The 144,179-nt window shown below is 37.3% G+C and overlaps 3 protein-coding genes across 5 annotated transcripts; 1 reads left to right on the top strand and 2 right to left on the bottom strand.

Moving 5' to 3' along the window:
- The first annotated feature begins 44,082 nt into the window (after positions 1-44,082).
- Positions 44,083-102,662, top strand: glra1 (glycine receptor, alpha 1). Of its 2 annotated transcripts, XM_053505043.1 has the most exons (10): positions 44,083-44,910; positions 55,523-55,647; positions 63,126-63,164; positions 68,907-68,974; positions 73,332-73,555; positions 77,947-78,029; positions 78,381-78,518; positions 82,680-82,894; positions 87,610-87,756; positions 101,519-102,662. In XM_053505043.1, the coding sequence occupies exons 1-10, from the start codon at positions 44,855-44,857 to the stop codon at positions 101,801-101,803; spliced, it is 1,380 nt and encodes a 459-aa protein (XP_053361018.1). In that variant the 5' UTR covers positions 44,083-44,854; the 3' UTR covers positions 101,804-102,662. The 2 variants fall into 2 exon arrangements, with proteins under 2 accessions (XP_053361018.1, XP_053361020.1); XM_053505045.1 differs by lacking the exon at positions 63,126-63,164.
- A 9,439-nt stretch (positions 102,663-112,101) lies between these two features.
- Positions 112,102-119,272, bottom strand: g3bp1 (GTPase activating protein (SH3 domain) binding protein 1). The gene is made up of 12 exons (XM_053506536.1): positions 119,143-119,272; positions 117,985-118,101; positions 116,126-116,207; positions 115,868-116,041; positions 115,294-115,384; positions 115,119-115,212; positions 114,561-114,771; positions 114,251-114,352; positions 113,646-113,763; positions 113,113-113,238; positions 112,910-113,019; positions 112,102-112,817 (listed from the first exon to the last, which is right to left on the bottom strand). The coding sequence occupies exons 2-12, from the start codon at positions 118,077-118,079 to the stop codon at positions 112,590-112,592; spliced, it is 1,431 nt and encodes a 476-aa protein (XP_053362511.1). The 5' UTR covers positions 118,080-118,101; positions 119,143-119,272; the 3' UTR covers positions 112,102-112,589.
- Positions 119,273-126,931: 7,659 nt separating this feature from the next.
- Positions 126,932-136,040, bottom strand: sparc (secreted protein, acidic, cysteine-rich (osteonectin)). Of its 2 annotated transcripts, none has more exons than XM_053505856.1 (10): positions 135,927-136,040; positions 130,928-130,997; positions 130,453-130,479; positions 130,034-130,121; positions 129,515-129,636; positions 129,258-129,378; positions 128,552-128,685; positions 127,773-127,921; positions 127,533-127,681; positions 126,932-127,437 (listed from the first exon to the last, which is right to left on the bottom strand). In XM_053505856.1, exons 2-10 carry the CDS (start codon positions 130,982-130,984, stop codon positions 127,409-127,411), a joined length of 876 nt encoding a protein of 291 aa, XP_053361831.1. In that variant the 5' UTR covers positions 130,985-130,997; positions 135,927-136,040; the 3' UTR covers positions 126,932-127,408. The 2 variants fall into 2 exon arrangements, with proteins under 2 accessions (XP_053361831.1, XP_053361832.1); XM_053505857.1 differs by having other exon boundaries at positions 130,034-130,118.
- Positions 136,041-144,179: the final 8,139 nt, after the last annotated feature.

The following is a 144,179-nucleotide window of genomic DNA, read 5'->3' as shown; positions in this document are numbered from 1 at the left end:
TTAATATGAACTTACTCTGTTTTTCCCTAGGTGTGTTGCTAGGAAAATATGCTGTGTATGCTATGTGAATGTAATACTCTGATGCAAAATAAATTAGCATATTGATGAACAAAGTGAAACTAAACTACAGTACTGTTTAAGCCTTGTTCAATTTTTTTGAAGCATTGTGATATGTATGGAAAAGGCTAGAAAGGAGATGGAGAGCACAGAAAACATCTAGGAGCGTGAGAAATGCAGCTTATGCACTTACGTAATGCAGTTTAACAGGCGTGTTAACTTTTTATATCTACTGTAATTAGTGCTAGACAAATTTCACTGAAACATAGTCAAATCATGTATAACATTAACACCACTGGCAGTTGTAAATAAATAAGATCGAAACCTTATGATGAGGTGAGAAGTGAACAGTCAGTTCATATGTTGAAAGCAGGGAATATAGGAATTGTAATGGCCTGATGATGTGATGATTAAAAAATCACGTTTTCTTTTAGATCACATGAACTGCCATATTGTTTATCCAGGAAAAAGTAACATGATGCATAATGTCCAGGAATGACAGAGAGTTCAAGGTGTTGGTCTCTAAATTTCCCAGATCTCAGTCTGATCGAACGTCTGTGGGATGTGCTGGATAAACAAGTCAGATCCATGGAGGCCCCACCAAGCAACTTACAGGTCATAAAGGATATGTTGTCTTGTTGCCAAATGCCACCACACACAACAACCCGTAAAAGCTCTTTTGCACAATATTGATCAATTGCTAATTTGCTATCTTTAGCCTTGCTGCTACTTACGGAACATTTACTGTTTACTGCTTCTCCTTCCACTACCTCAACTCATTACCTCATTACCACAGAGTATTGTAATGTTATGTTGTTGCATTTTTACTTTGTCGTTCTTGTTTGTGCATTTGCATGTGCACTTTATGTTTTGTAAAAAACAAACAAAAAAAACGTAGATAGTTCTCTGTTAACTTAAAATGTCAATCTGTCTTGTCCCAGCTAGCCAGCTAATTAGGTCTCTAGGTTAGCTAGTTAGTTTCTTAATTAATTTATGTTGCATGTAGCACCTTGGTCCTGGAGGAACGTTGTTTCGTTTCACTGTGTATTAAACTGTATATGGTTGAATTGACAATAAAAGCCTACTTGATTTGACCATTTCTATATTACGGCAGATTGGTATATCCTTGTTTTAGATACAATTCCTGCAAAAAAAAATTGGAGAAAGCAGCAATTGGACAATTTGTTGCACAAAATAACTTCTGTAACAAAATTACTCATTTGACTCAAAATTATATTTGTTTGTTGTTGTTTTTTTTAAATGCTGCAACACATAATGAATTCAGTGCCTTACAAAATGTTTAGACATCAGCTGAATTTATATAAATAATTTATATTTATATAAATTGCTTTCTAATATACTGTAAACATATCACATTTTTGTTTGTGAAATTTTCATTTTTGGACGGAATTGCAAAGCACTGGTAATTGAAGTCTCTTTCAGGATACAAAAATCAGCAAGTATTGGCCATGCTACACATAAAACAATGCAGTTACAAATATCTTAGGTCACGGTCCTAATCTAAAAATCAATCACTTAGCAGGGTAGCTAGCTTAATTTTAAAGATTTACCTTTAAAATTCCTGTCACTTAATTTTAAAGGCCTTGTGAGCTGTTGGTACTATAAATCATATAAACTATTTGTTCCATTGAAAACATTTATTTCCTTAGGGCATGTGCTGAAAGTCACACCAGAGTGAATTAATCAAAACGATGCTGGACGGTCAAAGCGGTACTGTCAGTATACTGTATACAGGATAGTATAAAATTTTAGTTTATTTAATACATTTTATTTATTTTTTTATTTTTTTTTATTTTAGACCCAAGATGGCCTTAAAAATAAAAATAATTTAGGGTGATCTGAAGTCAATAGTGCATTGGAATTGTCCCAGAACAACTGTTGCACTAAAGATGGAGATCATCTCTGCATGTACTGTAAACACCAGTTCTGACAGATTAAGACATGTTCAGCGTTCTTTTACTTCACTGTGCTTTTGGTTATGCTGAAACCGATGACATCTATTCAAGCATTTGCTTTACTTTTTTTTTTTACTTAAAAATAGATTCTGGTCTATTGATCCAACTTTTGGACAATCCTATAATAAGCTAAATACTGGTATACAGATAATTGATTGTTTAATACACATTGCACAGTCACAAGAAGCACCAACCTTCATGAGTCAGTGTGCCAAAAGACATCATCCTGTGTACCGTACTGTACATCAGGATCTGTGCAACTGGTGCTATTCTGATTACATGCATTACCCCGTCTGCTATTTCACCTTGGACAGCAAGGTCAAGCAAATCATGAAACAGCGTAAAATTCTGCATGCAAATCTGCCACAGAGATGTTTGACATGATTCTGCTACTTTATGGCGATGCCACAATGAAACATTCAAGGTGTTTTATTGGCAAGTGCGCTTGAAGAGCGGAAGAATATCAATGGAGGATGAAAAGAGATCTTCAACAAGCTCAACACCCGAAAATGTCGAAACCATTTAGCTTTGAAACATGTGCATGATGATTGTCAAGGAACAATCCACAACATTGCTGCCATTGTTGGTATTTCATATGGAACAGTCCAGACAGTCCTTACATGAATTTGAACATGCGCCATCTCCATCAGCTTGCTCTGAATGACCCATTTTTCATGTCAAGGATCATTACCTGTGATGAAACTTGGGTATATGGCCACAGCCCTGAGATAAAGCAACAGTCTTTACAGTGGAAGTGGAAAATCCCATCATGTCCATGGCCAAAAAAAAACACCTCGTATTAGAACAAACTGATACAGTTTGATCTGACATTTTATATAAGAGTCTAGGTTGCTGAATGATTGCTGTAGTTTATTAAAGCACAGTAGTATCCAAGCTTTTATGTCTTTACAAAGTGGCACTGCCAGTTGTAACAGGTGCATATTTTCCATTCAGAGCACATTTCACTGCACACCAGTCTAACAGTGAGGTCAGCAAGTTTCTCAGCTGGTTAGACCCTTCACATTTTATTACCAGATATTTCATTCATTTCTGTCTAATTACAGGACAGCTGTCAAGGATCCAAGGACAAAGTGACCAGTGGGCCAACAAATGTTAAAATAGTAAAAAGGATCAGTGCTCAGCATTACAATTGATGCTCTATTTTATCCTTTATATACGTGTATAACTGTCAGCTGGAGTGCCATCCTGTAAATGTAGTTTAGGTTCAAGCAGAGCATCTGTATAACAGTAGAAAGTCATTTTAAGAGGCTAGGTGTTAGCTCTTCATAATTTGCAACCAATTAAGAAACTATTTAATTATTTAGAAACTCATTAACTATGTTGACTTTATGACAATCCATTATAACATTATTAAGAATTATTTTGACCAATGAATGTAAAATCACTTCATCATATCTATTATATTTACTTAAAGCGCTAATAGGAAAATTAATCTCAATTTATAATCTCTGAAATGTACAAGCTCTACTACATTGATCAACCATAACATTATGCCACGCTAGTAAACTACTCATTTTAATTATTAAGGCAGTCAATATTAATTACTAGCACAAGTTAATGCTGCTATTGATTTTATTCCAGCTTACCTGTTCAGTTTGATTGGCATCCTTTTTCCTCGGCTCAGATAGAAAAGGGAAGAGGTGTTGGTCATCATCAGCAGGCACTGGTTCATCATCACTAACCTGCTGCACTTGCAGTTTACACTGATGAGTGGTCTTACACTGCATCCAAATAATCCCCCTGACCAGCTAAAATATTGTCCTTCCATTGTTTCTTTGTTTTACAAATATGACCTAAAATTTTAGTGTTTAGTGATACTTCAAATATATCGCATAAATATAATAATAAAAATAAAATAAGGTCGAGATAAAATAATCTACACATTAATTAGCCACTGTATTTGGATGTGGGCTGCTGTGGGCCAGGAAGTCCAGGGCCACTTTTTGGTCCCAGTCAGCCCCTGAACTCCACTGAACACCTTTGGAAGGATTTGATACACCAGGTTTTATTGTCAGACATCACTAATGGTACTCTCTGCTCTTGAGGCTAAATGAGCACAAATCACCACAATTATGGCACAAAATTAAGTGGGAAGCTGTCACAGAAAGGCGGTGCTCTCATATCAAAGGGAGGGAAACAAAAGTACAGTGGATCCTTGGATTGCAAGTATAATTTCTTCCGGAAGCATGCTTATATATCAAAGCATTCGTATATCAAAGCAAATTTCCCCATAAGAAATAATGATTGAAATAATGAATGATGATTCGTTCCATAACCCAAAAATATTAATACAAAAATAATTACTACAAAATATAAAGTAAAAATAAAACAAATGAACCTGCACTTCTAAAAAGATTTTTTTTTTAAAAAGACGCTCTTTAATCTGGCATACACGTAATTCATCCCATAATCTCATACTCCAGTACATCTATCCTGAATGGCAACTACGCTAATTTTTTCCACCTGTTATTTATTTTTCTACCCATCCCGTGGCATCTGGAGATTGTGCCAGCTTCAGTAGACAAAGGCCAACCCTGCGAGGTTCCTGAGGCATCCAGAGAAGGACCAGCTCCAGCTAGATTCTGCTTTACGATGGTTGGAGCTACACATCCTGCTCCTGTGCCCCCAGTGATCCAGACCCCATCTGCCCTCTGCACCTGCTGACTTATCCCTGTGCTAAACTGGACTTCATGTTAATTTAAATAATTTTTAATCATATTTTTTTCATTTTTTTAAAATATTTTTTTTACAATAATATTGAACTTTAAGCTGCTTAACATACATGATGTTATATAATTTCTATTAGTTATCACCCAAATGAGGATGGGTTCCCTGTTGAGTCTGGTTCCTCTTAAGGTTTCTTCCTATTGCCATCTCAGGCAGTTTTTTTCTTGCCACTGTCCCAATCACCCTTGGCTTGCTCATCAGGGACAGTCTCATTATTATTTAGACACTTGATGTAATTTCCATAATTTTGGAATAGGATGTTTGATACTCAGGTGTCCACATACATTACCTTTGGCCATCAAGTGTATCATAATGATTTTCAATATCAAAAATCCCCTCGAAAAAAAAAAAAAGAAAAAGAGAAATAATAATGTAAGACATTGCTGGTCTTACAGTTATTGTTTTTTTTCCCCTCAAATAACACACAATAACCATAAGAAAAGAAATAAAGTATTTAAAACCTTGACAAAGAAATATTGGTATTCTATCAAAAAGGTTACAGTACTATGTTTCTTAGTTTTGCTTACTCACTTATTTTGTGCTTCACTTTATTGATTGATAAAAGGAAATTTACATTACCATTTTGGATTCATGTCAACATGAGTAGAGAGCTTAACTATGGATGCAGAAGAGACATGCATTGTATATATTTACAAGTATAAAAAGCATAAAAACTGTTTCATTTTCTCGTTTAAAATATTGATTTGATTCATGTTTTTTTTGTCAATGAATTCTTCTTTAGGACTATACATACATACACACAACTCACAAATTTATTAGAAAGGCTACCAGGCCAATGGAACTTCTAATGTGCTAGTTCAGTACCTGGAAACCTGGTCGCCTGAAAATCCAACAAAAAATTCATAGCTACAGTATAATAGCACAGGTTTTTTTTCCTGGGTGGTAAGTGTTATTTCTTAACTGCATATACCACAAGAGTATAAAAATGAAAATTATATAATATATACAGATAACTTTTTTAATATATACAGGTGTATTTTTTTTCTGTTTTCACAGCGTAGTACAACAAGATGAAGTATTGCTGGGAGGTCATCTGAGATGTCAAAATAGTGGCATTCTTAATGGCTCCCCTGCTATATTTGTCTTTGGGAGAACAGGGACACCAAAGGCAGGACCGGTCACAGCAGACTTACTTCACTGTGGGAAGAAACAATGTCGTGGGAACCACTGATGGACCCCAGAGGTTGCTGATGCCCCTATTGCACATCAAATTCGGCCTTATGAAACAATTTGTCATAGCTCTAGATAAGGAGTCCACAGCCTTCAAAAGACTTTACTAAGCTGTCTGAGGCAAAGGCCAAAGCAGGTGTCTTTGTCAGACCAAAGATAAAAAAATCCTGAAGTGTACGGAATTCCCCAAGAAGCTCTGTAGGCAGGAGAAAGCCTGCAGCTTTGTTGCAGTGGTTTGGGGCTTCCTAGATAATCACAAAGCTGACAACTATGTGTTTTGAGACTCTGAAGGGCTAGGTTATAGATGAAGTACAGCACAGTTGGCTGCAGGATGTCTCTCCGAGTGAATATCCTTGATGCTCATCTTGATAAAGTCAATGAGAACATGGGAATATACCCAGAGGAGGAATGCTTACCAGGTGCTACTAAAATTAGACTGCTGCCAACATGGATTTTTTCCTTGATACCTTTAATACATGATTATTTTATTTGATTTTTTTTTAAATAAAGGAAACAACAAAGATTTAATAGTTTTCCCAATGAAAATAAACACATTTCAAAGCACTTCTGAGACATACACAATAAAAAAGTATTACATTTACTACATAAAAAAAAATCTCACATTTTCCATAATTTTGGAAATGCCAATCAATCTACACAGCATATCTGAATTTGAGGAACCTAGAGTATCCAGTGGAAACTTACCACATTATAGTATAGAACAGTATACAATGTCCATTTTGTTGAAATGAGTTAACTCATTTTTTTGACTGTACTAAATACTATTTAACAAACATTTAATAAACCATTATTATTTTTTTTACTTTTATATTTCACTTGATTGAAAATTCTGCCCTTTATTTAAATGTGTTGATGAATAAAAAAATTTTTCAGTGTACAAACTGAACCAGATGGTACATACAAGAAGAGCAAACAACAGCTAACACTTACTTTCTGGGTGTTTCCAGTGAGTGGCCCAAACCAATTCATGGGTTTCACAAGTCACTCAGTAATAGAGCTGCTCCTAAGCTTGGAGGAAGGACTGAATCAACAAGAGCACTCTACACAAAACCTGTGCCAAATCAAATACCCAGGAAACAACAATTCTATGTTGCAAAATAAAGTGAATAGAATGGCTTTCCTTTAAAGCTTATATAAAATGTATTTTGCAATGTTTATACATACATGTGAGTACATGATTCTGAAAAGGTCATGATGTCATCAAATAATTACCCAGCTGGAATTTTCCACAGTCAAAAAAAATTGTGGCATTGTTAATTTGGCATCATTGCAGTTGTTGGACCATGGCTCATTTGGCTATAAAATGAAGCGGGACCAATGTTGACTACATGACATTGTAATAATGTTGAAAGATAAACCTAATGCCATAACCTAACCTAAACCAGTTTTCTGACTGCGCCTCTAACTCAAATCATAGGGGTGAACAGGATGAAAATCCACTAGCCCAATGAGAGAACTTGTTGCTGAGGCTAGTCAATTTCCATAATGTCAGGCCAATGGATTTTGGAAAAAAGATGAGTTTTGGCATTTGGCGTTTGACTGTTGACCACAACACGGTTTTGAAATGAAACATTCAAGTCAACACCCATTTTGGGGGGGCTCATAAATAATGGAGGAAATGGCTGACAAACAGTTTCATGGCCAGGTGTAGTCTGTTCTCTTGTTATTCCATAACTATTCAAGCAGATAAAAGCCCTGGAAGTGGATCTGTTACATTTGCATTTGTTAGCCGTTCACTCAAGACCTCAACATGAGGTCCAAAGATGTTTCGATGAAAGTTAAAGTAGACATCATTAGACTGAATTAACACAATAAATGCATTAGAGAACTTAGCAAAACATCAGGAGTGGCCTATATAGCAGTTTGGAACATTCTTAAGAAGACAGAATTAGATGGCAAGCTAATAGTAACAGCAAATAGCCAGAATGACCACAAGAGACAACTAAAGTGTATGATACAGTAGCGGAATTCTTTTCATGGTGATGGAGAAACCTTTCACAACATCTAGTAACGTCAAGAAAACTCTCTTGAGGTACAGTAGGTGTGTCATAACAAGGTACTGTACACACACCACTGGTAACACTCAAGAACAGAAAGACCAGATTAGACTTTGCCAGAAAACCTTGATACATTTCTTGGACTGATGAAACAAAAATTAACTTGTACCAGAATGATGGAAAGAGAAAAATATTAAGAAAGATCCAAAGCATATCACATTATCTGTCAAGCATGGTGGAGGCAGTATTATAGTAGTACATTATATGATAGTATATATCATAAGTGTGTATGGGTGGCAGTGGAACCGGGTCACTAGTATATTGATGACCTGACTGCTGTGTGTGTGTATGTGTGTGTGTGCATGCACAGAAATGGCTGTAATCCCTTATAGGTTAAGGCCACACTTTTGTAAAAAACCCTTGACTTAAAGCTGAAAGTCTTTACTTTACTTTGTTCCATTTCATATTCAAAGTGGTGGTATACAGATGTCAAATGGCAGATAAAAACATATATTTATTGCAAAATTAGGAGGGAAAAAATGTCATGGGTGGCATTTGCATGTCAAACATATACAGGAATGCACTACTACTCAGTGGAGAATCATCCTGTGGAACTAGAGGTTATGCAAATGGGACAAGCCCACGTTACAGTAGAGTAGTGTAAGTCTAACTGATACTTCTTTTCTTCTATTATTCTATTTATTTATTTTAAATATTAAAAACTTATATAAAAGAAGAATGTTGCTTTGAGTTTTGCTTTTCTCCATGTAAGCCCCAACACAAATGCTTTTATTATAACAAGTTATTGATATCAGGGCAATGTTACATTTTCTAATAGGCACAGGAAATTAGGCTATATTATGTGGAAAAAATGTCCTTGTCTTATGGGTAGAATTTACATTGCAATTAAATGTTCGGAGAACTACACATTCTAGACTCATATAAATGGCAGGTCAATTTTGCTTCTCTCCAGCATTTCTCCCTGCAGGGTTTCAGCATTCATTTAAGTCAGTAGCATCTTGCTCTTGATCTCACAAAAATTACTTCTACAAATACAATATATTACATGCACTGGACAGGCCTGGTTCAACTCTTCAAATTATTATCTGCCATCTTCAGAGCCATATAAATAATAAATGACTCTCATAGGTGTAATTTATGGTAGGGCCAGCGGGGATATGTCCCTAGCACTTTTCTGATTACCTAAAATTGTCCCCATCACTGTTTTGATATTAATTTGCATATAAATCAAATATAATTTCCATGTTTGTTCACTTTGCTTCTGCCTAAACATGCAGCTATGTGATTGCTGATGTGCAGTTTGTGTGAAAACAGTACATTGCTTATTCAGAGGAGAATCTTAGCTAGAACAGACGGCCTGGCGCAGGTGCTTTGTCTTCTGTAATCATAATGTTACAGTACCTGTATCAAAATAAACACATAACCTTGATTGTTCACCTGTCTTGGGCATACAGACCAGAAACTGTAATAGTCTATGTAAAATTAGCACCATTCCATACTTCATAAGAGCTGGTTCAGAGTTCACTTTACACACACACACACACCACACACACACACACAATAAAGTGAACTATTTTGGAGTAAGTTCACAGTCCTAAAAGAATAAACTAGTTCACATTCACTCCTTCTGTTTTTTTTTTCTGAGCTGTAGATTTTTTTAGTAGAACCTCCATCTAGTCATCCAACTCTAGCCCACTATAACCATAATTGAAAAAAAAGGTTGCTGGTTGCAGCTTAGTGCACCATGCTACCTGTGTCAAGATTTTGATTTCGACACGATGGTAACATTGTTTTTCAGCTTACAGGCTAACAGAATATTAGCAATATTAAAAATAAAATGAACAAAGCCTTTGCCATTCATGTTCAGCACCCTGCACATTGATATTCTTTATTTGCAAACTTGTCAGGATGAACCAACCTAGGAGACCAGATGACTTAGCTTTAGCGATTAGCCCAATGTAGCATGGATGGTGAAACCGAAAGCGAGTAGGTAGGATAACCACGCGATTTAGTTTAAGGACTCAACAAAAGGGGAGCAAGATAAAAACACAAATATTACCCGCGTCCTATAAACACACACTCAATATCAGAAAACGAAAACCCAATCGGTGGACGGACAGCCAGAACCGACATGGGCCAAACTCAATGACTGAGCGTTGAATCATGGTTTGTTTACTCCTCTTATACTTCCTGGTTCGCTACCGCTTTACTTCCGGTCCTAGTGCCGGTCGCCGATTGAGTGTGCATGACAGTACCCCCCTGTCCAGGACCAGCTCCTGACGGTCCTGGGTTGGAGGATACCCGACGACGGAAGTCTCGGATTAATTCAGGGTCGAGAATGAACAGGGCCGGGACCCAAGACCGTTCCTCGGGGCCGTAGCATTCCCAATCAACCAGGTACTGGGTGCCCCTGCCCCGAGGGCGCGAGTGGAGGATCCGGCGCACAGTGTAAGCGGGACCACCGCCGATGATCCGGGGAGGAGGAGCAGGGGGGGTCGGTGGCTTCATTGGAGAGGTAGTGAAGTATTTTAGTTGGGAGGTGTGGAAAACTGGATGGATCCGGAGCGCCGCAGGATTTATCCGATGGGTGATGCGGTATGGGCCGATGAACCTGGGAGATAGTTTGCGGTATTCTGTGTGAAGATGGATATTCTTTGTGGAAAGCCATACTTTGTCACCTACGTGGTACAATCGTCCCGGAGGGTGACGGCGGTGATGCTGGGTGGTATTGGCACGCTGAATGGCGATGTTTGCTTGGTTCCACAACCGCCGACACCTACGAACCAACTGTTGGGCCGATGGTACGTCAACCTCAGGTTCTTGATGGCTGAACATCGGAGGTTGGAAACCATAACATACCTCAAATGGGCTTAGGTTGGTGGCCAAGGAGACGTGGAGATTGTAAGACAGCTCGGCCCATTTGAGGTAGCGAGCCCAGGAGCACTGGCGATCCGAAACAAAACACCTCAGGTAGCGCTTCAGTTGTTGGTTGGTCCGTTCTGTTTGACCATTAGTCTGGGGATGATAACCGGAGGACAAACACCAGGTGGAATTGATCAGACGGCAGAAGGCCTTCCAGAACCGGGCGGTGAACTGGGGCCCCCTGTCCGAGACGATGTCCTTGGGGAACCTTGGTTTTCTTTCCTTCGGAAACCGGCAGGCCCGTGATGAAGTCTAGGGCGATGTGCGTCCAGGGCTGTCGGGGAACAGGCAGTGGTTGGAGCTCTCCGGGGGTAGGTTGGTTTAGGTCCTTGGCCCTGGCGCACACCGGGCACGCCTGGACGAACTCCTCAATGTCTCTCCTCATGGTGGGCCACCAGAACGCCCGTTTTACAAATTGTAGAGTTCGCCGGGTCCCGGGGTGCCCTGCGACGGGCGAGGAGTGGCCCCACTGGAGGACTTCTGGTATCAGGCGCTGGGGTACATAGAGTCCTCCAGGCGGCGCACCTGCCGGCCCGGCCTCCACAGCCTGTGCCTGGCGAACCCTTGTTTCTATGTCCCAGTGGAAAGGATCGATGATCCGTGTGGTGGGGATGACAGGCACAGGGTCCATCCGGGGCGCCTCATCTTCTTGTAGACGGGAGAGGGCGTCGGCCTTGGTGTTCTTGGACCCCGGGCGGTATGACAGATGGAAGTTAAAGTGCTCGAAAAACAATGCCCACCGTGCCTGTAGTGGATTAAGTTGTTTTAGATTCCGGATGGTGATGAGGTTCTGATGATCCGTCCAGACCATGAACGGCTCACTGGCGCCATGGAGCCAGTGACGCTATTCCTCCAAGGCCCACTTTATGGCCAATAGCTCGCGGTCCCCTACCTCGTATCGTGGGGTCGAATTTCTTGGAGAAGAAGCCACAGGGGTGTAGCTTCTGGTCTGGACCTCGCTGAGAGAGAACAGCGCCAGCGCCCACATTTGACGCGTTCACCTCCACAATGAATGGTTGAGTGGCATCTGGGTGAAAAAGAATGGGGGCAGTGGTGAAGCGGTGGCAAAGTTCTTGAAATGCGGAGATGGCAACAGGAGTGAGTTGGAAGGGACGAGAGGAGGGCCTGGTCAGACTGGTCAGTGGTGCTGCAACTGTACTGTAGCCCCGGATAAAGCGACGATGGAAGTTTGCAAAACCGAGAAACCATTGAAGCTGTTTGAGAGTCCTGGGTAGGGGCCAGTGACGAACAGCATTGCAGAGTCCAAAGGGGATGACCAGACTCTCGTAATGTCCCGTGGAAGTGATGAAGGCCGTTTTCCACTCATCGCCCTCTCTGATGCGCACCAAGTTGTAGGCGCTCCGGAGGTCCAACTTTGTGAACACGGTGGCACCAGAGAGGGTGTCCAGGGCTGAGTTGGTGAGCGGCAACAGGGGTCGGTTTTTGATGGTGATCTTATTCAACCTCCGATAGTCATCACATGGACGAAGTTCACCACCTTTCTTCTTCACAAAGAAGAAGCCAGTGGCCGCTGGCGACGAGGAGGGCGGGATGGTTCCATGGCGAAGGGCGCTGGAGACGTATTCCTCCATAGCCGATTGAGTGTGCATGACAAAACTGATATATTGTTTATGTTTTTATTTACATTTTTAGATCGAACGAGTCCAACTGGACCTACGTAAACAATGTACGCCGTCAATTCAACTCTCTATGTGTTAGTTCAACAGTGGGTAGTTTGCTTTGTACAAAATAATTGTTTTATATATGTTTTATATAGTATACAGTATATTATAGCTACAGTATACCAAAAGCTAGCATACTTAACTAATATACTGTAGTTAGCTAGCAGACTAAATGTTGATGCAACAGGGTGCGTTGTGAAGTTGTGCTATTAATATTCTGTCTTGTCCAGTTTCAAATCCCATCTATGTGTTAAAAGCTGGTAGCTCAACTAATTAACATAACTAATTATTTTCTGAAGACCCACTGAACTTTCTGGAATATTTCCATTAACAATATGGATCCCGTCGAATAAAAAGGGAGTCATAAGGTCTTATGGCGGCATTGCTGGCTTAGGGGAAGGCTTCATGTCTGCCAGAGGGAAGGCCTGGGTTTAAGTCCTTGCCAATGCCCCACACAAATCCACTGGGGCTGCAGGCAATTCTTAGGCTGTTCCCAGGAAAAACTTCTATTGAAAAACAAATACAGATACAGCAGCAGAAAAGTCTCCCATCATATCTTATTAATTCTGTAGTATTGGAGGCTCGTTATAGTGAGCCTGTCATGTAAGCAAACAGAGTTTTTACAGATGTGTTTTTCATTTTCATGTTTGATACATACAAATCCGAGCTACTTTTTTTTAGTACAGTGATCTGTCAAGGCACATACCTTAGTTGTTTTGTATTGCTTTTAAAGATTCAGAAACCTTTTGCTACTTTAAGTGTGCAAAAGTGCATCAGAGAGCACTTTATTGTGCTAGGAAAAACACAATTTCAGCAAGTTCCTAGTTTCAAACTGCAAAAAAGAATCAATTCTGCATAATATTCATAAGTATTGATCCAGGCAGAGCAGTGACAAATAGAGCCCTCGTCACAAACAAAGGATTGGAGAAGAACAAAAAAATCCCTCTTATTTTCAGGCAGCCAATTAGTTTTACTCAGACACAGTCATTGCGCTGCTTAGAATTGATTGAATGTGATTTTTGGTGGCTGGAAAAAGCACTGGACACATCACTCTCGGTAAGAGGCAGCTGTATTTTTGTCTGTTATACTCATTTTTAAATGCTTATATTATTTACATGTGGGTACACAGTTGTGGGCATGCAGTTAAAGTAAGATTTCTCCATGAAATCTACAGTAACAATTCCTACACCTGAAACATTAAATAAGTATATTTGAATTAAGCTCACATAAACTCCAATAATTTCTTCATAGTAAATTAAATTCAGTTAAAATAAAAGAAATTAATTAAAGAAAGAACATGGAACAAATGTTTCAATTTGTCAGGCTGCAAAATGCTCAAAGATACAATTCTTTGTTTATTTAACAACTCCAAGCAGCAACCTCATTTCCCCCTTAGTCAGTATCAACCACTCTGCATTCAGCACCACCTGTACACTAATCACCAGCCTGATCATCTGTCATTATCTGCACCTGTTTTTCACTGGTTTATGTCTTAAGGTTTTTTTTTTTTTTTTAATGCTTGAATGCTTCACTGGTCACTGTGTGGCTCATCAAACAAAAAGCATTCTTCTGAAACTGGTCAGGTACAGGTACTGGACTGAAAAATGAGTGCCCAAATTGCCCAAAATAACAGCCAAAGAGCTCCCTTAGGATGCTTGAAGAACTATTTTTTAAGACCAGGTTGAAAACTAAAGAAAGTCTGGTTATTTTGAAGTAGAAATCATTAGTTGAGGAATATTTAATTAGCACGTTTTTTAATAAGTAAATATTTCTTAGACCTGAGTTTTGTAAATGATTAGCTTTTTATAATAAAAACAATTATAAAACAAACTTATAAAAACAAACTTTTGCTCCTTTAAGGAAATTGTTATTTTATATAAGATATAGTAAATTACATGAATTACAATGAACTAAATTAACCCTAAACCAGAAGCAGACCTCTGGACTTAAATCAATTCAAGATTTTGACTTACCTTAAGAATACACATGACTGAGAAACACCAAGAGAGTGAACAAAACAATATAGAAACACTTAATCTTTTAAAATATTTTATAATATAATAACCTTAGGTCATAAAGCCAACACAATTGCCAAGAAATACTCAAAACAACCCAGTGCTCAAAAATTAATCAGTATAAAGTTTTGCAAATACAAATGTAAAAAAAACAATGCCTCCATATTTGCATTACCATTTGAAGTAAATGTTACTTTTTTGTCAGCACTTGCAAAATAATCTTAAATTTAACCCAGTAAAGTAAGTAAAAGACACACTATGGGGAAAAGCCTACTCATGCAGTATGTTGGAAATATGGATTTTAATTAACACAAATGCTCCAAATAAACATTACAATTTAATTTTGAGGTTTTATTTGCAATGTTGTGTTTGGGTTATTCATTCAATTATTCATTTTGTCATTCTAACTTATCAAGACATTGTCGGGACATTGAACAATTACAACCAAATTACAAAGGTCATTCAGTGTTAGGGTTTCTGCTGGGTTACTACAATATCAGGATTTATACAATTTTTGTGCATTTTTATGTCTGTAATAAAAATAAACTTCATTTATTCATTCTATCTAAAATATTCAGTCTGGTTCAATTTTATAAATATAAGCATTCTCTTAAAAGACTCCCCAACACATACCCACACACACACACACACACACACACACACGTCTTTGAGAAAAAAATACCTTTGAGAATGTTGATGTACTGTTTAAATGGAATAAAAGAATGTTATATCTACAAGCATGTAGCCAAATCCACATAACTCACTGCTTAATTTTTGTTTACATTTAAATAATTTAAAAGATCTAATTCAAATCAGAAATTTATATCCCACAAACAAAGTCATTTTGTATACAACTTAATTTGTATACTGTAATATACAAAACATGGACAAAGGTATGTGGACACCTCATCCTTCGCCCCCAATATGTGCTTGTTTATCATTTAATTATATCCACTTATAAGAGCCTCCACTATTCTGGGAAGGTTTATGACTAGATTTTAGTTAATGGCTATGGGATTTTTCCCACTGAGCTACAAGAGCATTAGTGAGGTCAGGCACCGATGCCATATGCGTCTAGGGGCGATCAGTTTTGTTCATCCGGTTCATCCCAAAAGGTATTAAGTGAGGCTGAGGTCAGGGATGTGTACAGGTTCCACAAGTTACTTCACTCTTAACACCTTATAACTTCATTGAGCTCGCTTTGTACCTATGTGTATTCTCATGCTGGAACAAGTTTGGGTTTCTTAGATTGAGTGAAGGAAAATTGCAAAGCTACAGCATACAGTACAAAGACATATTATATTTATTTTTGTTGCTTCGAATTTGTTGCAACAGCTTAGGGAAAACCCACATACTGTATGGGTGTAATATTCAGGTGTACACAAACATTTACCCATGCAGCGTACCTCAAGCATGCTACTATTCAGGAGCCACCCAATAAGTTGAGCACTACAGCCTTTCATACTGTAGTTCACGAACTCCTGTGTTTACAATATGGAGCATCTTCTAAGAATTCCATTTTGCTTCATTGCAAGGAGATTGAAGTTTTTTGTGCACAGAAACACCCAGGGAAAGTCAATCACTTTTTCCTGACAGTGAAATGTCAGTGAACAGGGAATGCACCTGAGAGTGTGGGTGATTTATTGCCCCCTTCTGCTCAGCCCACGCGCTGCCTTTAATTAGAAAAACAGTGAGGAGGCAGCTGAAGGCTTCAGAGTGTGCAAATCTCCACAATCATCGATGTGCACTGCAGTACCTTCCTTCATATCAGAATATATAGACGTAATAACTGTCATTTTTATGTGCACTGTAGGCAGACCTCTACACAAAGAGGTTGGTAAATGCACATTTTCTTTGATCATTGAATAGCAAAAAAATTTTATTACTTCATGAATTATTTAAATTAATGATATTAGATAAAATCATTAATCGTATGATATCATTTTATTCTAGACAATTGCCTGGTGCCTTCTTCCTGTGATTATGCTAAATTGAAACTCCCAAGTAAGTACATTTTTAAAAAGAGGAAAAAGAAAGAAACCTCATCAGGTGCAAGTGGTAGCATGCAGTGTGTGTACCGAAATTATTATGAACTTTCATCAAAAAACTTGTACTGAGTACTACACTGCCCCCCAGCCTTTTGACCACCTTAAAAAAAAACTTTTTTTTTCAATCCAATTGAAGCAAACCCAGATAATAATAATACTGCCGCCAGAGGCTTGTACAGTGGCCACTATGTATCATTTCATGCCCTTCTCTTCTTACCATGACACACACATTACTCTGGAATATGGTCAATTTGGACTCATCAGACCACATGGCCTTTTTCCATTCCTCCAAAGTCCATTGGTTCCATTGCACCCTAATAAATTGAGGAACTTTTTTTCTCCCAAAGAAGTGGTATTCTTATGCTGTTTAGTCCCAAACCTGTCACATTATATTACAATACATCAGTTATCATTTGTGTGGAAATGCTCTTACGTTCACTTTTACACACCAGTCGATATTTATGATGCAACTTCAGCATTTGGGGATCTCAGATCACGGTCATTCCCTCTTTTTTTTTCTTCAACAACCACATTACTTTCATGAAGTTGATGGTTCAGCATTATCCCTCCAGGTTTTAATGTGTTGGACAAATCCCAGTCATTTTAATATTTGCTTTGCTTGATGGAGGCCAATAATTTTATCTATTTGAAATAACAGGCAGTGGTCTATTTATGCATAATTCACATAATTTTGTGAATTCACAATATTTAGATGCCTAGACAGGACGATTTAATAACCCCTTGCAGCTTGACATACAAGTTGACATGCACAATGCGTATTGGTTGTTATGGACTATTTCATTAGTTATGTAATATTAATAGCTTTAGTATCACTTTGTTTGATTTGTTTTATTATTTTTACGAACTTATATTAGAAATATTAAAGAAATATTTTGTTTTCTAATTTTGAAGTGTTACTTGGCATCACATTTTAATGAGTCTATTCACTATCTTGACCCGCTATCCTGAAAACGTCTTATTTCACCTTCTTTTGCTAAACAAATTAGAATTGTGTCTCAGACTGCATGCTTATGTGCTATTCTAGACTGTTAATCAGTAATACTCACCAGTTTTCCTATCACAATATAATCCTTATTTGAATTTTAAAAAGCTCTCGTTTAGCCTCTAAACTTATCTGTTTTGTCATTTTTGCATGCCAGTCCTCTGGATTTTGGAGATTAGTAGTTTTGAATGAACAGTCGGGTTTTTGATTTGAGACACAGCTTATGGTATTTTTCATAATAGTGGTGGAAAGGTTTTAAGAAGACAGAGGTTGTCAGGGTGTTAAACATCGCTGTGCATGAAATTGCTAAACAATGTTTCTGGTGCTTCTGCAGATGCACATTACTATATTTATAATAACATGATGCCCTAAGTCCCCTGGGATAGGCTTCAACCGCCGTTTTTTTTTGAGACTTTCACTGTTGCTCTAATATAAAACAATATTTATTGGTTTATTATGCTATAGTTTGGCCATAGTATTTTTTATTATTGTTACAGCTACTTTAGATGACTAAGACATAATAAGTTATGAATATAAGTAACAGCTGACAGGATCTCAGATTTCACTTACTGCTTTTCCCTGTTTCTCCTGCCTTGTGCTTTTGGACAAAAAAGGAGAAAATTCTCCCACACTCAAAAATCAAAAGGCTCTAGTATCCTCCAGTCCACTGTTAGAGAAAATGATAAACCTAAAGTCTTGTATGAAATATGTTTACTGTCACATGCTATTATATTATTTTAGTTATTTTCTGACTGGCAAAGAAACCTATTTCAGGGTAGATGTACGGTATGACCTGCACTTGATATATATTTTCTATGTTTACTGTACAGATGTGTGAAGCTATATACTGTAGGGTAAAGTCATAAAGAAAATAAAGAAAATAGCTAATTTTTCTTCTTCTTCTTTTTTTTTTTTTTTTTTTTACATCCTAATGCTTCTGTTGTATTTCCACCAGAAAAGGAAGGGTGAAGTGATAGGATGGGTGGAGCAATAAAAGTATAAAACAACATAAAGCATCTTAGTAAGGTGTCAGAACACCTTCAGTATGACTTGGCATAGCTTTCCCAAGTATCTAGAGATATACTTATGAGATAAACACTAGTATTTTCAAAATATATCTTCTTAGTTTCTTTTTTTTTTTGACGATGGTGATGATAAAAGAGAAGACCTCATTTCTTCAAACATTTTAGTGCCCCAGAATCTATCATAGGCGTTCAATTGGGTTGAGATTTTAGAGGTTGAGATCTTTTTTCTATTCATCAACATGTTCATTCTGCAAGATGTCATTCCTATCATGGGGATGTTTCTTAATATGTGTTATAAAAAGGTTAACCCAAATCTATGCAAATAAAAAGTCTCCCATGGCACAAAAGAAGCCTTGAATTTTTCTTTGATTTGTTACCCATCCCCATCTGTATGCAGACACAAATCTTAAAATGACACGGGTCTATAGGGAAATGTTTAAATCCAGTCCAAAAGTTCTGTTCTGAAATGCAGGCACAAATATCCAGAGGCAGAAAAAGCTTCTACTTGAGTGTGTTTATTCTATTCCAGGGTATATAAGGGAGATCCTGTTGGGATTTAGCTATACTTACAACAAGGAATACTAGACCCAAAGATCCTTCTTCATTGGACTAGACACTTCTATGTACTGTTATTTTTTAAAAGGCTAAAACAATGCTTAAACTTTGATTTGTGATAAGCTCGGAAGTATCCAAAATAAATAGATATTATAACTTATGAGTGATTCTCTATAAAGCCCATGTAATTATGTTACGCTACTGTATCATTTATCAAAAGTGTGAAATTGTAGTGCATTTTTGCCCATAATAGTTTGGGGCAGCTTTTGACATGCTCCCTAATCATTGTCCACTGTACTGTACTGCAAGATTAAGTTACACTACACAAATGAGATTCATTTCCCTGTGGTGGAATGTGTCCTTGATTTTAGATCAATCACCTTATGCTCATTTAATTACAGGATGTTTACATGTGCACCAGTAGTCAGTGACTTTCACACACTTTGAGGAAAATACTTTATAAGAACTCATGCAAGTAAAATGTCCTTATACTCCCTCGTACTGTGAATGTAAGTGGTGAAAATGATTGGGGGGGATTTCTGTGAATCTGAACTCTGGACCAGTGACGTAAAATCACCATTTTTGCAAGAAATCCATTATGTATAGCTTTATATTACACCTTGAGCTGTTGCTTGCTATGAAGAATGCTACCTTAATTTAGCTGCTTACTTCTGGGTGAAAAACATGGATGGGAATGCCTAATGAGTCACCACGGTAACGAGCTCAGGAAAGATTTATATTTAGTTGTGTATGAAACATAATTGTTTCACACTCCATCGCTTAGGGTCTAATATAACTTAATTGCCATAAGACCAGGCATTTCCACTGCACAGGCACCAAATAATAACACATTCTGTTATGCTATAAGAGTTCACATCCCATGTTTTTTTTTTTTCACCTTTAATACAAATATGTTTAAGGACATCTGAGCATTATCTTATATTGGCATTTCCTAACACTTACTATCAAACTCTACCCATTCACACTGCGGAGGTTGCTCTATAACAGTTTCCTCTGGATTGCTGTGTTTGGGGGATTGGTTTGGGTTATAGCTTGGCCACAATCACATATAAAATGCATTCCAATGCAAAAGGAGAAGCTGTGAGTTCGTGGGCTGATCGAGTAGCGTGACATGAGCAGGACCATTAGCAATGGTGAACCAAATGAATGAACACGCACAGCGCAAATGTGGCTTCAGTCTAATGATGATGATACTCCCTCAGCCTCAAGGGCAGAATATCACTCTCCTTACAGCCAAATTAAAGGTAGGGTAGCACATATCAGAGGCAGACACTATAGTTTATTCCCTACAGAAATCTGGCAAAAAGAAGAATGTGTGGAGAGGATGGATGCATGCATTATATTTTTTTTCTTAAAAAAAAAAAAGATCTAAAGTCATGCCTACCATGCCTCAGTTTGTTTTGTGTCTTTTATATTTTGCCCAACCACAAAGCGAGCAAGCTAAATTAAATGTGTAGAGATACAATAGCAGGGGGTGACCTTCCCCTTGGTTATTTCCTTACTTGTTAGCTTACATACACATAGACGTTTTTTTTGGCGTGTCTTTTATACTTTTGGCTCATTCATCTGGGTGTCTGGGGGTTGGAACCCCCACCCCCACCCCATAGTCCTCAGCATCAGCTTTGTAGTGAGCACTTGCTGCAAGTAGTAAAGTCATGTTGAGTTAATATTTAAAGCTACACTACTGAATGCCTTTGAATGTCATATATTTAAAAGAAAAAACTCAAATAGATTTGTTTTAACTTTGCAAATTCAAATGAATCCCTGTCATGACAATAAAGAAGAAATATGCAATGCTGTTTCTCATCCTTAATTTCTCGTAATAAAATGAGAAAAGCATAATTCTGAAACTTCTTACAAAAGCACATTCAGTAAACCCATACGTTTTATTGCCTTTCTAACTAAAGGGCTGTGCACATTGATGCATTCAGAGACCACAAAGGCAAATGTTGATATTTAACAGTACTGCTGTCTAAAACGCTGAATCATGCACAATGCCTCCATCACCGAATGAATCTCCAGTGATGAGACAGAGCCTTGGGCTTCCTATATCAGTGCAGTCATAGAAGCAAGGGTGCACAGCGGTGTGGCAATTCACTGCTGTCCCAACTGCTGCTTAGGCTTCTCCTACCCCATGGATGTCATGGCAAGTGCTTTGACACCTAATCTATGGGTGTACCCTCACTCTCCGCAGGGTATTGTCAACTGAAATCCCTGCACTAAGACGAGGCAGTTTCCCTGCACTAGCCTGCTCTCATGACATTTTTACACATCAGCCTGTCTCTGTAAGTTCATTATCAGGATAATTAACAGGCACTTGCAAAGCAGCTGCAGGAATATTTGTCTATCTTTGGTGAAATTTGTACGAAGGCAGACATACAGTAGAGGAAGGACCATGAGAAGGAGTGAATGTTGGCGAGAGTGAATTGTCTTTCTACGTTTGACTCAGGAGAGCAGAAGTGGAGCACGGAGAAGAGTGATAAATCATCCCCCCAACCTTGTGCTTTGTGCTCTGTTGTTCTTTTTTCCTCAGCAGGACCCATGATAAATAACCAGCCTCCAAAAAAGGAGCATATAAAAACAGGAAAATGAAAGCAATAAAATAAAACAAGCGGGGTTTCCTGTGAATGCCAGCAGGGACTGAAATATGCCTCCTGCATCGCAGAGAAAAACCAATATCGGAGCCATGGCTGGACTGCCAGTTTACGAGCCATTATATGTTTTCAGGAGGCTTCAGCACTCCTGACTCCAGCCATGTTGGGGAAATGTGTGGGCCCTACTTACGCATTCATCACCCAGCCTCTGGGCTGCAGGGGCACACTGCAATTAAAACAGCTCTTCTTAAGGCCATATAGCCCTCCCTCTTACTCCCCCTCTCTGTTCTAGTCCTTTCACTATTCTACTATTTCTCTACTCTATTATTCTTATGTTCTCCATTTCACCATCTAATAAGGAGCAAGACATACATACTTATTATACAGCAAACAGATAGCCTTTGGGTGTGTTGTAAGAGTAATGCCACTCACTTACCTTTTATCTGAATTATTCTAGTGATCTAGTGGCACTGTGTGTATCATTCAAATTTGTGCCTGTCCACCCTGAATCATACACAAATGACGAGATAAAAGTCCTTGTCTAGAGGGCACACAGCAAATGCATCCACATTTGCAGTCTATAAAACTCCAGGCTTTTTTTTTTTTTTCAGAACGCTCATGTAAACATTGGCCTCTAGTAGAATGCACTTAACTGTGAGCACACACTGCTTTGCACATGCTCTCTAAAGGATATGTACACCCTTGACTGAGACTGCTCTGAATCCACACCTGGGGAATATGCTGATGCCTTGTTCGAGTCGAGAGTGTACAGCTTGAATGGGTTAGTGCCAGCTTAAATAGAGTTATGAGTGATAGCACAGCATGCGCCACTCTCCTTCCAATGGGGTGCAGCTCTGTGGCAATACTCCCACTGGGGCATTAGCCTGTAATTCTATACACTACAGTACACCTTGTTAATGAAAAATGACTTTCATCCTTTTACCTGGCCTTTATCATTAGCCGAGCAACACCGTGTTTGAGTTATAGCTGGCATTGCCCTGTTTGCTTTATGGCCAAAAGAACAGTCCCTCAATCGCAGCTTGTGCAACCGAAGCATCTCTATCCTATAATGAAGCCATTAAAAATGCTTGGCTGCTGCCAGATGGCTTGTCGGTGAGGAGAAAGAGCAAGCCAATCTGGCTGCATGTGGGGCCTGCACGCCAGTGATGCCTTTAAAGGTTGTTGTTATGCTATTTTGAAAGCAATATAACAGGGAGATTTGAAGTGATGCATGAATGAAACCTTTTTTTTTTTTTTGGCAAGCTTGTCATCGCTCCATTTTCTTCATTCGTTCACTCATGTGGGAGTAAAGAAGAATCTGTGACTGGGTCAGCCTGGTGTTACAGAGTTTAGCTTTACATATGGTGCACGCGAACAAACACACACACATACACGCACGTTTTGCAGCTCTACTTATTTCATTTGACAGTGATAGACCATCAGACCATCTACAGTATAAAAAGATTTAGTTTGTAGTTGGAAATAACATTAAAGACCCCAGCGATTTTTATGTTGAAATAAAATGTTCTCGCATTTATATATATTTATTTTTTTATTCTCTCTTAATTGCCATCTGCTTGCTGAGCCTCAGTGCATGGCAGCTCTGATCATATAGACATATGTCACCTTACCTTATCTAAAGAGCAGGGCCAATTACTGTAGGCTCTCATGGACACCTGTTCCCAGATGGCTGTACCATTGTCAATGTTAAAATGCGGACTCTCCTGACATGCGTGTGAATACACATCTTGTGTCATTTTGGGCCCATTAAAAGTGTATCATGTATTTTATGCTGTACAGATAATTAAAAGCCACACTTTGCCTTGGCTCATTCCATTTTTTGACAGAACCATGGGTTTAAGCAATTTTGAAATGTCTTGTGGTGTCTTGTGCTGGAATTAAACCAGTAGAGTTAGGGGTATCTGTCCCATAAATGTCAGTTGAATGTTACAGTGGCTATTATTATGTGGGTCACACTTTAGCCCAATCAGTGCTCATCTATTAGTGGAGCTCAATGATATTTTACTTTTTACAACTTAAAAATAATTGGCATCACCAACCAAAATGCATGAAACCTTTCCTGTTACTCAACCAACAAAATCATCCAAATCATAGAGCAGAGTCAAAGTATGATATTTGAATAAAATGAAACGAATAAAATTCTCTTTAACAAATAATTATGTGGAAAGTACAGCACTTATTTGTCCACATTACAGTGCAAGGCTTAGTTCTCATGAGAGAGACGTAGTAGTTACCCTTCAACTTAACATTGCCTCTGTCAGTGCTTACACCTCTCATACCAAGTCTGCATTTATTTACTGCTCTCTGTCCGTAAGTGAACTTGGAAATGGTGGTTATTGATTTTAGACGATTTACACCCATTGCCCGAAGGGCAAGTGTAGGATATATATGAAAATCTTTGGTGCCGCCAATAATCCAAGGTATAATCACAGATTTATGTGTGCATAAAACTTCAGTCCTGCATTTTTGTTAACTGGTATTTCACAGAAACTGCACCATAAAATCTATAAAAAAAAAAAATCATCATATTTTATCATCAGATATTTTTTGTTCGTGGTAGATACAGTATTTCCACTGTATTCATATAAATTTAGAAGAAAATTCAGAACAGTCTATCTGTATTAAAGGATGTCTTTAGCCCTTCAAGATTAATCCTATCTCAATTAATTTAATATTATTAGCTGAGGTAATAGTCATCCATGGCGTATATTGTAAGTAAATGTAAATCCTAAAGGTCGAGAATGTAAACTTATCATTTTGGGTCTACTACCCATCATTAATCTGCCAACCTGCTGTGTGTTCATTGCCCATTCTTTTTGGATTTATTCAAAGTTTAATGTGTTTCTAATCATATTTGTTTATCATGTATTTTATGCTGTACTGATAATTAAAAGCCACACTTTGCCTTGACTCCTTCCATTTTTTGAGAGAACCATGGGTTAAAGCAATTTTGAAATGTCTTGTGGTGTCTTGTGCTGGAATTAAACTGAGTTAGGGGTATCTGTCCCATAAATGTCAGTTGAATGTTACAGTGGCTATTATTATGTGGGTCACACTTTAGCCCAATCAGTGCTCATCTATTAGTGGAGCTCAATGATATTTTACTTTTTACAACATTCAATATTAAAATTGATTCAAAATTGCAATAGTGTCAATAATGAATCTTGGTGGCTAAATTCCATCAGTGTGGTGGAATGAAAACGTCTGGTCATGTGACTGCATGAACTTTATACAACTGTGTGTTGCCAAGTTTGTGGCAAGTCTCCCTCATTTCTTTATGTTTTGCTTCATTTTTTTTGTTAAGCCACACAGTAATCTATGAATTATTCAAGCATAAAACCCATCGAAACTTAAAGCATGAACCAGTAAGACAGATGACCTGGTCAGTAATTAGTACACTGGTGATGCTGAATGCTGAGTGATTGGAACAGACGAGGGGGGAAATGAGGTTGCTGCTGAAGTTGCTACATAAACAACTAATTTTAAATTGTATCTTTTTATCTTTATCTTTGCAGCATCTCACAGTAAAACATTCCCAATCCCATTACTTTAATTTGATCTACCATCATTAAATGTAATGTCATTTAATATAAAGAAATGAGGAGACTTTTGAGCAGTACTGTATACAGTAAAAAAAAAAAAAAGTCACAAAAAGAAAAGAAAAGGTTAAAACAGTTTTTTGTTTCTTACTTGGGATAGTTAATTTTAATAATATTCTTTGGTTATTGAGAAAATTAATCATGGCCATTATTTTAGGCATTATTAAAAAAAATTATATACTTACTAAAACACTACAACAAAAAACTACTAATGCTTCGGAAAGTAGTTCCTCTTCAGCAATTCCACAGATTAATGCTTGGTTATGGGTTTCATAAGGCTGTATTAACAAGAAGTAAATATAGCACATATAATTATCTGTCATGATGAAAGACATTTTCCAATTTAAATATGACCCACAAGTCGGTATATGTTGGTGTAGATATCTTTTACTACAGAGTGACATCTCTGAGATGAAGCTGTCATTGCAACCTCAGATTCATAGCCAGGCAAATTGCATTAAAAAGTGAGAAGTCTTACCTCGGTCCCTAGTGGCTGTGAGGTCACATTATACAGAGGCATTGAGCTATTAAAGATGAGAGAAAGAGAGAGAGAGGGATAGACATATTAAGGAGAGACAGGGGGTTGGGACAGCACTGAGACAAAATTAGTAACTTACTCGAGGCATATTGTCAGAGTTGCAGCATAAGGACGTGACCTCCACCGTTACCAGAATTGAGTAATTTCTTTTACACAGCTACTATATGGAGTTCCCCACCCGATGAACTTGTGCCATCCAAACCTGCTTCCCTTGGGACTTGGCAGCATGTAAATAATTACACCCAACCTATAGCTTTAGGAGCACGTTTACCAACCAGCATAGCAGTGTTGCAGCAGCCGAGCAAGAAATCCCCACAAAGCATATGCCTTTAAAAAGAGCACAGTGTTGAATCACTGGCTTGTTTTTTTTTTGACAGGATGATTAATTACCCAGGTGGGTGCAGCACAAGAGTCTATGCACTGATAGAATGATTAATATAGAGCAACGTGGGAACTCACACCAACAGTAAATATGATACATTTCGTAAAATCAGTAAAATCCAACTGCAAATTTGCAAAAATGTCTAAGTGTGCCTGCATGCCGATAAATAATATTAAAGAAATAATGAGAGTGAGGAAGAGTGACCAGTGTGAACAGGGAGGGACTAGTGACTAGATCTCCCACATGTACTGAAAATAGAAGCATGAGTAAGGAAGATGAACAATGACCAGTGAGTGAAAGCTGGCTTAATGGTTTCATTTTGATCACAAAGAAATGTGTGCATGAAATATAGCTTTCCATGCACTTTTTCATGGGTCAGTGGATAAGTTTTGGAACAACACTTTTTATCACTCCAGAAAACACAGAGCTCCTCCACCTCCTTGCGCTTAGTCAGCAGCCATATGCTGCCTTGGCATCCGTAACTGCTGTATATAGTATATAAGCCTGGAACAGTTGGTACAAATTCATTTGTATTTAGTGGCCGTCACTGGCACTATGTTTTACGCTTGCTCGCTCCAACTGGAATGGCACATCCATGCGTAATTTCACTGGTTAGCACTGTTGCTAATGATGTCTTTAAGCCTACATGACATAAGATGGGTGTCTCTGGTGGTAAAATTCGATTGAAAGCTGCTTGTTGAAGAAAATTTCAAAACAGGTTATGCTGTATCCCTCCTCATCTGCATGTATTGATTCTATGGTTGCAATTGTGCTCATCTCATTTAGCTTTGTGAACGTGACTTTTTACCATATCTATGAATTAGACATATAAATTAAAAAGAAGCATACAGTATTATAAAAAGCAACTAGTTAACTAATGTTAGCTAGCTAGAAAAATACAATATAGTAAGCTGCGGTTAGGAAAAGGGCTGCTGCATGTACCAGACAGAACTGATTGTAGGGTTTCTATCTACGAAACTAAAATATGGTGTAGTTACAAAATATTATTTGCTATTTTGCTATTCGGTCTGGCATAAACCAGACAGTGTTACCACATTAGCATAAAACAACATTTGATTTGTTTGCACTCTGGCAAAGACCAGTGTTATAATTGACTAGAGCTAAGCTTTATTTCTACAGAGTTTTGTATGAGTAAATTGATACAATGGTCAAGCTCTGTAACTGAAAATTGATAAAAAAAAAATATATATATATATATTTCTGTATCCAAGCTGTAGGTTAGCATTTTTAAGCTAGACCTAGCAAAGCTGTTCTTGAGGAAGTAATGCTGGCAAAATTGCAAATAGATCCAGACTGCCTTGTGAAAAGTTGCAAAGTAAACACAAAGTTTGACTTATGTTTACTTCAGGACACATGACTAATTAATTTGTTCGGACAGCACCCCCAAGTGACTGGGCCATTTTAAATGTACCATTTAACAGTATGGATTAAATGCTAACAAATCAGATGGCCATAAAGATCTATAATAATTCAAATACCTAATGTGAAAATCACTTAAGGATTCCTGGACCGTGCTTTTTTGCAACAAATTGCAAAGCATAACTTCATGTATGCCCATTACGCTTTAAAAATGGACATCTAATACAAAACTATTCAATTTAGATCGGCTTAGTGGTTAAGTATTCCTAGTTTTAGCTTTTTTCTTTATAAATGATAAACCTGTGAACATAGATTGAACGTTAAACATTTGTTTATTAATGATGTTACCTAATTAGTCTTATCCGAGAGTAGTTGCAAAATATGTATCCATAATTATATATTTTTTTAAATAATAATTTAAAAAAAGCATTATCCAGATGTTCTGCAATTCAGCAACCATAATCTGCTCTACGTGATATCATTACACATAATTGTCTGACTCCCTGGCCAGCTAATTTCAAGTCCTCTCCTATAACCACAGCACTTTTAACGGGGTTCTAAACCTTTTAGATTTGCGAAAAAGACAGAAGTGCTGTTTCTGTAGGTCCGACTTAGACACTGTAGGTAAGACTTAGACTGATCACACATTTGCACAACTACAGTATGGGGGCTTTGGATATTATTACATTTGGATTTTGGCAGGTGAGACAAAAAAACTACTACTACTACTGTACTTCTACCACTACTCCTACAACAAGTAATACTACTATTACATATTATTATTATTATTATTATTATTATTATTATAGTAGTAGTAGTAGTAGTAGTAGTAGTAGTGTCTCACCTGCCAAAATCCAAATGTGCTGATTGGACACTCCACTCTGGTAACCCCCAGTGGGATCAGCCAAAAGCAGCTTTATTGCTAATTTGGAGCACTTTTGAGGGCAAGGCTGGCCTGTTAGGGCCAGGCAGTATTCATCTCATTCGTGAAGGTCTTCCTCTCATTTCTTGCAATATTCAAGAGCTCATAGTCTCAGATCAGGCCTAATTAATTGCTGACAATCCAGAGCCAAGTCCTGATAGAGTTATATACATCAGCCTTGTCTAATTGGCCAATGAGGAGGTGTCACAGTGATTTATATTGATAATCTACAGCAAGTGTAAAAAACCTAGACACAAATTCAATGCATTTGAAGAGTTTATACATTACATATAAAGCCACAAAAATATACACTACCGGTGAAAAGTTTGGGGTCACTTTCTATCTCCATGATCGGTTTTGATTTTTATTTCTTTCTATATTGTAAAGGAATGCTGAAGGCGTCCAAAAAATGCATTAATCTCCTTTTAACAGTTAATGGTGAGATGTTTCTGCTACTTCTGCTCTGTAAAAACTTCATAACGCCTCTAATCTAAGGTGCTGTTAATTGGTCATTTTTCAGACTGATAACTCTAAATGAACTTCTCGTCCGCGGTAGGTTTTGGTCTCGCCCTCCTAAGATGGCCTTTATGAGAGCCAGTTTCATTATGGTGCTTGACGGATTTTGCAAATGCACTTGACAATACTGTTCTTGCAAGAACTATTACAGAAAGGCTGACCTCTGTGTCTTAAAATAACAACTAACTGTTGTTTTTCTTGTTGTTATGTAATTACCTTATTCCATATGTGTTATTTTATAGTTTTGAAATCCCCATTTTTGTTGTAGAATGTAGAAAATAAATCACTAAACGAAAACAAAGAAATTTGCAAGTGACCCCAAAACTTTTGAACGGTAGTGTTTGTCTGCCCACTCAATGTCGCTAATTATTGTTTACAGTTCCCCCAGGACAATATTCGGAATTTCCTTGCATTTGTCAGCTTTTGTCTAAAGAAAGAGAGTTGGAGAGTTTACTGTTTTTACATTTCAATGATCTAAATGTTTATGCCCATTGTAGATTTAGGAGAGGTTAATATATGTACAGTTTGTAATAGAACTCACTTAAAACGGTGGTCACACTCTTGTTTCAACGTTAACATTTAAATCAAATATAGAAAATATAGACAGAGTTTCAGATCTCATTAAAATTAATTGTGATAATATTATGTGACCAGATCTCAATAAACAGGCTTTAAGTTGCATTTTGGGTTAATAGAGTCATGCACATTTTCAGATGTCTGGATGCTAAGATATGACCAGTGACACTTTGTTTATGTGGAAAATATTTCATAAATTATGATTCGGTGATGTAGTAGGAAAGAGTGTGTTTTTATAGCAAAAAAAAAAAAAAAGAATCTATGATAACTGGAGTAACCAGCTGGATTGGTTTTATTAAAGTGTTTTACAACAATATTTAGGCTTAAACATTTCTCAAATCTGATGGGAGTGTATTTCTCAACTGATTTTTTTCCAAAATTGTAAAATTTTATCTATTTCAACTAGTGAGCTGTAATGCAAAACTTTCCTGTGAGCCTTAACACTTGACTTGATAGGACGGATCACATACAGTATGCCTGTATCAAACACCCCTTGCCACACTACTTTGTCAAATGCACATTGACATCAGTTCCTGTACAGAGTTTTCAATAATATCCCAGAGTTATCGCTATGATTGGACCACACTGACCCCACAGAACTTAATCAAGCGACTAAATGCTTACAGTGAAGGTTCTGCTCCACTCTATTTAATGTAGCTCCACATAAAGAAAATGATTAAAGAAAAGTTTTTAAGAAAAGACTAACACCCTGGTATAACCATCACACTTGCACTATAAAACCGATCACATAAAAAATAGAATGTAAGTGGCATGAACCTTAATTGGTAGTATTTCAAACAGTATGAAAGGAGAGTGTCAAGAGCTCCAGAGAAGCTTTTAGTGCTGCCAGGTCTCTGGCCCCTCAGATCTCTCCATTCTTATAGAAGATAATAAATCCTAGACAGTTATTTAATAACGTAGCAAAATTAACATGAAATAGGACCACAAAACCATGCACACCAATAGTAGAAGACAAAATTCTGTATTCTGTATTTAGTCTTTTATTTTAAGGTCACGAGCAGTTGTCTAAGCGTTTCACTGAATATCGTATTGTGTATGACTGTGGATGTGACAAATAAAATTTGAATTTGAAAATTGAAATTATTATGCGGTATTATGTGGTATTGTGTTGCTTGATCTACAGCTTTTGACATAATTGATGATTCTGTTGAGCAGAAAATGTTGGTATGTTTTAGACCTGTAATGGTTCGGGTTTTATTTTGTTGAACATTTTTATTTTGTAGTAATAAATGCTAACTTATCATCACATAATAAAATAGGAACAAAAATGTTAGTGTAATAAAATACTCTGAATACTGATCATTTAAAAAGAAAAAGTATTATATTCAGTATTATATTTTTATTATATCTGGTAAATTTACCATGCAATATAAAGAAATAATAATGTTGGTATTTTCAGTTGTCATGGCAGCTTTAACACATATAATAAAAATATAATACTGAATAAATGACTTGGGAAAATTGTGCTTTTTTTTTTTTCAAATGATCAGTATTCAGAGTATTTTATTACACTAACATTATAATAAAGTGCTGTTGTATAGCACTGAAAAACTGAACTATTCATTTGTTTTCTAAAGCCACAGGGCTGTTCCGTATTGCCATTCAAGTATATATGGAACTTTTGCATTGCCACACAAATGTTCCCAAAAGCGGTACACAGCCGATATATAATCATTAATGCCTTAGCCATGGGGCAACACAGTGTAGACCTACAACGCTTTTGACTAAATGCAGTTTAATAGCCTCTGATGTGCAGCTGATGCATAGACTTTAAGAAAACATCCCTCATTCCTTATTCTGAGATGCAGAGCATCTTGTGGTGAAATAAAGATTGAAAAATTTTAAATAAATTGCTATCAAAGCACTAGCTATTATAGAGGCATCAAGCAATCAAAATAATTGTGTTTTTTTTGTAAGAATTATCTGACTGTATTTCAACTGTGATATGCTTGACATGTAAAGTGCCACTTGGACATTTTTGGCCAAATGAATATGTAGGTAAATAAGTCGTGGTATTAAGAGACACACTGAGTACTCACTGTTTATATCACTTATAAACACTTTTACTTTCCTGTATACAGGATGGCGGGGGCCTGGAGCTTAGGGCACGGGGTGGGGTACACTCTCGATAGGGTAGCAAACAATCGCAGGGCACATACGGGCAGACGCAGGGCAGACACTCATTACAGGCAATTTTGGGAATGCCAGTTTGCCTAATCTGCATGTCTTTGGACTGTGGGAGGAAACCCACCAAGCACAGGGAAAACATGCAAACTTCATGAACACAGAGACAGGAATCGAGCTTGGCTGGGAATCGAACCTGGACCCTGGAGGTGCAAGGAGACAGTGCTAACCATTACACCACCGTGCCGCCTCATATAGTATTCAATTTAATTCAATTACATTTAATTCGTATAGGGATTTAAACAGTTGTCGTTGTCACAAGGCAGATTTACACAATCAAAATTGTGTAAAAATGGTGGCAAGAAAAAACTCCCTGAGATGGCAATAGGAAGAACCCCTGAGAGGAAACGGATTCAAGAGGGAACCCATCCTCATTTGGGTGAAAGAGAGCAGGAATTGTTTGGTAGTCATACTGTGTGTTAGGCTGGAAGTTCAATATACCAGTTCATGTTTTTAAGTTAATATGGAGTTGAGCTCCTTATTGGATGCTCAGGTAGACTGTAGGAAATTCCAGTCCTGAACTACAGTATTAAGCGTCTGCATCAGCCGTGGCTAGGACCGTCTACATGGTAAAGTGGAACTGTCCCCAGTCACTACAAGGAGACAACATTGGACATTCATGCGACAACATCTCCAACCATAGGTCACTAGGGCACCAATTCAAGCTGGAGTACAGAAGCACTACAGATATGTACAGTAAGTCTACACAGGCCACTACTTTAACTTGCTTTTCGAACTTTAATATTTTATATACATAACCTCTTACTTACAGCAGTTGTATGCATTGCCATCTTTCACATTGACATATTTAAAAAAAAATTTTTTTCAATTTCTAGCCTTGGCTGCAAAACCAATGTGGGTATAGTAGATGCCCAAGATGATAAGGAAATAATTCAGACTAGGTCCTTGATATTGATAACAGGCTCTACAGCAAAATGCTGTTGAGCAAATTGCATTAATCTTTCCTTGCCATATATCACCGCTCATCATGATCAGACTTAGGATACGACCAGTAAGACAAGCCTGTCCCTGAAGAAATGAAACCATAAAATACATGCCTCTCTGTTCCAGGAACTCTGCTCATGCCCACCCTTCCTCTATCTTCTTAAAGGCACTGGTTTCCCAGAAAATCTTTAAGTTGTCTGCTTCTGTTTTTCTAGTCAATTCCTGGTCCTTTCAAATGTCACATGCTTGAATGTACTGTACAGTACTGCACTCCTAATAAGATGCCACCCAGAACCTTTTCTTTTGCCTAGGTGAACAAAGAAATGGTTGATAACATCATCTCATTAACGAGAGATTAGTCTTTGTGCCTCCAAGGTATGTACTTCTGAACACTAAGAACAATGCCATTATCCAGCTTTGAACTATAAAAATTGCTTAAAACACAGGAGATCAAATTGTATTTCTTTTCGTGCTGCTATCTGATCTTCGCCCCATACCTCTTGCATCACAGGATGTGTTGAATTTGTAATCAAGATGCGTTCTCTGTTGCTGGCACTGAAAATCCATCATTCTCAAACTGCTATTGATGTGAATGTCAAGATCACCGAGAAACTGTCTCACAGTCCAGTGCAGAATGCACAACACAGCACTCACTATAATTAGCAGAGAAACCCCAGCCTGTATTGTGTGAGATCACCATTATGGGACTGGACAGAGCTGTGAATCTTTTCATCTTGCAGTGGTCTTGAGAACTGGTCAAGCACAAAACAAATAAACTAATTAACATGGAAGATAAGAGGCGATTGTGTGATGTGTTTACCTCTGGGTTCGTTTGTCTAACTGTAGTTCGGGTGGTAAGTTGTAAATTTGACCTGAACTGTCATAGTGTCTGACATTATAATGGAGTGGTTGGTTCTTAAATTGTTCGAGAAAAAAAAAAAATCTAAAAAAAATAGGCGTTCATTATTTACTATTGATATTTTTCAAATCAGCCTTTTTATTAGCTTGTGGAATGAAATGAAAATGCTCTTATTAGAGGCCTTACTGTGACATAAACACAAAAAAAATTGGAAAATGAAACCACATCTGTCGTAATTTGTGCTATATTACATGTATTTGGGGAAACCAACACATGATTCTCAGAATTGCTGTATGATTTTAATTTAAAACCCTAATTGACGAAATAATCATGTAAAGAGTAATTTTAGATACATTTTGCTTTCTGCCAATCCTTCAGGAAGTTTTCTTTTTAATCTTTCGGTAATTTCACAGTAGGTTTCCAAAAAAAAAAAAAAAAAATTTCCCCTCCCGCCTAAATTAATTGTAGGATGGCACCAGAAATCAGAAAATGAAAAAAATAGGGAGCAAGGTTTTTTTTTCCTTTTTTCTCCCCAGCTGTAAAGATGAGCTAGGTTTTGTGTTACCAAGACACAGCTGAGCTGTTAATAGGAGGAAAGTTACCTGCTGTTGTCAAACAGAGGAAGCTGGAGCTGTCAAAACAAAACCCCATGACCTACAGTATATCATGAGACAGTGCTTCTTCTTTCGCTCAGAAATCAACATTATTCAAGAGCATACTGTATGCTCCATTATTGTATAGAGATGCAGCAACATGAGCCTTTTTTGGCAAATGGCTATAATCATGGATGCATTAACCATTAATTTGTACTGATTGTGATTATTTTTAAATGTTTTATATTAGGTTAGCAGGTTGAACAAGTTGGATTAAATATCAGTTTTTATTGAATATAGTTTACTAAATCACACCGGTAATCATTATTAAATCATAACTTTTTAATTGGTTTATTGCCTTTTATTGTCTTTTTATTGAAAATATTGGAGAAGTAATTGTGATACTTTTGAGGACTAATTCGTGTTATATCGGATCTAAACATGCCATGATTATTATCTGTAAAAGTGTGACATTTCTCTTGGTTTTTGATTGCCAAAGTGGAACATGCTGTAAAGTTGTGTCCAGTTGCATTTTAGCCTTGCTAAAGTAAAGGATGAATTTCAAATATTAAGTTATAAATAAAATTGTATCCACTAATACTGTCTATTTTGTATTATTTTGTGAATATGAAAAACATAAAACTTGTTTGAAAGTGTATCTGACTGTATATTTTAGCAGTCAGATATTTTTTCATCATTTTGCACTGCACCCTTCAGCTGAGATATATCTCACACAGTTTAATTATTCTTGTGTAGGTTAATAACATGATAATGAGAACTGTTTGTCAGAGGACTAAATTTACATACTAAGATGTTGTATTTGGCATGCTTACTTGATGACTCATCAGGTTCTGTATGGATTTTCGGACTCTCCTTTTTTGCAGAACACAGCATTTTTCTTTTTCTGACTTCCTGTCTTCTACATCTGCTCTTAATAGCCTTTGGGGGATACAGCTGGGCCATGGCCTACATGGAACAATATGGATGAAGGGCGAGGAGAAAATGGATATATATACTGTACCCGATATATATATATATATATATATATATATATATATATATATATATACCTGATATATATGTATATCATATTATATAATATATACTGAAATATATACACTACCGTTCGAAAGTTTTAGAACACCTGCAAATTTTTTGTTTAGTGAATTTTCTACATTCTACAACAATACTGGGGATTTCAAAACTATAAAAATAACACATATGCGATTAGGTAATTACGAAACAACAAGAAAAACATCAGATAGTTGTTATTTTAAGACACAGAGGTCAGTCTTTCTATAATAGTTATTGCAAGAACAGTCAAGCACCATAATGAAACTGGCTCTCATAAAGACCATCCCAGGAGGGCGAGACCAAAACCTACCTCTGCCGTAGACGAGAAGTTCATTTAGAGTTATCAGCCTGAAAAATGACCAATTAACAGCACCTCAGATTAGAGGCGTTGTGAAGTCTTTACAGAGCATATTAGCAGAAACATCTCAATATCAACTGTTCAACCCAGAATATGTTTTATATTTACATTGTCCAAATTACAGTAATAGTAAAAAAATAAATAAAATTGGTCAAAAGTGTGGATTTATTTTCTACATTCTCTAACAAAATTTTCAAAACTACAAAACACATATAAATTAGGGTAATTAAGAAATAACAATTACAACATTAACATCATTTGTTATTTTAAGACACCAAGGTTAGCTGATCTAGAGCATTTCTTGCAAGAACAGTATTGTCAAGTGCATCTGCAAAACCCATCAAGCACCATGATGAAACATCATAAAGACCATCCCAAGAAAGCAAGACCAAAACTTACCTCTGATGCAGAGAAGAAGTTTATTTATAGTTACCAGTCTCAAAAATCACTAATTAACAGCACTGCAGATTAGAGACATTAGGAAGGCTGTACAGAGCATAAGTAACAGACACATCTCAATAACTGTTCAAAGGAGATTACTGCATAATTTGCCTTGGTGTTATTTCCTAAAATAGATTTTCGTGTTAGAGATTTCTTTTAGAGTTTCTTTAAGTTAGAGTTATTTACTGTATCAAGCTCGATTTTGTTTTAGGAAAAAGGAATTAACTCTAACAGAAATCTACAACGTGAAAGTCTATTACAGGAGACAACACCAAGGCATAAATGAGATGGCATCCAAAAAAGATTAGACCACTTAACCTTTCTCACTTTTATTGGTTAAATATTAAAACCTCAGATGGTCATTTAAGCACAAGCAAGAATGTGGTTGTACTGAATTTCAGCACAAAAGTAGTGTAACTAATAAGTATAAAAGACTTATTGAGTGTGATATTTCTTTCATTCTATAAACAGTTATAGATACAATAAATAAAAATTACATGACATTTGATGGTTGACATATCAGTGACATTTCAGACAAAAATAATTGTCAATTGCCTTGTTTTTTTACATCACAGCAAGAAAAATTCTGATAGATTCTGAAGAAGCTACACTCACTTTATAACCTATTGGCTAGCTGCCTAGCAAGCTTAGAATGATTGGTACATTCCTAGTAAGGATGCTTCTGATAAAATTAATCCTTCCTTCCTGCTTCAATTCCATCTTCATTCTAGGAGCTTTCAATGTTTTAAGCCAGAAGTTACATTTCTGAAAATTACTGTTTGCTGACATCACGATTGCTACTGTAGCAACTATTCTGAACTAAGAAGAAGAATTTTGCACAGCAATCACAGATAAGCAGAGTGATAAACACGAAATGTGTCATAATAAATATGTGAACTTTTGAAGCAATGGCCGTCCAATAAAATTAGTGGGTTAAGATTAATTTAATTCTATACTGTATAGTGTCTTGTGCAGGTGACTGTGATATTGTTAAGGGTACCGTACATTCCCTTGCTTTAGGGTGGAAGAGAGTGTTTTAAAGGAGACTGTTTTAAACTATTTAGCAGGAAAAGCAAATGTCAGCTGGCTCTGAGCTTGCCAATTATCATCCTGACACAGGGTTGATGGCATTCCTGCTTATTGCCGCTAAGGAACCTGAAGGTTGGGGCAATGTCCTCTTATCCTTGCCTGGAAGCTTTATCCATCTTCTTCATGTCATATTAAATAAGTGTAGCCAGGAATCAACCCCCCCAACCCCCGCCCTTGTGTAGTAAGCACAGTATTGATCGTAATTATAATTATGTAAAGGTTTACTCCTGGCAGAATGATTTATCAACAATAGCTGCAAACTAACTATAAGAGTACACAAGGTCACATGCTTGAAGGTAGAAATTCTGCTTTACGTTCTTTGTAGATGGTCTATGATCAGATATTACATTGGTAGAATAGTAGTAATAAACCTCTGTGATTGGACTGCTACAAATGATTCTTGTGTTATAAACACTATAAAATGTGTATTTCATTCAATACAAAAATGACTAGAAAGCCTAGTACAGTTCATTCCAGAAATATTGTACACCCCTATAGGATGCTCATAATTTGCTCTCCTACTAAATCTTTTGTAGGACATATGGTCATACCCATGGTATGTTTTACTCTCTATGTAATTTTATAACATTCAGTTGAATTCAATTCACACACTAACAGCATGTATAGTGCTTTATCTTGGATATGTATAGAGGGTTCCGGGGACCTGGAGCATGTTCCAGGAGACCCTGGATGAGGTGCCTATCCATCACAGGGCACACACACATACATTTACAGTTACATTTATAGCATTTGGCAGACATGCTTATTTACACACTATGGCAATTTGGGATGCCAAGTTGCCTAACCTGCATGTCTTTTGGACTGTGGGAGGAAGTCCACCAGGGACGAGGAGAACATGCAAACTCCATGCACACAGACCCCGAGGCAGGAATTGAACCTGGTCCCTGGAAGTGCACAGCGACAGTGCTAACCACTAGGCCACCGTACCACTGAATTCAAGTAAATGTTTTTGAATAGTAATTTCAACAATAAATCTTACCACAAAGCAAGTTTAGGCGACGGTCACAATGGAAGGTTCAAAATGGGACCCATTCTTTTCTGACTGATAGAATGCTCTGTATGAGTATATTGTGAATATGTGTTTTCAGGTGTCAATACGGAGGTCATGTTTATGTCTAAACACTTAGTAGTCTCTGTGTCCAGAACTGGGTGCATTGAGTACCTTTAAAATATAGACGCGACTACATAAACGGACAGGTTAATATATTTAAAAAATAAAGAAAGAAATAGTAATGCTGTTTTTGGAATAAAAGGGACAAATCTACCTTCTTCAAACAAGGAAACTTAATTTTTTTTGAGAAAAAGAAAAGCACCTGAGGGAGATGTAATTGTCTTCTTCTCAAACCAATAACACAAGCCGACTAGTCTTATGGATTATTCATCATTCTCCAGGGTGTAGTTCAAATTAAAGGTCATTTTTTTGATTGAAGGAGACATGGTTCCATGCTGCCTCATGGGAGAAAAACTATGAAAGTCCAGGATAACAATGAAACTTTTATTGTAAAAAAAAAGAAAAAAGTAGTGTAGTGCTAGTATGGTCGTTTGCTTCCTCTAATGCAATGAAAGCTCAGGCATGGACAGTGGTCTAATCACTTATTTAAAATAAATAGTGTTTGATCTTCTGTCGCGAGTGTATCTGTAATCATGGTGTAGAACATGATGAACTGTTAGCTGTAAGAGTGCACTTTTAGCAATCTTCACATTCTACAGTTTATCTAAATAAGTTATTCAAATATCAAAGCAGACACCGTGATATAGGGAGAAAAAAAATCTCAAGGACAGTGTATGCTGAAGTCAGGACAACCTGTGGCAAATTGACAACCGACACTATGACTGATCAATGTGGCTGAATTAAATAGATTGCAAAATATTTCTCCCTTGTGTAAATATGAAGAGAGGTCGCTTTTAATGTGATTGCCAGTGTCAGCTGCGCTGTCACTCAAGGTGAAGTTTGGCTGAGTAGAGGAAGTCATGCACTATGTTGTGTCGAAGCACTTGCATCATGATTCCTAGTGTGTGTGAACTGGTCTGAGAAGTAACCATTAAATGTTACATACCCATTATTCTTCTTGTGTGAGAAGAATAATGGGTATCTTTTTGTTATTCCTAAATACTTAGTATTTAGAATTTTTAAATATTTGGCAGAACAAGTTCCCAGTGAATAAGAAAAACTGTCATCAGTGTGTGCTAGTCTGGCATGCTTCCAAATTATATATTTCCCTTAACTGACTGCCTCCTTTTTGCATGACTTCATTTTAATTAGTAAGAGAATTACCTGTCACATTTAAGGCTCTAAGAGCAAGAAAAAAGATGTCCCTCTTAGTCCACTGCTGTAAAGATAACATTAAGGAAACAATCAAAAACTGATTCACACACAACACAAACTGACAGACTTTAACAAAACACTCTTCTAGCAATAAGTAGGATTTTTTTGGGGTTGGGTTTTGAGAGCAAATTGTAACTTCGGCCACCTACCGGAGGCTTTATAGTGGTGTCAAAGATATTTGTAGAGAAAGCTATAATCTCATACTGTCTATTTGATGTGTTACTCAGCATGAGCTACATGTTTTCTCTCTAAACATACTGAGCCAGGATGAAAAACAGCCCTTCACACTGAGACAGGCCTATCTGGGAAAACTCCTGTTGTCTCACTTATTCATTCTCTATACCATTGGTCCTGTGCAGGGTTGTGGGAGGCCTGGAACCTATCCCAGGGGATTGGGGCACGAGACAGGGTACACCCTGGATGAGTTGCCAGTCCATCACAGGGAACACACACACTACGGAGAATTTGGAAATTTGGCAGTTAGTCGACTCCACATATCCTTAGACATTAGGAGGTAACCAACCAAGCAGGGGGAGAACATGCAAATGCTAGTGCAACCAAACTATTCTATTCCATTCTATAGTATATTACTGTATGTACTTCATTTATTCATCCAATACTGTACCGTGATTGCTTTAAACAAACTAAATTGGACACCGTGAACACACATTCACACCAAGGGCGCAGGTATAGACCCCAGGTGTAGTCTTGAGTAGTCAATCCAGTCCTGCTGACATTTTTCTCATCAGAGAAGAAAACCCACATAAATATGAAGAGAACATGCAACATGAAGACAACATGTATAAATAAGTGCATTCTGCCTTGTAATGGGCTGAATTCCCTTCCAGAGTGTGCTCCCATCTTGTGCCCAAAGTTCCTGTGATGGCCAACTCAGGCCAGATTAAAGCAGCTACTGAAGATAAATATATGAAAGAAATATACAGAAGATATTGCTTGCAACAGTATCATACAGGGGCAGCCTTCTGAGAAAGTAACTAACTCTGACAGCTGCTGCTCAGAATCAGAGTGTATAACCTGCTGAATTTGGCTCTCCCATGTGTTCTTTCCTATTGATGCCCAGTCCCAGTCACAGGTGTGCCCATTCAGCGTGCATCATTGCTTGATTGACACTGGTTCCAATACCACGCTACACTAGGGAGAGATTTTATTTTGTTCAATATTTTTAAGCAAACAATTCCATACAGATATTATTACTGCATGTTGTTTTACTTATGCATTAAATAAGTTATGCTGATTTTCTTTTCTTTTTCAGATGTTTATGATTTGATGATAAATTGATTATAATGATTCTTCTTCTTTCTCATCTTATTATTATTATTATTATTGACCAAAAAAGTCTGAAGGGTATTTCATTGAGCTAGGCTCTGTTTTTTTCCCTCAGTTTTTTTTTTTTTTTAAGATTTACACATGTGAAAAGTAATGTTTATTGTCCACTGGCACTTGCTTCTTGAGTGTGCTTTAGATCATAGAGACACACATTCAGGTGCCCCATATGGGTCTTCCAAAGTATCACTTTCCCCTCTGCAAACTCACCTTTTTTATATATAAACTTCTTGATAGGGCTAACAGCAAACTCAGGTTTAATAAAAAAAAAAAATGGCCAGACAAAAACCATCAGAGAAAACATAAAACTATCTCATAAAGTGCAGGCAGGCAAAGCCTATGTAGCTGACATTTAAAATTGCTTGGTTCCCCTGTTGTGTTCTTCATTTGTTGAAATCAATGACAATGGTTATTAAATTTAAAAAATGCTTTCTTTTGTTATAAATTGGATAATTCTGTAATCGTGTCATTCTGCTGAATATTTCCACCAGTTCTATTTTACACTGCCCAAAAAGAAAAACAACAAATAATGATGTGCATGATGTACAAGACAAATCCTGATTGATAATTAGTCTACCTGTTTTGTAATGGGATATGTAAAATAATATGTACAGTACTGGGCCAAAAGTCCCCCCCCCAAAAAAAAAGTCTCTGTTCCAAAGAGTCAGACTTTCTTGTTTTTCTTAATATAGCCTTAAGGAATAGTTCACCAGTTTTCCTGAAGGACTTTTTTGGCTCTCATTTTTGGCATTTACTAAACAGTCCCTGTACCTGACCAGTTTCAGGGGGATTCGTGTTGTTTGTTAAGCCACACAGTGACCTATGAATCATTCATGCAAAAACAAAACAAAACAAAAAAACCTTAGAGCATGAACCAGTGAGAAGCAGGTGCAAATGACGATAGAACATCATCCCGGAGAGTAGTATACTGGTGGTGCTAAGTGGTAGGAACAGACGAGGGGGGGAATGAGGCTGCTGCTGGTTGTTATATGAACACCCAATTTTTAACTTAGATCTTTAGGCACTTTGCAGCCTGTCACAGTAACACATTTGTTTACATTTCTTTAATTTAAATTAATTTAATTTAACATTAACAAATGAGGTGTAGTTCGAGACATTTGCACAGTATTTATAACATAGGAATATGGCAGCACATATTGAAGGCACTGGTGGCTCAGTGGTACGTGTCTTGCCAGGAGCAGCCAGAAAATCAACAACATACAGTAGCAGCACATATTGGAAACACTGCAAAAATTACCTAGTACTTTTAGAATATATATTCCGGGCAAGAGTTTATGTGTGCAATATTAAAAATTTCTTACACTGTGTTGCATTTTTAAATAACATGAAAACATGCATTTATATATAAAATTACACAGTACTAGGGTCCTAAGAAACTGATAAAAGAGGACATAACCAATATGAATTATCTATTTAAATCCTACTAACTAGCAAATGTATTGGTTCCAACAATTACTAGTAGTAGCACTATAGTGGTAGTAGTAGATAAATTATAATCAGTCAGTATTCTAAAACTGATTGATTCTTGCATTATAGGGGAATTACACTGTGTTGAATATAGTAGAATATGGGTACACTGGGTTAAATATGTGTAGAAATTAAAGAACACATTCATAGTGCAGGAAATGTAATGACAAAAGATCTATAATATACTAATTTAGAATTATGGAAACTGGTTTTAGAACCTCCGAAATCACAAATACTTAAGCAGAACATAGGAAATTTTACAATATATTCCTGACAAGAATTCATGTATTTAATATTAAAGATTTCTTAATTAAATATTTGTTTATAGCTATGACACCCTATACTGTATTTTTAAGTAAAGTAAAAGACATGCATGCATATATTTAATTAAACAATAAAACATATGTATGTATCAAATTACAGGAAGAACTTACACAAAATTGCCAATTAAGTTCCTTAATAAGAAATTACTAAAGAAGCAAATATGAATTATCTATTTAAATCATACTAGCTAACTAAATTAAGAGTTCGCAACAACAACTACTACTAGTAGTACTAGGAGTAGCCGTATAGTGGTGGTAGTAGTATAATAGTAGATTAATTATAATCAGTTATATGAGTAATAAATTGGGTAGAATATAGTGTTTTATTTAGAAATTAAATAAATCATTCATAGTGCAGAAAATGTAAAGACAGAAGATCTTTATATAAATTCAGAATTATGGAAAGGATTATGGAGTTATTTTGAAAATGTACAAATATGAATTTGTAACTGGTTCTAGAGCTTCTGAAATCCTGAGAAGTACTTACTGTTGCATGTACTTACCATGTACTTACTGTGCTACATGTTTAACAAAGTAAACGGGATGATGAAATAAATCAAGAAGCCTAAAAGAACAGCCTTTTTTTAACAAAAACTTTTTTGAATTGTGGATATGTCATAGGCCACAGTTGTACCGCCTGTGATTAAATCTCTGCGGATGTGTGATTACTAAGTGCTCTGTGCAGCTGTGATTTCCCACAAACCTTTACGTTCTGTTTTTAGTTAGTGCTGATTAAGATCAGCTCTAAAGCCCATCCATCTGCCCACCATCACTGCACAGATGAAAATGACATGACTTCGTATCACCTCTGTGTTTGGGCAGGATGATTTTGAGCAGGTGTATAATAGCTGTTCATTACGCCTTCATCTTCATCAGTATGTCATCTGACCTGAGTGTTCACTCAGGGAGAAATAATACGAAATGCTAATTAGATGACCTCGTCCTTGCTTTAAGCTAAAACCCACATCTGATAGCGCGTGTGCGTGAAGCAGCTGCAGTCTCGTTTACACACACACGCGCGCGCGCGCGCACTCACGCGCAGGCACGTGCGCGCGCAGGAAATCTTCAAAACGACAGCGTCTCTGTTCGGACCAATGGCAGCGGCGCGGGGGCGTGCGCGCAAAGGTGAGCAGCTTTTTGAGTTTACTAAATGACTGCAGCAAGAAATACAGCAGCGTTTGCGCGGGGCTTACGGGTGATGGGAGACGCGCTGAGCGTCGCAATTGCATTTTGTTCTACAATTACAATTACTGGAATTGCTTAAAGAAAAGAAAAAAATTAACAAGAAGAGAAAGAGAGAGGGGGGAAATGAAATGGAAAACGTGTCGCGTCTCCTAAGTGGACCGGACAATGGAAGTGGCTTCATGCAGCAGTATTGGTTCGCCCTTGGGAAACAAGTGCGCAGGAAATAAGAGAATCTGCTGCAAAAGCGCGTCGGTCCGCACCGGCCGGGTTCCCGCGAGCGCGCGCGACTCCGAAGCGACGCATTGTATCCCGGAACGCGTGTCACTGGATGCGTGAAGAAATATAAAAAAAAGAAAAGAAAAAAACACACACACACGCGTATGTATTTATTCCCTCTCACTTGGTTTGGATTTGCGATTTACGAGAGTTGAAATCCGGACGTTGAAACTCGGCGTGCACGTGTGAAGCACGGATGAATTGACGGCGCTCGAGCAGGCTGTGTTGGCGCGCCGTTATGGATTGCCCGGAGTGAACGTCTGAAATTCAACTGGATCGCGTACCGATCCGGAGAGCTGCTTCTGAATACACGGACTGAAGCCTCCTTCGCTGGGTGCCAGCCCAGACATCCGGTGTCAGGATCATGATCATCTCGTTTCTATGGTCTTAAAACCATCCCCTGGCTTACCTTTGGATCTCTGGTACCCTAAAACCGAGCAGACACAATAGCAATCGATCATCATCATTATCATCGCAATTCCGAAATTCGTGCAGGGAAGAGCTCAAAGCTGGCACAATGTGCAGATTAAGCGCACTCGGAATTTATTTGTGGGAAACCCTAGTGTTTTTCAGGTGAGTATGCTATTTCAACTGTTGAAATGTGAAACCTTTTACTTTATGGTAATAATTCTGTATAGGAGGATATCTATATGCAGCCTACATGGGCGTTCTCAGCAGGAGGAAAACACTTAGGGCAGGTGAAGGTCTTAAAGATCATGTTACTACCCGGGGTATCTGACATGCATTGTTTCTGTGTTAACTTGAAGGCATTTGAAGGTGTGTATAATTGCTCATAGGCTAATGCCTCCCCATTGAGGCAGGTGGAGGAAACCAGGAAAGCTGCATGCGGTCCCAGTTAAGCAAGACGAACAGCGAAACAGCGACTACTAGCGTCCACTGAGCGCCATAACCATTATTTACTGGCTTTTCACTGAAGCACTGTCAAGGATCCAATATCAAAAGAGGGACACACACATACACACACAATTAATACGAAGTGCATATTTAATTTATGCATTTATTTTATTCAATGTATAGTAATAATAATAATAATTTTCCCCAAATGCTTTCTTCTTTTGAGGAGGATAATAAATCCAGTCTAGTGAGGCCCTTGTGCATCTATGACAAACTAAGATCCATATCAGTGCAAATTAAAACACTTTGTTTACCATTGAATCAATAACAGTTATATTTTTTCTTTTTCTTTTGCACTCAAAGAATAAGACAAAAAAATGGCAGGTCAGCACCCTTATCAAAAGAGGCATCGCTGGCGCTGTGGTGTTCAGACCCAGATATGAATCTTACCAAATATGGAGCTTCCTAATTGAAAATTTTTCTCCATGACATTTATATCGGTTTAAACAGCTACTACGAGTAAATGAGCACACAGCTAGTTATCATTATTCAACAAAGTATCTCGTTTCTCAGTCATGTATAAGACATTGCCATAAAAAACTGAAATGCAATTAAGTGCACATAAATGTCCCAAATGTTCTGTTTTTTGTTGCATAGGAGCTTGTAGCAATGATTTTTGTATTCTGCATGGGCCATTAATTTCTGAACTAGGATAGTGGTATTGCAGCATCAGCTTTCACTGCTGAACTTTGCAAATTCTCTTAATTAATATCTCTTTCCCAGTCTCAGCTTGACCACAGATCTCATTCAACATGCAGACCTATTGCCACACATTGATTATCATGCCAGTGCCGGTACCACTGATGAATACAAATTGTACACAAACATAATTTTTTTTAGAAATTTTATCTGTTAAGTCTGGTCAATGTTTATTTCCACATTATTAATGTTTTTGTTATAATAGGTGTGGAGGGACCGATGTATGAATAATAATACAAAAAAATACTCACAACCTAAATTGTTATTAAATGTAATTATTCTCTCACAAATTCATTTTCACTTTCAAAAACCCTTTCCAAATTTTTAAAAATATATTACCAAACCCTTTTCAGATTTTACTTATATAAATATTAGATATACAGCAAAAACATGCTGGTAAGTGGGTAAAAAAATGGCCCTATGCATGACTCGTGTACTTGTACTTGTGCCCTGTGATGTAACAGTGTCTTATCCTTTGTGTATTCCTGCCTTGAGCTAAGTGTTCTGGGTCCAACATGACCATGACCAGGATAAAGCAGTACACTTTCATTTATATGAAGCATGTCTTGTTTTCAGCACACAAAATACAAGTAAATGCTAAAAATTTTTTTTTAAATTACCCCTGGATGAACCCTGTTGTGAAAGTAGCATGGTATGCTTGTGAAGATGAGGTTATGTTTACACCTTGTTCATAATATGTATCTTATTACTGATTATTTTTCGTTCTGCAAGGATTATTAGAGCCCATTAGATCAGAACAAGTAGATGCAAAGTGAATTTTAACATGGCTTTGTTGAAGCATTTGCAAACTGCATTTGTTTTGTGTGGAATGTATGAAAATCCCAATATGACCTTGAACCAGCCTTGAAAATACCATTGCACTGGCAGGTTTATAGTGGAAAGCAATCTTATTTCTGAAAGGAGAGAGAGCCAAATAGAAAAAAAGCACTGTTGTGTCTAAACAGTATTGTTTATACTAAGAATTGGATTCATTATGTGTGACTCGATCACATGAGACCCCGTGTGGTAATTATCCAAGCACAGCTGGTTGCAGTGGCCCAGTAATCAGTTTCTTTTTTTTTTCTTTTTTCATTTCTTTGTTAGTGTTGCATGAACAATAGGCAGTTATGAATGGGTTTTTTTAAACAGAAGAAAATACATTGCATGGCTAAAGGAAGTCCTGTCTTATTTCTGTTAGTGCTGGGTTTGGGCAAGTTCACATGCATTACAATATATTATTGATTACCACTGGTCAAGACTGATTGAACTTCAATAAATTATCAACAAACTATCACTCTCAATAACAAAAAAGGTGAATCAGCAGCGATATGCACTCCACTCAGCAATACCTCAATTTAATTTTAGGATTTAAGATTAAATTGCCATTGTACTGCTGTGCAAATGTAGTGGCAAATTAGTGCTGCATAATTAACTAGATAAAAATGTCAATGTACAATGAACATATAGTCAGAAGTTTATGTACAGTATGTCGATAATTTGAGTATTATAAAAAGAATTTTTAGTTGAGAAATAAATATTGGCAAGCACACTCTTAATGAGATCATTGCGCCATTATTTGCTCTTAGCCTAAATAAATACATTCAAATACAAAGTGATATATTTAATGTTAAATCATAATTGGAAATATGCGTCATAATAATAATGTGTTTTGTTTTTTAGCATAGAAGCCAGGTAAATACAGAAAAGCGCAGGTCCTTTATTCCTAAAATAGCTAATATCTAGTCAAAACTAGCTAAATGGCTTTTGCAACAAAAGTATAAAGGATGTTCAACATAACATAAAAACGAACAGATCATCAATTAAAAATCCTTTCATGTAAGAACATTTAGCACTACCGATAAGAGCTCGCCAGCATCTGAGTTGTTTGCATATCGTTTTTCTGGATGAAGACTCAGCCATGGGTTTTTTTTTTTTTTTTTGGTGCTGCATCAGCAATAGCATAAGGACCTCACAAGTGCCTCAGCCAGCATCAATCCAGATTAATTAGAACAGCATCTACTCTGATCTTTACAATCTTTAATCATTAGACATGGTTTATTAGTATGCTAAAAATGAGTCATGCTAACCAAAGTACACACATTCATAAACCCGAACGGAGCGGACAGCAGAAAATTAAAATCGATAACTTGAAAAGAAAGGGGGTCTGTAGATTTCACACTGTCAAAAAGATTTCTTTGACAATATGCACTCATGTAAGAGGTACAAATCTGTGAATAGGACACCACAACAATCAGACAAACCATGACTAATCTTGTTGGGGTTTCACTGCAAGACCATCATATCTTGAGGACAAAATAGACAGATTTTGTCTATATTAGTAATGCTGAAAACATTGTTTCTCCATCTCAAGAAGACTTGTAATGTGCCATTTATTTTCTTAAAATTTACACAGCTGAATAAGCAAGTCATCAGATTGCCACCACCTACACAAGCAAAATTTGCCTCTTTATACAGAATTCTTTGATTCATTATTGTATAGCTTTTATCTTATAATGTGTAGACTATTATAATTGTATTTCAGAAGGACTGTTATAGAATCCTAGAGCTACTGTAGCATATAGATAATTTGAACCCGTTATAGGGCACAAATTGAAAGACTTGGACATTCAAAATTTCATTACCTTTTCCAAGACCGTTTTTCTCCCCCACTCATTTTTATGTTGCGAAATTAGGGTTAGTAAAGTTACCAGGGATGATTTCCCACCTGTCTTGTGTCTATCACAAATATGTTTAGAAAAACACACAGATAAAGTGAAAGCACATTTATTTAAACATATAAATTGGCAAAAATACAAATATAAGTTTTTTCTTGAGCTACTGATTTTACAAATGGGATTTTTCACCCGATAAAGTTTTTATTATTTAGCAAATTATCAGATTGCTAATTTATATCTTAAGTAGAACTAGTAGAATCATTAGTAAATTAATTTGTATCATTTATAGAATTAAAAGGAATTTATTTCAGTCTTATTTATATAAAATCAACAAAACATTGTATAATATGAATACATTAATATAGGTTTTTTTAAAATGCCAATTATATGTTTTTTTTTATTTCTTTATTTTTGTTTTAAGATAAATACTGTACAACTCTGTGTAAAAGCTAGCTAATGTGCTAGAAATGTGCGGAACATTCAGTCAAGAAGACCGCAGTGGTAAATGTTAATGAGCTAAAATCTTAATGATGTGTGAAGCAGGATGAGGCTGACTGCTGGTTAGTTAACTCTGAACGGAGGAATGTCAACTACAAGTTAAACAGAAAGAGAAGTTGGACAAAGGAATTAGACGTTTCAAGGACATGGGTGCTATCAATGCACTCTAAGATGTGTAATGATTATTGATCTCTTTTTTTTCTATCATTGATTTTAAGATCAATAAATTGGCCTCTGGGGAAAATTTATTTTAATGATTATCTTATTGTGTCTCTGTGTGTGTGTGTGTGTGTGTGTGTGTGTGTGTGTGTGTGTGTGTGTGAGAGAGAGAGAGAGAGAGAGATCAATGCAGTGAACATGAACGTTGACTAGGGAGAAAGTCTGTTCTAAACCAGCAGGTGTTTAAACAGAAATAATGACCTTTAGCCTGAACAGATGACAAACTCTGCAGGCACATGATAGAATATTAACGATTGCCCCTTTTCATGCTTCCTTATCCAGTTACAGTTATATTGTTGGGGCATCACTATGTCGTATCATAATGCCATGTCTAGTTCTGAAGTTTCATGTCTTTTTATCTCAGCTGTGTACTTTAGAAAGTGACAAAAAATGCACTAATTAAATAATTAAGGGCCTTAATTGATATTGGCTTAATTAATAACTCTAGTGTTTATAAATACTCGTTAATTTAGCATATAAAATGTTTGTTTTTATTGTTGTAATAAAAAGCTCAATTATATGGTTACAATCTTGTGTTGGCATAAATAGCTTGTGAAGTGCAATGGTTAAAATACTAGACTAAAAGAGACTGGTATTAGAGATGGGGTTATAAAAATCATCTATCACCACACACCAAATGACTCCAAAATCGATTTTTAAAAATGTATTTATAATTTATCTGTTTGCATTCTAGGGGGTAAAATGGTGGCGACTACTCACCCATTGGTAGGCAGCACCGTATTCTGTGTGGTAGTAGCAAATTGTTTGTTTGTTTAGTATTGTAACAAAATATTTTATATTATTGGACCTGGATATTCATAAAATCATCATATCCACTTAATAAAAATCAAATCTGCCCCTGTGATAACATTGTATTAGCTGGTCCCTGGTTATTCTAGTCCTTACTGTGTATCCTGCTAAAAAAGGGTTTACTATAGGTTGTATATAGTAACCATTTGATTAATCAATGTATAAATATATTGCCTACTTTTAAACAATAGATAGATAGATAGATAGATAGATAGATAGATAGATAGATAGATAGATATCTACAGCAGCCAGTTCACAGACTATACAACTAATAGGCAGCAAGGCCAAGAAGAATATTAAGGCTAGGTTAAAATTCAAAAAAGCACATTAAGAAAGGGGAAAATTAAAGAACACTGTATACAATTTAACATGCATTAATGTGGTAAAAAAAAAAGGTGTCAAATAATAAGAATATACTGTTTTTAAGTACATGATGATTGTATAAGTACACAGAAAGGAACTTATGTAACTGTATATAAGGTTCACCAGCGACTTAAAATGTTAATAAAAAAGATAATGACAGAAAATGTCAGAAAAGGAGATATTTCTTATGACACACAGCAAAGAAAAAATTCTTTCTACATTTAAAACAAATAAATCAAATATGATCTGCAAATATAAAAATCTATTACAACTGCAAAAAAATAAAAATAAACGATTGGTAATGTAAGAATTGTGTCCAAAAGTCCACCCTGAAATCTGGAGGGACAAATTAAAATAGGAAACAAACAAATGAAAGTAAATATTCAGTATCTTTAATATTTAACATTTAGGCTTCTATGCTATTTCTCTCTTCTTGTTCCAGTGTAAGCTAATTTATGAAATTGATTATGTTAACTGCTTATCCTCATGCCTAATGAAGCCTTCTGTTGTAACATGGTAATCAGATCTAATGTATTTCATCTAAACGGATCATCTGATGTTTTTGATCTAAATGGATCATAAGGTTCTTGTGGAGTCCAGGCGAGCTCAAGCACACACACTCATGAAAGTAAACATGAGGACATACCAAATACTAACCAACATTGCAATAGAGAAGACAGAAAAGCCTAAAAATGTAATCTGTTCTGGAGGTGAGTTTTTAAGAGGAAAATTAACATTTTGATACAATTGTCTCCTAAGAAATAAAGTAAATGTAGATAATCCATTTCAGCCATTCGTTAATGATTTAATTTGATAAGATTTGTTGAAGCATTGTCACTATTGGTATAGATAAAGCAGTTAAAATATTCTGGAGTCACATCTTCAATGCTGATGTTGAGACAAGTGTTTTGTGAGTATCATTCAATGATGCTGCCAGTTGAGGACCATTGAGACGCCTTTTCTTAACCTGGAGACTCTGATGTAATTGTCTTCCTTCTCAGTTGTGTAGCAGGGCCTTCCACTTCTCTTTCTGTTCTGGTTAGAGACAGTTAGTATTGTTCTTTGAAGAGAGAAATACACACCATTTGGTATGATATCCTAAATTTCTGAGCAATTTGTCACATGGAATTGCACTTCTGTATTGATGAGTTTCATAGGAGTTATTTTTCTGTTAATTTTAAATCTGTAACCCACTAATGCTGATGGTCCAGGTACTCAACAAACCTAAAGCAGAATGCTTTTCAGCTGTGCTAACATACTATACAGTAAGTGCAAAAGTGTTTTCTAATGAACATTAGCCTTTTTTAAAATTTTGATGTTGTAGCCATTGCCAATTACCAATGCATAGACTGTGTCTTTCTTTCAAAACTATTTTTAATTCTTAAGTGATCCACAACCCTAATAAATGCATTAATTACGGATTTTTTTCCCCCTGTTACGATATGATAGCCCGTATGGTGTTTAAATTACAATTAAATGTCTGTACTGTTCATTTAACTGTCAAGTGTAATTAAAAGCATGGAATTAAATGTTCAGTTTATGACTGCAAGATACCTGCGTTATTCCTCTTTTTTCCTTTTTCTCTAGAACTAGTTTGATTGAATATTTAACACAAAAACAGCCATATAAGTAGTAAAGTGCAAATGATTTCTTAAAAAACATCAACATTTCTAATAATAAAAAAATTTAAGAATTATTTTCAGCATTTAAATATTATGGCTAATTAGTGTATCACTCTGCAGCTATAAATGTGTTTTTGAATCCCATACTTTTCTTTCTTTTCCTTTTTCTTTCTCTTTTAATGCCTGGACTGAATTGGTAAGAAAATGCTGCCTTCATGCATTATGTGTGTGTGTGTGGCAGGCGGCTTCATTAAATGGCCTCTAACTGTTATACTTCCTGCATAATTTTTGTATTCCATGACACGTGTCATTGTAACAAGATAATTAATATATATTAAAGATGAAGAATATAAAGTAAAATTATATATATATATATATATATATACACACACACACACACACACACACACACTGGTCACTTTAGTAGTACTTGTTCTTGTACTCGAGTTCTTCAGAGTATAGATTCAACAAGGTGCTGGAAACATTACTTAGAGATTTTCATACATAATGAAATGATAGCATCATGCAATCCTGCTATTATTCTTCTGTCGTTCAATTTTGGTGAATCCTTGCAAATCGTAGTCTCAGTTTCCTGTTCTTAGCTGGCAGGAGTGGCATCCAGTGTGGTCTTCTGTTGCTGTAGTCCATCTGCTTCAAGGGTCAACATGTTTTGATGTGTGTTCAGAGCTGCTTGGTTGCAATGAGAAGTTATTTGATTTGCCTCAAACTGTTGCCTTTCTATTAACTTGGACCAATCTAGCCGTTCTCCTCTGACCTCTGGCATCAACAAGGCATTTTTACCCAGAGGATTGCCACACACTGGATATTTTCTCTTTTTCAGACCATTCTCTGTAGACCCTAGAGAGGGTGGGTGTGAAAATCCCAGTAGTTCAGCAATTTATGAAATACTCATACCAGCCCGTCTAGCTGCAACAACCATGTGTTCAAAGTCACTTAAATCATCTTTCTTCCTCATTCTGGCCATGTCTACATGCCCAAATATATTGTGTTGCTGCCAGGTGATTGTCTGATTAGCTGTTTATGTTAATAAGCAATTGAACAGGTGAGTGTTTGCATATGTATGTGTGTGTGTGTGTGTGTGTGTATAATGCTGCACAAAGCAATAAGTTATCATTAGTTTAGAAAGGAGCAAGTGTGACAGAGTTACCAGAGGAACCCAGATTCTCCAGCACACTCCAGTAAAAACCAATCTTACAATACACATTGAGAACATTAAAAAAAAAATGCAATAAGAAAAGATGATTTTGAAAACATTTTTAGACAAAAGAATCTTCTAAAGAGTAATAAAGAGCACTAAAGCGTAATAAACTAAACACAGTCAACATTTGGTGTGAAAATGTTTGGTGTGAACCATTTGCTTCAAAAAATCAATAGTGTTAGATACAGATTTGTGCAGTTTAACAGCTAAGTAAAACAGCTGGATGTTTTAATGCGTGTGCTGAAGGATATGCCAGAGTTCTTCTGGTAATTTTGTCACACTTGCTCCTTTCTATTTTCATGCAAAACCCAGGAGCCTACATTTAGTTTTTTTCTTTGTTTCCATCTGAAAACTGGTCTGTCTTATGTAATATGTTGCTTTCTTTACAGGAATGCAAATATTCTTCTGTAATCTTATTTATTTATTCGTTTTATAGTGTGTTTGAAAATAGTGGATGGTTTTGTACAGAATAATACAGACATATTGTAATAAGCACATGTTAGTACCGTACAAAAGTTTTACAAAGTGAAAAAAAGAGAAATCAAATTAAGATTTGGTGTAACTATGCTTCTTAACTGGCTTCAAACCTGCGTCAATACTTAGTCTTGCACACATGCACAATGTCAGGGATTTTGTAGGATGAGAGGCAAGTGTATGATTGACCAAGCAGATGTTAATGATCATCAAATTAATACACAGGTTGAAACATAGTCATCAAGTGAAAAAGAATCAGCAGGGCAGGAATCCTAAAACTGGTGAGGATCAGCCGAAATAAGGTCAGATTGAGGGAAGGCAGTTTCATGTCACAGGTCATACATCATGGCAAGATTAAACACAGCAAAAAGATATAATACTGATTCAGCAAGGTCTCTCCCAGAAAATGATTTCAAAGCAGACAGGGGTTTTGAGATGTGCTGTTCAAGCTATTTTGAAGAAGCACAATAAAAGAGGCAATGTTCAGGACTGTAGACGCAGTGGTCGACCAAGGAAATTCAATGCAGCAGATGAAAGACGTATCATGCTTACTTCCCATCAACATCAGAAGATGTCTAGCAGTGATCTCTGCAAAGATCTGGTGAAAACCAGTGAGACCCAGCTACATCCCTTTTCTGTCCAGAGAAGTCTCCTATGATGGAGGATCTCTAAAAGTTTGGGGCTGCATTTCTGCAAATGTAGTCGGTGATTTGGTCAGGCTTAATAGTGTCCACAGTGCTGAAAAATAAAATACTTTTCTATTATGTAATACCATGATGGAGGCATCTGATTGGCCCCAAATTTATTCTGCAGCAGGATAATAACCTAAGAAATGCAACCAATGCCATTATAAACCACCTTCAGCATTAGGAAGAACCAGGAGTCCTGGATATAATGTGTGGCCCTACAGAGCCCTGATCTCAACACCGCCGAGTCTGTCTGGATTTACATGAAGAGACAGAAGGATTTCAGGCAGCCTACATCCATAGAAGATTTGTTATTAGTTCTCCGAGATGTTTGGAACAACATACCAAAGTTAGTAGGTGGTATGACAATGCTTTGAGGACCCATTAGTGGCAGGTACAATTTGTGCAGTTTAATAAGAAAGGAAGTTTTCCTGAGCATCCTGTAGATCCACCCACAGTTCTTCTGAGGACTTTTATCTGTTGCACCTACTTCTTTTTTGCATGCAAAATTACATTTTTCTATTTTTCTATTATCATCTTCTATTTTGAAGGTGGTTGCTGACAGTATATAATATGATGCTTTCTTTTCTGGTGTACAAATGTTTTTCTGCAGCTTTTAATTTTGTGGTGGAATACTGATGAAATACTGATTTGAAAGTCGGAAGTGTTTTTGTACTGACTAACTAAAACGATAACTGAGTTTGTACTAAGAATATTAACAATCTTTCTTGCCTTGCTGAAGTAAAACTATATAAAACTCCTATAAAGGTACTGTGAAGAATGTGATTTTGGATCTGCAAGGGTTAAAAAATGGGAAACTTGAAGAACGTGTGCTAGACTTTCCAACAGCATAAAGGGTTGACAGCATGCCTTATTTGCAAAGTTATCCAAATACATACCGGCTTAATTAGTCCGTGTAGTCCACTCTGTACACAAAAAAAAGGGTTGGAGAAGTGGACAGATTTCATAACACACCTGTCTCTGTTTCTCTATCTTATTTTTCAGCTTGGCAGCATCCCAGCAAGCTGCAGCAAGAAAAGCTGCCTCCCCTATGCCCCCTTCAGAATTCTTGGACAAACTCATGGGGAAAGTGTCTGGGTACGATGCAAGAATCAGACCAAATTTTAAAGGTAAGTGCAGCCATAGAGACAGCGGCGAAAAAACACAGGAATGTAGCCAAGCAATGGCTTGGATTGAATAGATGGAAATGCTTGGGCATGTGTCTTTTAGAGCTGGGGATTCGTTCCAAATTGCATATTGAAGTAAAGTGCATTTCGACCATTGATCACTGGTCAAGAAAACGCTATGGAAGCAAGTGATCAATTGTGCTATTGATCCCAAATGTCTCTACCATATGCTGAAATGCTCAAGCTTTACTGGGTTTCCTATTTGACAAATTCTGTGAGCTTTTTGTGTGTGGTGCCTAGTCAAGTTTGAATCACAATCCCCAAGATTTACTGAAAAATCGCATTTGCATGTGAATGGAACAGCAAAGCTATGTCCGTATTTCAGTGCGGTGAAGCATGACGAAATTAGCATGTGAAATTGGATTTTCATTTCTATTCATTTTTGGAAATGATTCCTGTGATAACCTTTGTTTACGAATTTAAGAGGCTGTTCCTTATAAGGCTTTTCCTAGGCTGGCTACATTCCTGTATGGTTCCTGAAACTTTATGTTACTGTCGTATGAGTGTGTGTGAGGTAGTATTTTTCTTCTGATTCAGTGTTTGGCCTGGTATGTGTAATAAGAGTGTTAAAAATGACCTCAGTCCAAAAAACTAGAGGCACTGAGGCACGTCGAATGTTTCCTTTTTGCCGCAACTTTAAAAGATTTTTAAAAAGCAGTATTTTCACACACACACACACACACACATATATATGAGAACATAATGGAAATCAAAACATAAAATTGATACTGAAAAAATTGCATTTTTTTTCCTGTAACTATTGAGGTTAAATGCCCTGAAATTCAGAATGCTTGTTGTGTCTATTTTTTTAGTAACAATGCCTGCTAGTACAGGGTCTTCTTTGTTTTGTGATAGTGTGCATCTTAACCTTGTTCATAGCTAAGGTTGTTTTTTGTGTGCTGTTTGCAGAAGCACTCTGCAATATTAGAGGCTTTTTCGGTAAATGCATTGTGACATGTTGAGCTGTGCTCCTGAATATTTTAGCTTTATATTTTACTGCAATTTAGTTGAAGACAATTTTTTTATATAGTAATTCAGTTAGGAAAGTATAACAAAGAATGCATTTATTTAGTCCAAGATGCAGCAACAATTAATGAGCTCTGTACGTCATCCCCTGCACGAGTCTATACTGGTTAATTCTGCATGAGGCTCTTCTTGTGTGATCTATGTGGATCAGCTTTTATTGGTTTTCTAGGAACCATGGTTTAATTTAGCCTTTCAGAAATCAGGAGCACAAAACAATTGGTGCTTTCTTATAAGGATTCTTAGAAGGGATGCAGTCTAGTTTCAGATCAAGTTCAAAGCAAGAGTGGGTCATAAACAGAACAGTTTGTAACGCCAAATGTATTGGTTATTTACACAAATTAATGAACAGATGAGTATCAATAGCAGCATGACACTGTTATTCACACTAGAAGAAAAAAAGGATTTTTAAAATTATAAAGTCTGATAATCCTGTACAGAATACAGAAAACCAATAATGTTTCTATTACTAGAGTGTGAATACTTACAGCTGGACTATCCGTGCTACTGGATGATGTTAACTATGTAACATTATGTTAAAGCACCTTTGCAAAAAAAAAATTCTAAAAAGGTTTTTTTGTTATTATGGCAAAGTAAAAAATATTTACCATATCTCACTATGGCAGAAATCCTTCATAGTGTCAGAAACGTTTAATCCGTTCAATCATTGTCATAGTAATTATACTCTGCCACTTTAATATCATATTTGTGATCAAATAAATGAGAGTTTCAATTTAATCTTGCACAATAAGCTGCATTAGGCTTTACTTGCTAAGAAGCAGAGTTATAGAGTTTTAGCATTTTTAAGTTTTTTTTTCCTAAGGTTATAAAATGGTAGTATTTTTGCTCTGTCCCTGCATCCAGATGGCTATAAATTAATGTGAAACGTGAGTTTTTTTATTAGATTCATTTTCTCCTATGATAGCAGATGTTTTTATAATATATAGTAAAAAAAAATCACAATATTCGCACAGGAATGTATTTAAAGAACTATCATAAAGAAGTTGCATTTAGGCGGGAGACTGGTTCATAGCTTCATATGGACATTTTGTTTGCCAATACAATAAAAAAAGATGCAAATCGCAGCTATAAAACTCATTGGCCTTTTTTTTCGTTGACAGTGAGACAATTTGGTGGGTGTGAACACTTCTGATTGGTTGATAAGCAAATTTTGTGAGTGAGCAGGATTAACATTTTTTTGAGAGTAAATATGATATTTATAGGAATCCTGCTTACAAATTAAATTCATATTGTGTTTTTAAACAAAGTAAAATTACATTATTATTCTTATTATTATTGTTATTATTATTATTATTATTATTATTATTCCCTAGTATAAGCCCTAAAAAAAAAAGCGACAATATAATTATTAAGCTAACATGATATTAAATTAATTTTTAAACCAGTAACATTTTTAATGCTTGAATGTACAAAGTGGGGCAGTGGTTGCCTTACCTTAAATATAATTAAATCTCCTGATGATTTTCATAATTGGAATAACTTAGCAGTCCTTTTTAAAACCACTTGGAACGATTTGAAGAATCTTCAAAAAAAAAAAAAAAAAAAGCAAGAAAGTATAATAAACAAGCCCCAGCTCTTTAGAGTGACGTTACAACGCAATTAAATTAATTTCATTGTCTGAGACCTGAGAGGCAACCGTGGTCACATGAACACACATTATGAAAGTCAATGGGACGTCATGGCTGTCAAGTCAGGAGTGTATGAGCACATTGAGCCGGAAGCACTCACATTCCTGCTTTTGGCTGCTCTGCTGTGGAGCGCAGTAATGACATTCATTCAGTGAGGGATCTAATATACTGAACTCATGATGGTGTTCTCGGCCAGAGGTTGCTTTTGAACACAAACTGTCTATCTCGAGTAGACATTTATTTCCAGCTCTTATTGTCAAGGAGCACTCTACCACCACTTTTAGCTAATTTGATGCTAGACAGTGGCCCGAAGCTCTGATGTGCCAACATGAAAAGAAATGTTAAACTGGTGTTGCCTGAGACCTAATGTATAAAGAGCAAAAAATTTTGAGATTCATATTTATCGTGCCTTATTAGGGACAAACCTTGTACAGATGACCAAATCTGACAATTTCAATTCTGTAGATTTAAATAAATTTGCATCTTTCAAGAATATTCTTTAGTTTTCTCCTGCTGGTGCTGTGGAGTCAGAAAAGTTGTGAGGCACTGAAGCTCTTCTGCAAACAGACTTTGACACATTCTCCAGCATTCCTTGACAACTGGAGTTGAGTATAGCTGCGACCACCGTGATCTTCTTCACCTTGTCAGTGGATATGAGGAACAGTCGAGTCAGGCATCATGAGGTGCAAGGAAGTCCAGAAGAATATCATTATTGTGAATTGCTTTAGATCTGCTGCTGTTCATTCACCTCTCCTGATCATCCGGAATTTTTTTTTTTAAAATACAACCACAATGATCTTCATTATTAACCCGTGTACTTCTAAAAGGGGAATGAAGGTGTACACATGTAAATATAAAGTATGTTATTGAAAAATTTGCAGTATATATTATTTAATTTAGTTATTTTCTGGATATACATCCTGCTGGAGCTTGATATTAATTTAGATCCTAACTGCACTTAGTAATTGGACTTTAACTAGAACTTCTGTAATGAGAGGGAGTGTAGCCTTCATATTTAGCCTGAAATGGAAGATTTGTTTCTTTTTTGTTCTTTTTTTTGTTTTGTTTACAAAATCTAACGACATAATGCTGTGAACTGATATGTTGTGAGAAACTGTGCACTAGGCAAATCTGTCGTTCCATTGTAACAGTGCTATAACAAAAAGCAGCAACAAAAATGTGTATCATGCTGCTAGAGGTGTCTCTCTGGTGGGTTCCCGTCTGCCAAATGATGTAATCTGTCCAACATATCAAAGTGGTAGAAAGTAGCTTAAACCATATTTCCAATGCGACACTTGCTGTCATATAGTAGGAGTAGAAATATTGTTGTTTTCTCATGGGTTGTGTAAAGGCCAGAGGACAGCTGCATCGACACTGCAGGCCAGTAAAAATACAGTGTGATAGAGCAGTCATCCAGTACAAAGGGAGCAGGGTAAACTTGATTTTAACCTTTTATACACATTTTAAGTTGTTATAGAAGTTCAAAATCTCTCAGGACTGCCGACACTATGGACTATGGGAATTTCATTCTGTAACTGATATTGCACAAATTTAAAGCAAGCATGTGTGGCTGCTGCAGTTCAGCTTTGCTGACTCAAGGATGCATGATGGAACTATGCCAGTGTGTTTATAAATGGTTGTATTAATGGCTGCAGGTTACACATACTGTAATCAAAGGTGTAGTTGTGCTTGGTGTGGTTCATATAAAAATTGAACGATAAAGAAAATAGGAAAGATGAATTTTATACACGACACATTTATTTCTGTAAGAATTTAATACATTTAGTGCTTAATTTGACCTAATCACATACAAATTGATATATTTGGTTTTTTTTTTTTGTTTGTTTTTTTGTTTTTTTGAGTTAACAAATAGATATTGACAGACATCTTCTTAATTAGATCCTTTGTCCAATTACTTGGTGTTAGCTTAGATAAATACAGTGGCATACAAAATAATACATTTACTAGTTTAAATCGCAATCACAATCGCAGTATGCAAATATAATTGCAATATGATTCATTTATCAAATTCTGCAGCTCTGACTGCTAGCATTTAATAAAAAAATTTTTAAATCAGCGTTTTTTATATTTTAATGATTTGGAAATTGAGAAAAAAAAAATTGTCACGGCTATATTTTTAAATGTGAATTTCATTATCAGTGCGATTTATACTTAACTTTTTTTTTAAGGGAAAGGCAAGATTAAAAACTTTACGGAAAAAAAAATGTAATGTTGCATATGCAATTAAATTACCCAAACTGTATTTAAATACAGTGCAGTGTATTATGGGTTCATTGCATCATGCACTTCCTTTCTAACACATATACTGCCATTGTTCTGGACTAAGTTTAATCTAAAGTCATCAGACCATATGATCGTTTTATATTGCACCAAATTCAAATTCAAATTTTTATTTGTCACATACAACACCATACACAGTATGACACGTAGTGAAATGCTTACATGACTGTTTGTGACCTTAAAAAGAAAAAACGGAAGTAAGGAGGCAAAATAAAAAAAAATAAAAATATATAAAATCTACTATTTTTGGTTACAATCAAATAAAATAGAATAAAAAGTGTAACGTTAGAAATATGTAAAAAGTAAGACTGTCCAAATGTTTAATCTTTGTGCTCGCTGATAAATTAAGGTCTTTTTTTTTTGGATTAGTCTCGCTACCAGATGGTTTTATTATGGCCACACAGTTGTTTAGTCATAATCCTGTGAGTTATCATTACATTCCATGTGTATGTAAATGCTCTTACTTTCACTATTAAACATTGCTATGTTTTTTTACTGTTAATTTTTTACCATGTATCTTCTCCAAGTGTTTAAGTGACCTCCATTCATAATTTTTTTGACTACATTTCTTCCACAAAGTTGACGCTCCAGCACTATCCTTTCAGGTTTTGATAATATCCCAATTTCAAATCTCCTTGTTTTCTTTTCTTGATGCAGCCCAGTAATTTGATTCTTCTGATATCGTCATTGTTTTGGACAGGTAGTAGTATACTTTTGTCATATTTCAAGCACCAACCTTTCATAGTACTGCTTGAAATAGTGCTGATTAAAGTAGTGTAATTCTGAACAAAATGTTGCAATATTTAGAGAAGACTGTTACAGTAAAAGTTAAAAAAAAGTATTTTGTTAAATTCTGGTTGAATCATAAATTTATGACACAATAAGGGGACACTTCTTCTCGTAATAGCTTTTAATAGCATCTGTTTTTTTATGTTGTTAGCTGACATTCATAAATAGATAGTCCAATACTATAATACATACTGTAGCTTTTACAAAGCACACTCAAGCTGGGTCACAGGTATTGAGGCTCAAATAGTTCATACAGATTCTCCTCACAAAGGATAAGCCTCTTTGAATCTACAGGATTATGTTTACACAGGGGATTGCTGGTCAGGTAGCATCATAGAAGGAAAAATGCCTCCCATTACAGAGCTTAAGTCAGCTGTCTGCAGCAGTTCATGTTTATGCCAAGTAATTGCAGTTCATTTTACGACTGAGTTCCCTTGCAAGTTACACAGACGGATTACTGCAGTCAACAAGAATCTTTCCTGCAGGCAGATTTCCATTCCTCACCAGGCAGATAATGATAAATTTGCCTTTCATGACCGATGTATGAGATTTTCTAGAGTATGGACACGTACATTGAATATATATGTATGTGTGAGTACACAGAAATGATGTGTTTTATTTCCTTGTAATATTACAATTGATTTTATTTATCAGTTTGAAATAGAAGACTTTTCCTAGTCCATGTGTTTTTTGTTTGTTTTTAACACCATTGTCAGATATCATCATTGTAGTATTTCTTTAGATTCATTGGTGTAATTTACTTTCGACAAGAAATTCACAATTGTTCTGCACTTATTAATCCATGTCACAACCAAGGGTACAATATACCCTTTTTTGTGTTGCTACACTGCAGACATGGTAATTATGAAAATGTCATTAGTGCAAGTTTGTAACAGGCAAATGTGCTAATGGGAATTTGGAAAGATTTTTGAAGTCAAGATCCATTTGTTTTTTCAAGCAAAAAGACATGAGCTTTAACCGCTACTGGTGTCTGCTTGACATTTGTAAGGGAAAATGCCTTAATGTGATAGATCACTTGCTCTGATGAAAGGGAGGCTGCAAAACGTATGGAGCATTCACTGCAATTGCTTTTTGCACTTGAGGTTAATTTCTCTTTGTCTGACACAGTTCTGCTATCTGATGGGATTAAAACCTCCAAAGCGGAGTAAAGAAATGGAATGTAAAGAAATTGGCTTTTTTGCAGTTTATAAGGCAGTAAAAAAAAAAAAAGGAAAAACCTACCCACAAAGCTCAGTGAAGCTAGTGTGACATGTATTCTTTGCATTTTCCCTTCTTTATAATGTACTTGCATCTCTTGCATTTTGCTAACCCACCTTTGGCTCATGTAATGAGATCTGCATTGCATACCCCCAATCCCCCTATTTTCATTTCTCTGCATTACCTCTCCTCCTTTGCCCGCTGATTTTTCGACAGATAAGTGCATCCCACCTGCTCTTGCCTTTAGTATGCTGGCCCTAGTCTTCCCTGCCATACACTTCAAAGCACAAGTGTATGGTAAAGTAAACTTGCTGAAGGAATGGGCCATGCTTCTTATGTTTCCTTTTCTCTGTTCTATTGTTGTTTTTGCAGAGAAAATGACGGTTTAACATTACTGATGTTAGAATATTATATGTTTAATCCTGATCTTTTTTTCATTAGACCCACAAGGCCCCAAATCGGATGGTACTCACAAGAAAGGTACTTCCTTTTTCTTTATCCAGGACTAATGAAGCTTAGTAATTTATATACCTGGAGTGATGTCCCTCTCATATAATCCGAAGGGGAAAAAAATGTGCTAGACTGTGTGAGGTTTCTCCCATGCACTGGTTTGTATCAGTAGATGGAGATGTGTTCTTGTGTTTCAGGACCACACATTTATTTATTTTATGGTTGAGTATCTGCATATACTTGTGTTGATCCAGACATTTCTCTTTCTTCTGTGTCAGTGCTCATTTTTCTTATCTTATGTACAGTATGAGCTGAAAGAATCCTGAATGAGCCCTAACAATGTGTATATCATATATATCATGTGTGTGTGTCTTAAATGTTACTGTTACTTATATAAAATAGCATTCACAAATGTGCAGTTACGTACTGGTCTGTTTAAAGTTTTTTTTTTTTTTTTAGTGCAGCATTTCAGCTGTTTTCAGTGTTCACAAAACATTTGCTTTAGGCTGGGGAATCAGCTTGCTATTAGGTCTTGCCTTTCTGTGGATAATAGCATTTTTTGGTGTTTGCTCTCAAAGCACCCTGAAGCTCTGGTGCTGTAACGAGATGGCTGGGTTGGGCTTTATAACTAGCATTATTTTTTTCCCTTTACTTTTTAAGATTTATTATTGCACCAGTGTGTTTTTTTTTCTTTCTTTAAAATAAATAATGGTGAAAAATTTTAACATTTTGGTTATAAAATATATAAATTGATTTTCAGTGTTAAATATTCTACTGGCATGAAGCTAGGTCGTAGTAAGATCTGAGTCGTGTGTGTGTGTGTGTGTGTGTGTGTGTAGAAAATAAGGGAGCAAATTTAGCACTGACTGCAGTCTTAGCCCTGTTGGCTCAGCACTGGCATTGAATCCTTATTACACTCCTTTTATTTAGCTTTATCAAGAACGGTTCAGGATGTTGTATACATGGCTCGTTTCCAAACACAACAGTTTGGTGTTGAGTAATGCACAGCTCTGGGATATGTTTCTGTGTGCCAGTGCTATCAAATGGATGGTCATTGCATCAGCATCCACAAATCTCCTTAGTGGGCATTACTCTTCATACACCGTGCAGTTTTTTAATTATCATTTACCCCCCTGAAGTTACCCCAGGCCTAAAAGTAACAAATTTTAAAAATGCTCATGGAAATAGCATATGTAATATTTATCAATAACTTATCATTTCTGCATTGGAAGGAAAAGCACTAGTTTTGTGATTATAGTCATGAAAAGATCTGGATTCAAAAATCAGTCGCAGATTTGATTAAGAGCCAGCAGATAATAACATAATAACAGTGATCTACAAAAAAAGTATGCAGCCTAGTGGTCTGGTTTGGTGGTTCTGTTTTAGCATTTGGCTAACATATTTACCTTAGAAAATGCCATTTTAGCAGTCCGCTAATAATTTTGCCCCATACACTCTGGTTAATACTTTTACCTTGTTAAATTGTATTGTGGCTTGTGGCTTATGATCTTTTAGTTTCTGGCTATTTCTTTTTCTTTAGTAAATTTCCTTTTAGTTTCTAGCTAATACCTCCATAAATTTTGTTTTAGTGTCAGGATAATGATTTTACCTCAGTAAATTGATTAAGCTTCTGGCTAATACTTTTACCTCAGTTAATTGTGTTTTAGATTCTGGTTAATTGTGTTTTAGTTTCTGGCTAATACTTTTACCTCAGTAAATTTTCTTTAAATGTAAATAAATGTACCTTAGTAAATTCTCTTTTAGCTTATGGTTAATAATTTTACTTGAGTTGCTGATTACAGAAGTGTTTGACGTTGGTCAGTGGTGTAATTGAATAACCAAGTTTTCCTTGGCGTGGAAATGAAGTTTATTTTGGTTTCTAAATTTGATATTTTCTATACTTACATGAATTTTGTTTAAAAAAAAGCAAACCAAAAAAAAAAAAACAAGTATGTTCTACATATTTGTCTTTTTCCTTTTAGTGAGCCTTGTTTTTGATCTCTTATACTTTGTTCGTTTTAAATAAATGTCGATGCAGCGCACATCATGTTGCTGCATACGTTATATCAAAGTCAAATGCCTTAACGCATCATGGCATTTTCATTTTGATTGTGATGCACCATTTATCACTTGATAATTAGGATAAATTGCCTATGTGGGTATCACGACAGTGAAACATTACAAAAAGCTATACATCTCCATGAGTTGCACTGATTGCTTCAGGCTGAATCATTCTGATTTTTCATCAGATCGTCTTGCGGGAAAACGTTTTCTGTTTAAGAGGTAGACATTTTATTTTATTTATTTATTTATTTTTTGTAAACTGTTTTTTTTAGGAGAGAGAGAATGACAACGGGTCATTATGCCTTTGCCAAAAGTACAATGACAGATATGTCTAATTACAAAGTTAGACAATATGCTGCATAGTCTCAACTGTAGAAGAGCTGACCTTTTATCATAAAAATGTCATTTTTATCAGTTTTTTTTTCACACTACACCGTAGCTGTAGATCAACAAAGTATGTTCACCGTTATTAAAACGATGAATGCAGTCTCAGAGTAAACACCTCCACTACATTGTTGACCACATTGTCCTATCCTTCATCGAATCTGGGGAAAAAAACTTGTCTCGTAAGCCAGTATAATCACACTGCAGTCAATTTGTTCTCCATCCCGAACTGCATGCCGTGGCCCTCCTATTGATTTATGTCCCTCTCCATGCACAAGGCTGTCATGTCCCCATGTCAGTCAGTGCTAGCCTCAGGGGCAGCATAGGGACTCTGGTGATTTAGCAACCTGTCATTACTTTCAGGAGTGTGACGTTGCAAACTCAGACTGTTCACTCAGCCTGGCCCACAGCAACCCTGCTTTTATGAATTTTAATACAATCTTTCTAATGGTGGGGGTTGCCTCTAGCTGAATGAAATGCACAATGATGGATGGTCAGGCTGTGTCCTCATCTTGCTTCTTATCAGGATGCTGTTGTGGTATAAACAGAATACAGAAATAGTTTAATGCTTTAGCATTTTAGGCAGGATGGATGAAGATAAGGGGTCTACCAGCAGTGATCACACTTTGCTGTGTTTGCAGAGCTTTGGAGAAAAGCTGTTTGGATTTCAGGACATCCTGCTGTAGTTGTATTTTATAGGAAGGCATTATAAGATTCTGTTAAATTCACACTTGGGAGCTGCATATAATAGGCTACTGTTCACCATGACTGATACTTTGGGAATCTGTTGAAAAATACGCTGTACAGATTTTCACACATTAACATTAAATCGCTCGCTTTCTGATGCAGTGGAAAAATTTGGTTTTATGATTTGCTGTCCTGTTTTGTGCAAAAAAGGGCTATTTGCAGCTTGAATGTGAACCCTTTCTTTTTGTCAGCTTGACTTTTTTCTGGCATTTGTTGCCTGAAATTAAAAACCATCCTGTGCTCTGAGTCAACTAAGCTGCTTATAAACGAATAACAGAACCTCTGACATTTAACACAACATTGACATACAGCAGCATGGAGTTCTAGGTGAGGCAGCTGGAGAGTTGTGTTTTTTCCTCTTCTTCAGAGAAGGTGAAATGAGTTGTGCTCCACTTGTCTATGCATCTGGGCAATATCCTGTTTATTAGTTCAATAAAAACTTGCCTTGCCAACACCTTCTAGGTACAGCCTGGGTGATATGAATATTTAATGTGCCATGGGCATTGTGATTCTGCTGAGAGCAGCTGGAAATTTTAACATAAGCAATATCATTAAGATTTCTTTATTTATGTGGTGCATTTTCTTCAGTGGCAATCCACTTATCCAAGAGGCATCCAGAGTGCCAATTTATTGTAATAAATTTGTTTGCTTTGCTTTTAGAGGGCTGTCAATGTAGTGACATCAGGCCAGGCATGACATTCCCGGCAGTAATTAGGAAGGGGCATAGTTGGGTGTTGGGTGTTTTATATAATTCTTACAGGTTTACTGTGTCCTAACGTTGGTATTGATGAGTTGGCTGATGCAGTGTTTTCTGTAAAGGACAGCTATAAACCAGTCACCATGCTGCCAGGTTGCAGTGTTGGTGAATAAAATAATAACTTATTCTATTTAATTCGTCTGCAACCCAAGGAGGCTACATTCATTCAGGAGGAAACTGGAAAAGTGATCTACTGCAAGAATAAATCAAAATAATAAAATTCAGAATTTCTTCAATGAGCTTTTGGGGAACTCAATTGCTCATAGCCTACAGCACTGTGGCTTCCAAATCCAAGCTTTATCTTATCAGTTCTCCTTAAGGAGAAGCAAAACTGCCCTTTTAGAGCAAACGTGTCGTGTTTATGATCCTGCAATATATGGCAGCGCAGTGAAACGTGGGACGCCTCTTAACTACCATCATTCTGCAAAAAGGGTGTGGAGATGTGCCATCGAAATGAGACTTCGATTCACAGGGACAGAGAGGCTGAGGGAAAAAAGCTTCCTTTTATGGGTGCTGTGTGTGTTTGCAGGTTTGCCCAGATCATTTGGCAAAAAATGTAGTAAAACAAATCGTTCTGGACAATGAGTCACCCTGGTCTTACAGTTAATGAGCACAGTCTCTTTCTCTTCATTGGAGGAGGTGGGGACTAAACTGCATAGGCAACAAGGACGCTAGGGCTCCCCAGCACTGCATCACACACGGCAAGGAATGTCAAGAAAAGACAAATTATTCTAAGCAGTGCATTAGCCAGCGAACAGAGTGTGCAAATAGTGTACGCCTAGAAAGCCTTACAATGCACTTAAACATATATGAAATTAGTTTTAAAACATACTGATGCAAATGTTATATTTCAAAGTAATCCTCATTTCATATGCCATAAAATGAAGCTATAATACATTTTTAACATTATGTTGTTGTTTTTTTTTATGTTAGAAAATATTAACTACCTACTATGGTATTTTTCCTAGGAGTGTTTTTTTTTTTTTTTATGGAAAATTTACAGCTTAAAAATAATGAAAACTGCACTTCCTTGCAAACGGGTATATGGTCCTTTCTAGTAATCTACTTATTTTACACCCTGAGATGCTCTTCTGTTTTGGACAATGGGCTGAAATAGAGAGTTGGATTTTTTTATTTCTGTTCTGCAGGCCGGTGTGTGGTTATATCAAAAATCTGGAACAAGTTGACAGCATTTATGAGATGTGTCACTTTGGATTTTATGTACAGAAAGAAGATGTGATCTTTGATTTCATTTATTTCGCTGCAAACATGAGTTAGGTTGAATGACTTGTGTCTGTCTGGCAAAGACTATTTTTAATTATTTTAATGCCCCCAAAAAAGAGCACCTTGGCAGTCATACTTTATAAAATAGACATGGACGTCATGACTCATCTAAACAATATTGGCTTGCTTGTTTACAGCATAGTACAAGTTTCAATGAAATTCGTTTCCACTCACAGTCTAATCTTATTAATGCTTGTACGAGCAACTATTCAGGTCCAATGAGAAGGGTCACTACAACATTGAATTATTTTCCCTAACCTTGATACTGTCCTCTCAGTGGAATCTATTTTAGCTCAACTGGTTTTAACGTATCCTACCTCTGCTGCCCAAAGTCTGTCACCTTGGAAAAAGTATTTTCTTATTATTCATTAGGTAAATGGTTTTGTTTGACTTTTGTTTGTCTTAAGCACCTGGTAAGTTGCGGACTATAAATATCTATCCTTAAATAAAGCTGTGTTATTTAGTGATTATTATGACCTACTTAGCTGATATTAAAGTTGACATGACTGATATATTCTTTTTGCATTTTTTTACAGGTCCACCTGTGAATGTAACATGCAACATTTTTATTAACAGTTTTGGATCCATTGCTGAAACAACAATGGTGAGCCAAAAGATTATTTTCACGTAATAAATATAAATGTGCATGTGAAATAAAAACATAAAATGTGCAGGTTAGGTTTTTTACATGTCATTTTTTACATGTAAAATGTCTGTCCAAGGAAAAAAAACAGTTATTTACAATGATCCCTTGAAATTGATTGAATTATTAAATAAAATTGTTGAAAGATTTAATATAATTGGAAGAAAATAAATCAACATAGTATCTTTAAAGAATAAGTAAGAAAATGTAAGAAAATACAATACAATCTTGTTTTTCCTTCCAGCAATATTTTCTATTTGCTTTTCATCAGGTATTTACAATTAAATTCATATCAACTGGGAAAAAATGTACAGTAGATTTAGGTTTTATGCTTTTAATTTGAAGGAATTTCATGAAGTGATTGCAGAAACCTTGCTTTTTAATGTGAATAAGATTTTGGTGTGTATACAGAAATTACTAATGTAATTGAATTCTTTCATGTGCATCTATAAAAATCTTTAAATTATTGTCTTTTAAATTGTTTAAAATATATTACGAATTTTAAACAAAAGAGTGCAGCCTTGTGTGTTCTATTCATAGCTAAATACAACTTTCCTTATTTGATGTGCCAAATAACTTGGACTAAAGATCACTAAAGGCCATCAAGAATCAGATATGAAAGCCGATCATACCTGAACACGAAAGCAGACCTCTGTTTAGACTGCAGTGGAGAAAGGAGCAATCGTCTCTAGGTACAGAACAAAACAGCCGTGCCAAGTGTGAAAGTGGCTTTCAGCTTTGATTACAGTATACAAATTGTAGGCCAGTTTATGTGTGAAAATGATTATTCATGCCCCCAGATCCACTCTTTGAAATATGCCTATGCCATGAGGGAAGATAAACTCCACTGATGCGATCACCCGGTGCATTCAGGTTGTCAGCTGACTTTATTTAATTGCCACATAGCATTGCTTGGCCAGACCTGACCGGTTGAAGCAGCCCCAGATCCTAACTTCCTCCAGAGGCTTGTACAGTGGGCACTATTCATGATGGGTACATCGCTTCATGCACTTCCTTCTTACCCTGACACACGCATCACTCTGGAATAAGGTCAGTCTGGACTCATCAGACTACATGACCTTTTTCAATTGCTCCAAAGTCCAATCTTTATGCTCCCTAACAAAATAGCCTTTTTTTCTAATTTGCCTCACTAACAACTGCTTTCCTTATGGCCACTGTTTAGTATTAGTCCTGTTAGTGTGTATGGAAATGCTCTTACTTTAATAATTACATATACCCATGGTTTTTACTTGTATCGTCACCAAGTGGTTAAGTAATCTCTATTCATGATTTTTTTTTTACCACATTTTCTCCACAAAGTTGATGGTTTAGGAATATCCTCCCAGGTTTTAATAATGTGATAATTGGTTCTTACCCCAGTTCTAGTAGTTGTAAATCTCCTTTAGTTGTTTTCTTTGCTTGGTGCAAGTAATTTGACTCTTCAGAATTTTTTTTTGTCCAGGCAGTGTATGTATATATACTGTATGTGTATGAAACATTTTTTTAGTAAAATCTCCTATAAATTCAATTTCACAATTTAAGATATCCTGTGCAAAATGTGGCACCCTGGTCCTGCTTGGACACCGTGGTTGGTGCTGAGACACTGAGACACTCCTGCAGTTAACAATTCACACCCTTTCACAAGCACTTTAAAGCCCTCTCAAATGCCTCCAGCAGAGCCACACAAGTACTTTCAATGCCAAGCCTTGAATGAGCCGAGCTTTATTGCTCAGCCACTGCTGAACTGACCAAAAATTGCTGCAGCCCACAGGAGTAGCTCGTGCAAAACAAATGCGGTATTTTCCACTCCTTTTCCCCTCTACAGCCAGAGAAATTGATCTAAGGCACTGAAACTGACGAGCAGGAGGAGCAAGGTGATAAGAATGAGAATGACATCTTAGTGGCCTGTTGAGAATCATGCTTTTCGCTGTAATGATCAGACAGTACCTGATCCACTACTGGGACTAGCAACTCTCCCTGGACTGCTGATAGCCACATTATTTACACTATTTAGGATGTCTGAGGCTTAGGGAGGGGTTGACTGGCCATTTAATTAGCTTACATACTCTACATTTTCTCAAGTAGAAGAGACAGCAAAAGAGAGAAAAAGAGAGAGGGTGGAAAGAGAGAGAGAAAGCAAATAAATCCCCAAACTCTCCCATTTCTTGGTGGCAGTCGTCAAAGTAGAGTCATGAAAACAGCCAAACTTTTTCTAATCTGTCACCGTCAAAAAGGGATCTTAGCCTTGAGCTTGAATCACATTATGTGTCTGCTGTTGTCATAAATCAGTCTCCTTAGCCTGGAGAAATCATAACGGGAAATATGAGGCCTTTTTCCCCTCTTTACTTTATGCTGATGAATGCGTGCCCACTCCATGCTTTGTTTGCTAGATCATTTTGTTTTGGGGGTTCGCTTTGTTTCAGGCTTTCATTCTCTGTCCGAATTTCGTCTGCGATAATTGACGGACAGATTGACGTGGTAGACTTGAGAATAATTTACAATTAACTATAAAATGAGTGATTTCCTAGCATGTCCATATAACAGTACAAACCATGAAGTAGGCAATCAGAAAACCTGATAAATCACCCGAGGTGAGAATGTTGTAGGAACGTGTGCACTTGCAGCTTGGTGTGGTTGCATTGATATTTTGCAGTGCCCATGCACAGCTTATTATCAAGGAGTTGATTATTTCACAGTTGTCATGTTTTACTAATTATGAAGGGAAAATATTGACATGAAAAAAAGGTGAGGTTTGCATTTTCTTATGGACTGTACTGATTGCTTTCAAGGAGACACAAATCTAATAACCTTGAAACGGATGATCTGACATGATCGAAATATTTCAAAATATCATTGCATTAGGATAATTACTATATAATGTGGCTGATTGCTATTGCAGAGGTCACCTGGAATATTTTCTCCCACGTTTGTAGGTCATCCTACTGTCCAGGAAGGACACAACTGCATGCAGTTGTGGTTCAAGTGTGTCTAGCGCCCTTGACGAACACAACTTCAGAAAACCCCCTGAAAACAAATTGAAAATCTCCATTTAGTACACTTGCGTGAGAGACCTTCCTAATGCAGTACACTGCCTTGCTTAAAAGCTAGACTTAGGACGCCAGGGCGGTTTATTGACCAACATGACATGAACCACATGACGTGCAAAAGAGTGATAGCAAAATGAGCAGGCAAATATTATTCATCAATCTATATTATCAATCTAAATTTTTATTTCCTTTTTCTTCCATGCACTCTGGGCACCCCCAGCACCTGCCCATGTCGCCCATGTCTAAATCTGGAACTGAATGCATGGCTCGTTTTGAGAGCATGACATTGATGATAATATAATTTACCCATTCTTTTATTGGGATAAATTTTGGGATAAATATTACCCAGTGAATTCTCAGACAATTCCAGAACTAAGCAATCACACTAGTTACTTAGACAGAACATGTGCAGCTTAGTATTAAAGTGTTGTTTGGTTTTTTTTGCTTATGCCCGCCGTAATGCCATTGTAGGATGGCAAAGTCTTATATACGGTGGAAAGTCCTAGTGTTATTTTTTTGTGTAGTTAGAAACCAATGTCCATTATTTAATAGGCAAATATAAGTATGCAGAAACTCTCAGACCATCACTGCTTCATTTATACAAAGGTCTATTTAAATGTTATAAAAAAAGTTATAAACAAATCCAAAACACTTCAATTACATAACAACATACATGTATAATGGCTAAAAATTATGAATTGAAAAATTCTTTAAGGAAGCAAAAAATGGTTTTAGAGAACCAAAGATATATATTTTTTTAAGTTGTTGTAATGAATGTATTCTGGTTTCCTTAATTATAAGAAAACATTTGTAACAAGAACTTACTGTATTAATTTGTAATTGTAATTTTATTTAGACATGCTGGTTTTTGCAAGTTCTACCACGGTCATACAAAATGAGAATAAATACAATGGTCACCATTGATCTCCACAGTCCCTGGTTGGACTATAGAGATTCCTGAATGGATGAATGAATGGATAGATTTAACAAATACAGTACTGTATTCCCAGCCATCCTTTTGAGTCAAAATAATGTTGTGAATACAAGGCTAAATAAAACAATGAGTAAGACTTTTTAACACTACAGTTTAAGTCTGAATCCTAAAGACTCATAACTGCAACAATATGGTAATTTTATTTTTTTCTAAAAAGGAAACATAACATTTTCTCGTTCTTGATGGTGTTTCATAGAGCTAATGATGGTAAGTAAAATGGGATTCCTGTGTACACTCTCACCTCTGGTCTGCTGACATAGTCGCTGTTGTCTTACAGGATTACAGAGTGAACATTTTCCTGAGACAGCAGTGGAATGACCCCCGACTGGCTTACAGTGAATACCCTGACGACTCCCTCGACCTCGACCCCTCCATGTTGGACTCCATTTGGAAGCCAGATTTGTTCTTTGCCAATGAAAAGGGTGCCAATTTCCACGAGGTTACCACTGACAACAAGCTGCTGAGGATCTCTAAAAATGGGAATGTTTTGTATAGCATAAGGTGACAGGCCCTAAATTATCAAGCTCTAATTTTTACTGCTGGATCTATTCAGAATTTAGACTTTATGCTTGTCTAATTTAGCTATTTAGGCTGATGAGTTGCATATTTGTGGTATAATATTTTTCATTTGTTATGACAAGGCTTTGACTACAAGATAATATACCATTTTAAAACAGGCAATGGTTGTTCAAGCACATACTTTAATTTTGAGAGTATTGTAATTGCTAGGACACTTATTAGAGACATTGAAAACAATTATATTTTCTTTCAAGAATTACAAAGATACATTTATACAAAGCTACTTGAAGCTATATTTAATCCACTGACCAGAAAAAACACGGTGTACAAACAAAGCTATGGATAGACCTCCCTTATGTACATGCTATGTATGAAGTATGAATAATTTTATGATATCACAGCCATTATTAGAAATGAGCACTGTAGTGTGCACTAGCCATAGTTTGGCAGTTGGCAATAAGAGCTGTATTGAGTTGCTTCTCAAACTGTTTTTATAAGTGCGGTGTTTGCCAGATTGTTGGATGTTTTCTCTCTCAAGCATGTCTAACATGCACAGTTAAGTGTCATGGCAATTGTATTCCCTCATTATACCATGCACTATTTACTGATGAGTCTGCTGTTCTTAGCTGGGATTCCTGGTAATACACAATTCTTTTTTAGCATGGGTATTCCCTTAACAGCAACACCAAATAAAAAAAAAATGCTGCATTTCTGGACTTGGGTCAGATTGTCTCCATTGTCTACATTCTACTCGCTAGGTAGCTCCTGCCAACCATAATATAGACAATGTCCGAACCTCTTAAAACACAAAAATGGGCATCAGCTATGTGCCCACTACCTTAGCATTGCCCATCTTAAAGAAGCTGTGTATGACACCTCCTGGTTTGGGTGCATGGTATTACACATATGCTTGGTTGGCACATTTAAGTTCAGGATGAATTTTGCCCAGGATTCTTAGTGTAAACACTCTATTGTTTGAAAATGCCTAGGCCCAATTACACATGATAAGTGGTGGAAGATGAGATGCTCTCTAGACGTCTTGGCAGCAGACATGGTTCAACTGAAATTATTGCCTCTAGAACTAAATCCTGGAGTGTAACTCAGAGCCCTGTAATTTTTAGGATAGCCCATCATATAAAAAGCCTTCACTATGTTTAACTTCACTTGTCTTGAGGGTACCCTCTCACTTACTGTAAGGCAAGCCTCAGAGAACATCTGTGTTCTTGGTATAATAAATAATACTAAGAATGCAAAATTTAAATTTGATATATACACATTATATATATATATATTATTTTGGTCTTTTGGTCCGTCCACACGCCATCTGGCACACCCTGGAGATATATCCATTGTTTCTGTGCCACTTACTTAAGGAGACAAGTTGCCAGGTTGATTGCCAATTGTCATTCACACTGCTGGGCAATTTGGGAGCACCAATTACCCTAACCTGCATGTCTTTGGACAGTGGGAGGTAACTGGATTACCCTTAGGAAGCCCACCTAGCATGGGGAGAACATGCAAACTCCATGTACACAGACCCAAGCTGGGAATCGAATCCCAACCTTGAAGGTGCCTATCTGCAGTGCTAAACACTAAGCCCCCGTGCCACCTCCTTGGGCAGTATAAATGGGAATATGTCGATGCTCTGAAATCTTCAGTTCGACGAGCAGTCTTATGAACAAGATTGTAAGTTAACTACCTGTTATGCTGTTTAACTCTGTAATGATATTGACACAAAAGTAAGCCATGAAATATCCTGGGCTTCTTTGTTCAACTGAAATTAGTCGCCCTGCAACATTTTAACAATGCTTGGAAGTTTGGACTAGCAGCTATGTTTGCCCAAAATCAGGACATTGTTCTATGTCCTGGCTAGGGAGCAAAATATGAACAAACTCACAGACTAATCGACGTCTGTAGGTTGGAGTGCTTGTTCTAAAACAACAGTAATCCTGTTAATGTATTACCAGGATGTGCCTCACACAGCATTATTGGTGTTTCTGCTTTTTTACATAAATCTGGACATAGTCCTTCATTTTGTGAGACTACCAGAATAGGATACAGGCATCAGCAACAGACCTGTAGCCCAGCCTGACCTGGTGAGCATCTGTTAGGTTAGCTATAACTCGTGGCAGGGTGGTCAACCAAGGATGAACTTTCTGTCCTAATACTTCTCAATAACATCTTTGCAAAGTGGCATTGTGAATTCTGCTGCAACTAGTCCTGCAGTTGGTGCCTTGGGCTACCTCATATCAACCAATACTACTCTGACATGAATGCTTACATCTTCTCAATCAGTGATTTCAGCTGAACCATGTCTGACAGCAAATCGTGAAATCACCTGCAAGACGTGTGAAACTAACCAAGTGTTTGGGCTGCAGGGTTTGAGTCAGATTGGATTTTGAATCAGGGTTTAAATCTGCTAGCTGAGCATGATGTCATAAGTCCGCATTGTCATTCCAGGGGAGTCAGTGCAGAGGTTGTCCAAGTCAATGCTGACAGTCAGTGAGCAGTGAACACATAGCTAGGGCTTGTCATTGGCTTTCAAAGGATTTAGACATCAGCTGGATATGGTGCTTAGGCTAACCGCCCAGTATGTTGTGGAAAAAAATACAACCCAACATGGACAGAATAAGGGCTCTTTTTTTTTAAGGGAAACCAACAGTTTGCCAAATACAGGTTGTAGCAAACAGCATGCTGGGTGATGGCTAATAAACTAGCAAGGGCAATGAGCGAAAGTCATTTCAAAGCTAATGGACATCGTAGTGTTCTGTTGCATGATGCGAAAAAGGCCACTTGTAATAAAATATACACTCACTGAGGCAAAAGAAATGAGATGAGAACAGCCTATCCCCAGCTTTTGAAGAAAGGAAACCTGTAGCGCCAACTGTAATCACAAGCTGCCAAGCAGATCTCTCCATATGGTGTACGTGTGGACCGAAGAAAAGCACGAGAAAGCTTTTTGACAGCCCTATTTATTGCAAATACTGCTTTATACATCACTAAAGATCACTTGTGTTTTGAAGCAGGCAAGTTAAGAAAAATTAAAAGACACATTATTAGCGATTATTTTTATTAAATTGTACCAATAAATATTTGTACTAATAGCATGGAGAAAAAAAAATAGAGATTAAAAAAAATTCAAGTTGAATACAGAATCCCTCTCTAATCCCTGATCTGTGAGCAACAGTGGATTTAACACCCTACTTTGTGCGCTAGCCCTACATTTTATGCTATTTGGGATTCAACCTCAGAACAGTTTGTTAGCTTCTAAATAAGGTTTAAAATGTTAATAATTAGTTATTGTTCCCTGCACATCATTTTATGAAGGGTAAACACATTATATTCGATAGGATCATCTCATTTACAACAGAAGCACTGAATAGTCAAATGCTAATGCTAGCAAACACTACCAAAAAGGATGAGTCACATATTTCTAATCACCTTGTAATAACAAATCAAATATGTGCAATTTAATATCCTTATTATCCTATCCTATCCTTAATATCCTAATATACCTGCTTCATCCATTTTTCGAAGCCTTGTTTCTCTTTTGAATAAGTCACGTCTACCAAAACATACTTAATATGAAAAGAATCAGCAGAACAGAAGCTATCAATTGCTCGGTTCCTCTTATCTGTGTGACAAAGAATCAGGTAATCCAGTAGGTAATCATCAGGTAATCTTTCTGTTATTTTTCTTTTGGCTCCAAAATACACCACAAATGTAATTATTAATGAAGATACATAGTAGCCTAATGTCAACGGTAATGTTAACGGTACCTCTGCCGTGCATTGTCGTGACTGCAAAAGGTCAATTATGAGAGCTGTAATTAAATGCAGTCTTGTGTATTAATAGGGTTTTTAAGGTTTGTAGTTCATATTGTGGAATGTAAGCCTCGACCCAGGGAATTTAGAGGTTAAGGTATGCTTTGAGGGCAGGAAGGTAATGTGTAGGATCTTAAATTTCATCATCTCTTAACTTGACACCATCAAATGAACACTTCAAATCCGACTGCTTTCGGCTATAAACACCCTCTAAATTGCATCAGGGCCGATGCACACTTTGATTGCATGCTGGGAAATTGCTGTTATTTTGTGATAGTGATGCTGTCAGAAACCCTGAGAGAGAAGAAAATGTGTAAAGTTCACTTCAGTTAATTTCGCGACTAAATTAAGTTCAGTAGAAACCAAATCAGCTGCATGTATAAAAAAAAAATGACTGCCTAACACTTTATAATCGTTTGGAGTTTATCCATATGTAATGCATTTGTTTGTTAGTCCTGACCTCTAAAAGTAGCTGATAAGGACGGGAAATGCTGAAATTGCATTTAGAATGTAATGTTTGCTTGCAATGCCTGATCTGATTGTTAACAGGATAACGCTGGTTCTGGCCTGTCCCATGGACCTGAAGAATTTCCCGATGGACGTGCAGACTTGTATAATGCAGCTGGAAAGCTGTAAGTATGCCCTGCTCATCACGATGTTGGGGAAGATTTATTCACCGTCTCCGAGACGGATGTTTTGCTGGCTCGTAGAAAGAAATGAAGAGCACTGTAATTTATGTACACCTTAAAGTCGAGTGTGTGGAGAGATGCTGCATGCTCAGGTTATTGCCTGCTCGGTCTTTCGCTCTTATTTTAGTTAATGTCCTTAGGGACGGAGCCGATTCAAGGGGTCTGGTGCTTAGCAAAACTAGGTGGTGTCACAGTGTTTTAGATTACATGAAATTTCTTGTCTATTTATTATCTCCTTAGGAGGTTATTTCATACAAGTGTTAATCCATTACTTGTTTATCTCTCTCCTGCCAGTCGGCTACACTATGAACGATCTGATATTTGAATGGGACGAAAAGGGCGCTGTGCAGGTGGCTGATGGACTGACGTTACCCCAGTTTATCCTGAAGGAGGAAAAAGATTTACGCTACTGCACCAAACACTACAACACAGGTTAGCACTCTCCCTGCACTTGCTGAGGCTGGGAAATATTGTGTACATGAAGCTCCCTACCTATTTCTGGAATGCCAAACCAGCAAAGACTTATACATACCGTATATATGCAGACTCACTGTGTTTTGCAGTGACCATCTCGGTCGTGGGATATAAATTGTGGAGTTAATTGAAAATGTGTGATGTGAACTGTAGCGGGTTGTCCACATGCAGAAACCTTGGAATATAAAAGACCCGTAAAATATTTTGCAGGGAGAAGTGGATCCTCTATAACTGTCTTATATTTTGTAAGATAATACAGAAAGATATTCTGTCTAAAGACAGTAATAATTTTTGTAAGTGTGTTAATGTAAGAAAAAGGTAAGAATATATAAAATTACTGTATATTTAAAAGCAAAATATAATGTACTTTTTCATACGGGTTTTTTTTAAGGGACCAGATTTTTTCTAGGGCAATACACACATACACACACACAGACATTATACAGTAATCCTTTTTTTTTTAACAAGCAGTGCTGAAAACAGATAATAGTCTCTGGCAGCTGAAGAAGCTGAAAGGCCACGCTCCGTTTCTCCTTCATGGTCTTTCAGTTGGGTTAAAAACCATCTGTCTGGTCATTCTTAGCAGTCAGGATTTGTTACCCTCAAGATAAAGTAGGAATTAGAGCTGAAGGCCAATCTAGTTGGGATCTAATATAAAACAGAGCAAAACAGAAGCTACACAGAGTGTATGGCTCCCTCGGGAATGATCCTTTACAATGTGTGGAATTTTTACAAAAATTAACGTCAGTAGTGATTTGATCTGTGTCCTCTTTTGTGAAAGTGGCAGATACACAAATGTATACTGTATCTGGTTTGTAAAAATATAGTAATACGTTTTTTAACCATATATATATTTTCATTCCCCAAACAAACGGGTCTAGTTCACCGTTAGTTAAGAGAAAGAAATATGAGACAGCAACATCTGCCTGCTTGTCTGTGAAGACCTAAGCTATGCCACTCTCTGTTAGTTTCATCTATCACATAATGAAAGAGATCAGAGTAAGCTTAATCAGAGTAAGATCTCTCTCTTTTTCCTTTTCTCAGTCCCCGTCTTTTCTTTCGCTGACTTGCTCCTTGCATGTGGTTGAGGACCAGATTGCTGCAATATGCTCTCTCCGTGTCTCCTTTTCACCTTTCCATTTTAGCTTGGCGGCAAAACACCAGTGCAAACCCTGAGGGCGCATCCCTCCTACCTACGCCTTCACCTCCCATTTTCACCCCTCACCTGTCTCCTCTCATCCTGCCAATGGTAATGCTTTTTTCAAGGGCAAATGTTTCCGTAGCTCACCTGGAATCTTCATCCTCCGGGCTGTATCGGCTGGTCTCGGATTCTACATTTGCTACTTATGTTCATGTGTCTTTGTTCTGATTTATTAGCTGCGGACTTGATTGATTCGCTGAGGACAGACTTCTTCAGTTTCTGATGTCTGTATAGTGTCCCGTCTTCTATAGGTCATTGTGACTAAAACGGATCTTAAATACAAGTGTGTGTGTGTATGGGGGGGGGGATCTCAATATCAACCATGCTTTTTTTGTTTTAATTTGTAAAGTGATTTTGATAGAAAATATTTCAACAAAACAGTTTTGCTACCTTAACCCGGGGCGATCAAATCATTTCTGTTACCATAAAGGCCTGGAATTGCCTTGTTTGAGAAACATATCCTCAGTGGGAGCCCATACAGTGTGTCGAATTATTCGCAGAATTACTTTAAATGCCGGCATTTCCACTGTGCCGAAACATAGCATACCTTGAGCTAAGAAGTATTTTATAGAGCCAGTTAATGTGTTCCACCTTGTGCTGTATGTGGTGCATCTGTAACTTGCTCGAAAACAGTAATTTGACACATCTCTCTGCTTGTTGAGGCTCTGCCGGTTGTCTCTGGGAGAAGATGTTGTGGGTGATTATGTTTTAAGTGGTGTCTCAGCTTCGGTGTGTTCCCATATTGCACTGTCACTTTTTTAAAAACATGCACAGCGCAACTGCAGTGTGCTATTTCTGCTTGACACACATCGCCCCCACTCCACCAGCACAACCTCCGTAGGCACATGGAACAGGTGCATTTATAGCCCATAAACTTCACGATTTAGCTACAAGGAAGGGATTAGGAATATTAAGCCTGGTGGGATGTACAGTATAAGGAGAGTATAATCCTGTTGCTCAGCAGCTATCGGTTATGCAAAATAAATTAATAAATCAGCTTTTTTTTTTCTACCTGCTTAAAAGTTATGAAAGTTTGTTCGATCACCATGAGTGCACCTTGGCATAGTAAGCACATGCTTTGCACCCTCATTCAAACATAAAGGCCAGTTTTAGGGAGGTGGGAGGAAACGGAGAACCTGGGGGAGACCCACATGGGCACAGGAAGGACCAAACCATTTGTAAAAAATTATATGCAGTACTACAAAAACCAAAAGTTTGGACACACATATTCATTCGATTTTTTTTTTTCTACATTGTTGAGCAATACTGAAGACATCCAAACTATGACATAACACATATGGGATTATTTGGTAATAGAAAAGTGATTCATGTTAGATGTTTCTCTTGAAAAAAAATTGTGGGGTCTCCGAGTGCCGCAGTGGTAAAGGGATCGCCCTATCATCCGGAGATTGCGAGTGCGATTCCTGGGTGATGCTGTAATCAGCTCTCTCACAGCCGGAGGCCTAGAGAGAGCTGGTTGGCCGAGCTGTCTCAGAGGGATGGGATGAGAGGTACTTGTGCTCCAGTCGGCTGGCATCACGTGGTTCGGAGGATAGTCGGAGGACAGAGAACACGTGATAGTCTTCGGCTCTCCCGACCCAGGGGTAGTAGTAGCTTAATGTGGAAGCCTCCTAGTGATAGGGAGGGACTGGACATGACTAAATTAGGGAGAAAATCAGGGAAAAATCCAAAAAAATAGTCAAAGACTGTTGGAAACTCATTCCAGTTGACAAAGCTGTCAGCATCATTTGCTTTGGTAAAACTTTTCTTTTGGCTTATCACATAATTTCATGTGTTATTTAATGGTTCTGATCCTTTTGTCTGGTAAGTATTCACAATTAAATTCTATGCAGGATATACTTGTATTTTTAAACATTTTTAAACCTATTCTTAAACCAATGCCGGCCAGTCAGTAAGGGGCGCTGCCCCCTTAAAGATATGCTACTTTAACATGTAATTATTTAACAGAATAATAAAGTCATTTATTCACAATATTACTTAACATTCTTTAAAAAATTCTTAATATAATTTATTTACAATAATAAAAAAAAACGGTATGACGTTCCTGTACGCGGGATGCCGGACAAACAAGTGTCTGTGTAGGCACGGGAATTTTAAAAAATCATGTGATTTGAGGCTGAGCTCAAAAAAAATCCAAGAAAAGATTCAAAAAATTAGATTTTTTCAAATCATCCTTGCGGCGCAGCACTGTGCGCCCTGAACCCTCCTACTTTTCTTCTTAGCAAATCAATATTGTTTTTTAAATATTTGGGTTCATGTGATTGGACCATGTCTCAACGCGTCTTATTAACATTCAGCAGATTGTTAGTTAATGTATTGAATAGGGATTGATGTGAAAGGCAGCTAGATACGAGAGAAAATTCTGTAATTTCTTTGCTAAAATACTCCTTCGCAAGGTGATCGGACGACCTGATCTTCTAATTATGCAGCTGAGCTTACACTCGGTGCTTTTCCAGCACTTCTTATGGCAAGCAGAGCTGGCTGACTGAATGCGATGTGAGTCATGCCATTATTTTATATTAGTTTATACTGCTTAATCACCTGATAAATGGCTATTTACAAGCGATTATTAACAGGTAAATTTTAATTTTGTTTACGACGTTTGGTTTAAAACCACAGGTGATTGATTTTGTTGTTGTTGTATTTTTCATAAAGTTTAAAGAATTGGTAAGAAATTTGATTCAAAAACATGCAGAACTGTAAATGCTGAATAATATTGCCAGATAAAATGTACGTCATGTGGGAGTAATTTTCATTCACTGATATCAAAAATAGGGCATTCAGTTGACATTGAATATGAATGAAGCCTAATTAATTCACATACATTAAGATAAAATTGAGAGGGAAATGTGTCTCAGTAATGATAAGCATATTTGTATGGTGTGTGTGTGTTACAGGGAAGTTCACATGCATCGAGGCCCGCTTCCATCTGGAGAGGCAGATGGGCTACTACCTGATTCAGATGTACATCCCCAGTCTGCTAATCGTCATCCTGTCCTGGGTGTCCTTTTGGATCAACATGGATGCTGCTCCTGCTCGTGTGGGTCTGGGCATCACCACAGTGCTCACCATGACAACGCAGAGCTCAGGCTCTAGAGCCTCTCTGCCAAAGGTCAGTCAAAGTAAACTGCAGTAGAACTCCACTAGTTTGACCTCTCACTCCTCTCTCTTTCTCTATTACTCTCATACTTAAAGTCTAAAGCGCCCTGTGTTTTATGGTACAAACATTGTTATAGATTTTCACTATTTATGACGTTATTATTGCATCAGTGCAAAAACCACATGAGCATATTTTAAAGTTAGTGTTAAAACAGCAAGAGTTCGGGGCACTTGCTGAGTCTTTGATAAGACTGCTTAAAAATGTGAAGACTTTTTCCAGGTATTAGAGAGACCTTATTGTTTTTCATGATAAACACTTACTAAACAGACCTGAAAGAGTGAATTAAATTTTCTTTCTCCTATGATAGCAGTCTAACAGAATACAAGACGCAGAATCTGACACAATTACGAGCAGTATATCTATCAAAACTGGAGCCTCCCCTTAACAGCATGTAAAATTATAAATAACAGTTTATATATTATTGTGACTTTCAGCTACTGAGCATAATCAATATCAAATGTGCATGAAACAATTTAGCAGTAGCAAAGCCAATGAATCAGTCTACAATAAAGCTTATTTGGATGCTATCGATTTCTAAGGAATTTAGCTCTCCCTTTCTTTCTCTCTCTCTCTCTTTTACTCTGTCTCTTTTGCCGTATTTGGAGAATAAAGTATGACTGCATGATTTCCTCATCCTGTATACAGAGCTTTTTAAAGTGTACTTCATATACGATCTTGATGTCATTTTAATCATTGTAACAGCAGAGCCACATCTGCATGCACGCTGAACACGCCGTGCACTCTGCGGCATGAAAATGCTCCCTTGGGGATTGTCATGTATAGAAATTCAACAATTTAACCCAGCCAAATCTATCACACATACTTTCACTTTATCAGGATTCTGCTCTTGCTTTCTGGCTTCTTTGACAACCTTGACCCAAGCAGTGATGCCCATTAATATTTAAATTTCAGCTGAAAAATGATACTGAATGATATTTTACTGGCTTATTAAAAAAGTAATTCTGGTTCAGGGATATGATCATGACTAAATTAATAATGATATGCCAGTCTCATAAACATATACAGTGGAACCTTGGATTACGAGCATAATTCGTTCCGGAAGTGGGCTCGTATTCCAAAACACTAAACCAAATTTAATTTTCCCATAAGAAATAATGGAAACTTAAATAATTCGTTCCACAGCCCCAAAAAATAAATACATAAAAATACTTAACACAAAATGTAAAGTAAAAATAAAACAAATTAACCTGCTACTTTTTAAAAAAGTAGAAATAAATTCCGACAGATTAGTGTTTCTGTTTATGCGCGCAGGCGCTGTGTGTGTGTGTGTGTGTGTGTGTGTGTGTGTGTGTAAAGCCCCTCCCATCCCAAGAGAGAGTGTGTGAACTGGCACAGTGTCAAATTACGCACGCGCACACACATAAGAGAGGCTGAGGGAGAAAATGAGTTTTTAACCTTCAAATGAGAGTTTCTTACACAGTAAACCTTTCTCCTTATTTGAATTTCACATAAACACACATTAACGAGAGAGACAGTGAGAGACATGCACTAAGACCGAGCAGGAGAGACGATTACCCACAATTCCGCAGTGCAAGAGAGAAAAACTGTTGGCGCAGTTGTGATCACAGGACGCTCGGCGTCAAAACAAGAAGCGTATACGCTTGATCCTTTGTACTCGTAAACCAAGACTTGCTCGTTTTTCAAGTCAAAAATTATAAAAAATCTTTACTTGTCTTGCGGAACGTTGCAAACTGTGTTACTCGTAATCTGAGGTTTCACTGTACCAGTATGTCTGTTGTTGTTTTTTTTACAAGATATTTTCTAAGCACAATTAACTCATTTGAATATACTCAAGAACACACTACTTTTTTATTAAAATCATAGAAAATCGTATTTTTATTTTTATTGAAAAAATAATAATTAATAATGATAAACTCCCAGGGCCCTTCACACCAAAAATAAAGTTTTCCTGTTTCCTAAAATAAGAGGTTCTTTGTGACTTGCTGATTATAAATAGAAAGCACCACTTTCATGTAGTGTTCATAACTTTTTTGAATAATTGAAAATGAAAATTTTAATTGTCATACAGATGAAACTGTATTTTTGTGGTAAAAATTATTGGTCCGATTACAAACAGCAATTTGAACTGAATAAATGATAGTTTTCCATGTTTTGTGGCCACATAACATAAGTTGTGTGTCTAATCTGGAGCATTTAAACAAAAACCACTGTTGTCAGTAATTGGGGGAAAATCCTTAATTTTGCACCGTTCGCTTTTAATTAAGAAGTTTTTTTTTTTACAGATTATACTTTTGGAGGCTAACACCAATTGTAGTATCAGTACTCATAAAGAAATAAAAAACATTTGCATTTTAATTTATTATTGTTTAAATTTAATATTATTTAACATTTTAAGGGAAGCAAGATCGTTCACTTCCATGTTGTATAAATGTCAGAAGTAGCTTCTTTGGCAAAAAGACTTTTTCCTATTTCCTAAGATAAGAAGTTCTTTGCAACTTGCTGATTATAAATAGAAAGCACCACATATCAATAAGACAGATTATAAAATTAACACCTAGCTGGTATCACAATTATGCACAGGTTTTTTTTTTAAAAAGGACAATGAAATCTTTGGGCTGCATTGTCTGTTCAAATGTGTATTTATTTGGAAATGTTTTATTGTCTTCCACGTCAGCTGTTTCGCACGTGTACGTAGCTGGCACCACTATTATGCAGAGTAGCTCTTTTGACAGGAGATGGTAATTAGAGATCAAAGCAGTCCTGTTAAAACTGCTAAATGATGATATTTCTATAATTAAATACTTCAGGAAAGGTATGCCTGCCAGTTTGATGCATTCATCGGTTATAAATGTATTATATTAGATTATATTATATATTTTCCAAACCTTCTTGTTTATTTGTCATTGTGGTCTATGAGAATTATTTTTAATACCTTATAATTAAGCCTCTGACAAATTGCTTTAACGAGTCAGTTTTGAAAAATTGCAGCACATTACAGGTACATGATGCTTTTCCTTTGTGTGTGTGTGTGTGTGTGTGTGTGTGTGTGTGTGTGAGTGTGTGAGTGTGTGTGTGTGTTTGCAACACATGGAAAATACAGTGGTGTGGGTTTGTAATATGATGTAAACGTTCCCATGCCTTTATGTCCATAAAACAACCAGCGTTATTGCGCTTCCTGACTCCTTATGTCATGACACTTCCTATAGCCCATATGCAGACAAATATACCTGCAAATAGCTTGCATCTCCTGGAGCCCATTTTTTTAAACGTACAATGCAAATGTATTTCCTGTCCTCGGATCTCTCTATCAACTCATTTCGTTTTTCTTCCTTTTTGTGAAGTGGCTCAGGGTACCTCGCCTAAAGGTGTCTCACCTAGCTAATCAAATAGGTTCCTACAGTATAACACCATTTTGTACTTCTTCTTATCTCCTGATCCATTCTTTATAAATATGCATACGCATTTATATTTTTATATTGCATTTGTATCCGATTAAAAAAACACATTTGCTAAATTAAATTTAATGCTCTTTTATGTAGTGTTTATAACTTTTTTGAATGATTGAAAAATTAAGATTTTCAATGATTTTTAATTGTCATACAGATAAAACTTTACTAAACTAAAAAGTTTATTATATAAAATGCAAAATTGTTAAGATATTGCAACATGAATTTGACATGGTTACAGACACTACAGATGTTTTTGCTTAAAAAAAAATAGTAAAAACATCTCTATTGCTAAGCATGATGTGGCCCTAAAATTTTAATTGTATGTGGTAATAATTATTAGACAGATTACGGCAATTTGAACTGAATAAATGATAGTTTTCTATGTTTCGTGGCCACATAACATAAGTTGTGTCTGGAGCATTTAAACAAAAACCACTGTTGTCAGTAATTTGGGGGAAAATCCTTAATTTTGCATCGTTCGCTTTAAATAAGGATTTTTTACAGATCCTATACTTCGAAAGGCTAACACCAATTCTAGTATCAGTACTTATAAAGAAATATAAATCATTTTCATTTTTTATTATTATTGTTTAAATTTAATATAAATTTTAATTTTTAGGAAAGCAGGGTCGTTCACTTCCATGTTGTATAAATGTCAGAAGTAGCTTCTTTTGCACATACGTTTTCTGTATTATATTTATAACGTAAAACAATGTAAAAAGTCAGCACTAATACTATGTTTTGACCAAAGACAACATACCCCATGTATTGTAAATCTCCCTGTCCACAAAACATGTGAGCCTATCTGATGAATGTGGCAAAGATTTTAAAGAATAAAGAATTTAATACTAAATATTGATTGTTGTATAGCAATATGTAACAAATAATTCTTATTATCCTGGTTATTATTCATTATAAAGAAAAATAAGAATGATATTTAAACATTAAATTTCACCCTTGTCTCAAAACTTTATCCACATTATAATTTAATGCCTTATAATTTAACCTTGCTGTCTTTTATAAAGCTTGCAATTTTGGGTGGAAAAAAAGAGGACCGCTTGTATCACATTCCCGCTTTTACCTCCTCAGAGGGATTGTGGAATAAAATTGTCAAAGAGCAAACGCCAGAGTTGTAAAACTGTGTCTAAGGAAATGACTCAAGATGACGCTTCACTGACATGCTCACTGTACTGTGGCTCATTGCTAACACAGTCTACATCTATGTCTCTGCTACAGGTCTCCTATGTGAAGGCCATTGACATCTGGATGGCTGTGTGCCTGCTGTTTGTATTCTCAGCTCTGTTGGAGTATGCCGCTGTCAACTTCATCGCTCGCCAGCACAAAGAGCTGCTGCGCTTCCAGAGGAGGAGACGACACCTAAAGGTGACCGAACACACACACTCGCGCATACACACATACACGCACAGTGAAGTGGATGGGATCTTACAGTGAACTTGACACACAGAGAGAAGTCACAAACTGATTAAAAAAAAGAGTAAAGCAAGGTGAACTTCTCTGTTCGAGACACAAAGAAGCACACACACACACATGCACAAAAATACTACAGAGAACAGCATGTTAATACGAACAGAAGATAGATGAAATATATGAATTAAATGTGAATACAGGGATGATATAAATTACCGCACACACATGATGTCATAATGTCATATGTACATAATAGCGATTATAGCGAATATGCCAACTTCACAAGACAATACTTTTCATTTACTTTACATTCTGGACCATTACACAAAGTCACTTTAATAACCATTGCACAAAGTCACTTTTTTTATGCATACTTGCACAAAATTATAGTTCTATGTGTACAATATATTTATATTTTTAGGTTCTATTTTTTCTAGTTAAATTTTTATTTAAATTTTCTATCATATTTCTTCTATTGATATTTATTACTTATAAGTTTTAATTCTCTTTTTAAGGTCACTGGCGGTCGTGTAAGCATTTCACTACATTTCGTACTGTGCATGACTGTGTATGTGACAAATAAAATTTGAATTTGATTTGAATTTGAATTTTTCTGTACGTAAACCCCCCCACTATATAATATAGTAGAGAATCCACTTCATCAGTGAATAAGTAATTATCATTTATTTTATTATTTTTTTCATGGCATTGTGTATTGGCATTCACTAATTAAGTTTTCTTTAGTTTAAAAATGCAATATGCAGAGACATTAGATATTGTTATTAGTCAGAGTTAAGGACATTAAGGAGATCTCATACTGTACGTGCATATGAAATGTAGGACTAAGCATTTCAAATGTATATAATAAGATTCAGTAAGATGTGCCTGCAATATGTGTTTTCTCTCTTTCTCTGTCTTTTGGGGCAAAAGACTTTTTGGGATATAAAAGCTTTGAGACACAAAGTATAACACACTCTTTGTACTGGTAATGTTGTGCTGAGGAATGTTTTAACTGTCATATATTTATTGTGACTCGTTTAGTATTATAAATAAAGCCGTTGGTTTGCACCATTTTAACAAGAAAGCACAACAGATAAAAGCCAGGTTTGTGTGCAGACGCAGAGGAGGGCAGAAACAGAGACAGAAAAGTAGATAGAAACGCTATTGTCTCAGCCTGTTTGTTCTTTTCAATATGTATGTTTTGATATACATTTAGTATTCGATCCACCACCCAGCTCTACTGTATACCTGCTTTGCTTTTGCATATATACTGCTAGATCTCGTACCAGGACTGATTTACGTAATTAGATATGCTTATTCCCCGACATGTAGACTTACTAGGACTTGATAATTAGTGCTCCTTTAACACTCATGAATGTAACCCACAGAGTTAGTCCTAACACATAGTCGGCCTTTAAACTCAGAGCATTTTAGGCATTTCTTTCTCATATGTACAGAGTCAGCCAAAAAACTGTATGCACACTTCAGGAAAAGAAAAACGTGCATAAATATTTTATTACTGTGTTTATTGGTATACGTTATATATTCATGTATGTAATATATGTTAATATTTTTTGGCTGACTCTCATTCTATCTTTCTCTATGTGATATTGTTAGAGAGTGGCTTTATCCTTTTTTATACAAAAATGACTGAGGTAAAAAAAAAAGTCACATAGGCAAATAAATGTTATTTTATTATGTTTGTTTTCAATTGTTTTTATAGGCAAAAAAATAATAATACAAGCATTTGGTTAGTCTTTTTTTTTTCTTTTTTTTTTTATGGTGATTGACCAATGCTGTGTTGCAGCTAGAAAAGAATATGCTATGTAGTGGGACCAGTAGAATATAGTTTAAAAAACATAATAATTATATGTATAACAGCATTCCAATATCTAATTGGTATAAAGGTGATTACGCAGTTTATTAATTTTCTATATATAACAGCGCAGCCTTAAGAATCGTACAGTAACACCACACTTGATAGTTTTAATGGTCTCATATTAATGCATTGATGTTTTTAAAGCAACAGCTCATTCAGTGGGACTTGTGTGACAGACATTTCAGGGAATCTACCTTAATCAATGGAAAAATGTATAATCATTTACATTGTAAAGTTTTATGTAAGAAGACATTTTTTTTTTAAATAATGGTCTTGGGTGTCAGCGCTTTGTAACAGTCAGTTCGTTTGCCAGATTTCCATTGAGGGAAATAGTTTTCTGGGTTATGTGTTTAGTTTTTTGTTGTTGTTGTTGTTGTTGTTGTTGTTGTTGTGTTTTTGTACCATGACAAGCTACATTTTTTTTCTGGCTTAGGGTAACAGTAACATGATGTCGCATCGAGTGTTATTCATTACACTCTCTGTGAGCATTTATACCACCTCAATATTTAACAAATATGAGTCAGTAAATACGTACACTGTCACATAAACTAGGTTTGCCTAAGCAGTAGTAGTCATGTATTAATATTAATAGAACCAAGAAAACCCCAGTTGTTTTTAAGATGTGTCTGAAGTTCTAAAGTATTTAAGCTTTTTTGAAGTATCCAACCCTGACTAAACATAACCCTTAAGCTAATATGATCCTTCCTTGCAGCCAGAACTGCTGTAAAAGATGTTAGATGAATTTAATCATCATCTTCTGGCCAATTAGATTTGAGAGGCAGTGAAAGTTTTTCAACTTGCATGAAAACTGATCATTTAGGATGCTTAGTTATTTGGAGTATAGTTTCCTCTCCAATTATAATTCTGGCAGAATGAATGATTACTAATCAGTGGTGTCCAGTATAATCTGGAAAGGCCTGGCTTGGCTGCAGGTTTTAATGCCAGCCAAGGAGGAGCCACACCTGATTCCCCTTGCGTTTGCAAATATAAAATAAGAATAAAATGTACAGAAAAACTATAAAATGTACAAATACACAAGAAGAAGAATAGAAAAAATATATACAGAAACTTACAAAAGTATATACATGGGAAAATATAAAAAAATAGAAATATATGGAGATGTGTAATATGTCAGATTGCACAATAATAATGTGTGATGGGTATGATTGTTTTAATATAAAGTGCAGCGCGTCTATGTGTCTGATTGATTCATGTGAACAAAAAACAAGATGAGAGCAGTGCATGTAAATCTAAAATAAGTGAAATGATAGAGCTGAAGTCATTCGACAAGGAACAACGGTGACACGATCAGTGTATGAATCACAGTATGCTCACAGTCACTAATGAAGCAAAGGTGCAGACTTAACATACAAGCACTCACAAAGGGACGGTGGTGGCTTATCAGTTGATCTGTCAAAGTCCACAGAAGTGTAACTATAGGGCAACTAAAAAAATTCATTCCAGACCTCAAAGAATTGAAAAGGCCGAAGAAGATTGAACTCCTTATCAGCCACTGAGAGGGGAGACTCGCACCACAAAGAATGAACGTCGTGGGAGATCTCGTCGTATGGGACAGTCCGTTGGGGAAAACTGTTGCTGGAGGTGGATATGACAGAACATGAGTCTGAGATGCATTTTGCTTGGTCCATGAGGGCAGCTGCAGTAAAGTATAAGGAAATCTTTGAAAAGGTTGAAGCTCCAAATATCCCCAAGATATTCCAAAGTGAAAAGTCATGTGGCTAAAACACAAACCTCTCTGGCAGATAACCAGGATTTTCTTGAGTGGTGGAAGTGGGAGAGTATCGGGGCAGCCTGCAAACCAAAGTGTGGTGGGTGCCGGTGTGGTAACTGTCAGCCTGGAGAAAAAGAAATGACTCTAGCGGAAGAGAAAGAACAAAAACAGAATAGAGGGTCTTAACTATGTTGAAACGGATTTCCACAGTAAGTCTCCACGCTGGGATACAAAGTACAGTATCCATGGATTCAGGACCCATCCACCCTTCCATACAACAGAAGTGGCATGGAAAGTGCTTTCCTAAGAACGGAAAAACAACTTAAGAGAGTACCATAATGGCAAGGTACTTATGCAGCTCAGGTCCATGATATGATCGAAAGGGGAGCAGCCATGAAACTCACCAAGGAAGTGATTGAGCAGTGGAAGGGACCAGTTTGGTATGTCAGCCACTTAGTGGCACCAAACCCCCACTTAACAACCACTCCGGTACGGCTGGTCTGGAATAGTAGCCAAAAATTCAATTGACTGACCATGAATGATCTCCTGCTAAAAGGACCAGATGTACTCAACCCTATCAGAGCTTTCTTGCTTCGATTTAGTTAGGTCAGGGCAAAGTGACTGGTGCACAAACTCAAAAGCAAGCGATCATATTTCCGAACCAGATGAAGGAAGAACAAAATAAAGCTTTGAGAACAGGGTACTTGGTAGAAGATAACAAATGCTACATCATGACTTCCATTAATTTCTTAAAAAGAAAATGAGAACAGGCCAGCAACTTTTTGAAGGCGAAGTAAAACTGAAAACGTCTAATCCGTTGACCAGGAGACAGCTACTAAGCCAGGTTCCTGGGCTCTATGACCCAATTGGTCTTGTTACACCTGCCAAGCAAAAAGGTGCAGTTCTTGTCAGGAAGGCATTCCAAGAGACAGGAAATGGGAGCTTAACTCGACAAACATGGGACAAGGCACTTTCTGGAAATTTCAGAAATAAGGCCATCAAACTCTTCGAGAAGAATTGGCGGATGAAAGTTGAACATTGGTTTCACCTACTAGACAGTCAGATTGTGCTGGGAGCCATTCAGTGTAATAACTATGGGTTCCAGACGTTCTTTACAATCAGAGTTGGGGAAATCCAAAAGGCTGTGCCAGAGAATGACTGGTGGTGGATCCCAGGAAATGACCCTGAAAGATTTAGCTTGCAAGTTCTCATTACAGGAATGGGGCAGCAGAGACCACTGTTCGCATTGTACAGTGAGCGTCACAAACAAGACAGAGATAGTCATCTTTTGAAGTTGAAAATCAAGATTCCTGTGACCAACCGCCACAGAAATGTTAGACGGCTAGTCGTCTTGGTTTCCTGCAGAAGAACAGGCAGAAGAAAAGAAAGTGTGAACTACTTGGGTTTAAGAACCAGTAGTGCAGTTGGGTGGTGTAAAGCTAAAACAAGTGAAATGATGGAGTCATTCGACAAGGAACAACTGTGACACGATTAGAGTATGACCTCACAGTATGCATCACCTTACAGTCACTAATAGAGCAAAGGTACAGACTTAACATACATGCACCATCTGTGACAGAGATTTGCCACCTCACAGCCTCTACTATGATGTACCTATGACGTAACAGTATAGGGTCTGTGTACAACAACCTGCGTCTAGGAGACTGCAGTCAGTAACATGAGAAAGGGAAATGCATCGGCCGCTGGTCATCTCAGGGACACTGATGGTATGATGATACCGATGATACTTATACGAAGGTATAAGTAAAGATCACTTGAATTTGAGTACTCGATATTTTACTTTTTAAAATTTTATATTTGATTTAATTGCTATTGTGCTCAATACAAGAGAGTTGGCTAATGGCTTTTATTCGAGTTTGAAGCAGAAGCTGATGTGCAAATTCCCAGATAACGCGAACAGGGTCAGCATTACCATGCTAAGGTGGTTGCGTGGAAGTCACGACATGAGACGTGAAAAATTACGATAATAAATAAATTAATAAATACCTAATTTTTTCTAGAAGAGTATCAAGTATTCAAATTCTAATAAAGAATTTATCTAATCAATTATTACAGCAATACTCAGGGCGGTTTCTTTCTATAAGCAATGCAAGCAATCATTTAGGGCCTCCAGAACATCAGAGTTTTGTAGCACTCCATTGTGTTGTAAATAACTATGGTAACCAAAACCAGAATTTCAGATTTAAGTCCTTGTCTTCATAGTTCTTCTTCCATGGTTTTAATTTTATAATTAATTTTGAATGGAGAGGGGTCCCTCATCAACTCATTTTGGATCCTCAAATATTTATAAATGGTCCTGCAAATACTGCAAGTGTTGTGCACAAAGCTGTACAAAAGGCAAATGATGTGTGACATTCCAGGAATTAAACTGAAATACTGTTTAAATAAGCATTTTTGAGAATAACGAAGGACTCTGTAAGGAAAACTGTAATGAATGATTATAGCAGGGAATATAGATCACCCTAATCCTTTTGTATTTTAACTCATAAAAAAGAGAAATTTTTAATAGAACCAATGGAACCATAATAAACCCTGTAGCTTATTGAAAAACCAGTAATGTAATATCAATTTAAAATACTATTAATACAAATACTTAAACTTAATATTTCTGAATCCTATGAACTGAAAAGTCTTATTGGAAAAGTGTTGTCAGGCTAAAAGATCCAGATAAGCTCCAGCTGCTTCATGCTTTCCCTTGTGAGAGTTTACAGTTAATCTCAAATTTAAAATAGGGAGCTGTACCTAAATCTTGATTCCTACTGTGATCCATAACCTAATAGGTGCAGATAACAACAACAATGCACTCCTTGCTTTTACAAGCTTTCTCCAGGTACAGTAAATCCAGCAAAGAAAGTGCTCAGTTGGTGTTGATCTCATCCTGCATTATTCACCAGTCACCTGCTGACAGCACAAACTGCACATCCTGCTGTTTCACTCCACTCTTGATATAATTTCATGAAAAGACTGCAGGAATGTACAGTGTATCTTAGCGTATAAAACATACTACATTACTTGTTTGATCAAAAATGTTCAAAAGCTAGTTACTCCCTGTTTTAATTCTATGTAATAAAAATGTCTGACATAATGAGGCTTAATATTAGGCATACTCAGATTAATACAACCTCAGATTAACAACATATAAAATTTCTACAGTGCAATTATTTAACAAAAATTTGACAGCCAGGTGCTGCTATTCATCATCCCTTTATTAATTAGAAAAAGGAAAGATATAAGCAACGGTCTCAGAGAAACAATTGTTGCTGAACATCAATCTGGGTTATAAAACCATTTCTAAACAAAGTGAAGTTTAACATTCTAGTGAAAAGCATTCAAGACAGTTGCCAATCTTTCTAGGACTGGATGTCCCAGCACATTCACCCAAAGGTCAGACCAAGCAACGCTCAAAGAAAAAAAAAAACTCTGAACAGGCCTTACTGATCATGTTAAATGTTAAGTGCTTGACAGCACAATTATAAAAAGAATGAACAAAAGTTGGTTTGTTTGGAAGAGTTCTCTTTTATCTAAAAAGAACATTTGAAGCACAATTGAAGTTCGCAAAACTGCATCTGAACAACCCACAAGCCTTCTGGAACAACAATGTCCTATGCACAGAAGAGAACAAATTGAAGTTGTTTGGCCTTTACGCCCAGCGCCATGTTCGGCAAAAAAAAAAAAAAGCATTTCAGCCGAAACATCTCAAGCACCGTGATGCATGGGAGATGATTTCGGCTAATTTTGCAGCCACAGGACATGGGCCTCTAGCAGTTATCGAGTTGACCATTAACTTCTTTGTATACCAGAGTATTTCAGGGGCAAATATAAAGCCATTTTTCCAACAGCTAAAGCTTGGTTTAAAATGGGTCATGCAACAGGGACAATGACCCAACGTACTCCAGTAAATCTACATCAGAATGGCTGAAAAAGAAAAGAATCAAGGTTTTAGAATGGCCTCGTCAAAGTTCAGACCTCAAATCATTTGAAATGCTGTGGTGGAACCTTAAGAGATCTGTCATTAAACAAATGCCCAAAAACCTCAATGAAATTAAGCAATGTTGTAAAGAGGAATAGGCCAAAATTCCTCCACAATGAAGTGAGAGACTGATGAAGTCATATAGGGAATAATTATTTCGGTTTATTGCTGTTGAAGGTGGATCTCCAAGCTATTTAGTCATAATGGTACTTAAGGTTGGTTTTGTTTTTTATCATTTTCAAGCTGGCTGCTGTAACAATCAAATGTTCATTTAGTATGTTAGAATTAATAACCATCCGTCCATCCATCCATTAAATTTGTTGGGCATTTTTGAAAACTTTTGCATAAGGTTATGGTAATTCAAATAATATTGCCAGAAATATAAACAAATAAGCTTGCAGTTCATAGTAAGGGACAAAACATTGAGCTAAGTTGGAGAAATTATTACACAGTTGATATGCCTGCATACTATTCTAAAATAGCAAAGAGATTCTCGCTACCATTAGGCCTTAATTATTCATCTGAATAAGATTTAATTGGTAAATAGTTTGTGTAAATGGTTACAGAAGAAATTTGGTATTTAAAAAATTGAATCCCACCTATGCTCCTGAGTGTGTATATTTTCTGCACTTTGTGCATGAAACTTCCTGAAAAATTCAGTAGGTCATGCGTGAAGTTCTTACTCACTTGAGGTGGAAGTATTTCAAGTGATAGTTAATAAATTGTGACTTTTAAATATATTCAAGTATTATACAGTACAAAGGGAAAGGTTTTAACCGCATTTAGCTATCTGATTCAGTTCCAATATGATTTGATAGCTGCAATTTGACTCGCTCTCTAGTCAGTCATGTTGCTAACATAGCATGAGCATGAGCAACAAATACAGCCTAACATTGTTAAATATAGCCAGTTAATGTTGGCAAATGAGCAATTAATTGCTTACTCCATCATACTGAAACATTTTAATGAGGTAGTGACACGCTGGCTAGTCCGGTGGCTTCAAACACAGAGAGAGAGAGAGAGAGAGAGAGATATAACTAACGCACAAACTACATTGTGTCGAATTAGAAGTGAACGGTCAAATTGGTATGATTCTTGATAGAAATTTTTTAAAAACTGAGCCACTGGAATAATGTGCAGCATACAGTCCTAATAATGCTCATACTTTTACTAATGCTCAAGTAAAGTATATAATAATGATGAAGTGTAACAATGTACAATCGATCAAATTTCTAATGAGGTTTATGTAAAGAAAACTTTCTGCTTATGAATATTGTTCGCACTGGATGTTCAGTCATATGGGGAATTTCATCTTAGATTAAACATTTAAGGTGGCCATGTTAAGTAATAACTGTAATTTAAAAGTTTTAACATTTTGAAATAATGAAAACAGGTTACGAAATGGTAATTATGTTTAATTAATTAGCACATGCAGTCATTCTCCGGGTGACTTTAAGGCCTGCAGTAAAAATCCATTCATCTCTCTGCATTGTCGCCTTGCACCTCCGGGGGCCGGGTTCGATTCCCTGACTGTTCCCGCTGTGTGCATGGAGTTTGCATGTTCTCCCCGTGCTTGGCGGGTTTCCTTCGGGTACTCCGGTTTCCTCTCACAGCCCAAAGACCTGCAGATTAGGCTAATTGCCACTTTCAGATTGCCTGTAGTGTGTGTGTGACCATGTATGTGAGCCCTGCGATGAATTGGCACCCTGTCCAGGGTGTACCCCGCCTCCTAGGATAGGCTCCAGTCCCCCCGACCCTGAATACAGGATGAAGCGGTATAGACGATAGTTAGAGGACAAAAAACAAGACGTTGAATCTTCCTATATAGAACATGTTAAAATTTGCAATTTTATTTTTGGTCTTTGCAAGTTTTTATGTGAACACCAATGGAATATGATTTTGTTATTGAATCTGCTCATTACTATTTTGGCCATTCTCTTCACCCCTTTGTGTACAATGTATTTAAAATAATTATGATATATTTTACGACGTCACACTAATCATTATTCAGTTTTATGATAAATGTATGTTGTACGTGTAGACCACATCGCATCAGAGGCACAAAATGGCTGTGTATGTTGTCGATGTAATGTCCCAGTCGTCCAGTGGGGTGCAGCGACATGATAAATGGTGAGCAGACTGAGCGGTAGCAGCAGGGTTGCTACACTATCACAACCTCTCTTAATGAAGCTCTCTGGCAGAGGTGATCCACAGCTGGTCTCAAGCTTTCCATTGCACCTTGCAGCGACCATTATTCAGAATGGCTGCTGCAGCTCAGTGCTGTTATGAGAGCTTATTCAAGCCCTTTTGTCTCATGCTGCCTTACACAGTAGACACAGGATTCCCCCTGCTGGACAGACACTAGTGGAGTAAAAGCATATCCTCATAGGTAGAAAACATGAACATTTTAAACATTCTATACGATATTATATATTTTTTTTTAAATAAACCAAGCCTGTGCACAAAGTGCGTCTCCAAATTAGTATTTAATATAGGTTGCAACCAGTGCATACAAATACACAAAACTCTATACATTTAGATTTTATTTAATCCCAAGGATAAGTTGTAACAGAACCCCAAACAGATTCCTGCAGAAGTATAATTTTAGCACACATTCTGTTGTAACCATCAGGCTCAGACTATTGGAACGATGAGCTCTGTAGTCACACAAGGGACACGACAGGGTACATGAGACTTTCAGTTGTCCCCAGCTGCTCAACATTATGCTCATCCAGAGTGTTAATAGATAAAAGAGAAGCTTATGACTGAAGGCACAGCCTTTGTCGTGCTAAGTGAGGATTACGGAGTATCTTACCGGTGGTGATCAATCAATTTGTTAGTGGTGATTGCCGCTCAGATGAAGCACTCAATCAGAATGGTCTCCTTTCCCCTCTCCCAGGTTCGGCTAGTTACCTTTCAGGAGCACAAATAAGGGCGAGGAGTATTTATGTAAATCAGAACAGAAAGAGATCACAAAGCCATTGTTTTGGTCCTCAGGTGGAGTGCACTTTAGTGTGTTGAAGATCTTTGTAACCTGTGGCCACTTGTAAAACCAAATTGGTTATGATCAGTATAGTGGGATTAGCTGAAGTGTGTAGTGTGTGCTAAAGGAATGAATAAGTGCTGGCATATTACATGATGGAGTGAGATTGATTTGCGCAGTCAGACTGCCTGTAAAAGCTCTTGCCGAGCCCACTGGGTGCCTGTTTGTTTGGATGTTTTGTTCTTTTCCAGGATAATTGAAATAATTAATATGAGTTATTGGCTTCAGATGGGATTTGAACCAGAAACAGTAACTCTTTTTTTTTGTAAACAAATATTCACAACAGAATCGTAATTGTTACGTAGATTTGCATAATGCATGCGTATTTTTATTCCATTTCATTTGTAGTAAACGCAGCGTAATCATATGCAGAAGCACATAATAACCAATAGAAATCTCGGAGGTTTGGGATGTTATGTAAATCTAATACATTGCAATGGAATACAGGCTGAGAGTGCAGATATAAATGGAATTTATTATGCATAGTCCCTGTCTTCATATTGCTCAATAAACAAGCTTTCCTAGGAGGTTGAAAAATATTAAAGAGCATATGCGATAAAAGCTTTGACTGACTGTCACATATTCGGATGTTTAATTTGTGATATTAATCACATGGGCCCGTTCGAGGCTATAGATGCCTCAATCCCTGGGGGAAAAAAAGATGGATGGTGGCTGAAAGACCCGAGAGGTACATGGCACCAGATGCTTGTGCCTCTGAAAAGCAGAAGTGAGCTGCATTCTAATGGCCAGAGAGAAAATTGTATTTTAAAAGGAGCCGTTAAGGGCGCATATCGCTGTTTCCATCCTGTTCTTTTGCTCCTGTTGCAAGCCAGCGAGGTTGGGGAAAAAAACCCTGGCATGTTGCAGTGTTTGGTAATGGCGGCATTTTAATTACGGAGAGAGCTAATGAATCCGGCACAACCGGGAAGGACAAAGCACGGGAGTGATGCAGCACCGCAGCCCTGCACCTCTTTACAGCACCATGTCACGTCTCCACGCCACCACATTAATCATATGGCAGCGGGAATAAAGTGGAGCATCTGTAATGGGTACAAATGGTGTGGCGCTCAAGGACAATGCAAGGTCGAAGCACCCGGCGTCAGAGAGAAACCTGTGCACTAAACTGCAGGGCAAAGGAAATGACGTGATACACACATTGAGAATGTTCTTCTATTTCTACCCTTTGTGCATTAAAGGATAGAAATGAAATAACAAGAGGGCAAGGACAAAAAAACGAGGGTAAATTGGCTAAAAATGGAGTCGTGTCAAATAAAAAAGAAAAAGCTGAAGCAGACTTTACGTTAGCATATCTCAGTGCTCAGTGTTACATGTTTACATCTGGCACCAAACACTGCACAAAGATAAGTACCCTGCTTTGCATTACCAATTTGTGCTTTTGCAAGTAGTGAAACATTGATGCGTACTGAAATGTAATTAATCTTGGCGCTTGCTTTGGGTTTGCATATATTAAGCATCTGCTCGTTCTCTAATAAGTGTGAGCAAAGGTACCGTGATCGTTCCATTAATTCGCCTAAAAAATGATGCATTCTATCACACTCCCCCTGCAATTAATTCCCATGAACACATCTAGCCTGAATAAAGCTTCACAATGTGGCAGGTAAGGCAAAGGATTAAACAAGTCAATAACAGGACACTCTTGGGTGCATTAAAGCTATGCACGGATCAGTAGCATTTGCTTTTAAACAATAACATACAGTAAATAATTCCACATTGTTTTATTATTAAACGACATGGTTAGCTCCATTTTTAAATAAAGAGCTGATTCATATTTATATAGTACAGACTAAATTAAGACAAAAAAGATGCTTTTCCTTGTATAATTAGCATGACTAATCCCTGTCAAATCTTTTGTTGCACTCCCGTCTCCATAATGGACCATTATAATGCAACAAAAGATTTGGTTCTTTTTTGTCAGACCCAGCTCCGGATTTAATTCCCAATACTCAAACCCCCATCCACTGGATGCAGTGCCGTTCCCAAGCCCGGATAAAATTGGAGGGTTGCATCAGGAAGGGCATCGGCATAAAAACCTGTGCCAAGTTGTGTGCAGACCAGTTGGTCCGCTGTGGCGACATCAGCCGAAAGACGAACAACATATACACCAGGCCCAGATTACGAAGCAAAAAATGACATCTTAGCAAGTCATACTGGCTTTAATATTGTTAATGTAGTATTTTCTATAAATTTCCTGTAAATGGAATACAGCCAGCTGAAACCAAGATTTTGTTTGACTACATTTAGCTTTGATTGCAGCACACAATGTGGTGGCCAATTCATGTATGAAAATAATTCCTCGTGCTCCCAGAACAGGGTTGGAGTCCTGGAATATGCCTTTGCCATCAGGAAGGAAAACCCCAATAGATGTGATAATGTGATCATTTATGTAGTCAGATTTTTTGCTACACAGTTTTGCTGACCCTAGACCTGACCAACTAAAGCAACCCCAGATCAACCCCAGAACACTGCCTCCAGAGGCTTGAACAGTGGCCACAATGCATAATGGGTGCATTGATTCATGCGCTTCCCTTCTTACCTTGACACACCCATCAGTCGGGAATAAGGTCAAACTGAACTCATCAGACCACATGGCATTTTTCCATCGCTCCAAAGCCCAATCTTTATGCTCCCCGAGAAATGTAAGTACAGTAATCGGGGAGCTCACGGTAATGTTTCGGAAATAAAAATTGATCAGAGAGGTAACATTACAAAACTAAGAGATATGTGACATGATATACATATGCTACAGTATCCGGTCAGAATTCTCAACTCTGTTAGAAACCTAAGGAACCATAAATGGGGTCAGATGCGGTTGTGCGAATGGATGTTAATAATCCAAATAAATGGTTTAGTTGCAAGATTGTTTTTTTGGATGGGGTTTTTGGTTTGTTCAAAATTATGTGTTAAAATTAATTTCTTTCAGTAAAAAGCATACCTTAATAATACAAAATAAAACAGCGAATACAAAAGTAGTAGGTAAATGTCAACCTGTACCCGGGTAGATACCAGCCATTCAGACTGCTAACAGGTGGTGTGTGTATGTGTGTTCTGCAGGAGGAGGAGGCAGGTGAAGGGCGCTTCAGCTTCGCTGCCTACGGAATGGGCCCTGCGTGTCTGCAGGCCAAAGATGGCATGGCCATCAAGGGCAACAACAACGCGCCTGCCTCCAGCATGCCACCTGAGAAGAGCGTGGAGGAGATGCGTAAGCTCTTCATCAGCCGCGCCAAGCGCATCGACACGGTGTCGCGGGTTGCCTTCCCACTCGTCTTCCTCATTTTTAACATTTTCTACTGGATCATTTACAAGATCATCCGCAGCGAGGATATTCACAAGCAGTAAATATTCAAAGGAAAGGGTGAGATCCGAGCTGAAAAAGCTGCCGCTATCGCTGCCCACCGCCCCGCACCCCTCTTTCCCCTTTCCCTTTGCCATTTTCTGTCCTCAGTACTTACTTGCTTTCAGTGCCGAGCCCCTGGCAGAGGTATTTCTAGATATTTTTTTTTCTTCTGTCCTTTTCCTCCATTTCCCCTGAATAATCTGGACCTGTGCAATAGCAATGCAGTAAAATGCATGATATATGAATGTGGCAATATATTTACTAAAAAAAAAAAATCTACATAAAAATGGCAACATAAATATTCGACTTTTACAAATACATCAGAGAACCTCTGAGCAGACTAAAATTCAAGAGGTTGTTGCTCTTGTGTGGCATATTTTTTCTTTTTTTTCTTCTTTTTTTGCAACTTGAAGACATGCTGCATTATAGGGGTGTAAAGGAGATTACACGCAGCACTGTAATATGTTGAGTATTTAAAACGAAACTCAAATTATTTCAAGAGAGATAACTGGAAAACGGAAAGGGTTTAAAAGAACGCCATGCGGTTCGGTGCTTCCATATATAAGTAATGCAGGAGTCGCTGGAATATATCTATATCTATGTCTAGATTTGCTTCAATATATGTATTGCAAGCACTTGTCAATGCCCAGATAAACAGGACGTCATGCTGATGATGAAGTCCTGTCATGATGTCACCTTACCAGTGAAAGCTTGACGAGTGACCGTCAAAAATATATTGTTTATACCAGCTGTGGTCAGTGTGAATTTTTTGTCCAAGTTACATCATTTACTCATGTGCCAAGTGAACAGCATGTTGCTGTACCATTTTCCTCAGCTTTTGTGATCAACAGTAAAAAAAAAAAAAAAAAAAAAACAAGAAAGAAACTTTGGGCTATAAACCTTTATTGCTTTATTTATTCAGACGACAGACATATTTACAAGCTATGTATTATGACGTGACTGAGGAAAACAAGAGGAAAACGTACGAGAAGTGTTTTAACTATCAGCTCCATCGGTTTGCATTTCCGCAGCATAGACATCATGAAAAAGAAAGAAAAAAAAAAGTGATCATTTTCTTCCCCTTAAAGGCATCACGTTGTTTTTCAGCGTCGGCATCGGCTCCAGCAGAAAATGTTATTTTTATAAGCAGTCAGCTCAACCATACACTTAAATATATATATTTAACAACCAAACGTGTATTACTGTGACTTTAAACTCTGAATCAAAGTATGTATTCGTGCAGCAGTCTAAATCATTTGCAATGTATCTAAATATGATGATTTCGGTTACAACAAGCTTCCATGGATTACATCCTCATCTGGCTTCTCTATGCAATAAGAATATATGCAATTATTTTCTTTTTCTTTTTTTTTTTCCTCGTGGCCCAGGGTCACATTACCAAAATGACATGTATGTTATTTATTTATTTATTCATTCATTCATTCATTCATTGGTTGATTAATTTTCAATGGGGCACTCAGTCCACTATCAGTGACATGGCGTCCTTCTTTATGTTATGCGCATTGTTTTCTTTTGTTTATGTTTTTTTGTGCCATTTTTCCCTCTTTGCTAATGTTTTATATTCTTGACAGAAATGAAAGTACATTCTCACCATGCGAGGTCCTGGAGGCAGTGTGAATTATGATTCATTACCATTCACGGGACTGGTGCAGTGTTTCGCTCCATTCGACATTCTGTTTATCCACTTGATTTGTTTTCTCGGCCAAAGAGTAAATCTTCTTAAAGCATTGCCACTGCCTTTCAGCTACGCAAAAGCTAGTACCTGATGTAAAGGGGTTTACCTGTTTATGAGAAATATGTGTACTATCTTTCTCATTGGTCAGTATGTTGTTTATCCCGTAAGGTAATCTGGTTAGCTTTAATTAAAAAAACAATAATAAAATGCAACAACGCATTCTATCATAGCTATGTTTTTTTTGTTTTTTGTAGTGTTGCCTGGAGAAATGTGATTGAATTAATAAGAGGTGTAATTACTTCATAAGGCCCATATTTATTCATTTGTTATATAAGTATATTATCGAATATTGGTTCATAGATCTGAGATGAGAAATGAATGTAGCACGTTAGAGTTGTATTAGAGTGGGACTGGCGTGGTGTGCCGGAGTGCAATCATCACAGAACTTCCCAGTTTAACACGTTCCTTGCTCCAGGACAGATGATTCACCTTGTGCAGGGCATGAAAATTGTGTGCCGCACTGAATCATGACGGGGAAATGGGAATAAATCCTAAACCGTGTTGTTCTGCGCTCCTCCACCAGGCCACTCTGTCATGATAATTCATAGGAATCCTCACATATCTTTATTTACATTTTTTTTGTTAATATATTAATGAAAGTCCTGCAAGTAGATGATGCAAGTACTGAGCTCTTGACCATTGACCATTCAGAACACGACACTGATCATGCTTAGTATTCACTCAGTTAACGAATTTGTAGCACTTCAGCAAAGCAGTTATGAAACTGCAATAATCTGCAATTTATTCTTTCTATAAATAGATGGGTAGATTTGAATTTTGATTTGTAGCATTCAATTTAGAATCATTTTCGTCCTTCATGCTGACATGCATTCAGATGCTTAACTCATACACTAGTTGTATATTGTATACTATTTACATTTCGGCTTTATACATTTCTGTAAGCTGTGAAGTCAAATCAAACGTCACCAATGTTTTAACACGTGTCGACAACATTTGTAAAACTGATTATGCTTCGATAAATGTTGCTGTTCCCCCAACAACGTCCCCCCCCCCCCCCCCCCCCCGATCCCCCCCCCCCGAATACCCTTGATGATTAACGCTGCTCCAAGCCACTTATCGTACTCACGCTGCTGTTTTGTCCTTTATGTGTAAGACTGCATTCACACACGGATCCTCTCCTTAACTACTAGCTATGGTACTAGAGACTGGAAGATCACAGAGGACTAATAGTGATTTGGAAAGGAGGACAGCGCGACGTGAAACATCTGCTATGTGCAACCGAGCCTTTACCAGGCAAAACTATCATGCAAATATCAAATTAAAAAGTTTGCATTGGTTCTTTAAATTGTCAGTTTATGAGGCATGATATGATTCCTTTTATGATTTCTTTTTTGTTTCTATCGATACCTTTTTATTGCTAGCTCTTGAAGGGTGATCACTGAGAGTGACTTTAGGCATGACCGTTTCTTGTGACTCGAAGCCGTGAAGAAGGTTTTCTGGGTTGTTTTTTGCATAAGCTTGTATGGCCTTAATCTGTGTTTTTCATTTCTTGTTTTACTTGCGTATATCATGTATTGGCACAAAGTGCACATCTTCATTTGCGAATTATCCTAATTAAAGTGTGCAATTCTCTTTTAAGGAGTTAAAAAAAATACAGCTAATGTGTTCTTTTTTTTTCTAAATCTGAAACATAGAATATTTTGCATGAATATAAATAATGGCAGATATTTTTGGCTTGTACAGAAATGTGAGCACTTTGAAGAAAAAAAAGGAATGTACCATTTCTGCTGTATCTGTATATAATTAAATATTTATTGAAATATGTCATTATGCTAAAGCTAATTCTACTATTAAAGGTTTTCTGAACAAAGTCTCGGAACTGATTTTTTTTCTATCGCAAATTTACTTAGAGTCGTGATCTTAGAGAAGTTGAACATAAAAAAAGAGCTCTATTGTTTGTATTTGTGTTATGAAGTCATAATGACTATGAAGCGCTTGTGTGTTTTTGTAAGACTAAAGTGATGACACAAGTGTGTATGTGTGTGTGTTATATTACTAATGCACCCAAAACAACCATCAATAAATAATGTTGATGGTATTATGCCATTTTCCAGGATAAACATAAGAACTGCACCAGTCAAAATTGTTGACAGAGTGGCAGGATGTTCATAGTAAATTTTCGTGATTTCTTTTCTTGATTTTATTATGCTGGTGTGCAAGTCTCAGTTTGTTCATGCAGCCCAGTGACTACCAATCCATCTTGCTTTAATACTGAATATAAATGATTTATTTTGCATGCAGGTTTATTATAGTAACATATCACTGTAGTGAATAGCGGTATGCAGTCAAGATTAATCTTAACCTTTAATAATCAGCCACGCTCGCAGTGCAGACGGCAACAGTGGCTTTTAGTGGTTAGCACAGTCGCCTCGCGCATCTAGGGTCCGGGTTCGATTACCACCTCTAAGTTTGCATGTTCTCCCCGTGCTTGGTGGGTTTCCTCCGGGTACTCAGGTTTCCTCCCACAGTCCAAAGATATGCAGGTTAGGCTAATTGGTGTTCCCAAATTGCCCGTAGTGTGTGTGTGAGTGTGTGTGTGTGTGCCCTGTGATGGATTGGCACCCTGTCCAGGTTGTACCCTGCCTCATGCCCTATAGCTCCTGGGATAGGCTCTGCGACCCTGAATACAGGATAAAGTAAATAAATGCATTAGTCCTTACTGGGACCAGGACAATTCACGGATATAGGTTATAACAGTTTGTGGACACCTGACAGAGTTCTCCCACAGCAACCTTGGCAAATTATGTCTTTCGTTGAGCTTGGGATATTGTTATGCTGGAACAGGTTTGGGCTCCTTCCAGTAAAGGGAACTCTTACAGGGGTAGTTTGGGTTTTTTCAAGTCTGTCATAAATCTAAAAAACCGAGGTACATACAGGTGAAACAGATTTATTTTATTTCAGTAATGCAACTTAAAAGGTAAAACTAATATATGAGATAAACTCATTACATGCAAAGCAAGATAGTTTAATCCTTGTTTTATTGATTGCATGTAGTATTCAAATTTTCTGAGATTGTGGATTTGGGGTTTTCATGAGCTGTAAGCCATAATCATTTCAATTATGACAAATCAGGGCTTGAAATGTTTTGCTTTGCATGTAACGAGTTTCATGTATAGTTTTACCTTTTAAGTTGCATTACTGAAATAAATGAACTTTTGCATGATATTCTAATTTTTTCGAGTTTCACCTGTATAAGTACATTACAAAATGTCGGAAGTTTTCCTGCTTTGCCCAACGCCACCGTTATAAATTTTTCTGTTCTGCACAACACAAAGTTTGTCATCCTGTAAATGAGTGCAGTGTAAGTAATCGGGTCAAATTTCACAACCCTTGTTCCGTGCAAAAATGTATTCCAAAGTTCTGCTGAGAGTCATGTGCAATCTCACTGAGCTAAATCAAGTTTGTATTTTTTGTTTTGTGTATCTAATATTTAGTACTACTTTCCCTAGAACTAGCCATATGGCTAACCGGAGCTAGCTGTATTTTTGCATGGAAGCAGGGTTGTAAAATTTACTATAGTATACTACAGTAAATACTAGGGCTGGGCAATCAATTAAAAATAAATCGAAACCAACATTCTGAACCTCTAATCAACATAATCTTGCCCATGCCTTTTTTTTTAATAGAATTGTTAATTATTTCTTAATTACGTTAATTCTTTTCCCACTGTACCCTTAAAACATACCACTGTGTGTATAGTCACATAACAGCACCCTACCCAGTCTGCAACATGGAGGAGAACTCTTTCTAAAAAAAAAAAAAAACAGCTTTAATAGTGGAGCATGTTTACAGTAGAGTACAAATCTTGTCAGTGAACTGCGATGGGGAAAAAATGTTCCTCAATCAAAATCAAGGTAAAAATGTTATATTATACAGCACTAGGAAATACCACAGTTTTCTACAGTTTGTACTCAAAAGCGATAGTTAATATTTCAGTTTACTACAGTATACTATCATTATACTAATATATTAATTGTATTTTTCACATGGATGTCTACATACACATAATGTTCACAGTGTGCCTTTTGGGGAGAGCCCACATATGGGCATGAATGTCGGGTGTCCCCATGCACTCATCTTTTATGCAGTTTTATCACCATCTTTTATGTAGTTATCCAATCAAGTGGCGACAGTGCAATGCATAAAATCATGCAGATCCAGGTGAAGAGTTTCAGGTAAACGTTCACATCAAACACCAGAATGGGCAGAAAATGTGACCACAGCAAAGCAGTTAAGAAACTGATCAGCAATCTTTTGTCTCTATAAATAAATGGGTAGGTTTTCAATTTTTTAAATTGTAGCATGATTTTCATCCTTCATGCTGGCATGCATTCACGTGCTCCACTCATACAATAGTTGTATATTGTACTATTTCCATTTTGGATTGATACATTTCTGAAAGCTATGACGTCAAATCCAACATCACCAATGTTTTACCATGTCAACATTTGTAAAACTGATGCTTCACTAGATGTTGCTGTTTCCCACAAATACATGGCATAATATAAAACATCAAACAAAATAAATGACATGGTAGTTCAGTATAAGATGGACTGGTTTGAGTTGAGAATGGGAAAAAAAACATTTCCAAGTGTCAAATTTCCGTGAATCTTATGATAGTGTCAGATTCCTGTTTTTGGAGCAGAGCCCCTTGCTGCTGCAGCTCGTCCACTGCAAGGCTTGACGTTTTGTATATGCTGAGATGGTTTTGTGCTTACTATGGTTGTAAAGATTTGATTCGATTCGATTTGCTTTGATTCAGTTTGATTCAATTTAACTTTATTGTCATTGTGCAACAAGTACATGTAAGCGTCTAATCAGAATTGCATAAATGGCTTATTTACAATAAATTACAAAGTAGTAAAATAAGGTTATGGGTTTAAATGTACAGCAGTATGAGTTTCTTATGCGCAGAAGTTGAAGTAGATTATATAAGCGTGACTATTTGAATAACTATATCCATCCTGGCACTTCAAACTAATCATTTAGGCATTTTCCTCTGACCTCTCTTTTCAACAAGGTGGTTCCACCCACAGAACTGTTGCTCACTCTATTTTATTTTTGACCTGCATTATTTCTTTGACTATTGTGTGATTAGCAGTATCTGAAACCCTCAAATCTGCCCTACTGGTACCAATATCAATGGAAAAAAAAGGTACAGAGATCACACCTGGTTTCCTGGTTTTTGAAGTGTACAGTAAACAATATTCTTGATCATGTCTCTGCATGATATATGTATTGATTAGATGAACACTGCATGAATGATCCTGATAAAGTGGACAATTACTTACTTTTTTCCATAAAGTGTGTTCCTCAATGTCCAGACCACTTCAGTGTTTATACATTTCGGACATCATGTGGAAGACGGTTCCGACAGCCCTAGTTTAACATACAGCACTTATTCAGAAATGTGGGTTGTAAAGTGCAGGTACCCTTGTATAGTACAGTGGACAAGTTCACAGTTTACTTATTAATGATACCGCCTGTGGGAAGACATTTTTTTGAGAGATGTGCTGTGTTGGTTTCAGCTGCTCTAAAGCCTTTTCCACAGTGTGATCACTCAAACAGGCTCTGCGCTGATATTCTCTGAATGCTTCTTTAATCTGGTCTTGTACAGTTGGCTGATGGATGGCAGGCATTACCCGATTATCTTTTCTGAAGTGCGGATGATGCAGTACATTTTTTTCCCTTGGCCTGGGCAGAAGCAGCACCAACCAGACAATTATGGAGGATGTCAAGATGAAGTCAGTGATAGCTGTGTAGAACTGGACCAGTACTGCCTGGGGGAGATTGAATTTCTTGAGCTGTTACAGGAAAAATAGCTTTTGTTGAGCCTTTTTATGATACTGGCTATGTTTCGATCCCACTTGAGATAGCTTAAACTGACAGGACCAAGGTATTTGGTACTCAACCATTTTAACGAGTCCCTTAGAGCAATTTGGGAATCAAGGGGTTGTTTTTATTTCTGAAATCAATAACATATTATTCTTTTCTATTATTAGTAGTAGTATTGTTTTTGTGATATTCAGGTCAAAGTTATTGTGCCTGTACAAAGTTGCCACATGTTTGTATATGGTCTCATCATTGTTGAATATATAGCCACAAACTTGAGGAGCATGACAGATTGGTCCATAGAGGTACTGTACAGTCGTTGGTATATTTGGAGACAAATAAGAAGTAGACCACGCACCAGGGAGCTGAACCAGTATCGAGGGTTATTACGCCTGACATGCAATTTTCAATCCACACATACTGCTGACTGTCTGTCAGGTACTCAATGATCCAATGGCAGATGCAGTTTGGCAGGTTGCTTGTCCAGCAGCTGTATTAAAGGCTAAGGTAAATAAAAATAAACAAGATTCTTGCACATGTACCAGCTGTGTCAGGATTCTAGTGGATGAATTGTTCATCTATATTTAATATACCCTTAACCAAACTGTTAGCTCCCTAGGAAAACTGCAAGGAGCTCAAGCAAGTCCTTTGTGGGGGCACTTTGCTTGATCATAGAGTAAGATATGAGATCTGGGCCAATGACTTTCCAAATAAAAAGATAGACTAACTTTTATCTTGTTTCTTAACTTATCTATTTTTTTTTAGCTTGTCAAGATGGTGGGAAATAGCAATGGTTAAACAACGGCCTGCATCATGAAAACTCATTTCTAAGAACATAAAAACAGCCAACTGTTACAAAGTGGTGAGTGGCTTGATTCAAGTGGTGATATTGGCCACAGCATTAGGTACACCCAATCAACTGCCCATTACCACAAATAATTAATCAGCCAATCATATGGCAGCAGCTCAATAACTTTAAAAAACAATCTGATAAAATTAAAAACATCAGAATGGTGAAGAAAGGTGATTTACGCAACGTTGCATGGTTGGTGGTGCCAGACAGATTTTTTTTTACGCACCACCTCTAGGGTTTACAAAGCATGGTTTAAAAAAGAGAAAATATCCAGTGAAGCAGTTCTCTAGGTGACAATGCCATAGGTCAGAGAAGAATGGCCAAAGTGGTTTAAGCTGATAAAAAGGCAAGAGTAATCATCACAACACGTCAAACCCTGAAGCAGATGGCCTACAGCTGCAGAAGGCCACACCAGGTGTCAGCTAAGAACAGGAAACTGAGACTTCAATTCACAAGCACTCACCAAAACTAGGTGAATTTTTATATAAAAAAAAATTATATATTGCCTGGTCCAATAAGTCAATTTTTGCTGCAATGGTAGGGTCAGTAATAGTGTAAAGTTGAAGCCATGAATTTATCCTGATTAGTATCAACAATTTAGGTTGTTGGTGGTGTAATGGTAAGGGGAATATTGTCTTGGGTCCTTTCATATTAACTAAGCTTTGTTTATCCTGAATATTGTTGCTGACCATGTTCATCCCTTTATGACCACAGGAAGATACACCATGTCAAAGCTAAAATTATCACACTAATTTCTTGAACTTACGAAAATGAGTTCACTGGACGCAAATGGCCCCCGTCACCAGAGAGCCCTTATGAAACATGGTGGAACGAATGATTCACATTATGAATGTGAAGCCAGCAAACAAGCAACAAATGTGATGCTATGTCACAATACAGACCAAAACCTTTATGGATTTTTCCAGTACCTTGTTAGACCTTTGCAATGAAGAATTAAAGCAGTTCTGAAGGCAAAAATGGGTTAAAGTCAATATTAGCAAGGTGTACCTAATGAAGTGTCCACTGAGTGTAAATCTTGAAATATACTGATACCTTTTAATATCGACTCCCTAAGCAAAGGAGTATGCAGCTGCATAGTACTTCTCATGTTGCAGGCTTTTATTAGGGCACTCCATCTGTTGTATGGGTCAATGCCAGCTGAGGAGGACATCTTGAGCTTATGTGGTGAGAACTAAGCATGCATATGATGGAGGAAAGCAGTGGTGTTTCTGAACAGTAATCTTGCACCTCCTGCTGACACATTTACCCTAGTCTAATGAAGGGTTTTACACAGTAGCAGCTATACTTAATTCAATTTCATATGGCCATGTCTCCCACCGCTATTCTTTTTTTAAATGTAGTGTTAAGAAAGAATGCAAAGATCTCAGTACTACTGGTTGTTGTACTGTGGCATGAAAAGGTTACACAATTTGTAGATTTTGGGGAATAAGGCTGGAGTTTAAATAATTACAGGGATCACTGCCCAAATAAGTTATGAGCTAAAGAGAACATTTATTCTTAAAACCATGTAAACTGAAAGATTTCTTGCCAGACAAAAGATACCTGCCACCCACTTTGAGGACCAGCATCTCAAATTTAAACTTATGTGCAGTGTTTGAGATTTATGGATAAAACCCAACCTGATATGCCAGACTGGAAGTGTGCAAATTTAGATGGTGGAACAAGCCTATTTGACATGTGAACTGGGATCTGTTATGAAAAAGCAAGCTCTGCCTGTTTGGGGTTTTGCCTTGGGGTATCTGAAGGAATGAGTAATGTTACCTTGAAAATGGAACAGTTTTTAAAGAATCAGTAGCGTACTGCAAAACACACAGGGATCAAAACAGTACATCAAGTTTATTCTGTTCTCTCATCAGCAGAGTTGTTAAAATATGTAATTCTTGATGAAGTGCAACAGTAGAAGGCAAACAGGATTCTTTACATGCTAGTCACTCAGACACAACCATGATTTGACTTGGTGACAATTCCAAATAAAACCATATTTGCACTTTGACCTGACAAGCGGGCGCTAGCAATACACAGGATTGCCCGAGCAGTAAAAACACGTTCCTTTAAGAAACAGGGAGAGAACGCTAAAACAAACAAACAAAAAAAAAAAACGGAAATGAACAAAAAAAATTCTGGGTTTTTCCTTTTCCACAATTCAAGTAGTTTGTCTACAACAAATTCGAGTTCAAACTCAAATCAGAAGTCCAGATAAAGGGGATATGCCATTCTGCAGCCCAGGAGCAGCATGGCAAACAGGATGAGGAAAGCTGTTATTCAGGGTGACTTGCATCAGCAGTGATCTGAGACAAGTTCTGCTTCACTGGCGTGGTCCTGCGTAACGCCCCTCGCTGGCGCCCGCACCGCGCCCGGCACCAAAACTTGGCTTCTGAGCCATGCCCCCTCGAGGAGGCGGACCCCTTGGCCCTCCTATCCTGTCCCGTGGTCCTCCGGGGCCTCTGGGACGAATGTGCCTCTCTCCTTCACGTGCTGAACGCGTTTTCTTTTCCTCCACATTCAAACGAACATCACCCCGCAGCTTAATGGGCTATAATACACAAATTAATATTATGCCATATAAAAAAAAAATCTATTTAAAAAATACAAAAAAAATTTAATTATTCCATTTGTCAGACATACCCGATTGCTCAGTATCTTCTGTACAGGCTCTGAATCATCAAAAACCACAAATCCAAAGTTGGGAAGCTTGCCACCACTGTTGATCCTCAACTCCAATACTGTTCCATACTCTGAAGGCAGACAAATAATGCTTAAATTAAAACGTCCATATACACAGAAGCTGAATCATGCATGTACACTTCTCCATATGGACAAAGACTTACGTTCAAAGAACTCTTTAAGCTCAGCTCTGTCCACATCATGTGGGACATTTCCCACAAAGAGTTGCTGGCTGTCAGGATACCGGACCACCCGCCTGATCTCGGGCTCTCCACTCTCTCCTTCCCGCACTACAAAAACACACAACAGCAGTTTTTAGAGATTAAGCCATGATTTACATTACATTACCCCTGACACGTGGAAAATTGCTCCTGGCCGAACCATATTATAATGTATTGCATTATAAAAACTTAATTTGGTGGGAAGACAAATTTTATTTAGTGAGGGCAAAGGAAGGGTGCAGCATGTAGTAAAGCTTGCTGAAGGCTCAAATCATGCCAGAGGGGAAAAAAGCCATTTTCTCGTGAAGACTGGGTCTTGTGTAATTACTTTGATTAAAATGACCCAATTATTTCTGGCAATCACAAACCCTTAAGCAGCAGACAGAATTTACAAAAGCAGTGAATGAACAACCCAATGCAACCGAGTTACACAGTGCATTTAAGGCAGCACAATCTGTCTATATGGTGTGGCATACCTCCTGGTCTTGGAGCTCTCTGTGCTGAAAGGGGTCCTGGTCTTTGTTCACGTGGTCTCTGGTCTCTCTGAGGTCTCTGTACTGTGGTCTGGGGTTCGGGTTTTACTTCGACTCTGGGCTGATGTAGGTAGGCAATCAATATATAACCAAAGGCAAAAATAAAATTTACTACACAAGTTTTTTGGTGAAATTTTGCACATCCCTGTTTAACTTACATAAATCACAACTGCTGCTAAAGGAAAAAGTTCACCCTAAAAACCAACATGTTATCCAAACTATAGTAATATGCTTAGCAGTTCTGGTGGTAATTTTGTTGTATAGTTTTTCCCCCCCTTAATTTCGATAAGATGCTTCATCACTCAATCATGAAAATTGCTAGCACAGAAAGTTATGTAAAATTCTGAACTCAAACATGAGATAAAACTAAAAGTGCTGAACTTGAAGCAAGAGTTAATCAGACAACTTACAATATAAAATACTGGATGCTGTTGATCACATAAATTATAAATTCATGGTGGATTACGTCATTCAATGAACCAAGCATCCTATCACAAGTTTAGACTACCAGTTAAAATTCAAACGATGAGCCGTTTATGATAGCACACCTGATTTGCTGGAGCTTTGACTACGTGAGGGGGGATTCCTGAAGCTGGCACCACACCTCCCTGGGGGAGATTCTTACTGGTGACTAAAGCCCATGAGAAAGGCTGAGGGGGGAAGAAAAAAAATAAATTGCCTTAAAGCCCACAGTCTATACTTGTACTATAATTTATATAGTTTGTTGAGCAAATCTTATGCATTGTTACTGGTATTTGTCAAATGAAATTAGAATCAGTAATAAGTGCCTACTTAAATGTTTAAGCTTTCTTAAAGCTTAAATGATCTGTTGAGGCTAGATCAGTAATGAACACATACCCGGTTTTCGTCTGGTACGGTGGCTGCAGACTCAGCGGGGGTAGGTGAGGGTGGAGCTCTTGGGCTTTTCTCCACATTCAGAGGCTCAGCCTGGCTTGCTGAATCCTGTTTCAGTTCCACAACAGCTGCCTCAGGCTCCATCTCAGGCTCAGGATCAGGTTGGGGCTCTGGGGATACAGATACCTCTTCCTGAGGAACCTCTGGCTCCACACTGAAATGACACACCCATGTTTAGACTTTGACCACTGTGATAAATGATTAACAATACATTGCATGTTGCAAATTGTAGCCTTTTAGACAAAGTGAAGCCTTCCTTATTAATCCAAGTTTGGCTCCTTTAAAAGTTGTGCAACAACAAGGTAGGTATACTTTCCTCAAGGTGGCTTACAAACACATATTGTGCATATATGTGACTATTCACATTTAGACACTTGGCAGATGCCCTTATCCAGAGCGACTTACATTTTTCTCATTATTTTGGCCATGACACTTTACCATTTGTTAGTGACACAGCTTCTTTTGTCGTCAAACGGACAAAAATAGAAAATGGGACATTACCAAGGACTCTGTTCATAAAACGCAGCCGCCTCTTCCTGCTGCACCTCAGGCGAGTTCACCCTCTCCTCCAGCTCCTCCACTTCCTCTTCAGACTCTGGAAAGGTAAGACATGAATTGGATGCCATGTGCAATGCACATAGACTACCAGCATGAAGGCAACATGCAAGTGGCTCACCTTCAGGAGGTTCAGAGTCAGAGTCCCCAAAGACTTCATCCTGATAGCGGAAGATGTCATTGTGCACATAGAACTTGTTTGCAACAGTGCCCTGGATCAAAGAATATTTAAAATAAATAACAGGAAAGGTGTAGCTGACATGATAACTTTTTTCTTTTTTATTTCATGATTGTGTTAATTAACAAAATATGCAACCTCAAACCTACTAACAGTTTATTTATAAAACTATCTAAATTAAATGCAATTTAATGGCTTAAACTAAAACAATTACAGCCAATTATATTTCTAAAGATCAGTTTCCACTTAAACAATTTGTAGCAAAAATCATGATTGTTTTATGCCAAAATCACTACAGGTCCTAGCAACAGTTTATGACTCATAGGTCTCCCAATGAAAACTTTTTTTTTTTTATTAGACCCATCTGTGGTCATTTGTTGTCTTCTGTAGTCAATCATAGGGACTAGTCACATGACAGTAGGACAATCTTTAATGATATCAATGATAAAAGGAAACTGGGCTTAAGATGCATAGTGGAATAAAATGTTAATTATATCTTAAGACTTGAATGCTCTACCTCAGGGGCCAACACAAAGGTCTGCATGAATTTTCTCATGGGCTGCATGTTGTTGGACAGCTCTCCCATCACCTGCACCACAACCCCCTCGTTCAAAGTAGCATGAGCATCAACATGCCTGATTTTGGTGTGGCAGTCACGGAAGCTTTGAGACATCACCTTTTTATGAATTTCCTATCCAGAACAAAGGAGAAAACAATTTAGAACACAAAACTATGAAAGGACACTTATTGGAGGCTGGTAAAAAGGGGTACTTACTGACTGCCCATAAACAGCCTCTGCGGGTTTGCCATTGTTGTCCAAACCACCATGCACATAAGAAGAATTCTTGCCATAAAACCTATAAATATACATTTATAATTAATAACTGATAAAACAGTAAATATGGCTGAGATACTTTAGTATTATGTTTGTACTGAAAACCATGAAATAGTCAGCATGATTCCAAGACATAAAATAATTAATTTCATCTGTTTTTAATGACAACAGATTTTGAACCAAAGGTCCCTGAATCAACACCCATGATAAAGATGTGTATTTAAATTCATAAAGTTTCTTAAGTAATGCATTTTGCAGAAAATAACCCAAAATTGTATTTTAAAGACTGTCTCGAACCGACTGTCACATTACCCACCCTGATGTCTAGCAGCTGTGAAGAACAAACCATGCCAAAGAACAAAAGCAAAAACCCCTGCTAAGGCAGCACAAAATTAGCATCACAATCATTCTCAGTGCAATTCCATAGATATCATGCCACATGGCCTTAAACCTGAAACATTAGTCTACAGAAGAAAAGGTGGAAATTTAAATTTTAGGGTTAATAAAACACCTTGTCATGGTCAGAAAGATTAAACTTGTTCCAAATGTTTAAATACTATACACTAAATATTCACTTGCCCAGATTTTAAAACAAAATGTATGTACCGAAAGAATGACGCGAATCATGGCTGCATGTGCAGTCTTGTCAAAAAGTACTAGTAAAACAAAATGTGTATCTAACAGACTGAACTGTCTTAGTTATTTTCAGCAGATTAGAAATAAACTTATTGTCACCATTACATAATGACTAGAACTTATTTAACCAGCTGTTATATCTGGTTTCCTAACTCTGGAAAACATACTGCACACTCTTAGCACATTGATACACTTATACATTTAACATCAATTTATTTACTCAGGATTGCATTTTAAATCTGTAATTCATAATTCATTTGAGAAATCATACATAATCCAAAACTAGGTCTGACCCCACAAAGTAAGAATTAAATAAAAAAAAAAAATCAGCATGAGCCAATTTCCCCAGTGTTATGTTAAAATAATGAAAATATGTTTTTTTTTGGAGGTCTGAATGTAAAAAATAGGCAAGATTTTGTGTACACTTATTCCCCCCCCCCCTCGCATATCCCAGTTAGGAAGCGGGGGTCAGAGCACAGGGTCAGCCAGGATACAACGCCCCTGGACCACATAGTGTTTAGAGCCTTGCTCAAAGACTCAAAAGTGGAAGGCTGGCAGTGCTAGGGATTGAACCCCCGACCTTCTGATCAGCAACCCATTGCCCTTTCCCATGTGAGCCACTTCCCCCATTGCGAACTAGGAGTTATGAAACCATTAAATTCATGAGTTGTTTAATCTTTGCAAATAATTTGTTTTATTCCTTTTCAAGGTTGACAGCTGATTAAGCCTCTAATACACTGTAGAATGTATCATACAAATATGTAAGCAATAGGCCCTAATTTTTTTGTTACAGCGTTCACCTCTTCCATAAATTGATAAACATGTTTACTTGCTTTTCTGCTAAAAATGTCAGACCCTTATTTTTTTTTACCTTAATATCATGGCACATACTGTGAATTGAACCACTGTACGAGTATAGTGAACAAAAATCCACCAGCCATGTTATAATATTAACTTATTTCTCCTCTGAATCTGGTATCAGTGGGAAGAGCTTTACAATCATATCAAAGATCACATTGGGGAGACTACCATCAAGCTGGTTGAACAACCAAACAAACAAACAGTGCTAAGTGCCATTATTTATCTAGGTGGTATTCAGGGATTCCAACAAAGCTAAAATAAACTGTGAAAGAAAATTGTTTTTAAATATGTTGAACATTTACCTGTGCAGGTAGTCAGGAGCCTGGTTCAGAAGGGTGTAATACTGTCGGACAAACTCTCGCCCGACAAGCTGGGCACTTGGCTTCTCCATCACCATTTCTTTGGTCAACTGGTTTGAACTGAAACAGAAAGGCTTCAAATCACACCTGCTGGCAAAAAAACCCAAGGCCATCTGTCCCACTACCAATACAAGAAAATCCTTTGTGAGCCAAGATGGAGGTACACGGCGTGCTCTTGTTTAAGAGCAACTTCATGTTGCCATCAAACTTGTGTTGCCCATAATTTAACGTTTGTATCCAAGGCAACACACGCCACATTCAGTAGTATAACAGTAGCACGGTTAGATAACGCGTTACTGTTGAGGGACACAGTTTTCTGGTCAGGCCTGTGTGAGTCGGCCATGGGGAAGGATGCCTCGTTACAACCTTTCAGCCTGCCTTTGTTACGAGATCAGTTTGATGATCTTGGTTAAAATATAAAATACTGCGAAATAATTAAGGCAAATACAAAATCAGCCTGATAAATGGCGTCAAATAGATTTGACTTTTTTTCTCAAAGCACGTGTTCATTATTTTATCCTAGTCTCGAGGGCTAATTAGCCAAGCGTTGCCTTGGGTGTCTAACTCAGCAAACGCAAAATACGTCGCACTTGATATCTAACTAGACCGTGTATTACCGATATCACCGTGTATTATAGTATAAAGAAAGAAACCGACAAATATTGTCTGACGATTATGACATGCTAATTTGTCGCTGTATCCGGTTAAGTAACTGCAGCGCTGCGTTCGGTACAATGGTCTAGCTTAGCGCGATAGCGGTTCCTTCGGACCAAGCAACACTTGAAATTAAATTCAACATGCCATAAAAACATGCAGAAATATAAAAATTCTTAAAAATAGACAATAATACCGCGTCAAAAATTAATGTGAAATGTACTACGTCGGTATAAGCGGTGACGCTAACTAGCTTGGTAGGGTACGGTTAGCTAACTCACGCTCTCACAACGACGTCGCTAAGCTAAGACGCAATGTTAGCCGAAACGGCTAGCTAACAGCACGCTGCGCTTTGTCTCACAAAATTTCCCCCTCAAAAGATAAATAAATGAACAGAAATAATGTCCTTATGGGTAAAATTTCTCTACCCATATTTACACTACTCACCGGTAATAAGATGTTGTAATTATTTAGGAGAAACCTGGAGTGAGTTGAATGAAATCACCTCCGCGCCGGGTGGGGTAAGAATGGCAGCGCGTGCTTAACCGGTTTCAAACTGGCATTAACTGCGTGCACGCGCTGTAGCGGGCCGGAATTAACGAGCACCAATAGACTACCAGGACAGAGTCAGTTTAACCAATCACCGATCGAACTGTGGGAGCATTCCAACCGTTAACCAATCATCTGCATTTTTTTCTTCATTTTTAGCAACCTATTAAATTCACTTCAGGGCGTGTTCTAATCCACAAGCAAGGTTGTTAGAACTGCGCTACCCTGGTGGTGTTCAAAGACGGTTTGAGAAGGACATACAGTCAGGTCCATTCATTTTGTGACATATAAGTTTTTATTTGGTATTTGAAGTTTGTACACCATCACATTGAATCTGAAATGGAATGTTGAAGATGTCTGACTCAGGGGATTTGACCAAAGTGTGGCATTAACCATTAAAAATTACAGCAGGTTTCATACACATCATAAACATACCCACTTAAATAATGGCACAAACTAACACCATTGCAAACATAATGATTAAGTCTAATACTTTAATGAAAATATTTTGCAGTCATTTACTGCCTAAAGTCTGGAACCCATGGACCTGACTAAATGCTAAGGTTCGTCCCCTGAGAGGCTTTGTCAGGTGTCTTCATCTGCTGATTGTTTGTGGGTCTGTCCATCTTTAAACTTGCCTCAGTAAATGAATAGCATTCTTTGTTGGGTTTAGGCCAGGTGACAGACTCAGTCAGTAAAGAGTATCTTATTTCTTTGCCTGTTAGGTTTAAGAGTTTAAGATAAAATAAAAGAGTTACCGAACTAAAAAAGAGGGACACACACACACACAAGCATGCATGGTGTGTCTGAAGATTTCTACAAATAGAGATTATTTAAGCTTTTGGCTAGGTGTCATCTACATCCCATATATCAAACGAACCAGTCATTAATATAAGTCATAAAGAGACAGACAATAGGAAATACACTCACTCACTCACATTCTATACCACTTTATCCTAGAGGGTTGCAGGGATCTGGTGCCTATTCCAGGAGGCTTAAGGCACGAGGCAGGGTACACCCTGGACAGGGTGCCAATCCATCACAGGGCACACACACACATTAAGGGCAATTTGGGGACGCCAATTATCTTTAGACTGCGGGAGGGAACCCACCAAGCACAGGGAGAACATGCAAATTCCATGCACACAGAGACGCGAATCGAGCCTGGCCGGAAATCGAACCTGGACCCCAGAGGTGCAGTGCTAACCACTACACCAACGTGCCACCATAGGAGATACATATACCAGTTAAACAAAATGGTTTCAGCAGATGTTGGCTGCTTGTTGGCTGCTTGTATGTATGTTCATCCAAACACAGGCTATAGGAAGTGTTACAGTATAAGAAATCAGAAAACGCAATGAGAGATTGTATTACATCATATTACAAAACCTTTGGTAGCTTTCACTGTAAATTTTGGGTCATTATTCATCTGCAATTTGAAGCAGAGAATATAGTCATATACACTTCAGACTTCATTCTGCTACATTTATTAGCGGTTAGGTTATCAATAAACACCAGTGACCTAATTCCATTGGAAGCCATAGACGCTCATGGCATAACACTGCCTCCACCATGTTTGACAGATGATGTGGTATGCTTTGGATCATGAGCTGTTCCTTTCTTTTTCCATATTTTTTTCTTTCCATCATTCTAGTACAAGTTAATTTTGATTTCATCAGCCCAAAGACTGGCAAAGACTTTTTTTGTGGCTAATCTGGCCTTTCTGTTCCTAAACATTAGCAGTGGTTGTCACCTTGTTTGTGAAGCATCTGTATTTAATTCATAATGCCATCCCTTGACTGCAGACATTCACAATGATAAACCTACCCTACTCAAGAGTATTTTTAGACTTGGCCAGATGATGAGAAAGGGTTCTTTTTCACCATGGACAGAATTATGACATCCACTTTAATCTTATTCCGTAGTCTTTCAGACCTTTTGCTGTTGCTGAGATTTCCAGTTAATTTTAAGAATGCTCCAAACTGTTGTGTATGCCACTCCCAGTAATTTTGGTATTTTTCTGATAGGTTATTAACATTATTTTCAGCCTAATGATTTCAGGCCCCATTCACTTGCATAAGACAGCTCTACAGCCCTCCATAAGAGTTTAATTGAATAGCTATCAAATGCAAACAAACATTTACCTCCAGCCCTTTTTATCTGCTTGATTAGCCAATAATACTCATTAGATGGATTAACATGGGGACACCTAGTCATCCAGCAGCTTGTCAGCCAATTTGATCTATTATTTATGAGTCCCCAAAATGTGTGTGTGTGTGTGTGTGTGTGTGTGTGTGTGCATGTGTATAAAAATAGATGTAATTCCTGAAGGGGTAACATTTTTGTCAAACCCCCTAAATAAAAGCATCAAAACCAAAGACTTTGCTAATTTCAGATTCAATGTGGTGGTGTACAAAGGCCAAATGCCAAAAAACTTTGTTCTCTTTGTTTCAAAATTTATGAACCTGACTATAGGGAGAGTATCCAGCCGTGTAACCCTGTATAATATTACACAAAATAATTTATCAGAAACAAATGAAATACATGCAACGTGATATTGCAATTATAAAAACTTGTTTTCTTCAAAAAATATTCAGGCTTGATTAATTGTTAGGATTACACATTTTTTCTTTATTTTATTTTAAGTTGCTTGGACAAGGTTGGTTGGTTTGAAGCTGGACTCCCTTGAGGAAGTGGTGGAGAAGAGTTCTGTCCATCATGGCCAACCCTGACCAAACTGCACATATTTTTTTGCAAACAAAAGAATATGTTCAGTGGAAGACTTCTGTTACAAAGCTGCTCAACTGACAGACTCAGAAAATCCTTTGTCCCCAGAACCATATGGTTTTTCAACACCTCTCTACTAGGGCATGCAGGCGTGGAATGGGAGTTCTAGGCTTAAAGCTCTTCTTCTATATACATCACAGAGCTACTCGCATAACTCTCTTATCTGTTAGATTCATGGTCTGCTCACCATTACATATTATGCATTGATGCAGTCACTTTAGATGACATACAAGATGTTCACAATTACTACTGTGCTCACTGTTGTCCCTAAATAGAACTGCACATCAAAGACGCGTGCTGCATTTACCTTCATTTTACTAATTATTATTATTCATTACTGCCTTTTAAAATTATTATTTCTTGTGACATATGTTTTACTTATGTTGTTTTTATACATCTTGTAGCATTTTAATTAAAAAAAAAGCAACTTTTGGTCTGACGATATGTAAGTTATACAGTGTGCAATCACATGTACAAACCTGCCTTTGTGTCACTGGCTTCATTGCTGCTGAATTTCTGGAATTTCCTCTGGGATCATTAAAGTATGTATGTATGTATCTATCTATCTATCTATCTATCTATCTATCTATCTATCTATCTATCTACAGTATCCATCCATCCATCCATCCATCCATGTAAGAAAATATGAAGGAGGTTGCTGTTATTGTTAAATAATCAACAATGAAACATTGAGGAGGAGTTAATGTAATCACCCCAAAGAGTATTATTTCACTAACAGCACATGCTAATATGTTCTATTTCTCTTATTCCAAATTAGTTATCCAGTGAATACATTTCTGCTTAATAAAAAAAAAAAATCCATCATATATTTAATTCCTTTACAGTTTCATTTCAACAATAAGAATTTACACTTGAAAATTATATTAATTCAAAAACAATGAATTATAATAACTAAAAGTGATATATTAAAATAATGAAAAAACTATATTAATCTTCATCATACAAACAAGGTATTAACATTAATTAGTTAAAAAAATATCAGTATCAAAGTAAATTTATTCTGTTGTGTTACTTTTTTACTTTATCTCTGCTTAACTTCTCTGCTCTACTTACAGTAAGTATTTCCATTTTGGGAAACTTTTAACTTTTTATCTGCTACTTTTTAAATATACTTTGAATTCCATGACATTATGTGACATTTGTAATATCTTCTTACTTATTAGTGGTAAAAAAGGTGGTCTAATTAGTGGTCCAAATTGAACTACAGCACACTTTTTATTTGCTTTGACAAAGAGAACATTACAATGTACTGTATAAGTATCAGTGAAACAGACTATAAAACTGAGCCCATGAAAAAAATAACTGAAGAAAGTCTTGAAAGTCCCTCATTTCTAACTTCAAATTCCATGACCTAATAAGAATTTTTTTTTAGAAATGGAATTGTGGAAAAAAAAGGGCAGCACGGTGGCTTAGCAGCTAGTTCTGTCGCCTTGCACCTCTAGGGCGCAGCTTAAATTCCCGTCTCCAGTCATGCCGGTTTCCGTGTATGGAGCATATTCTCCCTGTGCTTGTTGGGTTTCCTCAGTGTGTTATGGTTTCCTCCCACAGTCCAAAGACATGCCAATTAGTCTAATGAGCATTTTCAAATTGCCCCTAGTGTGTGAATGAGCATGTGATTGTGTGTATGTGTGTGTGCCCTGCGATGGATTGGCACCCCGTCCAGGGTGTACCCCCTTGTATCCCAAATCATCGATGCCTTCTCTACCCGCCTCATTCTTCCCAAAAGAATTCTACTATAAATTTGAGCAAAGACATAAGCTCATTTTTTGTGCTTCATTATCTTTAATAGGTTATCAAAAGTTAGCTTGCAGCAGTAATATCTCTTTACATTTAAAATAAATACTTGCTGCTTCACTTAGGCTTTAAATAATTGGTGCCAGATAAAACACAATAATTACTAAATTCATTATCCAATCAGAGGCTCTATTTCTTGCTAATGTAAATCCAAACCTTTTTTCTTTTGTCCATGCAGTGTATATTTATAGCTATTCTTATAGCTAATAAACTTTCCACATATTCACGTGACTCAAATAACCCACTAAACCTTTTTTTTTTTCTGCATTTTGGTTCATGTCACAGCACATGCATGTATATGTAAAGACACAGGATTGCACAGGAAGTGTGCAACATTACCAGTAAAAACATTCTCATCTGCATATTGTCATACATGCTTTGACTTGTTCGAAACTGATTGAATCTGAGTAATACAAACTTCATGAAATATAGTTTGTACAGTTCATCATGGAAGATGCATGATAAATGAATGATAATATACTTCTGCCAAAAAACTGTACACATAAAGATATATGTATTTTTTGTTTTCTGTTAATTATTACTACATCACCCTATATATAGTGTTGCAACCTCACAGATCTAGGGTCTTTGCTTCTATCCTGAGCTTAAGTTATTAAATTGTCCATATGAGTTCTTCTTTTTCTTTCTACCACTTCAAAATCATTCTGGTGGGTCAATTGATTAATCTTAATTGTCCCTAAATAGATCAAGTTTATAAATATGTGTGTGGATCGTGTGATGCAATGGTCTGGCGTCCACGACATCCATGTATTCCCACCTTACAACTAAAACTGATGAGCTGGCGACAGGGTTATGGGTGACCAAGGCTCACTGATGCACATGGGGAATAAAGGCTGTCTTGTGCCCTCCGATCCAGTGGAAAGAAAACGTTGATGCAGGTTAACAGGGCATTACTGTTTTGATGGCAAAAAGAGGGATATACTCAATATTAGGTAAGTAGTCATAATGTTATGGTTGATAACAGCAGTATATTATAAGCACTTAACATTCAGGTGCCCGAGACCCCGAAAACAGAATATTTCTCAAATATTAAACAATTCGTAAATTTAACAGTTTAATTTTTTTTATTCATAATGGGGGATGACAGTGGTAGCTTAAAGGGTTAAGGCTTTGTGTTACTGGTTGGAAGGTCAGCGGTTCAAGCCCCAGCTCCACCAGTTTACTCCAGGGGTTCCATATCATAGCAGACCCTGCACTTTGAACCCAGCTACACTGGGATATGTGAAGAAAAAATTTCACTGTGCAATAATGTAATTATATGATAAATAATATTATCACAATATAATAATTATTTAGCAGTATAATATGAATATTACACAATATAATTTTAAAGTTTAAATAAGTCACTTATTTAATTTTGTGTGACTTGTTTTATCTTTTGTATGTTTATGCGTTGTCCTGTGTATGCACTTACACAGAGTATTATATTCATAAGTGCTAAAATGTTTGTGTGTTATTCAAATACTCACATAATCATAATGGAAGCTGTTCTTCCACTTGGGGGCGACAGTTTCCAGTCAGCAGCAGACTGGAGGCCATAAAAAGTCTTAGTGATGTATACTAATTACAGAAGGTCAGCTAATCACTCAATGGCTAATGACTTCTTATTGTTTAATTAGGCAAAGCATGTATTTAGGTTTATATGCCAGAATTCGATTAATATTTATTCAAAGAATCATTTAATCCCATGTATATACTAACTAGCTTAAAATGCGTCTTAGCAAAGTTCTTTGATTTACGCTTCTTAGATAGAATTCTTCACTACGCTTCATAGATTTGCATGCAAATACACGTTTTAGACTTTTTTTTTTTCCAAGGGCTTAACCTGTTCTGAATTGTGTGTTTTGCTCATTTGCTGCCATGTAGGAGGAGGACTGGAAAGCCGAGGCTCTCTCCTCCCTCTTGTGTAAGGGGCCGAGCCTCTCCGTCTCCAGTTCTTTGTGTTTGGAGCTCTGCCATTGTTGGAGATTCCTGACTGGAGTGTCTGGCTGAAAGGGTAAAGCTGGAGGCCGGGTGAAATTGGTTCTCTCTCTCTGGAACAGAGCGATTCCCATGCTTGCACTTCTATACCCAGAGTTGTGGCTCATATTTCCCAGGATGTATTCCAACAGATATGTGTTTACAGGAAATGAAAATGACCTGCATTTAGTTTTTTACCCCAAGGGAGACATTTTGAGTGGTTATTACAATCCTGACCACAGAATATAGCTAAAAAAAAAAAAAAGCAGTTATAGCTGTTTTTATATGTTTATCCTTACACATTACTGTTTGAATTGTGGTTCGAGCAGGAAGTTCTGTTTTAAAATAATCTCGAAAAGTACAGGATACAGAAATACCTTTTCCGTGCAAGGAAAACATAACAGACGCACACTCCACCCTTTGCTCGCAATGGAAATGGCACATTTGCCAGATATTTTCAAATGCAGGTTTTTTCCATTTCTAAATAATTTAGTTTTTGCTTCCCCTTGTTAATATACAGTACTATACGTTTATGTAGCTCTTACAGTTATGGTGTACCCATAAATACTGCGCTTTAATAATAGCTTTTAACATAAAAATAGACAATAAAAAAGGGACATTATATAACACTCATAGTGTTCATAGTGTTTTGCATGCTGTGCTAATCATAAACAAAGATATGCGAATTACAATCGCAGAAGCAGAAGGGAGACAGTTCAGATATCCAGATAGCAGAAAGATGAAGCATTGAGAGAAGGCATGCAAAGTTTGGGTTTGGACACTTTAACAGCTTTATTCATGAAGTTCAAAGTGCTCACATGGTGGCAAATACTGCAAATGCACGTGAACATGATCGAGGGAGAAACTTCTCATCCTGCGAGATTCTTTCCTCTTTGAATTCAATTCATATTTTCTTCTCTTGTCCAAATAATAATAATAATAATAAAAAAACGCTCAACATTTCACCCTGGCAAGAATCAACAGAAAAACACACATCAACTGTTGTTCCAATTGAGGTTCAAATATAAAGGTTTGTCAAATCTAACAAAGAACCAAAAACAGTGTATCCCCAACCAAAAGAGTGCAACAAACAAAACTAAAAGGGTTATAAAGCAAGCAGGAAAGACATTTATTTGGAAACTTTATTTTTTTTCCTTTTTACAAGTTCTCCTCTTTATTTTTTAACTGACATTAACATCAAGCCCTGATTATTCTTAAAAATATTTAAATCTTTGTGCATCCACTTCCAAGAAAGGCTTCTGATGTACAAAGTCCATCTTTTATCTTGCCATAGTGTCGTTCATTTTAAACGTCCACTTTATTTATTCAGTTAGCTTTACCATTTGCACGTTTTGAAAGAAATAATGGCAACAAGATTTTAAAAAAGTATTTAAAATGGGAAACTATTCTCACTTACTGTGATTGTTAGTGTGGACTGTGCATTTTTCCTTTTTACATTTTTTATTTTTATTTTAGTGGTATACATAGGTTACTGGAAATTGCAAATAGCACCATTAATGGGAATTGTTAGCACCTCGTCCCAATAGCAGGCTAACTAGAAAGCATCAACGGTGGCCAGGTTTTAGATAATAAGGTCCTTGTCGATATCCTCTGCAAGCAAAAACAAAAACAAATTATATTAAAGTCAATCTTTCAATTTTATTTCAACCACAAGGAAGAAACCTTTAGAAATGTTCGAAACTCACGTTCTTTAAGGCCGAAGCAGCCGGCCCACTCCTCCAGAGCGATGTAATTGTCCTGGTCAGCATCACATGCCTCAAAGAAGTTAGTGGTGCAGTGCTCCATGGGAATTAGAGGAGCACGAAGGGGAGCCAGCTCAGTGTGGGACAGGAAGCTGAAACACATCATTTTTTTTTAAAGCCAAGAAATGAGAAATGTGCATTGAGATATTTTAAGAGCAGACAATAAAAGCTGTAAGATCGTACCCATCAGAGGGGTGCTGGTCGAGCTGGCCGAACTGCCAGTGCACGGGGAAGATGTACATGTTGTAGTTCTTTTCGAAGTCCAGGGCCAGCAGATCCAGAGAGTGTTCACCAGCCTCCAGGCGCTTCTCGTTCTCAAAGATCTTCTTCACCTGAAGACAAAACACACGTTTTTTAAAACCTAGATCACTTATGTCGTCACCTATCCTCATTTAATGTTTGTATTAATAAGACCATCCTTCATTTATAGATGTTTTTGTTATTAACGCTAACTGTACTCATCATAACTTTAAATGCATTCACACTAACAATTTTAGGTGATGTCGATTTTTCTGGTTGTTCTGATTACATATTAATTTCTGATATTTAACATAATTAAAATGGTAAGATTGGTACTCTGCAGGAATTTTTCAATTCAGAAAACATTATAACCTAAAAACATTAATTGCGACATTGCACACTTTGCAGAAAAGTTCGTTCTGAAACACCACTGTGGTTTCACCTCTAAACCTGCTTAACAAATGACTGAATTTTGAAAATGCATTCTCTGTTAGTTGGCATGATTGATTATAGTGCATGTTGGGGAAATCTATAACACTCTCACTGAAATTCAGCTATGCTTTCGATAAACAACATAAAAGCATGTTGTCTATTGACCACATCGACTGTATCCTCGTGTGTTTGCTGAATGCTGGCTAATTACGTACCATAAACCATTAGGGATAGCATGAGGACTAATAAGCTTCTGAAAGGCTAACGAGACAGACAGAACTCGGACAAACCCTCAGCTTCTGCTTCTCGTTCAGCAGATTGTTGTCCTCATCGCGCTCATACAGAGTGACCATCACGTTCTTCAGCCAGTCCCGCATACGCAGGGGGAACTCGTTTAGCTCGTTCTCCAGGCATGGAGCGATGTCTGGATTAGACCAAGACAAACAAAGTAATTAACATGCATCTTCACACATACTGTATAATAAATGTCTTGACAGACTGTATATTAAACAATCCTTCATGAAACGGCGGCAATGCCCCTGGTGCTAAATATATCATTAAAGCTTGATTTATAACCCTAGAGCTCTGAATCGCATTAATGGAGTTAAGAAATGTCAAAACACATTTTCTGCAGTTCATTTGTGACGATGCAGCTCTGCTTTTTTTTTTGCATGGCTTTGCCAGTGGAGCAGCTCCATCTGGACCCTTCAGGCCAGACAGTCAGGTGGCTCTGCACACACATACACACAAATGCTGATTCTCCTTGCTTTGTGGGGTGGAGTAACGCAGACTAGTCAGGACCTGCCCTGTGTGTGGGGGCCCTGTGAGGGAAGCCTAGAGCCTGGAGCTAATCAGTCACATCGAAATACTCAGCTTTGCACAACTTTTTTTTGGATGATGCTGTGGCTGGATTAAATATTGCATATTTGGAACAAATGGACTGGATTTTGGCGGGATGGCGTTTTTTTCCCGAAGTATGCAGTCACGTGCACTTACATTTGCAGGGTCCAATGTAGTCCAGGTGCAGTTTATGGCCCTTCTTGGTGCCCTCCAGAGCACACTTTGTGGCAAAGAATTGGCAGGAGGAGTCATAGGTCTTGTTGTCGGTGCCACAGACCTGTTGGATGCAAGGAGGTGATAGTAAATAGAAGAGAATTTTGACTCTGGGCATTATTGCCGTTCTCCGTTTATGGCTTTCTAAAATTATAGAAAGCAAACGACTGTGACTCAGACTTGCTTTGGTAATAACTCACATGCTCAAACTCTCCTACTGGGGCAGGGCACGTCAGGGGATCCTGGCACACACACATTGGCTCGTTGTCATCATCAAGCTCGCACACCTTGCCCTTTTTGCAGTGATGGTTGACGCAGGGGTCTGAGAGAAGAAATGTTAGAGAAGTTTTTTTGTAAGTGTGTGAACCTTCGACAAATGTTCTAAAAGACTTGTTTCTGGTTAAGACATTTTATAAAAGTGACACATGCAATGTGGCTGATTTTTTTTCCGAAGCCACAGTCTAATTCAACTCCATAATTATAGCTCCTCTGGTTTAGCCAGCCTGTCATTACCAGTACTTTCAAGAACCCGGTGCTGTGTAATTCCCTCATGCTCTCATCACACAAGTGTTATGGAGAAATAAACACAGAAATTCTATAAAGTAAAGAATTCAGACTACTGCAACTGAAGTAAAGTAAGATTCCGTGTTCTTCCCTGCATCTGTACTCATAACTCCAGCTTCTGAGGTTATATAGGATTTTTTTTTAAGCGTACTTACTCTCTGCGACAACATCCTCCACAACCTCAATGGCTTCATCAAACTCTCCAATCTCCACTTGAACTGGGTTGGATCCTACTTCTACCTGCTGGGTTATGAGATATAGAGCAGTGTTAAAGCAGTGTGTTTAACTAATGATGACTTATTTGAAAGAAATCACTATTATTAATTGAAATGGAATTTATTTCAAAAAAAAAAATTAATTAAAGCAAAATAGGTATGATCTGGAAAGCAAGGATTTATTTCAGATCAGAACTGTATGATGTCCTTATACACACAAAAAACAACTTCTTATATCCCATATAAACATATAGACGATGTGTTCATTCTCTAAACCCCAATAAACTACAGGAGAGAAAATGAAATGCGAGATCTCAGCTGGATTGCTCTGTTTTATACCCAGATTAAATGGCTTTTACCTCATCAATGACTGGCTCCTCTTCAACCTGCGGAATAAACGTATACAGTTAGATGTTTTTGTGTGTGTGTGTGTGTGTGTGTCATTAGAGGCTTTCTTTTGTTTAAGTCTTTACTGCTGACCTCAGAAACTTGGGTATAATTTAATTAACTTTAGCAAATAAAACTCCTCGTAAAACTACTGAATCATCACCTTCACTTTTTATTAGTGAGGACGCTATGACCTGCAAGCGTATACACACAAGGACATGATTGCTTTACTATCCTTGTAAAGACTTTGCGATGGCACAGTTATTAATGCAGCTAATTTAATGAACATTCTCGTTTATTTGTTTGTGTTTGTTTGTTCATTAACAGCTTTTTGTAGCTCATGAGAACCAGCCCAATGTGTGTGTGTGTGTGTGTGTGTGTGTGTGTGTGTGTACGTGTACAGTGTGTACTGACCATGCAGTCACACAGTACAGATAGTGAACTTACTGGGACAGCCAGGGCCTTTCCAGCAAGGCACAAAAGGAAGACAATCCACACCCTCATGTTGGGATTCAGCCTGCATGAATACAAAGCAAAACATCCACTTATATCACAGTGCGGGAGTAACCATACACACATATCAAAGATCTGTGGACATTATCTGGAACTTGTTTCATGTATTCTATTTCATGTTTCTCCTTTTCGACCCAGTCTCTGACCTGAGACTAATATTTCCCCCATTTATAATTTCTGTATATTCTTATATAATCCTTATAACTCCTGGCAGACCTGCCCTTTATGCTCACCGAGAGGCAATTATGCACAAATGAGTCGACTTGCTTTACTCTCACGTCTGGGAGTCCACAGCCAGGAGGCGTTTGAGTGCCTGTGATCTGTTTGCTTCATTTACAGGGAGATTTCTAATAAGAGATGTGCTCTCCTTATAAACCCCATGAATGCATGCACACTAGCGCACACACACACACACACAATACAAATGAATCATGAGCTTTTTAGATATTAAAAATATGTGCACTTCTGTTCACTCATCCCAGAACTTCTTTTACACTATTAAACACACTAGACTTTTTATACATTTAATACAGTTCCCCATTTTATAAGACTGTATACTGTAGGAATTTATATTTCCACTATACTGTACAGTGGCACCCAGAACAGGATGGATTCACTTGGATGGATTTAAATTTCTTCATCACATTATCTCAGAGAGCTATCATTTTCGCTCTCAGTTCTTGGTTGCTCAGTACGATCGAAATCTACCTCTGGAATTCTTTAAGGCGACTTTTGCGACAATTTCTATTTCTATCTTCCTCTTGCAATCTGATCATACAAAAAGATAAATCATGAGATGAGGAGATGGAATCCAAATGATGCCACAGCAAACACAAGAGACCATAAAAGGTTGTTCCCTGGGAGTGTTATCGCTTTCTTGCCAGTAGCTAAAAATGTGGGCGCCTGTGTGCTCATGTGGAAGAGGGCGGTTAGCACTTGCCGTCTTGCGTGTATTCAGCTGCTCTGTAAAAATAAGCAACGGTTTTAAAAGCTGTGGTAGGGGGTGGAACAAACACAGGAGTTGTGTGCTAGCCATCACCTTTAGGTAGGCAGTGGCCAGTGACGTGGAGAAAATATGAGTAAAAATAAGCCAAAATAAAGGCAGACTTTGTTTAGGGTTGCATGCAAGAAAACAGCATAAGTGCACCGTGCTGTACTAATGGCATCAAATGATCATGAGTAAATGTTGTAAAAGTCAGTGCATAGATGAAAGCTTTCTTGCCCAGTTAAGAAGCTTTCTCATGGGGGTAGAATACATGGCAGACATTCCCTTTCAAATGGGAACTGAGACATCCAAGTAAGAGGTATCTGTGATCTGTGTTGTGGCTTCTCATTGGGAACAAAAAAGCATTTATTGCTCAAATATGTCTCATATATTTGAATGTGTAAAAGGAACAGTACAGCAGAATAGTATTGGTGATTCTATGCTCGAGGAAAGCATTACAATGACATGCTTTAATGTTTAAATAGGAAAAAGGATAACCTCACTTTACTGTATATACACGTTTTTGGGGGATTTTACAGGCTCCTTAATAGACTTGGGGACTAACAAACGTTTCTGATGCTTTGTTACAGACAGAGGAGTCCTTGTTCCATGGACAAAGAGTTCCCAATGTGTCACACATTCTTTAGGGAAATGAGCAAGTTTGGATGAAATTCAAGATGTGAATCAAGCTTTGTGTGTTTTGTGCTGTTTATAATATTAAAAAGAAAAAAATGATTCCAATATTTTCTATCCGAATAAATTTTTTTTCACATTCTATTGAATGACTCAGTAGTATACAATGGTTAAGGAGTAGCCCATCATTACTGTTTAATCTGATGAGCACTTAGGGATAATGTGCCTTGACAAGTCCTTTAGATGCAGATGTTTCCTCTTGTGTCGATGTGGCACGATCTCACATTTCTCCAGACAGCTGCCGGCAAAGAAGACTTGCCAAATAACACTTTTTTATTTTAACCCGACAAGCCAGCCAAATTCAAAACGAGCTCAAGTCGGGCTCCTTCCCCTCATCTGTTTTTATTGGAGACATTAAAAGTAAGCTTCTGCTCAGGACCTGATGTCAGACAGGCATCTCTGATGGAAAAACACAGAGTCCGGTCTGCAAAGGCTGACGACTCCAAACACGGCAAACAAGGACTCTTCTCACCCAGTTGCTCGAAGGAAGGAAAAATAGAGCAATTTCTCTAGGAATACAGTGTCCTACACGAAAGTTAAATACTTTAGATCATCAGTAGTGTTTAGCTTGGAAAGATCATCTTTTTTTTTCCCCCTTTGAGAGACATTTTTACATAAATTTGCATGTTTATTTTCACAGATGAGGCGTAACGCTGTCAGTTCGTTGGTCCTTCTTACGTAAGAGCAAAACAAGCTGTTTTATTTGGAAAGTTGTGCTCATACTCAAACAGGCTTAAAATTAAGGGGTGGCAGCGGCATGAAGGATGCCTTTTTTGCGCTCACTGTTTGATTTAGAGGTTAGTTAGGTAAGCAAGCTGTGAGACGAAAACAGAGGCACAGTACTCCGCTTTTCAAGGGCACTCTTTTTCCTGAAAGGATCAGAATTAGGAAACTCTTTCTTCTTTTCTAGAGTGACTTAAACAGGTGGTCTGGAAAAACAGTGAAGGCGAAACACTGTACCAAGCCGCAAATAAACAGTCAAGTCTTTTCCACCACCTAAACCATTTAAGCAAACGAGCTTACAAGCAAGTTTATTGTCTGCTCTCCAACAGAGTGCAAAATATAATAATAAGAAAGGCAATATTTCAGTTTTTTTTTGTTATTCAGAGCTTCAAAACATCCACATTAATGTTTAATCTGCTCAATAAGTGTTAATCACCATAATTTGCATCTGCATCTGTGGGCACTAAGGGTGGCACAGGAGTTCAATTTTTGGAACAGGAAACCACTGAGTATACCACCTGTCCATTACCAGGTAATTACTGTGCTTCGTCGGGGTGATGTTCAGTGCTGAGCATTGATATCTCCACCGAGTATATGGAACAGAACACTTGCCAGCAAGGCATCTGGTCAGAAGCAAAAAAAGAACCAACCTGACAAAAGGCATTAAGGTTTCCGGAAAAATGCACAAAGTATAGTCAAGACAGTCCTGCGGGTGTTCTGTCCAAAAACACCAGATGTGTTTGGTTCGGCTTCTCTTTCCTCCATCACCTGCTTTTTAAGAATATAATTCAGGTAGCCTACTAAGCCTCCATTTTACCGCAATCAAAAGTCAAGCGAATGAAGTAGTCTTTGTAGTAAATCTCATGCTCTGTTGAATGGGTTGACAGAAATGAAACATTCTGATACCAGAGAGCTCAAACATGGACAAAAGAGAGTCAGAGTAGAGCAATGAAATCCATGTAACCTGAGTTTCCAGTCAGCTGACCTTTTGGAACCTCTTCGCCCTTCCCCCAGAGCTGCTGAGACATTATCTATGTGCTTTACTCGCTGGTCTGATTCCCTTGTGTGGCAAAAAGAACAGCTGTGGAATCTGTAGAAATGGGAATTGTTCACACTGAGGAAATTTGGGATTCCATCATTTTTTCCAAACCTGGATTTCATGGTTGACTCAGTAGAACTCATTACTGGTTAAAGGTGATGGTGGTGGTGCTGGTCCTTGACCTGACTGTTTATTAATTTCATCTATGTCCCACACCTAGATAAAACTTTCCAAAGCATGTTTGCTGAACAGTTCAATTCCCTCTTTGGGAAATGTAAACCAGAAGCTCTATTTGCCTTTAACTCGGGGCAGACATGAAGCCAATCTGTTACTTGCTGTTGCAGCCTTAAAACAAACTGAACATTTCTATTCACATGTCAGTGTAACCCAAGTGAAAAGGTGATGGCATGTGCTAAGGCCTGCCCTCACTCCACAACAGCTTTTATAGGCGGGCCCTTAGACAAAGATGCTTCATATATGTATAGTCCTCTCATGTTTGCCGTGTGCTCATGGCTTATGGCATATTAGGATTATTACTATTGTAAAGTAACAAAAAAAATTTTTTATCCAATGGCTTTGACATGTGCAAGACTTTTCGTTCCAGATTTTTTTACAATTATTTCTCTTTTTTTATAATCTTAAAAACTGAGATAAAGTGTCTATTAGGTGATATTTTGTCTTTCTCATGCTACGTAGTAAAACATATGTTATGGGGTCTAAAGAAAACCTGGTGTTTCCCATTAATTAATAAATGAATATAGGCTGCTGTGTAAACATTGTCTTTTTTTCTTGCATTATTCAGCTTCCATGGTTTTTATCAGACAGGACATTCGGCAGCTGTGGACATCGAGCTTGTTCCCATAGTGTTGTTGTTTGTCAAGAGAGCAATGACATCTGCACAATTTTAACAGCTGGTGAAAATGGCCATGGCAACTGACATTCTTTTTGATGAGAGTAACTGTGAGGGGAGGGACTGATGTGAAAATTGACCCGCTTTCTTTCTCACTGTCTGCTTTTTTTTTTTTAAGTCTTTCTCAGGCTTTGTACTCCTCTTTCCCCTCCCCCTTTTCCCCAAATCTGTGGTCACCCCTCCTCTTGCCTATGTGGCACACAATACTTTAACACTGCGCTTGCTCCAGAGTTGAATGTCAACAATAGATTGAGATGTTCTCAGTTCTGGCAAACAGTTTATTAATGTGATTTTAAATGGTGCCTTTTAAATTGGAGGGAAATTGTAACATTTGGATTCAAAATAGACAAATGGATCCAATGAACATTTAACACAACACTGGAACATTGAAGCTTTTAGTGCTCAAGTAAAATTGTGCAAAAGCAAAATAGTTTGTCGGATATAGCTATTAGACATGTTGAAGAGCACCAAACAAAGCATCAAAGCATCAAAGTATCAAAGTATTTCTCTTTTAAAAGTTTAAAAAAGAAACAAAAGTTCAAAGAACGTAGGCATGAAGAAATGATGGAGTGAGTGATCTTACCTTCACTTCAGCAAGCAGGCAAGCCAAGGGAGTAGTCAGCTGGAGCACGACTCTGGAACTATCTAACAGCAACACAAGTTTACACTGAAGACATTTGCAGTGGGCAGGGCCAGTCGAACCCCCCTCAGACCTCTAAATGGGACGTCCCACTGTTTAACTCTTTTCAGCCAGTCGAAGCTCCAGCTCAGGCTATAGAAATCGGGCCTGCTGTGCGTGTTTAGACGAGTAAACGCATTCATCTGTCTTTCTCTCATACTCTAATATTTTAGGTTTGCTTTCAAACAATATTGTTTAAGCAAGAGGGAAAATGCATCATAGGTGTAGGTTTATTCACAGGCTTGAAATGATCAGATTTGAAGTTCATTTCCTCCTGGATCTAATATCTTTATTGTAATTTTAATTTGAATATCATTAACATCATTAAAATCATGATGTGTGAATGTAGTGTCACCTTATGTTGTGTTGGTGCGTTGTTGTACATGGCAAAAAGTTTCTTATCAAGGGAAGATACTTTGAATGAATGTTATCTAAAATTTCTCATGAAGCCTACTACTGGACAGATTTCCAAATTTTGTGGCTTTCTTTTAGAAATAAATGCTTGAATATGTAGAATAATAATAAAGTAGAATATTAGAACAATATAATAGTATTTACACTATTCTACATTTATTAATGGGCTTAATAATCTTTAAGTATGTTTAAAAAAAATTAAATAAAGAGACATGTTAGTTGAATATGCCTATATCCATATATTTGAGATATTTTTCTTGCTAAGATATAGGTTTTTGTGGTAAGATTAGACTATAAGTGTTAATTCCATGGGGAAGATATATGATTTCTCTAAAATTAAGTATGCAAAAACTCATTTAGTTAATTTTCAAACAAACTCATTAGTGGTGTGTACATGAATCTGAAACCATGAATGGTTCATAAACTTATTATAAACTTTCAAATATATCTCAATACGTAATATTTAAAACCTAGCTGAAGGAATTCTGAGTAAACTCTTTCTCTTTCTCTCTCTCTCTCTCTCTCTCTCTCTCTCTCTCTTTCTGTGAAGGAGGGGAGCTGGGGAGGGTGATGGTGGGTGTTGGTCGACTCTGTGTTCTGTGGATTACTAAGAAATCATCAGGCAAAAGTAATCCTAGATACAGTTTCATTCAGCTTTTGGTCTTTCTGCCACAGAGACAGCGCTGAGAAACACTCTGCTCTGGATTGCTAATGTCTGTTCTCTCAGTGTCTTTTGAGGAGTATGTAGAGAAACATCTGGATGTGAAAAAGGCTGGAAAAACGTAGCAGCTATGCAACGTGGCATTTTCCATTCTGGCTGCTGCAGACAAAGCTAGAGCAGAGCAGATCAGACCATGGTGAAGACGTAATTACTCACCTCTCCCAAGCTGCAGACGTGGCATTGTCTACAGTACCCTAACAAGTCTTCACATGGCCAGAGGCTCCGGGAACCAATCCCCCCATCTAATTACAATTAAGCCTAATTATACCATCCGCAGATTGCAAGCACAACACCTATGCTGTGTGAGGTTATAAATTATAGGACACCTTTGCTGTCTGTTATTTGGATGCTTTTAAAATATGATTGTATTACCTTATATAGGAGAGGATTTAGTGCGATCAGCTTGTTGCATCACCGTTGTGGGGGCTTGATTTATTTGGAATGTAGCCACTTCAGAGCCAGTTTATAGGAAATACCTCTCTAGTGGTTTGTGTGAACATAGTTAGATTCTGATTCTTGCACGAAGTTGACCACCATTTCCTCCCCAGACTCTTTAAAAGATCACAACCTCAGCTGCACAAGGCTTCTATTCATTCTGGTTCCTGTTTTTGCCTCTGTGTAAACCCTGGGCACCCTGCAATAGCAAACCTAATATTAACATGAGAGCAGAATAAACCATTGCACCTGAGCTTATAGTGTAGATAAACCAGCCTTACTGTGCCACTGTTTGGTAAATAAAAATATAGTATTTGGTGAGATTGGGTTGATTGTAAAACTCGGCATCAGAGGTTCTAGTAGGGGTATACGAAATAACATATAACTTATGACATTCCTGTTGCATAAGAAATATAATTTACATTTACATTTGCAGCATCTATCAGACACTCTTATCTAGATTAACTTAAAGAACCCTTCATCTATAGCATTGGCACAAATAGGCCATAAAATAAAGCTGCATTTAACTTAACCCTTAAATCTCGGGTGGCACAGATACATGCTGGCAACACAGAATAGGTCAATGATGATAAAAAATAATATATATGTGTTTATATTGAAGCCTTGCCTGTGTGTGTTAGAACAAAAGTTATCACCTCTTTTATAAAGAATAAATTTTACCGCTATAGGAAATAACGTTGCAAAGATTATTATTATTATTATTATTATTATTATTATTATAAGCTATTTCCTTGCCTATTTGGATAAGCATATGTCATTCTATACTGCAAAAATTCTGAGCCCTATATATGTTTATTAAACAACAACAAAACAAATTATGGCTAAAATGCTCTAAGCCACATTGGAAAGCAGAACTGCATTGGACCATTTTCAAACTTCATACATTAAGTTACAAAGTGGGATAAAACATTAATGTCTCTGTGTTTAGCCTTCGCTTCCAACAAAATTACGTACGTTTCCTCTTCAAAACAGCAAACTCTATATTCAGTGTTTTATTTAAAAAAAAAAGATGTATTTAACATGATAATATGTCGATGCACCAATCAGCCATAACATAAAAAATGTAAATAATATTCCCGATATTGTGTAGGTTTCCCATACCCCAAAACAGCTCTAATCCCTCCAGGCCTGGACTCCACAAGCCCAGTAAAGATTGTGGTGGCTGACACCAGGATGCGAGCGGAAGACCCTTTATGTTCTGTAAGTTGAAGAGTGGAAGCTCCATGGATCAGAAATGTTTTTTCCAGCACATCCCATGGATGCTCGATTGGATTGAGATCTGGGAATTTGGAGGTCAGATCATCAACCTTGGACTCGTTGCCTACTAAGTCCGATACGGAGAAGCTGTCACTCACTGAGAATTCGGATGCCTTTCTATAACTGCCAGCATTAACTTTTTAAGCAATTCGTGCTACATTAGCTTTTACATTAGCTGTCTTGATTTGACCAGACAGACCCCCTTTGGTCCCCAGAGCCATAAATGAGTCCTGGGTGCCCTCGATCCCATCACCGGTTTACTGGTGTATAATTGATAAAGTTAAGGTTAAGTGGTGTAAATGTTATCTGGTCAGTCTATGTAGTCTAACGAAATGCTATTTTGTTTATTGTTGATGTTGTGAGCAGTTATGTTGATTTGATATCAGGCACTGAGCTTTGGAGGAGAGGAGATCTTCTAGAAACTTCCAGTCGTTCTGTGTAGGTATTCCGAGTTAAGCAGATGCTATCTTTGTTTTTTCTTAGATCCAGGGTAAAAAATGTAACACAGCATAACAGTTGCGTAAGATTTAACCCTGGTTACATAGGAGTTAATAAATTATTATTTTTTTCTTTTATAGGCCACATTGATTTAGTGCTTTTTTGAGTGTTTAGAAAAGGCCTGGTTCATTTAAAGATATTATATAACTATTCTTCATGTTTGACAGGTCTTAGTCTCAACATTCTGCTTCATTACATATAATCAAAAGCAGCCCATGGAAAATCTATTTCAGGATTTTATCACAAGTCTTTTATTCTGAAATGGCCAAATTAAAGCTGGAAAATGTAACTGCCATGTAAGAGTGATTAAGATAGGCGTATTAAATATTTTCAAAATGACAAATCTCCACGTCAGCTATAGTGGATAAAAAAAAGTTGGGAGAGTGTTCGTCCTGCCGGACGTCTGTCTGCTGTTAATGGAGAAAGCCTCTCGAGCAGACCTTAAGAAACACAATGCCTGCTCATCCTTTCCTTCTCCTGCGTACTTTCCTATGAGGATTGACAGCAGTGAAATGAAAACATCTGGAGAATCCATCAAAGCAGAGAATAATGACTAGGAGCCAGATGGAGGATATGAACAGAATAGTGAGCGTGGCGGGTTTGCGTTGTCGGTAGCTTTCTCCTGCAGCTGTTAAGTGGGTGTAATAGCAGCAGGGCAGCACTTTGTTGAAAAAGAGGCGAGGATGAGTGGCATGACGACTGTATATGCAAGAACTTCAGTGTTGCAGGAGAGGTGATATGTACAGCAGACGCAGCTTGCGCATTCTGTTTTAGCAATTGGACCACCTGCGCTAAGTTAAAGTTCAGGGGACGCCTGGAAACAACAAAAAATATTGACTGTATACTTGTAAAATAAAAGCATTGCGGTTTTGGGATCTTTAGTGGGTTTCAGAGATGATGTAATATTTCACAATTTTGGTTTGAAAATTGACTAACATATATAAACTTTACATTTATATTAACATATTTTTATTTTTATTAAATTATTTGTTATATTCAGGGCCCAAGCATTAAAGGGTGCACAGGACCCTCTTGTTTTCCTAAGGATTACATTTTTTTCCCATCTTTTGGGGCTTTTTGGGGGTCTTAACATGCTCAAAAACTGCCGGAGAGTCTGGGGTCTGGGTGCAGGACAAAAGATTTTGCTGCATATCTTATACACACTTGCACGTATGCACACGAAACTCTGTACACATTTAGAGCTCATTGAGTTGAACAACAATCGCCAAGCATGTCGCGGGCTTAACTTAAGAGGAAGTCAGTTATTTTGGGTTGTTCACAAAACGCACCTGATGGATTTTAATATACAGGGTACTCCTCCAAGGGGATTTATATGATCAAACCGGGCCGATGTGATCTAAAGACATTGAGGATATAAAATTGTAGAGAGATTTTTGATATCTCAAATGGGTCAGCCGTGGCCTTATATTGAGTGACACATTCAGTGACATCACATTACATCATAGCGGGATGCTTTTTTTCTGCAGCCGATTCTACACATGTACACATCACAAATGTTAACACTCACACATCTTAAGTCTTAAAACAAACAGGTTGTGATGTGCGCCCAGGTGGCAATAGCACAGGGTGCTTGGGCCCGCTCATCGTTGCTTGCAACTATATTTTCTATTTTTCTTTTTATTCCAGTTAATTAATGTATAAATATATCAGAAAATATGACATAAGTGGTCCTGGAAAAAAAGCATTAATTTTTGATAAATTTCAATACTCTGGTTAAATTGAAACGTCTGTTAGCCAAATCAGTGCTTCCCATTCAAGGCTACTCTCTCTCCAGTCGCTGCTGTGCAGATGTGAACGTGTTATATCAGTTTATTTGTAACTTCGGTTAGAGCAAAATGGTTTCCTCAAAAGAAGAGCTGTGTGGAGTATTAACATTTTTTTTGAGGCCTTAGAGGGTACCTGATGACGTTATTTATCGAAGACATCTCACGTAAGAGCATAAGCAGGAGTGTTTGGAAACCTCCAAACAAAGTTTGAACAGAGACTCTAGGGAAGAGGAGAATCTTTACTGGGGACGAGACATCTTCTGATGAAGCAGTGAAGACAGTGGTGTGCACTCGTGGCTCGCAACTTTGCTTAAAATGTTTTTAATGGTACAATACGAGTATTATGTGTAATATGTGTATTGAAAAGACAGGAGATTATGTAAAACATGATTTTTTTGTCTTTTCTAAAAGTTAATTTAAATTAATTCCACAGCAAGAGTCCGGATCATTTTTGTCTCATTCACTTTTGTATTACTCTCCCAGTTCATGAAAAGGATTTGACAGGGTTAAATATTATGGCGGAAATAAATGGTCTCATACTTACCAAATTCATTATTTTTATAATTATAATGTTAAGAAATGATCCTGAACATCCTATAAAATGTCATATTGCCACATCATCATTTTGGCTATAAAGGTTTGCATTTAATTATTGACTCAGCAAATCCAAACACTGACTGATCGTTAAAGAATATGATATGAATTTAAGATGATGTATTATTGTGATATATGTGTTATAATATTTTGGGATGTGGAGAGGGAAAAACCTGAAGCTTTGCATGCTGAGCGGAGTGAAGTACACTGTGTGATGGACACAGTGCAGTCTCCATTGCATGATTGCACTTGCCTCTGTCTGTCCTGCATGCCTGCATATATTTTCATTGTGCCCCTGAGCAGTGGGCTTATCAACTAATGCTTTCTCCAACAATTTCATTTTTCAGTAGCAGCAAAGTGGAAATGGCTTCAGATGAAACGCTGAGGCTTTAACACCTAAACTAAAAGATAAACCTTTCTATGTCATATCCTTAAAGTCAAGCTCATTAAAGTCAAGCTTTTAAAGTTGTTCTCGTCTTTTGAATGTACTGTACCTGAAGTTAATAGACTTTTTCTTATCCTGGCAGTTGGTAAATGGGAATATTAACCTTCATTATCTTCAAGGTAGAACATCTGTACATTAAATCATTATTAAATTAATAAGGAGGAGGGGTGCAGATTTACCTCTATTTGTAAAAAGTAAATGACGAAAATCGGAAAATCGATGGAAGGCGAAGAGCCGTCGACACCGATAGTAATAGTGCCCATGCCCTGGGGTTCTTAGAAACATCTTCCCTCAGTCCTGATGCTGAGGCCCAACTCTGATCTCATGATAGCAGTAAAAAAAAAAAAAAAGAGAGACTGACAGAACAGAGAGAACACTGTTAGAGCATGTCTGTGTGTACGCAAGTCTTTTCAATTTTAAAGATGGAGTACTGATTACTCTGGAACAGAGGGGAGACTAAACAAGAAACTGTTGAGTCTTTGGCTCACCAAAATCCTCAGATTTAATCACACTGTCATTGTCAATCATTTTATGTATTATGTACATATCTGAATAAATAAACCTTCGGACATAATGCATGTCTCTCTTGTGAGACATTCAATAGTTTTTTCCTGCATTTTTACTCTTTACTCTTATTTTATCTTGTCGTCGTATACAGTGATCTACTGGAGATATAATTACAGCAGCTAGAAAGCAGGCTAAAATGATGTTATGCTGCATGTTTGTCCTTATCAGGACAGGTACAGCCTGTCCTTTATTTCTGCCAAAGAACGCGGAATGGAGGTGGAGTTTTTTTTTCTGTTTGGCTACACACTGCTACCTGCTGGTGAGACAAGATGGATCTTTTAGCAGCCATCTGTTTTATATGGAATCTCAGGGGGAAAAATCATTATAAGGCAAGACTACAGGTAGATTTTTGTCAGTGTTTTTTATATTTCTGGTTAAATCGCAACTTTATGTCTCCTCCTGACGGAATGGTGGCTTATTGATTAGCACTGTCACCTCTCATCTCCAAAAATTGGGGTTTGGGGTTGGAATCTTGGCTCCAGTCCTGTGTCTATGAACTTTGCATGTCCTCCCTCTGCTTCATGGGTTTCCTCCACTTATTCTGGTTTCCTCCCACAGTCCAAAGACATGTGGACTAGGTTGATTGGCATTTCCAATTTCCAAATGCCCCCTAGTTGGCTGTGACCCTACATTGGTTATGTGGTATAGATAGTGAATGGGTGTGTCCTTTTAAATTGTGGTACTAAAAAAAAATAGATAAAAAACTTGAATAAAAAACATGTTTTGTCCACTTGTTCACCAATGCATTATCAAATGTCTGCCCCGCCCACTTCACTTAATGAGCTCTCACCATGTACAGTACAGTAAGTATATTAAACAATTAAAGTAAAAATTAGATTTTTATGTAAAAAAAAAATTCCCAAATGGAAGAAACTGTATTAATACGCCACTGCCACCTACGTTAAAGTATATTAAAATGCTATAAATAGTCTGTTAGATAAGACACATTATTATCCTCAGCCAGATAATGTACAAAGGCTACACAGCAACGCACGTATGTGCTTGAAGTGTGTCAATTTGATGGGCTGTTTGCTGAAAAGCATAAAAGCAAACAGACTTGATTTCAGGCAATCAGGGTTCATGTTTTATCTCCCTTTCTTTACGCTCAACATGCTCTGTGGATCACAGCCTGTGTGAGAAGAGCATGATCATCATCACCACATCATATTATTATTCAGTAAAAACAAGAAGACGACAATTCTCTTAAAGCAGCAATTCATCTCCTCGAGGATCATCCAGGAAGAAAAGACCCATATCAGCAAACTCTGACAGAGAGAGAGAGAGAGAGAGAGAGAGATGATCAGGATTGTGATGGATTGATTCCTACTTTTGAATACTTAGTTGAATGTTGGCTCATTGTCATATAATGAAGAATTCAGTGAATGTGATGAGTTCTCTGGTTTGTGTGGAGTTTGTGC

The sequence above is a fragment of the Clarias gariepinus genome, chromosome 10 (assembly GCF_024256425.1).
Source record: "Clarias gariepinus isolate MV-2021 ecotype Netherlands chromosome 10, CGAR_prim_01v2, whole genome shotgun sequence".
NCBI classification, from domain to species: Eukaryota; Metazoa; Chordata; class Actinopteri; order Siluriformes; family Clariidae; genus Clarias; species Clarias gariepinus.
Note: the sequence above shows the minus strand (reverse complement) of the source record. Positions and strands in the feature narration are given on the sequence as shown.

Bases quoted from the DNA above. Each gene is read 5' to 3' on its own strand.
- glra1 (XM_053505043.1), top strand. From the start codon at position 44,855: ATGTGCAGATTAAGCGCACTCGGAATTTATTTGTGGGAAACCCTAGTG. The intron at 78,030-78,380 runs GTAAGTATGCCC...CTCTCCTGCCAG, and splicing joins TATAATGCAGCTGGAAAGCT to TCGGCTACACTATGAACGAT. The intron at 87,757-101,518 runs GTGACCGAACAC...TGTGTTCTGCAG, and splicing joins GGAGGAGACGACACCTAAAG to GAGGAGGAGGCAGGTGAAGG.
- g3bp1 (XM_053506536.1), bottom strand. From the start codon at position 118,079: ATGGTGATGGAGAAGCCAAGTGCCCAGCTTGTCGGGCGAGAGTTTGTC. The intron at 114,353-114,560 runs GTATGTGTTCAT...TTCCCCCCTCAG, and splicing joins CCGTACCAGACGAAAACCGG to CCTTTCTCATGGGCTTTAGT. The intron at 113,239-113,645 runs GTATGCCACACC...GTGTTTTTGTAG, and splicing joins GAGAGCTCCAAGACCAGGAG to TGCGGGAAGGAGAGAGTGGA.
- sparc (XM_053505856.1), bottom strand. From the start codon at position 130,984: ATGAGGGTGTGGATTGTCTTCCTTTTGTGCCTTGCTGGAAAGGCCCTG. The intron at 130,122-130,452 runs GTAAAAGCCATT...CTCATAACCCAG, and splicing joins AGGAGCCAGTCATTGATGAG to CAGGTAGAAGTAGGATCCAA. The intron at 127,438-127,532 runs GTGAGTTTCGAA...TTTTGCTTGCAG, and splicing joins CTGCTTCGGCCTTAAAGAAC to AGGATATCGACAAGGACCTT.